Genomic DNA, 144,179 nt, shown 5'->3' with positions numbered 1-144,179 from the left:
TTGGGAATCAATCTCACCTTCACTGAGATCCCTTCACTGGCTGCCAGTGAAGGACAGAATTGCATTCAAAGCACTCTGCCTGACACATAAGTGCATCCATGGGAAGGCTCCTAGATATCTATGCGACAAGATCAAACTGCACAATTGCAGTCGCATTTTGCGTTCCACCGACCAAAATCTGGTCAAGGTTCCTATAACCAAATACAAGTCCAAAGGAGAAAGAAGGTTTGCTCTCCAGGGCCCCAGGCTTTGGAATGCTTTACCAACCAGCATTCGGTTGGAGCAAAACCACCTGTCTTTCAGAAGGCAGATCAAAACCCTGCTTTTTTGAAAGGCATGAGACTTAATCAACAAGCGCCCAGAGGCGATTCAGTTCGCATGTGCCGCGCTATATAAATTTTTCATTCATTCATTCATTCATTTGTAAATATTTTCATAGAAAGACAAAGTAAATTGAATGGAAATGTTAAAGCTTAGTTCTGTGTTCAAACTTTCTTTCCAATCTGTACACAATGCCCATTTTATGTGACTATAGAGCAGGGGCGTCCCTAGGGGGGGACCAGAGGGGGCCCTGACCCCCCCAACATCATGCTGTGCCCCACCATGTGCCCCCCCAAAAAAAAATTATTTTTTTTTTTTTTTTTTTTTTGCAATTTTTGTATTTTGCTCCCCGAGAGGGAAAGCGTCCCCAGTCAGCTCTGCGGGGGATTCCTCCCCCTCCCTCTGCTCGCCATCACTGCATAATGTGAGCGCTCACACAACCAGATATTCTAGCCTGGACCGTGTTTAAGTGTGTGCACTGCAGACTGCAGTACACTGTAATCACTGAACTACATTATCTCCATCCCTTCTCACCCCCATCTGTCTCCCTCCCCCTCTCCTGTTCTTTCAAAACATTCACAATTTACTTTCACTTTCAGTTAGGCAGGTAATATATGGTGCAAATTTCTTTCCTGTATCCAGATTGCAGGAAAGAAACTTGCATGATTCCCCCATCAACAGACAGTGGTGACAGGGGAATATCCCTCCTGCCCAGCAATTATATTCTCCCGACAAACAGTGATTATCACTAGTGACTATACAGCAACCACTAGTGATAATTATAAGAGAATCTGCTCATTAATGGTTCAAATCTCAGCCAGTTTCTGCTGAACCAGCTGAGATTTAAACTGTCTATGGCTGGTCTTAGCTCTTAGGCAGCCCATACATTGATTAGCACTGTGGAGTGTCGGCTTCCTGGCGTGATCGGGCATGTGGGATTTCAAACACACCCGAGCCCATCTCTATTGGTTGTAGACAGTTGAGCTCCCTGCAGGTTGCTTAGCAGCAGTGGAGCCTTCTCTGACATGCTGATCGGGATGCAATCCAGGTGATGCTCCCAGTCAAATCCTAGTCATAAATATCAGTGATTTTATTGATCAAAGCCCACACTTTACAGGCATAGAGCCCGCACTTTACAGGCATAGAGCCCACACTTTACAGGCATAGAGCCCACACTTTACAGGCATAGAGCCCACACTTTACAGGCATAGAGCCCACATGGCTGCTGATCATACGGTTGATTATATTTATGTGGTTGTACTCTTGATGCTAATAAATACTGTGTTTATTAGATCTGACTGGGAGCATCACCTGGATCACATGCCGATCAGCATGTCAACAGAGAAGGTTATACAGCATTACTGCTGCTAAGTGACCAGCTGGGGGCTCAGCTCTCTATAACCAATAGTGCCAGCCTTCCCCTGCATGCACCCATAATGTCACCAGCACTAGGTCCTAATAGACTGCCGCCGCTGCCAAGGAGACAGACGCCAGACCAGCGCTGTAAATAGCAGGGACAGGACAGCTGGGGATCCCCACTGTGGCAGAACACCAGGGCCCGGTGGCATGACCACCTTTGCAACAATGATAGTTCTCCCACTGCTTTGGACCCTTATATTTTCTTGGTGTGCTGGTGACATATATCCCTTGTTTTCTGCCACCCTGGGGGGCCCCAGTATAGTAGGAAGGGAGCTCACTGCAGAACATGTGAAAGGGCCCATAGTGGGATCGTAGTAACGGGCCCCAGGATATATATATATATAATTGCATTTTATAGTTGGCCCCCCTACTTTTGTCCCTGTCCCCCCATGTGCCCCCCCTAAATATGAAAGCTGGAGACGCCACTGCTATAGAGACCAGTGTACCATACAAAGTTAATTAAGCTGCATAATTAGAATGTATCTACTGCCTTGCAAGTCAAGCTAATATAAATGAACTCTGTATAACAATATTGTTACACAACAAGAGTCTTTCCTCTTTATACTTGCATTGATTTGCATTTTTATGGCTCTAGATATAAAAGTGATTAGCCATTACCTTTACAAGAGTGCTTTGCAAGGTACCATGGGCCAGATTCACGTAGAATCGCGGCGGGGTAACGTATCCTAGATACGTTACACCGCCGCAATTTTTTTCCTAGATACGTTACACCGCCGCAATTTTTCATCGCAAGTGCCTGATTCACCAAGCACTTGCGATGAAAACCTACACCGGGGGCCTCCGGCGCAAGGCGGGCCAATTCAAATGGGCGTGTGCCATTTAAATTAGGCGCGCTCCCGCGCCGGACCTACCGCGCATGCTCCATTTCCGAACTCCCGCCGTGCTTTGCGCGCGTATCGTAATTCCGTATTCCTGGACGGCTTACGCAAACTACGTTATTTTTTAAATTTCGACGCGGGAACGACGGCCATACTTTACACAGCAATACGATTGCTGTGTAAAGTTAAGGCACCAAAAAACTAACTAACTTTGCGACGGAACACTAGACTAGCGGCGACGTAGCGAACGCGAAAAACCGTCAGGGATCGCCGTAACTCCTAATTTGCATACCTGACGCTGGTTTGCAACGCGAACTCCCCCCAGCGGCGGCCGCGGTATTGCATCTTAAGATCCGACAGTGTAAAACAATTACACCTGTCGGATCTTATGGCTATCTATGCGTAACTGGTTCTATGAACCAGTCGCATAGATAGAAACAGGGATACGACGGCGTATCAGGAGAAATGCCGTCGTATCTCTTTTGTGAATCTGGCCCCATGTTTGTATAGTAATTAGGATTATTATTATCACTAAAATAGTGATAGAGGACACGAAAAATTAGAGCAGTACCTTTAAGGAATTTTTCTTCTAAAGTAGGATCATACACATTTCAAAATAATAAAAATATTGGCATTTTACTAAAACACAGATTAATAATAACAATTAATCAATTATTACCAGAAAATATAATCAAAGATAATGATGCAGCAACACATGGAAACTAATCGGAAATAATCTTTCTTTGCTGTGATCTCTAAAAACGTATAAGTTAAGGCTGAAATCGGTTTGGTAGACAGGTATAAGGAAAGATACACTTAGCCGTTTATAGGACATAACATATATGGAATGAAAAAAAAATGTTAAAGCCCTGTACACACTGAAAACAGACCGATGGACCATTGTCATCGGACAAACCGATCGTGTGTGGGATTAAATTTTAAATTTTTTCTTTTTTTTTTTAATTTTTCCTATGGATAAAAAAACGATAGAAAAAAAAGGATCATCTGTGTGGAACTCCATCGGTCAAAAATCCATGAATGCTCAGAATCAAGTCGACGCATTGAACTTCATTTTTTTCAGCACGTAGTAGTGTTTTACGTCACCACGTTTTGGCACGGTCAGATTTTTGACTGATGGTGTGTAGGCAAGACTGATAAAAGTCAGCTTCATCAGATATCCGACGAAAAAAACCATCGGACTAGATTCCATCAGATATCCGATCATGTGTACAAGGCTTTAAGAGCGAAGGAGTGTTTTACCTTCCAATCCTTAAAGTGGTTGTAAAATCTGTTACACCACTTATAGCTACAGGTAAGACTATAATAAGGCTTACCTGTAGGTACTTTGTGTGAATATCTCCTAAATTAAACTCAGTTTAGGAGATATTCAGAGTGCATGCAGCTGATGACATCATCGATGCATGCGCTTTGAAGGTCTGGCTTACAGTGCCGAACCATCAGAGCCAGTGCCAGAAACGGCGGCTTCCGTGCTTCATTGCGGCTCTGGCCACTCACATGTCCGGAGCCGACAAACCTGGAGGGAACACCGGGGGAAGATGTCAGCCATCTCAGCGGTGAGTGGGTGCTGTTGGTTGTGCTTTGCTCTAAGGTAGGTATTTCCTAATTGTGCTAGTATGCGATGCATACCAGCACATTATGCCAATGTCTTACAGGTTTATTTTTATTATTATTTATTGTTCAGTGGTTTACAACCTCTTTAAGATGTATTTAAACCCAAAAACAAAAATATATTATATTGCAGTTTACCAATCCTTAGGCCGCGTACACACGATCGGTCCATCCTTCGGACCGTTTTCATCGGTTAACTGATGAACCTGACTGATGGTCCGTCCGTCGCGCCTACACACCATCAGTTAAAAAACCGATTGTGTCAGAATGCGGTGACGTAAAACATAACGACGTGCTGAAAAAAACGAAGTTCAATGCTTCCAAGCATGCGTCGACTTGATTCTGAGCATGCGCAGGTTTTTAACCAATGCTTTTGCATACTAACGATCGGTTTTGACCTATCGGTTAGGCGTCCATCGGTTCAATTTTAAAGCCAGTTCTCATTTTTTTGACCGAAGGTTAAAGAACCTATGGGGCCTACACACGATTGGTTTGGACTGATGAAAACGGTCCTTCAGACCATTCTCCTCTGGCGATCCTATCGTGTGTATGTGGCCATAGATGTGGTGGCCACATTCGTTTTCACTTTTCAGGCTAAGCCGGTTATCAGCAAGTACAGAAAATGTAAAAAAAGATTAGTGTAGCGCTAAATAATGAAATCATAAAAGTAGCAAGTACAGAAAATGTAAAAAAAGATTAGTGTAGCGCTAAATAATGAAATCATAAAAGTAGACACCCACTCATTAAGGGCGCCCGTTCGCCCTTAATGAACGGGCCTCCTCTGTTGTAAAGTCAGAAGGATTTTTATCTTAATGCATTCCATACATTAAGATAAAAAGCCTTCTTTGTGCAGCAGCCCCCCTGGGCCCACCTAATACTTACCTGAGCCTCATCTCTATCCAGTGATGTTCACCTGTCCCCCGGCCGTCCGGGACTCTCCCTCCTGATTGGCTGAGACACAGCAGCTGCACCATTGGATTCCGCTACTGTCAATCAAACTCAGTTAGCCAATCAGGAGAGAGGGGCGGGGCCAGGCCACAGCTCCGTGTCTGAATGGGTACAGGGAGCTGCAGCTCAGCTCGGGTGCCCCCATAGCAAGCTGCTTGCTGTCGGGACACTGAACAGGAGGTAGGGACCAGGAGCTCCAGCCAGGGACCTGAGAAGAAGACGATCCGGACTGCCATGTGCAAAACCAACTGCACAGAGCAGGTAAGTATAGAGTTTGTTAATTTAATAGAAATAAATTTGACTTTATAATCAATTTAATATTGAGTTATAAGCAGTCTGAACAGGCACAATGGTTACACTGATGAAGAGAATAGCATATACTTCCAGCCCCGTGGGTCACCACAAAAAACACAATCCACTACCATCTAAAAGGCTCAATCCACTTTCAATGTCCCACAAAGCAATAAGATCAAATCTAATGCTCCCTATTTAATATATTTTATTATTCAAACAAAATATCTTAATATACTCGCAGAAAACAAAGAAAATTGCCAGCATACAAATAGTGACCAGTCTGCTTCCTAAGGGATCAGGATCACCTCATAAAAACACCACCTCTAGTAATTGCAATGGCGAGCAGCTCTGCTATTGGATGTGATGATGTTACTCGACTCGGTAGGCAAAGACATCATGTTCAATAGAGAAGCAGATCGGCATTGGAATTGATAGCGGTAGTGTTTCTATCTCTTTCATTTGCACGGAAAAAAAAATTGTTATGGTCACAAGTGTTATGTATGTACTTATAAATAGCTGTTATATATTTATTTGATGTTTTAACTGTGAGATTATCACAGAGTGTGCTGGCTTTTTTTTTTTTTTTGTACCTCGACATTAATTATAAGTTTATTTTCTTTTTAGCAATCACATTGTTCCCCAAATTCAGGTAAACACACCAGTATAGTGACAATGAGTCCTCATGTTTAACTGAAGAATATTGCCCTGCGGTCGCCTCCTACAGAGACACTCAGGATGAGTTGAGGTCAGAGGCGTCTCTAGGGGGGGGCCAGAGGGGGCCCTGACCCCCCCAACATTATGCTGTGCCCCACCATGTGCCCCCCCAAAAAAAAAAACATTTTTTTTTTTTTTTTGCTTTTTTTTTTTCGGGCCGCCGCTGGAGTAACAGTCTCTCCTGAGAGGGAGAGCGTCCCCAGTCAGCTCTGCGGGGCATTCCTCCCCCTCCCTCTGCTCGCTGACACTGCATAATGCGAGCGTTCACACAACCACAGCCGCCCGATCTGCTCCTTCCCCTGCATCCTCATTGGCACGGAGAAAAGCGAGTTGCAGAAAGGACTCCATGAGCACTGTGGGGGAGGGGGGCCCAAGCCTTCATCTCAGTTACTGAAAAAACAGACTGATTTCTCCCGTCCTTAGGACAGGAGAACCAGCCTGTAAATTCCGAGAGTGGTGACTGCAAGCTGAGCCAAGTGTCAGTCTATGACACTCTTTTACAGCCCAGCGAGTCTAGCCACCCCCCCCCCACTCTCCTCACATACGAGCAGGGAGGAATAAAGCTCCTCCTCCTTCTCCTTTCAGTCCCGCCCACACTATCTCGGTGTGCTGTATCTGAAGAGAGGGGATGTGTGTTCAGGAAATATGAAAATCAGCAGCATGTGTGTGAATGATGCCTGAGATTCTAGCCTGGACCGTGGGTATGTGTGTGCACTGCAGACTGCAGTACACTGTAATCACTGAACTGCATTATCTCTATCCCTTCTCTCCCCCATCTGTCTCCCTCCCCCTCTCCTGTTCTTTCAAGACATTCACAATTTACTTTCTGTAACGGTCACCACCGTTTACGATATTCCAATCCATCGCCCCACGACAGGTTATCCGAAAGTCCGATAGACATCAGACATGACCCATTTCATTTCCCAGAATAAACGAGACAAAACAAGCACTGGTACGGGCTCCAAAATGAATCCTTTAATGGTAACTTAGCTTTGTTATATACAGTACAAGCATGTTACAGTTAATCACAGGGACAAAGACACACTCCACCCACACATCACACAATGGGGGGCTTCATACACATTCTTTTAGATAATAACATTCCGATGAGTTAATTACTACTTATTACCCAGACGGTCTGGCTCCGCATTTAGAGGTGTTAATTACTACAGCTTGACAAGTCACATTCCACATCTTAACAGTGTCATTAGCATACACAATGAACAGGTCTTAGGAGCAGACCTAATTAGCACAATGGACACAAAACAGTATTAGCATCACACAAAGGAATGTCTAGGAGCAGACTCAATTAACACCTCAAAAGCATGTGTCCCCCCATTGAATGAAAACACTCTATTGACCTGTCGGAGTCAGACTTTAACAACTTGTAATATTTCAAGATATCCTGCAATACATGAATTATCAGTAATGTCCCATCTCCCACCAAAAGGGCATAGTGACGCTGGCACAGGAGTAAACCCCATCCTTCAAAAGTCTCTGGGTGTCACGGGCCATTCTGTTACACTTTCACTTTCAGTTAGGCAGGTAATATACAATGCAAATTTTTTTCCTACATCCACAGCTTGCAGGAAAGAAACTTGCATGATTCCCCCATCAACACAAACAGTGCTGACGGGAATATCCCTCCTGCCCAGCAATTGTATTCTATACAGCAACCACTGGTGATAATCATAAGAGAATCTGCTCATTAATGGTTCAAATCTCAGCCAGTTCCTGCTGAACCAGCTGAGATTTAAACTGTCTATGGCTGGTCTTAGCTCTTAGGCAGCCCATACATTGATCACTTTTTTTCATTCAACTATTAGGTTGAATAATAAAAAAAAAAGAAATGATCCAATTCCCCCATCTACACATTATAGGTGGATGGGGGAATCGTCCCAGTGTGGACCAGTGCTGGAACAACCAGAGTTACTGTCCTGTCCCGGCTATTCACAGCGCTGGTCTCTGTCTCCATGGCAGCGGCAGCAGGACATTGGAACCCAGAGCTGGTTACTTTGTGGGGCTGATGTACAGGAGGGCCAGCACAATTTGTTGTTAGAGATGGGCTGGGCATGTTCAAAATTACACATGCCAGAGCCTGCCAGGAAGCCCACACTGCACAGCGCTAATCACAGGCAGTGAGACATTTCCCGGTCCGCAGCTGCACAGATCAGGAAATGTCTCACTGCCTGTGATTAGCACTGTGGAGTGTCGGCTTCCTGGCGGGATCGGGCATGTGGGATTTCAAACACACCCGAGCCCATCTCTATTGGTTGTAGACAGTTGAGCTCCCTGCAGGTTGCTTAGCAGCAGTGGCGCTTCTCTGACATGCTGATCATGATGCAATCCAGGTGATGCTCCCAGTCAAATCCTAGTGTTAAATATCAGAGATTTTATTGATCAAAGCCCACACTTTACACAGTGGCGTCTCCAGCTTTCATATTTAGGGGGGGCACATGGGGGGACAGGGAAAAAAGTAGGGGGGGCAACTATAAAATGCAATTTTAGATATATACAGTATATATATATATAAAATCTCCTGGGGCCCTTTACTACGATCCCACAACGGGCCCTTTTACATGTTCTGTCGTGAGCTCCCTTCCTACTATACTGGGGCCCCCCAGGGTGGCAGAAAACAAGAGATATATGTCACCAGCACACCAATAAAATATAAGGGTCCAAAGCAGTGGGAGAACTTTCAGGGTTGCAAAGGTTGTCTTACCACCGGGGCCTGGTGTTCTGCCACTGTGGGGTTCCCCAGCTGTCCTGTCCCTGCTATTGACAGCGCTGGTCTGGCGTCTGTCTCCTTGGCAGGGGCGGCAGTCTATTAGGACCTAGTGCTGGTGACAATATGGGTGCATGCAGGGGAAGGCTGGCACTATTGGTTATAGAGAGCCGAGCCCCCAGCTGGTCACCTAGCAGCAGTAATGCTGTATAACCTTCTCTGTTGACATGCTGATCGGGATGTGATCCAGGTGATGCTCCCAGTCAGATCTAATAAACACAATATTTATTAGCATCAAGAGTACAACCACATATATATATATATAATCAAACGTATGTTCCGCAGCCATGTGGGCTCTATGCCTGTAAAGTGTGGGCTTTGATCAATAAAATCTCTGATATTTAACACTAGGATTTGACTGGGAGCATCACCTGGATTGCATCATGATCAGCATGTCAGAGAAGCGCCACTGCTGCTAAGCAACCTGCAGGGAGCTCAACTGTCTACAACCAATAGAGATGGGCTCGGGTGTGTTTGAAATCCCACATGCCCGATCCCGCCAGGAAGCCGACACTCCACAGTGCTAATCACAGGCAGTGAGACATTTCCTGATCTGTGCAGCTGCGGACCGGGAAATGTCTCACTGCCTGTGATTAGCGCTGTGCAGTGTGGGCTTCCTGGCAGGCTCTGGCATGTGTAATTTTGAACATGCCCAGCCCATCTCTAACAACAAATTGTGCTGGCCCTCCTGTACATCAGCCCCACAAAGTAACCAGCTCTGGGTTCCAATGTCCTGCTGCCGCTGCCATGGAGACAGAGACCAGCGCTGTGAATAGCCGGGACAGGACAGTAACTCTGGTTGTTCCAGCACTGGTCCACACTGGGACGATTCCCCCATCCACCTATAATGTGTAGATGGGGGAATTGGATCATTTCTTTTTTTTTTATTATTCAACCTAATAGTTGAATGAAAAAAAGTGATCAATGTATGGGCTGCCTAAGAGCTAAGACCAGCCATAGACAGTTTAAATCTCAGCTGGTTCAGCAGGAACTGGCTGAGATTTGAACCATTAATGAGCAGATTCTCTTATGATTATCACCAGTGGTTGCTGTATAGAATACAATTGCTGGGCAGGAGGGATATTCCCGTCAGCACTGTTTGTGTTGATGGGGGAATCATGCAAGTTTCTTTCCTGCAAGCTGTGGATGTAGGAAAAAAATTTGCATTGTATATTACCTGCCTAACTGAAAGTGAAAGTGTAACAGAATGGCCCGTGACACCCAGAGACTTTTGAAGGATGGGGTTTACTCCTGTGCCAGCGTCACTATGCCCTTTTGGTGGGAGATGGGACATTACTGATAATTCATGTATTGCAGGATATCTTGAAATATTACAAGTTGTTAAAGTCTGACTCCGACAGGTCAATAGAGTGTTTTCATTCAATGGGGGGACACATGCTTTTGAGGTGTTAATTGAGTCTGCTCCTAGACATTCCTTTGTGTGATGCTAATACTGTTTTGTGTCCATTGTGCTAATTAGGTCTGCTCCTAAGACCTGTTCATTGTGTATGCTAATGACACTGTTAAGATGTGGAATGTGACTTGTCAAGCTGTAGTAATTAACACCTCTAAATGCGGAGCCAGACCGTCTGGGTAATAAGTAGTAATTAACTCATCGGAATGTTATTATCTAAAAGAATGTGTATGAAGCCCCCCATTGTGTGATGTGTGGGTGGAGTGTGTCTTTGTCCCTGTGATTAACTGTAACATGCTTGTACTGTATATAACAAAGCTAAGTTACCATTAAAGGATTCATTTTGGAGCCCGTACCAGTGCTTGTTTTGTCTCGTTTATTCTGGGAAATGAAATGGGTCATGTCTGATGTCTATCGGACTTTCGGATAACCTGTCGTGGGGCGATGGATTGGAATATCGTAAACGGTGGTGACCGTTACAGAAAGTAAATTGTGAATGTCTTGAAAGAACAGGAGAGGGGGAGGGAGACAGATGGGGGAGAGAAGGGATAGAGATAATGCAGTTCAGTGATTACAGTGTACTGCAGTCTGCAGTGCACACACATACCCACGGTCCAGGCTAGAATCTCAGGCATCATTCACACACATGCTGCTGATTTTCATATTTCCTGAACACACATCCCCTCTCTTCAGATACAGCACACCGAGATAGTGTGGGCGGGACTGAAAGGAGAAGGAGGAGGAGCTTTATTCCTCCCTGCTCGTATGTGAGGAGAGTGGGGGGGGGGTGGCTAGACTCGCTGGGCTGTAAAAGAGTGTCATAGACTGACACTTGGCTCAGCTTGCAGTCACCACTCTCGGAATTTACAGGCTGGTTCTCCTGTCCTAAGGACGGGAGAAATCAGTCTGTTTTTTCAGTAACTGAGATGAAGGCTTGGGCCCCCCTCCCCCACAGTGCTCATGGAGTCCTTTCTGCAACTCGCTTTTCTCCGTGCCAATGAGGATGCAGGGGAAGGAGCAGATCGGGCGGCTGTGGTTGTGTGAACGCTCGCATTATGCAGTGTCAGCGAGCAGAGGGAGGGGGAGGAATGCCCCGCAGAGCTGACTGGGGACGCTCTCCCTCTCAGGAGAGACTGTTACTCCAGCGGCGGCCCGAAAAAAAAAAAGCAAAAAAAAAAAAAAAATGTTTTTTTTTTGGGGGGGCACATGGTGGGGCACAGCATAATGTTGGGGGGGTCAGGGCCCCCTCTGGCCCCCCCCTAGAGACGCCTCTGACTTTACAGGCATAGAGCCCACATGGCTGCGGAACATACGTTTGATTATATATATATATATGTGGTTGTACTCTTGATGCTAATAAATATTGTGTTTATTAGATCTGACTGGGAGCATCACCTGGATCACATCCCGATCAGCATGTCAACAGAGAAGGTTATACAGCATTACTGCTGCTAGGTGACCAGCTGGGGGCTCGGCTCTCTATAACCAATAGTGCCAGCCTTCCCCTGCATGCACCCATATTGTCACCAGCACTAGGTCCTAATAGACTGCCGCCCCTGCCAAGGAGACAGACGCCAGACCAGCGCTGTCAATAGCAGGGACAGGACAGCTGGGGAACCCCACAGTGGCAGAACACCAGGCCCCGGTGGTAAGACAACCTTTGCAACCCTGAAAGTTCTCCCACTGCTTTGGACCCTTATATTTTATTGGTGTGCTGGTGACATATATCTCTTGTTTTCTGCCACCCTGGGGGGCCCCAGTATAGTAGGAAGGGAGCTCACGACAGAACATGTAAAAGGGCCCGTTGTGGGATCGTAGTAAAGGGCCCCAGGAGATTTTATATATATATATACTGTATATATCTAAAATTGCATTTTATAGTTGCCCCCCCTACTTTTTTCCCTGTCCCCCCATGTGCCCCCCCTAAATATGAAAGCTGGAGACGCCACTGGTTGAGGTTCCTGAACAAAGAGCTCACTTTGTAAAAACATACTTCAAAGGAAACCTTATACAGATAAAAGAGAAAGTTGGTAACATTAACTGCTAATTATTAGAGGCACTATACTCTGCTTTATGAAGCAGTCACTTGAAACAGTTATATGCTTGTCTAAGCTCCATAGGTCCAAAATAAAAAATTGTAAGCACTCATTATTAAGAAAATAATTACTATCTACTGTGAACCATTTTTCCTATTATGCCACATACACATACACAAACCTGCTCTCTATCTTAGTCCGTCGGAAATTACGGCGGAAAAAGTCTGATGGGGCATACACACGGTCGGAATATCTGATGAAAAGCTCCCATCTGACCTTTTCCATCAGGAATTCTGACCGTGTGTACGTGGCTTTAGGCATGTGAAGTTTAAGCAACTTACATCCATCCTGGCCCAGTAACAAGGAACAAATTATACACTGTTAGGCCCCGTACACACGACCGGTTTTCTCGGCAGAATCCAGCAAGAAACTCGATGGGAGACGTATTCTGCCGAGAAAACTGGTCGTGTGTACACTTTTCGCCGAGAAACCCGTCGGGAAACTCGTAGAGCCAAATAGAGAGCATGTTCTCTATTTCCTCGTTGGGCAATGGGAAAATTTGGCTCGACGAGTTTTCTGACAGCCGAACAAGGAACTCGACGAGCAAAACGATGTGTTTTGCCCGTCGAGTTTCTCGGTCGTGTATACGGGGCCTTACAGGGCCAAGTGAAAGCCTATGAGGAGTGTTCAGGGGGTCAGACACTTTGAGAAAAGCATTCATAGGGTCTTATAATCCATATACGTTTAGGAAAGCAGTTTCCCAGTGTCTGCATAGGTTCTTTGCAGATTTTCTGTTCTCTAGAATTTTTCCCTCTGTTATATATTTTTTTTCTCAGCCTCTTTTGGGTTATCCACACTTTTGTGTAAAAAGTATGACTAGGAATTAACTTTACATATATAACAAATCTCCTGAGTATTTATGCCCAGCGGATTGGGTCAATCAAATTGTTCATAATCCCAAGCAACCTTATAGAAGGATCTTGGGTCTGGTATACTACAAAGTAGGAGTGAGCCCAGGACCAGGGGCGGACTGACCATTGGGGCTCTCGGGCACTGCCCGAGGGCCCCATGCCACTAGGGGGCCCCATCACGGTTGCCAAGCTCAATAAAACCAGGGACAGTATGTACAAATCTGTGTTTTTTTTACATCTGTCCCTGATATGTCTGAAACCAACATGCTTTTGATGTGAAAATCCAGAGATTTTAACTGCCCTGCCTCTGCACTACCTCCTGGCATGGTGGCCATCTGTAAGCCCAGGGCCCAATAGTCTTCTATTGCCCGGGGGGCCCATGAGTTGTCAGCCCACCCCTGCCCAGGACTTTAGGGCTCAGCCCTTAGGGTAGGGTGACCAGACATCCCCAGTTTCAGGGGACAGTCCCCTGATTGAGGACACTGTCCCTGGACCAAGTCTGTTCCTGGTTTTGTCCCCAGATTGGATTTAATAGGGGGCAGGGGCAATTTCAAAGAAAGTCAGTGCAGAATTAAAATAAAAAAAATAGAATAACACCCCCCGCTCCGCCGTGCCTACTAACATAGAGGTGTTGTATTTTTCCCAGTATCTGTGCCCCTTTCTGATGATCATGTGGTGGTCGGAGCGGAGGGAATATTTCTTCAGTTTCGGGCGCATGCCCATTCAGCTTCGCTTGCATGTTCTTCTGCCTTGGCTCAAATCCTGGCCAGCCTCCTGCCTATCTCCTTGCCTTCCCTGGCGGAGTGATCTTCCTCCGCTCCCCATCCAGTAGTAGCCGGGCCCTGAAGAGTAAGACTTGACAGGCTGTGAGGCGGGCGGCGACAGGCAGAGAGTCGCTGATTGCCGCCATTACTAGTAAAGAAAAAATATGTCCCCGGATTTAATTTGAAAAATCTGGTCACCTTACCTTAGGGCTAAGAGAGTAGAGCAGCTGAAGCTGTTGAGGCCTAGCCCATGTTACCTGTAGGAGATGGGCATTAGTGGACAAAGATCCTTAACTGGTCAACCGATGTGGTCACACATCTAGTACAAAGAAAGTACAAGTTCCCTAGTTTTGTGAAAGCTACTTCAGCCTGCTTTGAGTGGCAACCACTGTGTGGAAGTCTGAACATCCACCCAAAGACTGTTAGCTGTAAAATTTCGAAGAAATGTGTTCTACAACTTTGCATAGTCTACCTTTGCTCTCTCTCTCGACTCTCTTCTACATGTTATCTGTAATGAAAAAAATAGACATTTAAAAACTGGACTTCCCTTATTTAAGATTTTAAAGTGTAACTGTCTAGGGACAAGATGTATGTTTCTCAGTTGGGGGTCCAACTTGATTCCACAAGGTTCATGAACGAAGACTCTGCTAGAGAGTTTTACAGACAATAGTCCCATCGTTCCAAATAGGCAGACATGCAGCCTTCATTTAATATATGGGTGCAAGATATGGTAGTATATAGGAGATGAAGTTGGAATATGTTTACAACCAGTGGCGTCTCCAGCTTTCATATTTAGGGGGGGCACATGGGGGGACAGGGAAAAAAGTAGGGGGGGCAACTATAAAATGCAATTTTAGATATATACAGTATATATATATATAAAATCTCCTGGGGCCCTTTACTACGATCCCACAACGGGCCCTTTTACATGTTCTGTCGTGAGCTCCCTTCCTACTATACTGGGGCCCCCCAGGGTGGCAGAAAACAAGAGATATATGTCACCAGCACACCAATAAAATATAAGGGTCCAAAGCAGTGGGAGAACTTTCAGGGTTGCAAAGGTTGTCTTACCACCGGGGCCTGGTGTTCTGCCACTGTGGGGTTCCCCAGCTGTCCTGTCCCTGCTATTGACAGCGCTGGTCTGGCGTCTGTCTCCTTGGCAGGGGCGGCAGTCTATTAGGACCTAGTGCTGGTGACAATATGGGTGCATGCAGGGGAAGGCTGGCACTATTGGTTATAGAGAGCCGAGCCCCCAGCTGGTCACCTAGCAGCAGTAATGCTGTATAACCTTCTCTGTTGACATGCTGATCGGGATGTGATCCAGGTGATGCTCCCAGTCAGATCTAATAAACACAATATTTATTAGCATCAAGAGTACAACCACATATATATATATATAATCAAACGTATGTTCCGCAGCCATGTGGGCTCTATGCCTGTAAAGTGTGGGCTTTGATCAATAAAATCTCTGATATTTAACACTAGGATTTGACTGGGAGCATCACCTGGATTGCATCATGATCAGCATGTCAGAGAAGCGCCACTGCTGCTAAGCAACCTGCAGGGAGCTCAACTGTCTACAACCAATAGAGATGGGCTCGGGTGTGTTTGAAATCCCACATGCCCGATCCCGCCAGGAAGCCGACACTCCACAGTGCTAATCACAGGCAGTGAGACATTTCCTGATCTGTGCAGCTGCGGACCGGGAAATGTCTCACTGCCTGTGATTAGCGCTGTGCAGTGTGGGCTTCCTGGCAGGCTCTGGCATGTGTAATTTTGAACATGCCCAGCCCATCTCTAACAACAAATTGTGCTGGCCCTCCTGTACATCAGCCCCACAAAGTAACCAGCTCTGGGTTCCAATGTCCTGCTGCCGCTGCCATGGAGACAGAGACCAGCGCTGTGAATAGCCGGGACAGGACAGTAACTCTGGTTGTTCCAGCACTGGTCCACACTGGGACGATTCCCCCATCCACCTATAATGTGTAGATGGGGGAATTGGATCATTTCTTTTTTTTTTATTATTCAACCTAATAGTTGAATGAAAAAAAGTGATCAATGTATGGGCTGCCTAAGAGCTAAGACCAGCCATAGACAGTTTAAATCTCAGCTGGTTCAGCAGGAACTGGCTGAGATTTGAACCATTAATGAGCAGATTCTCTTATGATTATCACCAGTGGTTGCTGTATAGAATACAATTGCTGGGCAGGAGGGATATTCCCGTCAGCACTGTTTGTGTTGATGGGGGAATCATGCAAGTTTCTTTCCTGCAAGCTGTGGATGTAGGAAAAAAATTTGCATTGTATATTACCTGCCTAACTGAAAGTGAAAGTGTAACAGAATGGCCCGTGACACCCAGAGACTTTTGAAGGATGGGGTTTACTCCTGTGCCAGCGTCACTATGCCCTTTTGGTGGGAGATGGGACATTACTGATAATTCATGTATTGCAGGATATCTTGAAATATTACAAGTTGTTAAAGTCTGACTCCGACAGGTCAATAGAGTGTTTTCATTCAATGGGGGGACACATGCTTTTGAGGTGTTAATTGAGTCTGCTCCTAGACATTCCTTTGTGTGATGCTAATACTGTTTTGTGTCCATTGTGCTAATTAGGTCTGCTCCTAAGACCTGTTCATTGTGTATGCTAATGACACTGTTAAGATGTGGAATGTGACTTGTCAAGCTGTAGTAATTAACACCTCTAAATGCGGAGCCAGACCGTCTGGGTAATAAGTAGTAATTAACTCATCGGAATGTTATTATCTAAAAGAATGTGTATGAAGCCCCCCATTGTGTGATGTGTGGGTGGAGTGTGTCTTTGTCCCTGTGATTAACTGTAACATGCTTGTACTGTATATAACAAAGCTAAGTTACCATTAAAGGATTCATTTTGGAGCCCGTACCAGTGCTTGTTTTGTCTCGTTTATTCTGGGAAATGAAATGGGTCATGTCTGATGTCTATCGGACTTTCGGATAACCTGTCGTGGGGCGATGGATTGGAATATCGTAAACGGTGGTGACCGTTACAGAAAGTAAATTGTGAATGTCTTGAAAGAACAGGAGAGGGGGAGGGAGACAGATGGGGGAGAGAAGGGATAGAGATAATGCAGTTCAGTGATTACAGTGTACTGCAGTCTGCAGTGCACACACATACCCACGGTCCAGGCTAGAATCTCAGGCATCATTCACACACATGCTGCTGATTTTCATATTTCCTGAACACACATCCCCTCTCTTCAGATACAGCACACCGAGATAGTGTGGGCGGGACTGAAAGGAGAAGGAGGAGGAGCTTTATTCCTCCCTGCTCGTATGTGAGGAGAGTGGGGGGGGGGTGGCTAGACTCGCTGGGCTGTAAAAGAGTGTCATAGACTGACACTTGGCTCAGCTTGCAGTCACCACTCTCGGAATTTACAGGCTGGTTCTCCTGTCCTAAGGACGGGAGAAATCAGTCTGTTTTTTCAGTAACTGAGATGAAGGCTTGGGCCCCCCTCCCCCACAGTGCTCATGGAGTCCTTTCTGCAACTCGCTTTTCTCCGTGCCAATGAGGATGCAGGGGAAGGAGCAGATCGGGCGGCTGTGGTTGTGTGAACGCTCGCATTATGCAGTGTCAGCGAGCAGAGGGAGGGGGAGGAATGCCCCGCAGAGCTGACTGGGGACGCTCTCCCTCTCAGGAGAGACTGTTACTCCAGCGGCGGCCCGAAAAAAAAAAAGCAAAAAAAAAAAAAAAATGTTTTTTTTTTGGGGGGGCACATGGTGGGGCACAGCATAATGTTGGGGGGGTCAGGGCCCCCTCTGGCCCCCCCCTAGAGACGCCTCTGTTTACAACTTTCTAAAGCCAACTGACCCAGAAGTAGAAGGGTAGACGTTAAGACCTTTCAGACATTATTAAATGATAAGCATGAGCTTATTAATTAGCTATTTTCACACAACTGGGTGGGCTCAGGGTGCAGTGCTACCATTGTTTTAAGACAATTAGAGCCTCAGGCTCTAATCATGTGCTTCTAAACAAAAAAACACCATCAAAATTGATCCGTCCGGCACCCTGCATGTAGATTAGGGGGATTAGGGGGGCGGCGCCCCTGTGCCACTAATGGACAGGCTGCTACTGAAAAGCATGCAGTGGTTTCTCCCTCCCATGGGTGTATATGTCTCTTTAGGACGTTTGAGGTGGCAGGCGAAACCCCTGCATGCAATCTAGAAACAGGTATTTGATCCATCTGCTGGTATACTTGAAACGGCTGATAAGAAGTGAAGAGACAGCATGTCAAGAAACAGGCCAGAGCAAAAGGTAAGTAGACTATTCTATGGTATGCCATATAATACCTTACAAACTGACCATGCACTGAGCTCTTTAATTTACTAACTAGATTCATGAATGTGATGCGTAAACAATGCTGGAGCACTGTGCAGGCTTTTGCACCTGAATAACCAAATGGCTTATCTGAGATCTGTACTTCATAATACTTTATAAGAAAGGATTTGTGACTGATCTCTGCTGGGTAAAGCCTTAAAACACCTTTTTTAGTTAGTGAAGATAATGCTTCTGGTCTTCATGTTGCAGTACCTTGTGCTGGCAGAGCTGCGTAATATCCATACCCCTCAGTACAAGTGTTTTCACACAAACTTGTATTGTGCCTAACCAGATTCATAAAAGTACTGAACACACTTAATTTGAGTACCCATTGAACTGCACATTCATATTTAGAAACCCTGCACAGCTGATGTAACAGGAAATGAAACATAAGACTATAAAATAGAGGTTGTCTATCGGAGATCTACAGTAAATAAATGTGATATTCTGTGGAATTTAACTCATTGGTAGTAGCGTTTTTAGAAAGTCCATGCCCACTTTTATTAAACTAAATTAAAGTCCAACATAAAGTAGTTGCCCATGCAGGGGTTTCTCACCATCAAACCAGGAATTGTGAAAATAATACCAAGCCAGTGAAGCCACGTGTCCGCCTCTCTTCAGTAGCGATGATGCTTAGGCCTTAAACCTTGGCCTTTGGTCAAGTTTCTTAAGGCCTAAGGACCTGTGGTCCCTCAGACTGACTCACACAGTATCTCTGTGTTTCTGTGCACCTCTCTTAGGTCTCATGTACACTGCTGCTGGTAAACGGACATTTAGGAGCAGTTGGGCATTGTTTTCAACTGCTCCTGAACTCTCCTCTACGTTTTCTTATCAGTACATGTACACAGGGTCGTTTACAGTAGTTTCTAGGCAGTTAAGTTTAGAGGCTTTATTTGGAATGCAAAAACATGGGCTCAGAAGCTGAGTTTAGAGGCATTTCAAGCGCCAAACACTTCTAAACGCAGCTAAACGTGGTAATTCGCATTTAGCCACATTTCGGTTACAGGCGTTTTTCATTTTGGGTTATTTTGGAAAAAAACTACATATATACATATAACGCTTATAAACGCAAGCGTGTCAAAAATGCGGCATGTAAATGAAGCAAAATTGACGTTTTAAACGTGAGTTACTATCTGTCAAGTTAAATCGTTCAGCAGAGGTTGTAATAACGTCCCGTGTACATGGAGCTTTAGATAACCCAGCTTTCCTGTCTCTGTCAGTCTTTTTAGTTCAGTTCCCTGCAGCATGGGTCCACACCCTTGCCTCTCGATAGAAAATCTCCTGATACCCTGGGCTGTCACAGTCCTCTGAGACCTATAGCTTCCTTCAGTCCTCTAGACTCGCTTACTTGCCTCGACTCTCTCAGTCCTCTATACTTATTTATACATCTTGACTCTCTCAGTCCTCTGGACACAGAACCTCCTGACTGCAACAGAGTGTACTGTTTCCTGAGAAGAGCACACCTGTCTCCTAATGAGATCCCTGATCTATCCCTATGTCATTATAATAAGCAGGGCCACTGTTAGAAATCGGGGGGGGGGGGGGGGGGGCATACAGCCCCCCCCCCAGGGGTGCAGCAGAAAGGCGGCACTGACTATATCTGCCTACCCCTGTAAAATAGAAGAAAAGTCCCTCCTCTGCTCCCACCTCCTGGGCCCCTCTGTTAACCTGGCCCAGGGAAATGTTATTTAAACCCTGGTAAGCAAATAGGAGTGAGGGTGTGGTCTAGTAAAATAAATAAGGTCTCATGCACATTGGAGGTTATTTATAAAAATGCCAATAGCGTTAGCTGTAGAAAGCTGTAGAATGAGTTTTGCAGCATTTTTGCAGGAGCATTTTTTTTTAGCAAAACTATACTCCCACAAAAGTTTTTTGACTGAAAAATGCTGATAAAAGCTGAATGGCTGCATTTTTCAGGCTTTATAAGAGTTATAACATTTTTACAACTGAAAAACTCCTCTTAAAACCCACCAGTTCTGTTTTTTTTCTCAGCCTATGTATAGTATGCATGGACACATAGGTTAACATGTTGGGGAGTTTACTGGCTGCAGAAAAAAAATCCTGAAGCCCAAAACAGCAGCTTTAAAAATGTCCAGTGTGCTTGAGGCCTAAAAGCTGCCCTGGGTCCCCCTGTTTAGCTGATGGGGCCTAAGCCCAGTACAACAGGACTGGTTGCACTGCCTTATCAGCGGCCCTGATTGTAAGGGCTGTGCGCACCTGTACACACCCCTGGCTGGTCTTTAGCGAGACCTTGACACTGAGTTAGTGTCCTTTTCCCTCCCAAAACTCTTTGAAGCCTCCAAACTCTGGAACCCAACCCAAGAATACCAAACCCAGAGAAAGTTGAAAAAACACTTTTCTGCTTAAAATCAATATTTCAGAGCCCCACACTCTGCATTTGTGCGAACCCTGTGTCACTTCTACCGCCTATTACACAGTAGAAGGGCTGGCTTTAAAAAAGAGAGTTCCTGTTTTAGGTATAGGTGTTGTACAAATGTAGGGTTGTCTGTGACCTGAAACAGAAATCCACAAGGACAGCTAGATGGCTATACTTCGTAAAGTGGTTTATCTGCAGTTTAGGATGAAGGAAAAAAGCTGGGACAGCCGCACTCCAAAAAAACTCCTCCTTTAATTAAAAATCACAAAATACATGCCACAGCAAAAAACAGCACAACAAAAGAAAAGCTGACGTTTCGCACTATGCCTTAGTGCTTCTTCATAGTTTATCTGCAGTGTTCTCCTCTCCACATCCATTTTAAAAGTGTTCAAATCATTCTTCATTTGTCAGTATTACAGAGGACAGGGTAGACAGGGCCAGATTAAGAACATCATGGGCCTGGTGCTGAGGATTTTGGTGGGGCCTTTTATAAATAATAAATAAATGCGTGGGAATGACATGAACACAGCCCGGCCGAGGCAAGTGACCAGAGGCACTGAACCCAGAAGGAAGACCAGGTGAAGATGGAAGTGCCCGGGCCCCGCCTGATTCATCACAGCGCAGCACTGGAGGGCTCAGTCTGAAAATGTAAGTGTACCCTAATGTGCTAATATGCTGTGCATACTTGTACGTTGTGGCATAACCTACTCCAGGGCCTCTTAAAAGTAGTAATGTCAGGAAAGTTTACTACCACTTTATTATCACAGGATCCCAGGAGCCTCTCATGGGGCCCCCTACTGACCCAGTGGCCCTTGGGCAGTGCCTAAGTGCACAGTTGCCAACATTTAAAAAATATTTTCAGGGCCACTTTTTTATATAAGTGCTATATTTAGAGTAGCTGAGATCCCCGATGTTCCTCTATACATCATAGTAGTAATCACAAAATTAAATGAGTACTAATAATGGGGCAGAACAAATATGAGAACTGAGATTTCCTTTAGTTGAACTAAATAAAAGTGTGTCCATTCTAGAGCTGGTAATATTGAGGGTATTCAGTATAATTTTAAAGAACTGTTTTTGTGGGTAAGCGACATAGGGGAGGAGTATGGACGGTATATAAGTGGGAAGTATGTGCAGGTGAGGGAGAGGAATGTGGAGGGTCTAACAGTGGGCACTATGTACAGGAGAGGAGTGCAAAGGGTACAGCAAAATGCACATTGTCCTGCTGCATAAACCAAGTGCACTTGAGCTTGAAGTCATGAACTGATGGCCGGACATTCTCCTTTAGGATTTTCTGGTAGAGCTCCGAATTCATGGTTCAATTATGGTAAGTCGCCCAGGTCCTGAAGCTGCAAAGCAGCCCCATACCATCATGCTACTACCACCATGTCTGACTGTTGGTATAATGTTCTTGTTATGAAATGCTGTATTCGTTTTATGCCAGATGCATTGTCTCATCGGTCCACAGAATATTTGCCTAAAAGTCTTGGGGATAATCAAAATGTTTTTGGTAAATGTGAGATAAGCCTTTGTGTTCTTTTTAGTCAGCAGTGGCTTTGGCCTTGGAACTCTCCCATGGATGCCATTTTTGCCCAGCCTCTTTCTTATTGTTGAATCATGAACACTGATCTTACCTGAGGCAAGTGAAGCCTGCAGTTCTTTAGATGTTGTTCTGGGTTCTTTTATGACCTCCTGGACCCGATCGCCGCTGGAGTGCGCTAATCGGTCCCCGGAGCTGAAGAACGGGGAAAGCCGTGTGTAAACACGACTTCCTCGTTCTTCACTGTGGCGTCTGCATCGATCGGGTGATCCCTTTTATAGGGGGACACAATTGATGACGTCACACCTACAGCCACACCCCCCTACAGTTGTAAACACACTTCAGGGAACACATAACCCCAACAGCGCCCCCTAGTGGTTAACTCCCAAACTGCAACTGTCATTTTCACAATAAACAATTTTTTGCTGTGAAAATGACAATGGTCCCAAAAATGTGTCAGAATTGTCCGAAGTGTCCGCCATAATGTCGCAGTCACGAAAAAAATCGCTGATCGCCGCCATTAGTAGTAAAAAAAAAAAATTAATAAAAATTCAATAAAACAATCCCCTATTTTGTAAACGCTATAAATTTTGCGCAAACCAACCGATAAACGCTTATTGTGATTTTTTTACCAAAAATATGTAGAAGAATACGTATCGGCCTAAACTGAGGAAAAAATATTTTTTTTATATATTTTTGGGAGATATTTATTATAGCAAAAAGTAAAAAATATTGTGTTTTTTTCAAAATTGTCGCTCTATTTTGGTTTATAGCGCAAAAAATAAAAACCGCAGAGGTGATCAAATACCACCAAAATAAAGCTCTATTTGTGGGAAAAAAAGGACGCCAATTTTGTTTGGGAGCCACATCGCACGACCACGCAATTGTCAGTTAAAGTGACGCAGTGCCGAATCGTAAAAAGGGGCAAGGTCCTTTAGCTGCATTTTGGTCCGGGTCTTAAGTGGTTAAGGGGGCTGAATAATTTTGCACGCCCAATTTTTCAGTTTTTTATTTGTTAAAGTTTGAAATATCCACTAAATATCGTTCCACTTCATGATTGTGTCCCACTTGTTGTTGATTCTTCAAAAAAAATTACAGTTTTATATCTTTATGTTTGAAGCCTGAAATGTGGCAAAAGGTCGCAAAGTTCAAGGGGGCCGAATACTTTCACAAGGCACTGTATATGTATATATATATATATATATATATATATATATATATATATATAGTGACATTGGGGGATGTCTGCCTCAGTGGTAGATGCGTTTTCAGTGAGTTCACAGCCAACAGGAACTTTAGTATAAGGGCGTGGTAGCCCACTTTTATTGAAATTAAACAAAAAGGAACGTTCATACATGCATTTGGTTGCCCACACAGGGGTTCTTCTCCCAAAAACAGCAACAAATGAAAAATGCCAATCCACCTGACTCTTAATGCTCGCTCAGTCTTGGGCGCAGTACCTTACTGCTCAAGCCTTCCACTTCAGGCTCTCACCTGTCTCCTTCAGACTATTCCTTTGCCAACACGTCTGTGTTTACAAGTGTTTGTGGTGAGCAGGCACCAAAGGGTCTGAGCCAGAGGTGGTGGAACTAAGGGCCAGATTCACGTAGACTAGCGGCGGCGTAACGTATCGTAGATACGTTACACCGCCGCAAGTTTTCATCGCAAGTGCCTGATTCACAAAGCACTTGCAATGAAAACCTACGCTGGCGGCCTCCGGCGTAAGCCCGCGTAATTTAAATGTGCGTGTGCCATTCAAATTAGGCGCGCTCCCGCGCCAGACCTACTGCGCATGCTCTGTTTCGAAATTCCCGCCGTGCTTTGCGCGAAGTGACGTCATTTTTTCGAACGGCGACGTGCGTAGTGTACTTCCGTATTCCCGGACGTCTTACGCAAATGACGTGAATTTTTTAATTTCGACGCGGGAACGACGGCCATACTTTATACAGCACATACGTGTGCTGTGTAAAGTTAGGGCACCCAAAACGACGACTAAATTTGCGACGGGAAACTAGACTAGCAGCGACATAGCGAACGCGAAAAACCGTCGTGGATCGTCGTAACTCCTAATTTGCATACCCGACGCTGGTTTAAGACGCAAACTCCCCCCCAGCGGCGGCCGCGGTACTGCATCCTAAGATCCGACAGTGTAAAACAATTTCACCTGTCGGATCTTAGGGATATCTATGCGTAACTGGTTCTATGAATCAGTCGCATAGATACTCTGAGAGATACGACGGAGTATCTGAGATACTCCGTCGTATCTCCGCTGTGAATCTGGCCCTAAGTTCCCCCGAGTTCCCCCTGAAAAAAAGCCCTGTATATATATATATATATATATATATATATATATATATATATATAAATAAATAAAACAATTAGTAATAAGCATGTCATCTGTGTGCATCCCACCAATAGACAGCCAAGCAAATCAGCACACAACCGCAGGGAAACAAGACCCTGCTGCAGGGCGTATATAACTTTATAAATGTAATTTAACAAAACAGGGGTAACATAAATGGGTAGGTAAAAACCACTTACGATACTAGGTGACAGAGGTAGTATAGGCAGAGGGTCTGGCAGAGAAATCCACCAATCCCAAACTTTGTATGCCTTAACCAAACTGTATAAATCTAAAAATAAATATATAACAGAGTTTATGCGTGTGCATATAATGAACCCAAAACGCATCACATATAAAATGCCTGTATATAATGGCCAAAAGGGGATTTATAGAAGGAATCGCAAAAAGTGCTTACCCAAATCTCTTCATATATTGCTCAAGATGGGTGTAGCCACCAGAAACGAATTAGCCAGTCTCATAACATATTTATAGAAGGGTTCTGAGACTGGCTGATCCGTTTCTGGTGGCTATACAAGCTGCACACTCACTACTTTACATTGTAGCAAAGTGTAATTTCTTCAGTGTTGTCACATGGAAAGATATAATAAAATATTTACAAAAATGTGAGGGGTGTACTCACTTTTTTGAGATACTGTAGATGGTTTGTCCCATATAAAACATCATTTTAACTAACCAGTGACCATATCAGTTGATGAAAAAATGAACCATCATGTACATTTCTCATGTCTGGCATTAGGCTCAAGCTTTAAAAATATCCCAATGCATTTTAATACATTGTGGAAAGAGTAATACATTGCTGATACAGTAAAAGTGCTCATTGACTCTTGACTATAAGGCTCCATGCACACTGAAGCTGATAAACTGCAGTTTATTGGCGTTTTGGCTTTTTTTTTAAAGCCCATAAACTGAACTCTATGTTAGCCTATGTGTCCATGCACACCTGGGCGTTTTTTAGTGTTAATGAGCTTTGGAGTTTATTGGCTTTGTTTCTGAACGCCCAAAATTTGCGTTCAAAGTGCCGTTTTTTTGGCGGGGAAAACGCTAAAAAACGCAAAACGCTGAAAAACGCTAAAAACGCTTAAAAACGCTCAAAAACACTGGTGTCATCGTTTTTTAGCGTTCTTTAATCCATTGAAAAAAAAAAAAGCTACACTGAAAACGCTGATTAAAGCTATTGCAAAAACGCTAAAAAAGTTGAAAGGCTCCCTGCAAAGCTACTGGCGTTTTTTTTTTATAGCTTTTATCAGCTTCAGTGTGCATGGAGCCTAAAAGTACCAGATGAGTTTACTGGAATATGAAATGATAAACGAATGTCTGCTGGGAAACCTGCTAGACACGTATGTGAGATTATCTCTCTCTAAAGTGTCCTACAATACAGAGGAACGAATCAACCAACTGACCAGAGGAACAAGCGAAGGTGCACCTGACAAACGTTGTACAATAATTACCAAGAAGTTCCCAACATGTTGTAATTTCTTGGAACAGGAGACAAAACAAAGGGAACTATGGTAACATCTGATACTCTGTCTCCTGAAACATTCTGGCAAGGCACGTTTGTATGGTATATAAGTCATAGCTAAAGGAGATTAAACTAGGGGGTAAGTCTCCCATAACGTGCAATTATGCTTATCATACTTTAATTCCACTTTATTAAAGTTTTAATTATGAATAAACAAGTGTGTTAGGTATACAGGTAGGTTTTCCTCGAACATCCAATAATTCTAAATGAAAAAATTGAAAAACAAAAGGGTATCTAAGCCCAAAAATAAAAATGCAATATTTTGCTGCCTACCAGTCCTTTAAAGTGGTGACTGCATTCGTTTTCTTTTCCCCCCTTTATTTTAACCCGATTAGCCTGCAGGCTACACTAATTTCTCCACTGTACCTATGAAAGGAGCCATGATTGCCACCCAGGCTGGACTTCAAACAGGTTTACCTTTTTGTCATTTACACTGCATGGGGATTGGGAGAAGTATTTGTTTACAGAAGACAAGGATAGCATTGTTTGCGCAGTCTTTTCAGCTCACAAAAAGTGACAAGGACGCTGCATTTCTGGCAGGATAACCAAATATGTTCTGTACTTGCTGAAAATCTCCTTAGCCTCAAAAAAAATAAAATAATGCAGCCACTAAACTTATGGAATGGTGCGTAGCAATTTATTGTACTTTTGTTTTTGGGTTCAGACATACTTTAAAGCAAAATGACATATTTGCACATTATGGCACACTTTCCGTGCAAGTATGCCCTTCTCCAGTAATATGCATTGCATTCTCTGCCTTCCCGCTATATACCACTCCTGGGTTCTCAGGTATCCTCTTTGGCTTTTAGGTGGCCAATGATAGTGTTACTCCTGCACATGTGCACAGAGTTACATCGCCCCCCGATCCTGGCCCATCTTCCAGATGCCAAGCAGTGTAGACTGTAAAATGAAAAATAAGATAAGGCTTTGCATGTCTCTTTTGCCTCAAAATCTCTATCTTGTAGCAATATATACTTTTTTGTGGTGTAATTCCACGTTAGGCCTCAAGGTATCAAACAAAAGCCTATAAGTGTAAAAGAAAAAAAGAAGCCCAAAGGCTAATGCTGCGCTAAAGTGAAAAGGTTATAATAAATGAATGTGAAACAAATTGAAGCTGCCAGCACCTATGAGTTCAGTACAAAAAACTACAAACAAGGTAAAAATATAAAAGAAGTGCAGCGCTGGTAATAATAAACAAGTGTATAGTAATTAAATTACTACAGGTAAACATAAAATTAATGAAACCATCAACTGATATGGTCACTTCCTAATCATCTATCCACAGGCCAATCAGATCGGCCAATCCCCAGTAGAAGTCCACTTATGACGAAACGCGTAGGGTGGAGCCTCTTCCGCGACATCATTGCGTTTTTTCCTTCCCAGATGGTGGATAGACGATTCGTATAGGAAGTAGAGAGAAGCTAATGAAGACGTTGCAGCTTTTTTTTAACATTTCTGATTTGACTGCTGTTCGCTGACATACTATTATCGTTCCTGTAAGTGCAATTTATTCATTTATAAAACCAATTTGAATCAATTTACTGCACTATGAGAGTATTTCTCTTTTATATCTCCAAGTAAACATCAAAATATTAGCTGGATAGAACATAGGTCCCGGGGAGACCGATAATTCCCTGGACTTGGTGAGATTGTCTCGGCAGTCACAGCCTTCTGGAAAGCAGGCTACCTCACTTTTGGGTGTCGGACTGACCACATTTTAGTTTGTGTGAAGATTTATGTCACATTTTTCTTCCTGCAACTTATCCTTACCTACCTGGATGTTAAGCACTGCATAGACCAGGGGTCTCCAAACTGCGGCCCGAGGGCCAGATGTGGCCCTTTGCTAGCCTTTATGCGGCCCTTGGGGCACTATTCCTCCCACTGACATGAGGTACTATTCCTTCCATTGACACCAACAAGGGGGTGCTATTTCTTCTACTGATATCAATGATGGGATACTATTCCTCCTACTAATAGGGGCCCTACTCCTCCTCCTACTGACCACCAACCCTGAGGCCACATTTATTCTCACCGGTGCTGGGCCCGGGACATTTTCTGCCCCCGCTGGCCACAATCCGGCCCTCCTAAGGTCTGAAGGACAATAAAGTGGCCCTTTGTTTGAAAAGTTTGGAGACCCCTGGCATAGACCCATATGGACTTCAATGTGATTGGGACGCTGTTTTAGTTTTCTCCTTTTACACCTTTTTCACTTGTTTACCTGGAGTAATTTATTTACTATACACTTGTTTATTATTACCAGCGCTGCACTTCTTTTATATAAAAACCTATAAGTGCTTACAAATCCTCAGTTTTATTAAAAATGTAGACCAGGGCCTCTAGATAAACTGCAATGCAAACAAGTGAGCTTATACAGCCCTAAAGGAGTGTAACTGATGTCACCTGGGTGTAATAAGGAACATTTATTGTTGCTGTTCTGAGCAAGAGTTCCCTTCGCTACTGCTCACCTCTGCCTCATCAAAAAACACTGCAACCTCTTCCACCACTCGTCACCCCACACCTCTGCTGTTGCATGTCCTCTTCCATACAATAGCTGGATCTATTACCACACACTGCCTTTTGCTTTGTGTCCATGTCCCTGACAACTTCTAACTGAAGTTGGGTCTGTCAGCATCAGAGACAACAAACATGGAGTGAGGCAGAGGCCTCAAACCTGGGGCACCAAGGCAACAGATGCTGGGTGTATGCCCTCAGTGCTAGTGACACCCATGTCCTACATACTAAACAAAGTCTAGATCTCCAAGATCAATTAAAGGCTAAGCTTTGGAACACGTTACACCTGTATTTACAGTGTAACAAGTTCCAACATCCCCCCTCACTGTGACAGCGGGTGGAGGTTCCTCTCCCTCGTATCCACTGTCACATTTAATATTGGTGCTGCTGCACAGCAGCTTTATTCCATCACAGCGATCTATGAATGAGTAAACTACAAGTCCCATCTACCACCGCAATAGACAGCTTGTAGATCTCAATGGACGCTGATCAGTGTGCTTGTAAATCATTCACACATCCTCCAGCTTTGTAAATGGAAGCCCATACAGAGGTATGTATGGGCAGAAAGCTGGAGGACAGATGTGAAGGATCCAGACATTGTGATCCACTGATCAAGGGTGCAAAGCTTTACAGGCTCCTGTGGAGAAAAATATCTTGCACATGTTTTTTATTCAGCAAAAATATATTATTTTCCATTAACCTCCCTGGCGGTATGATTCTTTCAGAAAAAAGGTGCTGAAAGCGGTACCATTATTTGCAAGGAAATTTGGCGTTTTATACTGTAGGTCTGTAATTCTTAGGAATAACTCACTTAAATCTGACCAAACACGAGTCTTGTAGGCATCCCGTTTATGACATTTTTTTAAAAAACAAAATTATAAATAATAATATAATAAATAATTATAAATAATTATAACAAATAATAATATAATTATAATAAAAATTATTCAATAATGTAATCAACTCAAAATCACAGAAATTTGCTCAGTTGCAGAATTGTCGCTGTCATAACTTTTATTTTTTTATGACGAATTTCCCCACAAAATCGCTATCGCACAATTCTGCAAGTGATTATAATTTATTATCGCTGTTTTCTAGCTGCTCTAAAACCATTTTTGACATAAAAAGACACTTTTGGTTGCTATGGACAATCTACAGTTTGCAGGGAGAAAGAACCGTTTTTATTATATAAAATGACATGTAGGACACTGGGCAGACCACTAGGGACAGGGGGGGTGTGTTTTTTACATACAGTACTGTAATCTATAAGATTACAGTATACTGTTTGTATTGTGTTTGTTTACCTTTTTGAATTTGGCGCCGTTCTCCACTCCCGTGCGCCGTAACGTCGCAGGGAACGGAGATCGGCGGCACAGGAGGACGCTGTGTGAATCGAGCGAGCACCCGCTCGCTCATACAGCACGGTGGCATCGCTGGATCCAGGGACAAGGTAAGTAAACACTGTCTGTGGATGCTGCGAGGCGAGCCCGAGTCTGACTCGGGGTTACCGATCGCAGCACAGAAATCTAACCCCGAGTCAGACTCGGGAACACCGCCAGGAGGGTTAAAGATGAACTTATCCTTTAAATAATAAACATTTTCCAACTTTTTAAATTTGCACCTTTCATTACAATATTACCTGGTGATCCCGCCATAAAGATTTTTGTGTGACCACTCCTTGTCACAGGGTGTCAACGCTCAGTTCCTGCTCCCGACTCCTAGATTGTAAGCTCTAAGGAGCGGGGCCCTCTGATTCCTCTTGTATTGAATTGTATGGTAACTGTCCTTATGTTGTAAAGCGATGCCTAAACTGTTGGCGCTTTATAACTCTTGTGTAATAATAATAACTATAACTGTTCCCCTATGTTTTCACCCTACCAATGCACTCTTCCAGTGGTTGTGTCAGCACACATTGCACAGGTCTGGTCCTCTGTTGTCACCATTTACTTCAAGTTGAATACCTGTAGACTGGAAGTGGCTCTAAAGTGCCTGTAGAGATATAAAAAAAAAAAAAAAAAAAGAGCTAAAAACAGTATTTTATAAATTACTATTAGTTTACATTAAGAAAATGAAAATAAGACTGTTATCAATACTTAAATATTTCCTTAAAAAAAAAAAAAAAACTAGAGCTGACCCACTTCTGGAAGGCTGGATAAAATAACATATTTAGTTTACAAAGTATTTTATACGGATACATTTTATAATTTTACTCCTCCCACGGTCATATAATTCTTGTTTTCCAGTGATGTCTAATTCTATCCTACCTGCTCTGAAACGCCCTTCCTCTCCCACCCTGTGTAATTACTATGCCATGCACAAACACAATAAGGGCTGTCATTTTATTGCCACCTACCACATTTTTAATAGCAACAGGACATTAAATGATCAATAACATACACTAATATAAAAGTGATGCTATAAAATTTAGATAGAGTGGCCCAGATTCTCGTAGGAGAGCGTATCTGTTCCGGCGTAGCGTATCCTATTTACGCTACGCCTCCGCAACTTAGACGGGCAGGTGCAGTATTCACAAAGCACTTGCTCCGTATGTTGCGGCGGCGTAGCGTAAATAGGCCGGCGTAAGCCCGCCTAATTCAAATGTGGAAGATGTGGGCGTGTGTTATGTAAATTGTATGTGACCCCACGTAAATTACGCTTTTTACAAACGGCGCATTCGCCGTCCGTGAAAGTATCCCAGTGCGCATGCTCCAAATTAAGAAGCCAATGCTTTCGACGTGAACGTAAATGACGCCCAGCCCTATTCGCGAACGACTTACGCAAACAACGTAAAATTTTCAAAATTCGACGTGGGAACGACGTCCATACTTAACATTGGTACGCCGCATCTACGCCTCATATAGCAGGGGTAACTTTACGCCGTAAAAAGCCTAACGTAAACGGCGTATCTGTACTGCGTCGGCCGGGCGTACGTTCGTGAATCGGCGTATCTTGCTCATTTGCATATTCAACGCTGCAAACAACAGAAGCGCCACCTAGCGGCCAGCGTAAATATGCAGTTAAGATACGACGGCGTAATAGACTTACGCTGGTCATATCTTTGTGAAATTTTGGCGTATCTGATTCTTTGAATCAGGCACCAAGATACGACGGCTCAGACTCAGAGATACGACGACGTATCTGGAGATACGCCGTCGTATCTCCTACGAGAATATGGGCCACTGTCTCTTGGATAGATTGTATAGTGTTTGTCAAAGTCTTAACATTACAATGCAATACATAGAGAACAGGATAGTTTCTCATACAAGTACATGGTACAGCAGGCACATATCGGGAATAAAAAATGTTAGGTTTACATATTCTTTAAAGTAATTTACTAATTTTCATTTTTTTCCCAATTATTTCTATCCTACTCCTATTATTTTAAATGATCTTGGAGTTTCAAAAATTACTTTTCGAAAAATCCTACACTGCTATTTCACAGAAACTGCTGTCTAAAATACAGAGGTGCTGAGAGGAGTTTCAGGAGGTGACGTCAGCACAGAAGATACTGCTTGCAGGCAGCAAGGTACCATGGGACGCGTAGTTCGTAAGTAAACCAAAGGAATGAGCAGAGGAGAAGCGGCAAAGCATGCAGGGAGTCCAGGATGTCATGGAAAGAGATGAAAAGCAGACAGGTAGAACTCACAACATGAAAGGAGATTTTTCAGATAATTAATTGGATTGTCAAATGTAACTAAGTATTGCTTATATTTCTATCATAATACTGATGTTTTAAAATGAAAGTGTATGCTATGAATATAAATCATCAGTTAATATTCACTATTAAAGCAGAACTAAAGGCACACTTACCTTAGTTTTAACGGTCCGACACCCGTGACTTACATCGCAGGTGCCAGGATCTTCTCCTCGGGTTCTGGTCTTTCGGCCATTTTGATAGGGCAGCATGGGATGGTATCACTCCCGCAAATATGGGGGAATGCAGTCATTCTGGCACACTACCAGTCAGGGCTGTCTTAATAGCATCACGGCGGCTGGGCAAAGTAATGCTCTGGGGCCCCTACACTGGAGACAGTGCAGGTAAACAGACATCAAGTAGGTAGGAGGCAGAAAAGCCTCTCCTTTTGGGTGGAGCTCCGCATCAACTACATGAACAATCATTCTGTACAGAAAAGAAACCGTGGGGAAAATACTACATACATAAAGCAACAAAGCTGTCCTGTGCATATAATATATCTGCTAGATTGATGCCTCCCCAGCACTCTGTCCCTCTACACCCCAGAAATCCCCGCAGCACTCTGATCCCTCTACATCCCAGATATCCCCCCCAGCACTGTGATCCCTCTACACCCCAGATATCCCCCCAGCACTCTGACCCCTCTACACCCCAGATATCCCCCCAGCACTCTGACCCCTCTACACCCCAGATATCCCCCGGCACTCTGACCCCTCTACACCTCAGATATCCCCCCAGCACTCTGACCCCTCTACATCCCAGCACTCTGACCCCTCTAAACCCCAGATATCCCCCCAGCACTCTGACCCCTCTACACCCCAGATATCCCCCGGCACTCTGACCCCTCTACACCTCAGATATCCCCCCAGCACTCTGACCCCTCTACATCCCAGCACTCTGACCCCTCTACACCCCAGATATCCCCCCAGCACTCTGACCCCTCTACACCCCAGATATCCCCCCAGCACTCTGACCCCTCTACACCCCAGATATCCCCCCAGCACTCTGACCCATCTACACCCCAGATATCCCCCCAGCACTCTGACCCCTCTACACCCCAGATATCCCCCCAGCACTCTGACCCATCTACACCCCAGATATCCCCCCCAGCACTCTGACCCCTCTACACCCCAGATATCCCCCCAGCACTCTGACCCCTCTACACCCCAGATATCCCCCCAGCACTCTGACCCCTCTACACCCCAGATATCCCCCCAGCACTCTGACCCCTCTACACACCAGATATCCCCCCAGCACTCTGACCCCTCTACACCCCAGATATCCCCCCAACACTCTGTCCCCTATACACCCCAGAACATCACTGGTGCTCTGGCCCTGGCCCTCCCTGCCGGCTGTGAAATAATAGGTATCATTCTGCACAGCACGGTGCACCGTTGCCAGCCTGCCTTCCCTGTGTATCCATCACTCTCAGTGCCATCATGGGGCCCCCAATTTTGGAGCAGCATGTGCTCAAGGACCAGCTGCTTTGGGGAAAGTGCAGGGGCCCCCTATGCTGCTGGGGCCCCTGGGCAGTGCCCAGGTGTGCCCTCTCATTAAGACAGCCCTGCTACCAGTGTATAGCTGCATGCGCAGCTCAGTGTACATTATGCAGAGGGTTGCAAATTGACAGGTAAGTGTACATTATTGAAGAAGAAAAATTGCAAATCTCTTCTGCAATGAAGACTCTGCCTGTACGCAATTTTTTTCGCTTTTAACTTTAGTTCTGCCTTAAGAATTAAGTACAGCATTCAGAATAAAAGCTCCTTCCTACATTAGTGGCTCATTCACATGAGCACAGAAGCCAGTAAGTACACTGTGCAAGAGCTATTTGTTTTGTTTTTTGTCTGTGTGAAGCTGTGAGCAGACAGTCTGCTTTAATCAATGGAGATGCAGTTAGTGTGCATATAGAACCATTCACCTGTTCCTACAAATCTGTCAAACTCAGATGTGTGTGTAAGTTCACACAGCAACTACATCTTTTTTGACTAACACAAGCTGCCTGCACACAGCTCCACACTGCTCCAGGTAAATAGTCAAAGGGCTCTGGCACACTATACAGGTCTCTGTGCCTGTGTGAATGACCCCCCCAAGACACAGAATAGTACATAAATAAGACTACAGTATTACTAGTATCATTGCTGGGAATAAGCTGTGCCTGGGAAATTGTGTAGCTTTAGCGCCACCTAGTGCAACAATTTGGTCATTTTGAAAGTGGAATGCATATTCAACAAATTTGACACCATGTGATTTTTATGAAACGAAACCTCTGATAGTGAAACCTCTGAAGTACTGTAAATCAAAAATTAAAGACCAGGCAATTATAAATATGTCTGAATCAGTGTTTCTTGACACTTAAAGCCCCACTCCAGGCAAGAACAATTTTTTTTCCAAGAACGCCCTCTCACCTACTTTTCACCCACAGTGTAAATCCCCCCCCTCCTTAAAACAGTTGTAAACCAAGGAAGTTGCATCACATACTAGCACATTATGAAATACTCACCTTGGAACGAAGCCCTCCAGTGCTGTAATGTTCTTCTGGGTTTGTGCGCTCCGGCTATGTGATTGGCCAGAGCCACGACTACGTCACTCCCGCCCCCATGTGTGCGGGAGCCCCCAATTCCAGCACAAAGCTCTGAAGTTCCGGCAAGGTATGCCGGACCTTCAGAGCACATGCGCCGGTGATGTCACTGGCTGCATGCAGAGTGAATATCTCCTAAATGGTGCACACCTAGGAGATATCCATTTTACCTACAGGGAAGCTTTATACGCTTACCTGTAAGTAAAAATGACCAAATGGGGTTTTACAACCGCTTTAACTCATGAAGCGACCTATACTCACTGAAGTCTCTCATCCAGGTCCTATGCTGCCACTGTTTCTGGGTGGTGGGGACCCCTGAGTCAGTGCTGCGATGCCCCCCTGAAATTGTCGGTTCCCGGACATCCCCTTCTGGTGCCTGAGAAGTTAGGTTTTCTTTCTAAAGTGGATATTGTAGAATTATAGGGGTTGATTTAGGCATATAGGTTTACTTTGCAAGGGAATTTACCCCAGATCTTAGTGAATGAGGAAAAGCTCTGCTGACTTCTATCATTCAGTCATGTGAAAGCGGAAACATTTATTTATTTTTGCACAATTAGATATTTTTTGTAAAGTGAAACCTTGCCACATTTACTTAACTCTGGGGCAAATTCCTTTGCAAGGTGCAACTTCCTTTGCAAAGCCTATATGCCCTTAGGAAATCTACCACATACTGACCAAAAAATGTAATTTACCCTTATCTTACACACATCTTTCATATATCTGGGTGGGACATTACTGTACTGGGATGATTCTTGAGGAATGCAGAACTGGCCAAATCTTCACTGCATGAATCTCTTTTTATGAGATATGGGTTGCTCTGCTTCTCTAGAAGCCACTGAAAGAGGGTAATGAAAGCATTGTTCTGCCTCTCTAGTCTAATGCGACATACACACGATCGGAAATTCCGACAACAAAACCATGGATTTTTTTTCTGACGGAATGTTGGCTCAAACTTGTCTCGCATACACACAAATGTTGTCGGAAATTCCAAACGTCAAGAACGCGGTCACATACAACACTACGACGAGCTGAGAAAAATTAAGTTTAATGATTTTTGTGCATCGGAATTGGCTACAGACGATCGGAATTTCTGATAAGAACTTTTGCTGTCGGAAAATTTGAGAACCAGATTTAAAATTTTTGTTGTGGGAAATTCCGACTGCAAATGTCCGATGGAGCCTACACACGGTCGGAATTTCCGACAAAAAGCTCACATCGAACATTTGTTGTCTGAATTTCCCATCGTGTGTACGCGGCATTAGGCCTTGTGCACACTGGGCATTTTTGCAGCTGCTGTTTTGGGCGTGAGATGTTTTTTTAACTGTCTCTAAACTCCCCTGTATGTTATCCTATGTGTCCATGCACACTTAGGCTTTTATCAGCATTTTTTGGCAGGCGAGTTTAGTGACAGAAAAATAAACCCCTGTCAGTGCGTTCTGGAGGAGGGATGCACTTTGTCAGACAAACTGCTGACAGCTCCCAAACTCTGCTAAACACTGATGTTCTCTTTTTTTTTAAGCGGAGGCCGCCAGCGTCCTTAACAGCCAGTGGATAGCTGGTTGTTAAGGAGCAGGCCAGGAAACCGGCCGCCAACATCCTAATAATGGATGAGTCACCAGTTGACAGCGGAATGTAAAAAAAAACATTGCAAGCAATAAAAAAAAATTGAAAAAAAGGGCATGAAGGTCCCACAATCTATACCAGGGCCCTGTCCATACAAGTGTCCCATTGGGACCCCCCCAATCCATGCAAGCAAGCGCCCCCCTTCCTGCACTATACCAGGCCCCATGCCCACAACATAGGGATTGGGGGCTCCAACCCTGGCCGGTGGTTGTGGGGGTCTGCGGTCAGGGGGCTTATCAGAATCTGGAAGCCCCCTTTAACTAGGGGCCCTCAAATCCCAGCCCCCACTACATGAATGAGTAGAAAAGTGTAAGAAGTAAATAAAAACACAAATCCTAAATAAAAAAAACTCCCCCGGTGTAGATCCATCGTCAATCACGACGCCCACCAATCCAGATAAAAAAAAACTTTCAGTTCTGACGAAGTATAAAAATAAAATAACTAAGGGGCGCCACCCCCCCCCCCTTATTTATTTAAGAGCTGTCAGACGGCAGGAGCCTTTGTCAGAACAGTTGACGATGGATTTACATCGGAGGGATATTTTTTGAAATTTAGATTCTTTAATAAAGGATTTGTCAAGAGCTTATGTTGTGTTTACATTTACTTTTTAGGTGAATGAGTACCCCTACTCATTCACATAGGGAGGCGGTATCTATGGTCCCTCTTGTTAAAGGTTGCTTCCAGATTCCGATAAGCCCCCCACAACCACTATCGGCCAGGGTTAAGAGGAAGAGGCCCTTGTCCTCATTAACATGGGGACAAGGTGCTTTACCCCCATATTGAGGGCATGTGGCCTGGTATGGTTCGTGGGCTCTCATTTGTTGCCCCCCCCCTTTCCTGGCCTGCCAGGCTGCATGCTCAGATAGGGATCTGGCATGAATTTTTCACTTCAAAAGCCACACCAGACCTAAGGGTTGGGTATGGATTTCGGGTGGACCCTGCACCCTTTTTTTTTAAATGTTGACATGGGTTTCCACTTAAAAAGCCATACCAGACCCAAAGGGCCTGGTATGGATTGAGGGGGACCCCCACGCTGTTTTTTACACTTTTTTTTCTTTTAAATAACTGTTTTATTAGTTTTTACAGTAATAGAAAAACAGTACAAGAATGTGATCAAAGTGTGACAGTACGCTATAACATTGAGAAGGGAGGAGCCTTAGGGCTCTTTCACACGTCAGCTCAGTTTTTTTTTCATCAGTTGATCCGTTTTTCCATCAGTTTTTCGTCCGTTTTCATCAGTTTTTCCATCCGTTTTTTTTTTTTTGGGGGGCTTTTTACATATTTTGATGAAAAACGGATGTTAGCGGATCGGATGGTAAACGGATCATCCGCTAACGTCCGTTTTTCGTCCGTTCCGTTTTTTTGACGGAAGAAAAATAGGGTTTTCTTCAGTCCAAAAAAACGGAACTTAACGCAGACGGATGCTAACGGACGTTAGCGGATGCTCATCCGCTAACTGACGTTAACCCATAGGGAAGCATTGCGGTCCGTTAACGGACGTCCAAAAAACGGACGAACGGAACGGACGTGTGAAAGAGCCCTTATTCACAATTAGCATGAGACATTACAACTTCAATAAAAGTATTGAATTTGAACGATATTGAGTTGTACTGGAATTCTGGATTCATACAGAACGTAAAATTTAACAAAGAAAAAAAATGGGGGAGAAAAAGACAAGCATGGAAAAGGTAGGGGGGGAGAGAGAAAGGAGAATAAATGGTTACCGCTTTGGCTCCGATGTTGGATCATGGTAGGTCCTCCCGGAGATGCCACAACTCCCAGACCTTATCGTGGTCCTCCAGCTTGTCTAGCTTCCTAGCGGTCATTTTTTCCATGAGATCAACATCCTTGACCCTAGCATAAAGAGCTTCTGGGGAGGGTGTGAGCGTTTTTTTCAGTTAAGTGCAACCAGGCATCATGCAGCCGTGATAAAATGTCCAAGTAATTTCTTATAGTGTTTGGCTATGTTTAATGGAGAAAGGCCCAACAGAAAGAATTTTGGTGTCATGGGTATCGGCACCCCGAAGAGGCGAGTCAGTAGTTGTTGTGTCAAGCACCAGAAGGGGGTAATTAGTGGGCAGGTCCAGTAGATGTGGAGCAGGGTGCCCTTACCTTCCTGACAGCGCTAGCAGCGGTCAGAACTATAAGGGTAGACAGCATGGAGGATGTCCGGGGTCAAGTACCAGAAATAGAGAATTTTGTAAGCATTTTCTTTATAGAGTACATAACGAGCTCTTAGCAGCCTGAGTCCAGATCACCTGCCATGTTTCTATGGGGAGTTCCTCTCCTAGTGCCCTTTCCCAGCAGAGCATGTTTGCCCTGGTCTGTTATGGAGTGAGTATTGAGAATCTGGTGTATGTCAGAGATCAGTCTCCTACGTGCGGTTCCCTCCAATATCATATGTTCAAAGGGGGAAGGCGCAGAGAACTGCAGATTCAGAGCTATGGTTTGGGCATAGTGACAAATCTGCAGGTATCCATAGAATACCTGGCGGGGCAGGTCGTGTTTATCTTAGAGTTCAGAAAATGGTAGAAGTTTGCAGCATCTAGTGTCTACTATGTGTCCAAAATGGAACAGATTTCATGATGCCCACAGCAATGTCATCTGGCGGGTAAGGTTAGCTTGCACTTTAGGGTTGCAGGGGAAGGAGGCCAGAAAAAAATGTATCACAGTTAAGCTTATGTACGCATGATATCTGACACCATAGTCGTCTAAGCTGGGACATGTACCCCAGTAGCCGACCGGGTTCCACCTCCCCATTCGCACTCCATAGTAGGCTATTCGGATGTACTAGTACCATCCAAATTTTCTCGATTTCCGTCCATTTGTTGTAGGAGTGTTGGGGAAACCAGGAAACTATCGCATGTAGCTGAGCCACCTGATAATATTTAACTAGGTTGGTGAACGCAAGGCCCCCATCTGAGTGCGACGCCATAAGTACCAAACGGGGTATCCTGTGTCTCTTATAATTCAATACATATCATATTAAGTCACCTTGTAGAGTTTGCATAGATGCCGATGGGGAGTGTTGGAACAGATACAGGAGCTTAGGGAGGATGACCATCTTGATGGAAGTAATGCGCCCTAGAAGGGAGATATGATGATTCTTCCATTTTTGCACCAGTTCCCTAATTGACCTATATAGGGGACTGACATTAGCCTGATAAAGCGTGGAAAAGGATGTGGTGATATTAACCCCCAGATATTTTAAGGATGCAGGTTCCCAGTTATAGGGGAAACAGGTCTGAAGGTGGCAGGTGCCTCTGGGAGGGCTTCTGACTTGGACGTGTTTATTTTATATCCCAAGATTACCCGTATCAGTCAAGCTCTGCGTGTAGGTTTGGTAGGGAGATCCTGGATTGAGTCAATGTGAGGATATCATTGGCAATCAATGAGATTTTAAATTCCTTTCCCCTGCCCAGTATGCCCCGAATGACCGGACTCCCACAAATGGTCACTGCCAGGGATTCTACACATAGTGCAAATAGTAAGGGAGAGAGAAGACATCCCTGGCGATTGCCATTGGTAACCGGAAATGGGGACGAGATGGCAAATGGAGTTTTCACTTGTGATGTGGGGTTGGTGTAAAGATGTTGTATCGGATGTAGGAAGGGTCTCATGAAGCCCATGTGGCAAACAGAAAAGGCCAGCCCAAGCAGTCAAAGGCCTTTTCGGCATCCAAACTCAGAACCAAGGATTCTGTGTTCTCCCTGTTGGCTACATCAATCAGGTCTATTACTTTTCTCGTGTTATCTACTGCTTGGCGGAGAGAGGGACAAAGCCCACCTGGTCCTTGTGTACCTGGGAGGGAAGGACTGTATTTAGGCAGAGTGAGAGTTTAGTGAATATTTTTAGGTCGGAAAAAAAAGCTATGTAGATGGCACTTTGCAATCACAGCATATGCTCAATGTTCCAGGTTTAATGACAACCTGCGTTAGTTAACCCAGAAGGCAAAAGGACATCTTGTACCAAAAAAAAAAAAGGGACACAGGACAGCGTTTCTAACTCGGTTAGAGAGCATATTGTTGTAAGCTGTGGTTAGCACCTTTTCCCTTGCAGCATTAGGAACAAACACTCAACACCCGGTCAGTACACAATTTACTTGGTGTGTCCATGGTCTTCCCTGTGCTTGTCCCCCCACCCCCAATACGCCATTAGACATGCTCTGTAGATGTATTGGCCCAGGCCCAAATCTGCCCTATGTTTATCCAGTTGCCAAACGGGCCATAGCCCGAACGACAGCTACAGCATGGTCGGATAACTCTGGGGAGGCCGTCATATGACGGCCTTCCAGAATTGGTCACGCACCCGAGAATGTCCAAGACAGTCAGGTCCAGAAGACCCGGCGCATCACAGAGCAAACGGGGTAAAGGATCAATGACAGCAGCCCTTTACCACAGTATTGCACCATCCAATGATGGTGCGATTAGTTGTCAACAGACCGGAGCATGTCCGGTTCAGCTCCTCCCCTCGATCGGTACAGTGTGCGAGGAGAGGAAGTTGTGTGCAGTGGTCTGTGGGCTGGATCTGAAGTGCCCAGAGTGCTGATCTCTGCCCATCCATGCCACTACAGTGCCCATCAGTGTCTCTCAAAAGTGTAATAGGTAGTCAAATTAGATGTGCAATTTATTCTCCTAGAACACCTGCTGGTGCTCCCTGCATGTTGAGCCTCAGTATGTGGCCTGACTGTAAAAGTCTCACATGTGGTATCGCCATACTCAGGAGTAGCAGAATGTATTTTGGGGTCTAATTTTTGCTATATACAGGCTGTGTTAGAAATATCTAGAGCTGAAACTACTAATCGATTAATCGACAACTAATCAATTATGAACCATTATGTCAACCATTTTCAGAATCGATTATTCAGCCAGCCGATTAGTTGGCCTGCATACAGAATGCATTATTTGTTTACATATTGTGAAATACAGTGTAGCACACATACAGCTCAGTACACCATCCATGTCAGTATGTGTGTGGAGCAATGTCTCATAGGACATGTAACGGTTCCAAGAAGGCAGAAGTTTTTTTTACCTTGCTATAGGGGCACTCTGATGGCAGGCAGAGCCAGAAATGCCAGTGGGATAGCCTAGAAGAGGAGAATCGGGGCTGCTCTGTGCAAACCAATTACAGAGCAGGGAAGTATAACAGGTTTGTTATTTAATTAATATATATATATATATATTTTGGAATGATTATATGTGCAATTTATGTCCCTAGAACACCTGATGGTTCTCCCTGCATGTTGGGCCTCTGTATGTGGCCAGGCTGTGGAAAAAAAAAAGAGTCTCACATGTGGTATTGCTATACTCAGGAGTAGAATGTATTTTGTGGTATGCATATCAACCCTCAAAATTTCCACTCTTTGCTCGCAATTTGTGGAATTTCATTCAGGGCGAGTGAGGAGGCGGGGTGGACCAGGCTGATCATTTCCCGGCTGAAGCGATCAGCCAGAGAACACACAGCGCCAGGACCAGACTGCCCTGGGGTGGCTTTGAGCCGAGGTGAGGAGGCTGCAGCGCTCCTCCTCGTCTTGTTTTATCACACACACAGCAGGGATGTCCCGCTGTGTGTCATGGAGCTGTGTTCAGAGCGATGGTAACAGTGTTTGCCTATGACACCTTGTTATACTGTGCGCCGGGGTGGGGGGGCTTCGGTTGTTTCCCCACTGTTCACCGAGTAGTAACAGTGTTCGCCTATGACACCTTGTTACACGGCGCGCCGGGGGGGGGCATCGGTTGCTTCCCCAGTGCTCGCTGAGGAAAGGCTGCAATGTAAAATGCTGGAAGGGAAAGTCAGCTGACACCAATGCAGTGAAGGGGGAGGAGCTCTCCCCTCTACAGGAGATCCCATGACACAGGAGCATCCCTGGAGGCATGGTAGCAACAATGAAGAGGAAGGAATCGACTGACAAAGTGACATAATAGTCAGTGCAGCTGATCCCAACCTCTGCCTCTTACTGACCCCCCCTCACCACCACAGATCTTATCCCCGGTGGCATCCTCCCCCACCACCACCAATGTCACCATCCCTGCTACTGATCCCACCAGTCACCACTGCCAGTGATCTTACCTCCTTCACAGCCACCACCCCGCCCCTGATCCCACCACAATGCCGCCACCCCCCCTGATCCAACCACCCCCCACCGTCATCACTGCCAGTAATCTTACGTCCTTCACAGCCACCACTGATCCCATCCCCCACCACTGATCCCATCACCCCCCACTGCCAGTAATCTTACCTCCTTCACAGCTACCACTGATCCCACCCCCCACCACTGACAGTGATCTTACCTTCTTCACAGCCACCACGGATCCTATCCCCCACCACCACTGATCCCACTACCCCCGCCACTGATCCCACCGTCACCACTGCCACTGATCCCATCCCTCAGCACCACCACTGATGCCATACCCCTCACCGTCAGCACTGCCAGTGATCTAACCCCCCCTCACAGCCACCACTGATCCCATCCCCCCCACCACTGCTGCCACTCACCCCATCCAACCCACCACCACCGATCCCATCCCTGCTACCACCACTCACTGTCACTCATCCCAGCCCCATGTTGCCAGTGATCTTACCTCCTTCACAGCCACCACCAATACCATCCCCCCCACCACTGCTGCCACTCACCCATCACTGCTACCAGCGCTCACTTCACTCATCCCAGCCCCATGCTTCAGGGGACCCATGTCTCACCCCTGTACACCCGGATAGGAGGGGCAGTATATAGAGGAACCAATACCCTCCATTTTCCTCCTGCAGCCGTGACTGCAGGAGGAAAATGGAGGGCACAGCGAGGCTGCATTCGTGGGCACAGCGAGGCTGCATCTCATATGCTTTATGTTAATATTGTTAAAGTTGTCGTCATTTATTTTTGGAACTTAATACGGCTGAAAACATTTAACAGTGTAATTTCATGAGATAATTTACAAGGGCGTGTTTAGGGGCAGACTTAGGGGTGGGGCAGGGGAGAGGTTGGGTGGGGCAACTGGTGGCGAGTAACTCTTAAGGTCTGGCTAGTGGCTCAGGACAAAATTTTGAGCCCTGTGCATATGTGTGTGAGGAAGACCTTTGTGGGAGAAAAAAAAAAAAAAAAGATAATCTTGCAAAAAATTGCAGGGGGGAAAAAAAAAAAAAATTTTCAACTTCAAAAACTCACCACACCTCTTTCTAAATACCTTGGAATATCTACTTTCCAAAAAGGGGACCTTTGGGGGGGGGTTGTTTGTATTTCCTTGGCTTGTTAGGGTCTCATGAAATGAGTACATCGGTTGTGATCAATTTTCAGAAATTGTCCCCATAATTTGTAGATTCTAGCTTTCAAAGACCAAATATACACTTGATTATTTTTTTTACCAAAGATGTAGCAGTATAAATTTGCCAAAATGTATGAAGAAAAATTACTAATTGCAACATTTTATAACCAAAATTAAAAATGCATTTATTTTTTTAAATTTTCTGTTTTTTTCATTTATAGTACAAGCAAAAGAAACTAAGTGGTGATCAAATACCAGTAAAAGCAAGCGTTGGTACAATGTTCCATGACTGAGCAATTGTCATGCAAAAATGTGAGCACTGAAAATTGGTCTGGTTAGGAAGGGGGTATAAGTGCCCAGTGGGCAAGTGATTATGCAAGAAATCAGTTCCATGGATTATAAACAATGTGAATTTACAGTGCTTTATTCGTGCTACACAAATACCTGTTAGAAATGTTCAACTCTGAGTGGGTATTAAATGGAGTTCTTCAAATCCCTTATGCTTTTATCCCTGCTTACTTAGATCTGGTTTATATAGTAAACAAAATGAATTCTCTAAAAAAGGAGAAAGTGTCTGGTTTATAACCCGTACTTCAGGATAATGTTTACCAGCCAAAAACCATTGCCACATTCAGCTTCTACCCCAATGCAATACATTTGTAAAAGAAAAACATGCAAATGTAAACACTGCAGAAGAAATGGCCCTCCATCTTCTAGAAATGTATATTACATGAAGCTATAGATTTAGGTATTCGTTTTATTTACAAATAAAATGAGTGATGAGGTAGTAAAAAGCAAGTATGCTTAAAAAGGATCCCCCTATACAGGATCATTGCTTTCCTGTAATCACCCATAGGCTCCCCTTTCTACCATCCAGCGTTCACCAACACAGGTGCTGGAGTTCCAGGATCACATGACCAGATTACAAAAAGAGAAAGACCAGATTTTCATACAGGGTATGCAGGATAGGTTGAAGAAAAGGACGTTTAATAGTTCATAAAATTGTCTTCCACTTTAAAGTGGGTAATTTTTTTATCTTTCCATCCAATAAATGTTCTGCCCTTGTTTTAACTTTATATAGTATAACCTTCTGCCAGTACACAGTATAACTTGTACAGCCCACTTACTGTTTGTCTGGTAAAAAAGCCTAGGCTTATGACAAAATGCACAGCTCTCAAGAGTTTGCCAGGAAGGGAGGGCGGGGCACAAGTCAGTAATGTGATGGCATTTAGGCTACGTTTACACTAGCCTGCATGGTAAAAAGCAACGTTTTACTGGACTAGTGCAGCGTGTGCTCCAGCAAAGAGTAGCGCAATGCATGTTCACCACATTTACTCTACAACTGAGCACATTGCGCTGCTTTGACATGTGGTGCCATCTAGTTCAGTGTGGAAAAATGCAGATATGCTGAATCTTTCAACACATCAGCACTGCAGTGTGCCCCAGTGGTGACCTGCTCCCCCCCATTATAGAACATGTCAGTATGAGCTAGCCATTAAAATACAGTCAAATGGCACTACCACCCAGACGCTTACAGTGGGTGCCCACATCACCATCTCCTGTGCAAAGAAATGCTCTTCAGCACTGGCCATACCTGCACTAAAGAGGATTTCCTCAGGGAAACTGGAACCCCAAGAAAAGGCAAACAAGCAGATGAGTATGTTAAAGGACAATCAGTGATTATTCATTTGTAGGTTACAATACATTCCCATATCCCAAAAAGACAACGAAAGGCAAGTTCATTTTTAACAGTTTATTGATGAGACATCTGAGCAGATTTCCTTACATTGGTTTGGGAGGTGCTCTTGGAGGTGCGCCCTACAAAAAATAAAAAAATGCAATTACCATTCACAGAAAGTAGCTGAAATTGCAAACAGTTCCACTACAAGAAATAAAACATTCATAAGGTCACAGTTACAGTGTAACAGCAGACCATATCTATGGAGGCAGTCATTTCCAAATAAACCATCAGGAGAGGGCAACCATGGTATACAGTGAGCCTAACATTGTTTTTACCAATTCAGCGATTCTTAATTGGACCTTCACATTTATTGTTTTCATGCGCTTCCATATTTAGCCATTTTCTCAGAGACACTGAATTTTGCCAAGCCTTGAAGCAGCATTTTCCTCATTCATAGCAGGCAAGATGTACCTTCTCGCTCAAACACCCGATTTAGCAATACTGACAAATGTTCTACAGTTTTTAATAGTTACACTATAATAAAAATTTATTTTTGGGAGAGCAGGTTATTTTCTAGCCACCAAAATCACTGCTACACATTTGGCAGTGACGAAAGATAAACCACTTTGAAGGAAACCTAGCAATATCAAAATTTGTACACTTCCAACACCATCCTTATGCTTGTCATAACAGACTTAACTACATATCCAAAACAGAAGTGCACGTCTATATTCTTACCCAGCTCCTGAGTTCACACCTATGTGAATTGGACGCGGTTTTCTCCGCATTCAATTTGCATAGCAGGAGAATGACCAGCTCTCTATGGAGCCGGTTCACATATCTGCGGGGCAGCCCCAGTGTGAGCCAAGCTTTAAATAGCAATGAGGGGCACAGATAGAAATGCCATAACATTATTACACTGGTTTCTATATATTTTTTTAATCACTTTAAATGTTATTAGTGATTATAAATATCCTCTGATAGCAATAGGCAGTGACAGGGACTCTACGTAGAGATCTGGGTCTATTAGACTCTTATAAGCATTTCATTACACAAAGATCGTGCGAGAGGCTTTATTTATTTTTTAAAACTACGCCGTTTACAGGCAGAAAAACCAGAAGCGATGTATGCGCATTGCTTCTGGTTTCCTATAGAGGCAATTCAGAGCCTTTCCGGTTGCCTCTATATTCAGCAGGCAGAAGTGCCAGCCGGGTCTCTCTGTAGGACGGTAGAGCCAGAGAAAGTCGCGGCAGAGAGAATGTCCCCTCCCGCTGCTTGTAAAGGCAATTCAGTGACTAAGAAGCCTGGAGTTGAGCTTTAAGTGTTTAAAAAAAAACAAAAAAAAAAAAAAACTGTAGGATGTGATTAAGATACTTTTATGAAGCAACACTTAAATTTTAGACAAAAAAAATCTGTAGCAAAATTAAAAGCAGAACATACCGCAGGCCTGAACCTTGGTGGTGGTGTGCGATCCTTGCGTGCCTCACGAGAGCGGTTTCTGACCACCTTGCTGTGAATGGCGCAGCTAACACAGTAGTGCAGTTTCACATAAAGCTTAGGCAGTGCATACGCTAAAAAACAATGAAAGATCTTTGTAAAAATGTAACCATTTAATAAGTGGGACAAGATCATATGAAAAACTAAACATTAAACTTACAATCGAAGACACTAGCATCAGAGATATCCCTGACAGCTGCAGCCTCAACGATGTTTCTGATCACAAACTTCTTGATGGCCTTGTCTTTTGGGACACAGCGGGCACAGTTGGTGCACCGGATAGGCTGGACATGCCCACGTCCCTTCTTGGCACGTCCGTTATTCCTTCTTTTCTTGGTCTAAAAAAAAATGTTGCTCTAATTAAAGGATTTCTTATAGTGAACTATTTAGACATCAGTTAGCCAGAAAGTTTGAATACCTGCAGTAGTGAGAAACAAAGACTCAGCATTTTAACACAGGCGGCAGGAAAAGTATATTTCCTTGTTACCATGGTAACATTGCATGCAACCCTTTAAAGTATAACTAAAAGGCAAAACTATTCATTTTGGAGTGGAGAGGGATTAGAACACTTGTCAGTTTTTATTGCCATCTGTGCCCCATTAGGGAGATTTGTTCCATTTGTCCTGTTTACCATTATCAGAGAAATTGAAAGGAAAAGAAAATCAAGTTTTGGGTTGTCCCCAGAAAAGTAACAGTAGAAATCTTCTAATAGGGACACTAGTTCCAGTGACCTGCGGGTCCAAGGAATTCTCATAATTTGCAGGTATTCTTGCTCACTTCCTGTTTGGTTGTGGTACAGGAAGTGAAGGGAAATAGTCGCAATGGGACACAGATGGCAGAAAAAAATCCTGTCATACACCCCCCCCCCCCTTACTCCATCCAAAAAGAAAGAAAATGTCTTGCCTATAGTTCTACTTTATGGAAGCAAACAAGTTAAATGTCAGGATTTCTCGACCACCAGGTTGCAAAAAACGTCATGTGAACACCCAATTCTCTTTACTGCAAGTGTAGCAACAACCAAACATGCGGAAGTAGCCAGGGAGGTTCTGCCGATTTTTCCAAAAGGGGTATTTAGCCTCACGATAGTAACAGGGAACTGTACCAAGTTCATTGTAATATCTATTCAGATAACCTGCTTTACAAATATAGGCGACAGTTTAGCATTACAGGGAAGGTCTGGTACTAGAATTAGTGCTCTCGCTCTGGGGTTTGCAGTAATACATAAATAAATAGCAATCGCACCACATGTAAGGTATGTGTGCAGTTCCAACACATGAGTTCACCTTTGAGTGCACAGGACAGCTTTATAGGAAAAAAAAAAACTTTATTGCTGTCAAAAGGTGTGACAACAGCCCAATGACAGCAATAGGCAGTGACAGGTACTCTTTATGGAGAGATCGGAGGTCTATTAGACCCCAGATTTGTCCTCTGCCCTTACACGCATCTGATCACACCAAGATCGGTGTGTTCAGATACTTTCCAAATTTAAAAGTAGAGCCGTTTACATCTAGGAAACCAGGAGTGATGAAAATGCTCATTATTTCCAGTTTCTAATTGGCCACTAGGATTGCTTTTACATCATTGGACCCACCCCAGGGCCAATGATGACCACGAAGCACACAGCCACCTCAGAAGCCCCAACATAGGGAGAAGATAGATGATTTTAAATCCCTGAACTGCTACACTGGCTGCATGGTCACTCACAGCTCATCACCAATGGGAGGCAAGCACAGAGGGGCCGTGAGGGTGTACACGTTAATCTGACCCGGTAAAAACCTCTAGTAAATAATCCATTAATGGTCTGTAAACTTGAATCTGGGATTTAGTTTAAGGTCTATTTTAAGCTTTTTACTGTAGTGAAAATTTCCCTGTATAGAAACTGTCGGTGTGTTTTTTTAGACAAACCTCTGCCACCTTTAGGGCCAGTTTACACTTGCAATTGAGAGGATGGTAGGTAGACCCATGGTTGAGCCATGTTTTTACCACCCTTTCCCAGGTACTGCCAAGCCACCATCTGGGGGGTGCACACAAACCCCAGACGCCATGCTATGGAATTATAGCCCCCAGCCAGTACCACCCACAGAGCACAACCTATTGCAAATGGTGCCACTGTACACAACATGCATGGTTGGGGGGGGACGATTAAGGTGTTGATACCTCCCTACTGTTGTCTGAAGCACAATCTAACATGCATCTACACTGACAGGTCCTCTGAGGAGCAATTCACATTCAGATCACTATTCAGTGGTGACCAACAGGCACAATTGTGGTGCTTCCCCGTTTACCCCAAATGGGTTGGGTGCTGCAGATCACATCAGGTAGTTTTTCTCACAGGGGCAAAGCATTAGGACTTGTAAACACCACTTATTTATTGCAGGTTTGGGGAGGGGGGTTCAGTAAAAACACAGCTCGGCCAAACATTTTTACCACCCCAACTGTAATCATCAATAGGGAGCAACTCTCCAAAATGGTAAAAGGGGTTCCCCATTGAGATCGACATAGACCATTCATTTCCTGATCCTATGGACAGCGGAGCCCATTCCCTCCCATTATAGGCTCCTGACCTATACACAGCAGTCACATCCCCCATAACAAATGGAGACCCCTGGGCCCAGCTGTGCTCCGACATAGCGCGCTGTAATGAGCACGCCGGCCGCGGCCTCTGCTGTACCCAGCCACACGAGGTCTCCCGACACACGGAAACACCTCCGGCATCATAACAGCTCAGCAACGGAAGGTGACACCATCAGCCTGTGACCGTTATCAGCAGCGGCGGGCGCTCTCATTCACACAGACACACACACGGCCCTACAACCGCCGCCTCGCTTTCTCACCATCTTGGACTCGAAGGCTGCAAAGAGGACCGGAAGCTGCTGCTCAATCCTTATAAAGCCGATCCCTCCGCGGCGGACATGACGCAGCGCAGTACGATGTATGGCGCCTACTGCGGATTGGCTTCGGGTTGCAATAACCCCGCCCTTAGAAAGACGTTCTTCTAGAAAGGGACTATTTGAGTGGCGTTGCGGAGGGATTAAAGGATTCAGTTAGTGCGCCGCGTAGTTGGTAATACGCATGCGCACCCCTGGGCGGGTTGTCTAGGCAGTGTAGGAAGGAAGGTGATATGTACAGACAAGGTGGTTTGTTTGTTTATATATATATATATATATATATATATATATATATATATATATATATATATAAAAAAGACATGAAATTTCGTCTTAAACTGGAACTTTAGGGTCCACAATGAAAATGGGTGGACAGGCAGGATTTTTAATGCAGAAGAGACATGCTTTTCCTCTTCTGGAATAAAGCTACTTACCTGCCTGTCTGCCCCTGTAAAGTGCGCAGCTCACTACAAATTTGGCAACACTCGATCTTAAAGCGGGGGTTCACCCATAAATTTTTTTTTCAAACAATCCCCTTAGATGGATGCTCGTTTTGTCTAGGGGAATCGGCTAGTTGTTTTAAAATATGAGCTGTACTTACCGTTTTCGAGATGCATCTTCTCCGTCGCTTCTGGGTATGGGTCTTCGGGAGCGGGCGTTGCTTCTTGATTGACAGTCTTCCGAGAGGCTTCCGACGGTCGCATACATCGCGTCACTAGTAGCCGAAAGAAGCCGAACGTCGGTGCGGCTCTATACTGCGCCTGCGCACCGACGTTCGGCTTCTTTCGGAAAATCGTGACGCGATGGATGCGACCGTCGGAAGACTGTCAATCAACATAGGAACGCCCAGTCCCGCAGCCCATACCCGGAAGCGGCGGAGAAGATGCATCTCGTAAACGGTAAGTACAGCTCATATTTTAAAACAACTAGCCGATTCCCTTAGACAAAACGAGAATTAATCTAAGGGGAAAAAGTGTTCTGTACGGGTAAACCCCCGCTTTAAGTAATGCCCATGCATGCGATCCTGAAGGCGGTCACCCATAGATATCAGTGGGTGGTGGTGAGTTTCGGATTCTAGGTGAGTATCGTTTCACCTATAAGATCCCATTAACACCCAGTGTATTGGAAATGGACAACCATTGGACAACCATTGATATCAGAGGAATGCTTTATGCGCAGCAAAGTGCTCAAGCAGCTTTTCAATGCGTTTCTGGTTAGAGCACGGTATACCGCATTTGGGATTTCATAAACAATTGGTGGCGTGATGTGCATTTTTTTTAAAGCGTTCTCAGTTTAGGTGGAGTCTAAAGGCTCATTCACACTACAACGCGCAATAAAAATGTGCCTGCAGTCAATTGCACTTCCATTTTTTTTTATGTTCATTTTTATGTGCGTTTTGCTGAAGATATTTTTTTCTTGAAAGATTTATTTCCTCTGACCTTAGGCCCTGTTCACATATAATTCAGTGACCTGCATTTTATTGCACTGGAGGAACATAGGGGGTTATTTACTAACGGCAAATCCACTTTGCACTACAAGTGAAAACTACATGTGCAAAGTGCACTTGAAATAGCACTTGGAAGTGCAGTCACTGTAGATCTGAGGGGGACACGCAAGGAAAATGAAAAACAGCATTGTAGCTTGCACATGATTGGATGATAAAATCAGCAGAGCTTCCCCTCGTTCCAGATCTACCCCTCAGATTTACAGCGACTGCACTTCCAAGTCCACTTTGCACTTGTAGTGCAAAGTGGATTTGCCTTTCGTAAATAACCCCCCATAGGAAACAATTGTTTGCTGTGTCTTGTTCATACCATAACACTGGTGATGTGTTGCGTTAAAATGCTACATGTATGCATTTTAATACAATGCATATCAACGCAAATGTATTAACAAAAAAAAAAAAAATCTGTGTGTAATCACAGTTACCTGAGTTTTTCCATGGATAAAAATGTAGGTGACTGGGCCTTGTGTTCCATCTAACTCTGTGTACAGTTGTTTTCTATTATTACGTGTTCACACGTACATATGCATTAAATGCAGGGCTTTTTTTCTCAAACAATAGGTGCTGGAACTCAACCACGACCCCCCAAAACCCCTCCACCCACACACACCCTCTAAATCACATCAAATAGTGGGTGTGGTCAGTCAAATTTCACGAACAGTAGGAGGCTCTTAAAGGGGCATTACATACCAGGATTGCATTACATACAGAGTGCAGAGTTCAGGAGGGTTACACAGAGAGTGCAGAGCTGCCACTTGTAAACACATAAACCGGACTTCTGTGTTTACAAGTGATTGTGGTGAGCAGGTCCCCCTCCCCAAGGGTCTGAGCCAGAGGTGGTGGAACTGAGTTCCACCAAGTTCCCCCTGAAAAAAAGCCCTGATTAAATGTGCGTTGACGTGTTTTAACATGTTGACATGCGCTGACACTCAGTTATGCAAGTTCAATTGTTATGGGTCCTTGTAAGACTGCGAATTGGCCGTGGTTTCCCTGCATCCAATTCGCAATAGTAGCAGATTTTGACCGGCTCTCTATGGAGCCGGTTCACATATCTCTGCAGCAGTTCAGGTGTGATTTGCACAAAAATGCTGTGCGCCTTTTGGTCTGTTTCCGGCCCAAAATTTGATCTGAATTCGGACCTAAAGTGATGAATCAGCACACACGGGACCTCTGCTGTGAGCCTTATATGTGAACCCAGCCCAAGAGCCAAATATTCTAAATAGATATTTTTCTCAATAGATTTGCATTGCGTTGATGTGCATTTACATGCATTGCATTGCAGTCTCTTCTTCTGCAGCTATCAGAATACCCAAACAGCAGCTGCATCTAATTGGCAGATCAAAGTTTATCAAGCTGGGTGCTGCCTTCTGAATTCGAGCTGTGTATAACCAGCATTAATAAAGAACCAAAAGGGTATTTACTGTACAAGCATTCTAAGTTAGCGATATGGACCTTAATTATAACTACTAGGGTTGTCCCGATACCACTTTTTTGAGACCGAGTACAAGTACCGATACTTTTTTTCAAGTACTCGCCGATACCGAATACCGATACTTTTTTTTAATCTCATGTGACAGTGGCAGTATTTTTTTTTTTACAATTTTATTTTACTTTTTTTGGGGTGGGGGGGGGGGTGGATTATCAGTGTGTGTTTTTTTTATTATTATTATTATTTACATTTTTTTTTATTTTTTATTTTTTTATTATTTATTGCAATTTTTTTTTTATCAGCCCTGTTGGGGGTCTTTGGTGAGATGTCGGGGGTCTTAACAGAGATGGCAGCACACAGAGCACGGGGGGGGGGGGGAGAAGGAGAAGGCAGCACACGGAGCATAGCGGGGGGGGGAAGAAGGAGAAGGCAGCACACGGAGCACGGGGGGGGGGGGAAGGAGAAGGCAGCACACGGAGCACGGGGGGGGGGGGAAGGAGAAGGCAGCACACGGAGCACGGGGGGGAGAGAAGGCAGCACGGGGGGGGAGAGAAGGAGAAGGCAGCACACGGAGCACGGGGGGGGAGAAGGAGAAGGCAGCACACGGAGCACGGGGGGAGGAGAAGGAGAAGGCAGCACACGGAGCACGGGGGGGAGAGAAGGAGAAGGCAGCACACGGAGCACGGGGGGGGGAGAAGGAGAAGGCAGCACACGGAGCACGGGGGGGGAGAAGGAGAAGGCAGCACACGGAGCACGGGGGGAGGAGGAGGAGAAGGCAGCACAATGAGCACACGGAGCACGGCGGGGGGGGGGAAGAAGGAGAATTCAGCACACGGAGCACGGGGGGGGGGGGGGTTAGACAGCACGCAGAAGACTTGCAACTCCCCTGCCGCACCGATCACCCTGACTGCCCAGGTATCGGGTGAGGCATCGGAGCATTTCCCCCGAGTACAAGTACTCGGGGAAATGCTTGGTATCGGTACCGATACTAGTATCGGGACATCCCTAATAACTACTTTCCACCCAGGACAATTCTGACATTCCTCTCCTACATGTAAAAGTCATTATTTGATTTTTTTTTTTTTTGCTAGAAAATTACTTGGAACCCCCAAACATTACATATTATTTAAGCAGAGGCCCTAGAGAATAAAATAGTGGGTTTTGCAATTTTGTATATCACTCCATATTTCCGCAGCTGTTTTTTTTTTCCACACAAATGTTTTGGGAAAAAAACTACAGAAAGTGCAGGAACCTGTGCGGCACCCACCTACAGTGAGTACTGTGATCTGTGCTGGACCTATTTGCTGCTCTGTATTGGAAGTCTGTGCCCCAGGGGGTGCCTTTACTGAACTGCTGAGAGCAGGGACACAGGGGTTGATTTACTTAAGCCCCATCTAGACGGGATGCTGCTAAACGTACGTTCAGAGGCAGTTGGACGCTTTTTTCAACTGCTCCTGAACATATTCAATGTTATCATATGTGACCATGCACACAGTCTCGTTTACTGGCGTTTCTGGGCAGTTGCGTTTAACAGTGTTTCTTTGAAAGCAAAAAAAAAGGGTTCAGACACAGAAGATTTCCACGTTTCAGACGCAAAACGCGACTAAATGTGGTAACCCACGTTTAGCAGCGTTTCGTCTATAGGCGTTTTTCGTTTTTGGCCATTTAAAAAAAAAAAAAAGCTTGTTCAATTAAAGGATAAATTTACCTTTTGCAATATGTTACAACCATATTCAGCATGTTACAGATAGGGTAGGGCGAGCAGTTCGGGGCAAGCAACAGTTTGGTCCGAACATCGCCTGTTTTGCTGACACCTGAACTTATGGGCGGCGCTCAGTAGGATGTTCACCTGTTGAGCGCTGCACAGTGGATTCCAGGGCCCTAATTCGATGAAGCGATGTCAAGGCACAGAGCACTGTCAGAGCCATGATTGGACAAAGTCATGATGACTTTGCCCAATCATGGCTCATAGTTTCAACCCACACTATAAAAGGTTCCTTCCCACAGGAACCTTTTTCAGTGTGTTGTTGGAGTGGAGCTAGAAAAATTAGATGGTGACAACTGCTAGATAATAGATTGGAAAACCAGGCCACATCCCAAATACAAAGGAGAGAATGGAGGAGTGCCCCAGGGATTTTTTGGGCCAAAGTTAAATACCAGAAAATTGAGTAAGGAACATGTATCAAAATTATTACAAGTTTATTACAAAAAACGTACAAGTACATACAATTGGTAGTTGATAAAATCAGAGCACAATAGTCATGTTACAATAGAATAAAGCTAAATTCTCTGTCGTCCAGCCTTCACATGTTTTGACATATGAGTTTTGTTCCTGGACTAGGCAGAACATGTTAGATATTTAAATACATGTTACTTTAACAGAGTTGAACAGCCCCGCCTAGGGGGCAGTCCCAAACCCTTAAAAGGAGGGGTGGGTGCTGTGTCCGTCCATGGACGACAGAGAAAAGGATTTTACGGTGAGTACAACATTTTTTATTTTTTTATTGTCCATGGACGGACACAGCCTTCACAAGTCTTGACATATAGGACGTCCCCAAGCAGCGTCAAAAAACGAGGGGTGGCAACAGTATCAGTAAAAACAAACAACTTCACCCCAAAACAAGCAGAGCTCCTTAACGGAGGAGTTGCAACTTTAAACAGCTGCCTGCAAAACCTTGCGGTCGAAGAAAGCATCTGAAGATGCACTCACATCAACCTTGTAAAATTTTGAGACGGTATGAATGGACGACCAAATTCGCCGCCTTGCACACCTGTGAGACAGACGCTTGATGTCGGAAAGCCCAGTAAGCACCAATTGCCCTGGTTGAATGTGGCGTGACTGAAAAGGGGTGCGCCCGCCCATTAAGAGCATAGGCCTGTATGACGGTCTGCCTGATCCACGAGAAATGGTGGCCGACGAGACCATCAGGCCCTTTTGTGGACCAGACAACCACACAAATAGTGAGTCAGACCTCCGAAACGGAGCTGTAACAGACAGGTACACCCACAAAGCACGTACCACGTCTAAAGTATGTAGCATAACCTCTTTAGGATGTGCCGGGGCCACTAACGCGTCTGCCCAGGGATCTCTGAACCTGGCCACGAACCTGGACACCTTGCGGTTGAGGCGAGAGGCCAGGAGATACACGTCCGGTATGCCCCACCTCCTGCAAAGGAGTTGAAACACCTCCGGATGCAATGACCATTCCCCCTGGTCCAGCATCTGGCAACTTAGGTAGTCTGCCTGCCAGTTTTCTATGCCCGGAATGTAGACGACCGACAAAGAGAAGGCACGCTTCTTTCCACCCACCGTAGGATGTGAGCAACCTCTGATGCTGCAGCCGAGCTTCGTATTCCCCCCTGATGGTTGAAATAAGCCACGTGGCGTTGTCCGACTGGATCCTGATTGGTCGACCTTGCAACCTCCTCTACCACGAGAAGAGGCAAAGCCTGATCGCCCGAAATTCCAGGACATTGATCGGCAGATGGGATTCTTCTAGAGTCCAGCGACCCTGGGTCGACTGGCCCCCCCAACCTATGAGGCTGGCGTCCGTCATAATCATCGTCCAGTGGATGGGAAGGAACGACTTCCCGGACCAAAGAGCCGGGGATCTCAGCCACCAATTCAGAGAGACTCTGACTAGGCGGCCTACCTGAATCTGGTGATCCAGAGACAATGGAGATTTGTTCCATTTGGACAGGATCTCCCTCTGCAATACTCGAGTGTGGAATTGGGCATACGGTACCGCCTCGAAGGAAGCTACCATCAGGCCCAGGACTCGCATGCAAAAACGGAGAGACGACCATTTTTGGGATGCCAACAGCTTCACCGCAGACTGAAGAGTCTGCAATTCTTCCAAGGGAAGAAAGACTCTCGCCTCCGGAGTCCAGAATCAACCCCAGGTATTCCAAATGCGTACCAGGACCGACTTTTGGATGTTTAACACCCACCAGAATTCTCAGAGGGTCTGGATGGCTATAGACACATCCACCTCTAATTCTTAGCCAGAAGCTGCTCTCAGAAGAAGATCGTCTAAGTAGCCCACGATGGCAATGCCTTTCGGCAAAGCTAGAATCGGTGCGAGCACCTTGGTGAAAACTCTCGTTGGTGATGCTAGGCCAAAGGAGAAGACCACGATCAGCTTGTGGCTCTTCCCGATTGCAAAGCGCAGAAACCTCCTGGTGTCCTGTGCAAATTGGGACATGCAAGTATGCGTCCTTGATGTCCAAGGACGCCAGAAAGTCCCCCGGATGGAGCACATCCACCACCGAGCGAATGGATTCCATGCGGAACTTCCGTATTCTCATAAAGGCATTTAGGGCTTTGAGGTCCAAGATTGGACGGACCCGTCCTTCTTCGGGACCACAAACAGATTCAAATAAAATCCCTGAAACCTCTCGTCCTGCAGAACAGGTAAAATGACCCCGCAACTTGGCAAGTCTTGCACTGCCCCCAATAGGGCAGACAGACGAGCCGGAAGGAGAGGGAGATTTGAGGGAAAGAATCTGTTTGGCGGACAGGAAAGAAACTTGATCTTGTACCCCAAAGTGACCACCTCGCAGACCCACTGGTCGGAGAGCAGGGAGGTCCACCGAGTCGTGAACCTGCAAAGCCGTCCCCCCACCCATGAGTCGGGCAGGGGCAAACCTTCATGTGGTGGCAGGTTTGGATGCCAGTTTGTTTGGCTTACGCACCAATGGATGTTTCTGTCCCCCAGCTGAGCCTTTGTCAGCCTGGGAGAGTCTACCTGCGGGCCCTGACTGACGAAAATACAGTTTCTGCATGCAAAAGGAAGGACGTGGCTTATGACAAGGCTCCTTCCCCTTGGTGGACTGAAGGAGGAGAGTGCTCTTACCTCCAGTGACATCCTTAATAATGTCGTCCAGCGAGGTACCAAAAAGTCTCCCAACTTTGAAGGGTAAATCTGCCAAAGCTTTTTTGGATGCTTGGTCAGCGGACCAGCATTTCAGCCAAATCAGGCGTTGCAACACTACCGCAGAAACAGAGGCTCTGGATATCAAGGGGGCTGTATCCAGGGTAGCATCACAGACATATACAAGGCCCTGGATCAACTGGTCGGCCAGCCTAACATACTCAGGAGGGAGCGGATGCTCCTCCACAGTCTGGTGCAAAACCTTTGCCCATTCAGTGAGAGTCTGAGACACCAAGGTTGCAGCCAAAAAAGGCTGCAATGCAGACCCTAGCATGGGAAACATGGAGTGGGTCACCGCCTCGGACCTCCTATCAGTATGGTCTTTGAAAGCAGCCAGGGGGGTCAACCATCGGTACAAAGCCTTTGTGGTATTGAAATACTGCAGTGTTTGTAAGACAGAGCCTAGAAAGCTAGGGAATTGGATGGTCTCCCCTCCCGGAGCGTACACCGCTAAACTAGCCCAGGTACTTAAAGCGGAGGTTCCGCCAATTTTTTTTTTTTTAAAGTCAGCAACTACAAATACGGCAGCTGCTGACTTTTAAAAAATGGACACTTACCTGTCCAGCGCGCCCGCAATGTCAGCAGCCGAGGCTGAGCAATCGCTCGGTCCTCGGCGGCTTCCGCCGCCTTCCTCGTTGAGGGAATCAGGAAGTGAAGCCTGCCGGCTTCACTGCCCGATTCCCTACTGCGCATGTGCGAGGATCGCGGCGCGCCGTCACTGGTCCCTGCTCTCTCCTGGGAACAGTGTTTCCCAGAAGACAGCAGGGGGGGTGACGTCACAGGCTGGATTCCCTGCGGAGATCAGACCCGGAAGTGGTGCAAATACCTGTCTCAGAGGGGCACCCCCCTCCCCCCTGAAAGGTGCCAAATGTGTCACCGGGGGGGGGGAGGGATCCAAAAAGCGGAGGTTCACTTTTTGTGTGAACCTCCGCTTTAAGACCCACACCAACATTTGTCTTTTGCTGTACAGCCAGGAGCACACTGTTCTACAGGGAAGGCGTTCTCACATACATTGCCAGTTTAAAGCGAGTCCTGTTTGTACTATATGATTGCCTTACTGCTTTCTAGGCTCTGTCTAAGGCTGGATTCACACCTATGCATTTTTAGTGCTTTTTGCATTTTGCAGATTTGCACTACAGAACGTGTTCCATAGGAAACCATGGTAAACGGACTGTAGCAAATCTGCAAAAAGCACAAAAAAACGCAAAGGTGTGAATCCAACCTTACAAACACTGCAGTATTTCGATACCACAAAGGCTTTGTAATGAAGTGTGATTGCACCCACACTCTGATACATCTTTTCATTACTTGTTCATGCGCATTTGGCAACTTGACCCCCCAGATTTTATATACTGGCATCAAGTGTCGTCATTCCTACATGGTGTTTTTCCTCCCTCTTACACATTTCCAGACCGCAAGCTTTACGACATTCACTTTTGACCCATACTTTCTAGTCTCTATATATAGTGGCAGCATATACCTTAAGAGCTGGTTCACACTGGGGCGGCACGACTTCGGGGGCGACTCGGCCAGGCAACCTGAAGACGACTTACAAAATGACTTCTGTATAGAAGTCAATGCAAATCGCCCCGAGTCGCCCCCAAAGTCGTACAAGAACCTTTTTCTAAGTCGGAGCGACTTGCGTCCCTCCTATTAGAACGGTTCTATTGACTACAATGGGACGCGACTTGTCAGGCGGCTGTGTCGCCTGACGAGTCGCCCCAGTGTGAACCGGGTCTTAAACTTAAAATAAAATATATATGTTTTGTTGTCCAGGGTCACTCGCCATTTCACCGATCCTCATGGGCTTTGATGTTCGTGCACCTACCCAGCATCCATGACCATTAGCTTATCTCACTATACTGTGATGCACCCTACTATTTAAATCTCTAGTGGTGATCATTGTGCTACTAGTGGCTTGAGAGTATGTCTACAATCTTCACCCACCTTGAGGCTCTGGACATGCGAGGGGTTTGAGGGGAGACGCTGACTCTGTTTGAGGTGGATCTTGATCTGTGGTATGATTTGCCAGTTGGTTATTTTGTAAGTATTATTTCGGACCGCTTGTCCCAATTATACAACTGTCATTCTGTTTTCCTATTTTTGTTTACATCTTTACAAATTTAGTACTTATTGCATAAACTTGCTTTTGACTTCACTTCTGAGACCCACCAAGTGCTTCAGAATTTAGCTGTGTATTATTGTAACATGACTATTGCACTCCGATTTCATCAACTACCAATTGTCTGTACTTGTATGTTTTATTTAAAAAAAAATTGTAATACTTTTTATACGTGTTCCTTACTCAATTTTCTGGTATTTAACTTTGGCCCACTATGTCTTTCTCTTGGAGTGCAGCTAGAGCAGGGCTCAGTTTGCTACTAGGAAGGTAATGTGCTATTGTGACTCTGAGGCTGCATTCACACTTCAGCGTTTTGAATCGCGGGCAGATTTGCTGCGAATCTGCCCACAATTTGAAAGCGCTGATGTGTGGCTCCTTACTGAGAGTGGATCTGGTGTGGAATTTCTGATCAGAAGTGGAATTTTGAATACAAGTGGAAGAGTTAAAAACCAGGATTTGCTTTTAGCTGCTTTTAACTGTTTCTGCTGGAAGTGTTGAATTGTTTGTCTCTTTTCTCTGACACTTTTTAAACAGCTTTTTTTTTTCTTTCTGCTAATTAAGGGGAGTGTTTAATTGTTAACAGGGGGGTGTCTAATTGTTAACAGGTGAGTATATAAGTGTCTGTAAAAACTCCATAAGAGCTGGCTCCTTGCTGAGAGTGGATCTGGTGTGGAATTTCTGATCAGAAGTGGAATTTTGAATACAAGTGGAAGAGTTTAAAACAAGAGTTAAGACAGGAGTCTTCTAAAACTGTAAGTATCATCTTAATCTTCATACAAGTAATTATATTGTAACTGGGAAATGAGTGCTAGCAGGGTTGAAGGTTTTGCTCACTGCACAGTTTGTCACATGTATGCAAAATTGGTGCAACAGCTCCAAGATGGATACCGCTGTGACAGATGTGAGCAGGTTGCCCTTCTGGAAGCTCATATTAGAGATCTGGAGGAGCAAGTTGCAACACTGGGTAGAAATGACAACCTTAAAAGGGGTCCTCTGCTCGCTGAGCAAGTGGTCAGTAAGGTTGATGTGGAGGGTGGAGGGGCAAGTCAGGATTATCAGATAGGGAGATGGGTTAATGTAGTTAGAGGGAGTGGAAGGGGCATGAAGAAAGGGAAGGCCAGTCCTGTATTTGTGCATCAAAACAAATTTGCCAAGTTGGGTGATGATGTGGAGGTGGCAAACACAGAGGTGGCAGCCCTAGATGTTACTGCTACCCCTAACAGCCGGGAGAGCAACCCATCTAGTAGAGGTGGGGAGGGGAGTGCAGGTAGGCCTAGACAGTTGGTGGTAATAGGGGATTCTATAATCAGAAGGACTGATAGAATAATTTGTCGCCAGGATCGCTTCAACCGAATGGTTTGCTGTCTCCCTGGTGCCAGGGTTCGGCATGTGGTGGACCGGGTAGATAAATTACTGGGAGGGGCTGGGCATGACCCAGCTGTCTTGGTCCACGTTGGAACCAATGACAGTATACATGGAAGGTGGAAGCTCCTTAAGAATCAATTTAAAGAACTAGGCTGCAAGATGAAGGGAAGGACCTCCAAGGTGATATTCTCTGAAATATTGCCTGTGCCATGCGCAACACAGGAAAGGCAGGGGGAGATTAGAGAGCTGAATGCATGGCTAAAGACCTGGTGTAGGAAGGAGGGATTTGGGTTTCTAGAGCACTGGGTTGACTTTTCATTGGGGTGCAACCTATATGCTAAAGATGGTTTGCACTTGAATGGAAGGGGGTCTGCTGTGCTGGGGGAGAGGTTTATGGGAATGCTGGAGGAGTATTTAAACTAGGATTGAGGGGGAGGGTGAATTAGAATTACATCGAGCAGACAGGTCAGTTAGTGGTCAGACATTAATGGAGAGTGGAATGTGGATAGATGGGGGGAGGGTTATGGCAGGTGACAAGAAAGTTCCCATGTTGCAAACAGCCATTGGAAATAATAGTTCCATTTGTACTACTATAAATTATATTGAAAACACCAGAGAAAAATGTAACAATACATTTAAGTGTTTGTTCACCAATGCCAGAAATCTGCCAAGCAAAACAGGTGAGCTGGAAGCTCTGGTGCATGAGGAGAGCTATGATGTAATCGGTATTGCTGAAACTTGGCTTCAATCCTCAAAGGACTGGGCTATTAATATTCCTGGCTATGCTCTCTTTCGGAAAGACAGGGTAAAAAGGAAAGGTGGAGGGGTCTGTCTCTATGTGAGAAGTGACCTCAAAGCAAGCGTGAAAGAGAACCTGTTTGATGGAGAGTGTGATGAGGCTGAAGCATTATGGGTGGAACTGCATACAGATGTGCGTAGTTCAAAATTAATCATTGGAGTTTGTTATAAACCACCCAATGTTAATGAGGAGGTGGAGACTCAGCTCCTTGCACAGATGGAAAGGGCTGGGACGGTGATAATAATGGGGGATTTTAACTACCCAGAAATTGACTGGATTAATGGCACTTCTGGGACAATTAAGGACAAAAATTTAAAAACCTATTGCAGTACAATTTTATGGTGCAGTTTATTGAGGCCCCAACTAGGAATGATGCTCTGTTGGACCTGATAATCTCAAACCATGCAGAGCTTATTACTAATGTTCAGATAAAGGAACACCTGGGTAGCAGTGATCATAACATGATTTCATTTAATGTTAACTATAAGCAAGAAATACATACAGGAAATATTAAAACACTAAATTTTAAGAGAGCACATTTTCCAAGGATGAGGGCTGCTCTCCAGGACTTGGACTGGGAGGGACTATTGGCACAGCTGAACACAGAACAGAAATGTGAATTCTTCAAAAAGACTGTGTGGAACCTCACTGCAAAGTATGTTCCCATGGGCAATAAGTTTAAAAGGCTAAAAATAAAACCTATGTGGCTCACGGTAAAAGTTAAAAAAGCTATAAACAATAAGAAAGTAGCCTTTAAAAATTATAAAAATGAAGGAACACTAGTGTTGTTTAAATGTTACAAAGAATATAACAGATATGTAAAAAGGAAATCAAGGATGCAAAAATTCAAAACGAACGTCAGATTGCAAAAGATAGTAGGACAAACCCCAAAAAATTCTTTAAATATATTAATAGTAAAAAGGTGAAGTCTGAGCATGTAGGCCCCTTACAAAATAAGTGGGTGACAGGGGACAAAGAGAAGGCAAATTTATTAAATGTTTTCTTCAGCTCTGTGTATACAATGGAGCATGGGGGAGCTCATGTCCAAAATGGGGGTGGGAGTGACACAGCCCCAAATCCACAATGGCTCAAAAGTGATATGGTCCAGAAATATTTAGACAGAATAAAGGTGGATAAAGCACCTGGACCTGATGGCATCCATCCACGGATCCTAGGTGAGTTGAGCTCTGTCATTTCAAAGCCACTGTATTTAATATTTAGGGACTCATTAATGACAGGAATAGTACCACTGGATTGGCGCAGGGCCAATGTGGTGCCCATATTTAAAAAGGGAACAAAGTCTTTACCAAGTAACTATAGACCTGTTAGTTTAACTTCTATAGTTGGGAAGATACTGGAACGTTTAATAAAAGACCACATGGATGAGTTCTTGCTGGAAAAAAACTATTTAAGCAGCAGACAACATGGATTCATGAAAGACAGAAGTTGTCAGACAAACCTGATTTCCTTTTATGAAGAGGTAAGTAAAACCCTGGACAGAGGCGTGGCTGTGGACGTGATATATTTGGATTTTGCAAAACCATTCGATACAGTTCAGCACACACGGCTCATGTGTAAGGTAAGGTCTACAGGATTGGATATATCAGTTTGTAAATGGATAGAAAACTGGCTGAAAGACAGAATTCAGAGAGTCGTGGTTAATGATTCTTACTCTGAATGGTCCAAGGTTATCAGTGGTGTACCCCAAGGTTCAGTGCTGGGACCCTTACTTTTCAATATATTTATAAATGATATTGGGTCCGAGATCAAAAGTAACATTTCTGTCTTTGCAGATGACACCAAGCTATGCAGTGGAATAACGTCCTTTCAGGATGTCTCCAATTTACAAGCCGACCTCAATGCTCTGTCTAATTGGGCGACTAAGTGGCAGATGAGGTTTAATGTTGATAAATGTAAAGTTATGCACTTGGGGGCTAAGAATATGCATGCATCATATATACTAGGGGGAGTCAGTCAGTCAGTCAGTCAGTGTCAGAGGTGGAGTAGGGTGCTTCGGACCTTCCGTTACGAGCCTGCTCCCACCCAGACCTGACAGTCAGCTACTAGGCAGACTACCATTACCTGTCCTGCACAGGGAACAGCTACTAGGAACTACTAGGAACCAGGAATCCAGGAATCCAGCTCTCTTCTCTCCTCGTGGACTCCTTCATTCGCCGCAGGTAAGACCCTGCCTCTCAGGGCCTACCATCCAGGGGAACCACTGACGGCCGTCCTTCTCAGGGCAGCCGTCCCTCAGACCCCTCACTGCGGCTCTCTATTCCCCTCTTGGGCTCGGCATCCCCACTCGCACGGCCACCCACGATTGTGGTGGCCCCTAGACACCCCACCTGGGTGTATTTTCGGCGCTTCTCGGCGTTTTTTACACGCCCGCGCCAGCCTGCTACTTTCCGCGGCCGCCGCGCCTCAGGAAAGTCCGCGGCTTCAGCCGCGGCCTACCGGCGCTCCGTCCGTTTTCTCCCTGCGCCTGCCACCAATAGTGCGGGTCTTTCTGATTATCGCCCCTGCACCCCCAGAGGTCCCCTCCACCCCCCTGCTAAGCAACCAGATCGGTGGAATCATTTTCTTACCAACCTGGTTGCCCCCCCAGCCTGGGTCCTGTATCTTTGCCTGGCGGCCATCTTGGTGCACCCCAGCAACAGTGACACCCAGCATCCCCCCCCCCTTTTTCCCCTCATTAAGTTCAGCTGTCTTTGATCCAGGGCTTGAGCCGATCGCCTTTGGGATCAGGAAGGAATTTTTTTCCCTGCCGCAGCACATTGGCCAGCTTGCCCAGGGTTTTTTTGCCTTCCTCTGGACCAAGGATTGCTGAGAGCGAGGATTCTGCGAATCCTCTCTCACCAATCACCCCCACCCCCGCCCACGGTGACTGGCAACAATGGTTAAATTGCGATACTCTGCGGAAACCATTTGGGGTCTGAGACAATTCGCAACAATATTACCTGCCGTCACCAAAAAAGCCTTAAAATCAGATCAACTTTTGAGAATCGATCGACGATCGATCATCAAAAATTTCAACCATTCAACACAGCTCAAGCACATATCATGTGCGTTGCTTAACACTAGATCAGCAGTTAAACACCGATCAGAAATCCATGATTTCTTACTACAAAACGATCTAGACTGCCTCTTCATTACAGAAAGTTGGCTGTCAGACGATTGCAACACCATTCTTGGAGAACTGGTACCAGCAAATTATCATATCCTAACGGAAAATAGAATAGGGCAAAGAGGAGGAGGCCTGGCGGTGATTCATAAGTCTCATATTGCAATCACTAAACCGGTCCTTCAAAATCCTCTACCTTTTATGGAAACCCTCACGCTTCAACTTCAAGCTCACTCTCAGGAGACCGTTCACATTCTCCTCTGCTATAGGCCCCCTGGGCCAAAATCGCATTTGATTTCAGCATTAACGGAGTTCATATCCACTTACTCCCTTAACAGCAATCATCTTTTGCTGCTCGGGGATTTCAATTTGTGGGCCAACTCCTCACAGGATCCCATCGCGGATGCCTGCATCGACCACCTGGAAGGGTTAGGTCTTCAGCAACTTATATGCGGACCCACGCATGCTTCAGGTCACACTCTCGACCTAATTTTCAGACAAAATCTGAAAATAAACATTCTGGGTATTGAACCTTTGCCATGGACAGACCACCATGCAATTAGCTTCATAATTCCCAGAATTCCACTAGTCATGAAAGTACCCATGCCGGTGACAATACACTGGGCTAGATCTCAGAGGAAGCTCCACTCGGAACTCTTCAGATCTACCCTGGGAAACCGAATTGGGGCTATTCCTCCTCAGCTAGCAGCCTCAGATACATTGGATGCCATAAATGCAGCTCTGTTACAGTCAGCCGACTTAGCAGCACCAAAGCGCAAAGTCCGCAGCCGGGCAAAAAAGTCCAGCTGGTTCAATAACCAGCTGTCGCTATTGAAGCAAGAGCGCAGAAGGGCGGAAGCCGCCTGGATAAGAAGTCCTTCAGAAGACCGCCTCAACTTCTACAAAGCAGTAACAACGCGTTATCACAAGGAAATTTTCAAAGCCAAGAAACTTCACTTTTCCACGGTGATTAACAGCGCAATGAATCGCCCACGTGAACTCTTCAAGATGGTCACCCAGACCATGAATCCGGGATGTCTTGAAGTCCCCACTTCAGACACCCAAGAGTTCTGCAATGAACTATCGGATTTCTTCATCAACAAAATTGAAAAAATTTGGGTAAGTATTCGGCAAAACAATACTCCACTCAGCCCCCTCTTCAATCAAAACACCGACGGAACGCCTCTACAATCAACTAAGTTCACTTTGGAACCCATCTCCATTGATACCACAAAAAAATTCATTGGTGCGCTGCGCAACAGCACAGCACCCAATGACATCATTCCCACCAAGCTACTGAAGGAATGTGCCGACATCCTGGCGCCTCCGATCACACAGCTTATAAATCAGTCATTTAAGGAAGGCATAGTGCCTTCCCTGCTGAAAGAGGGCACAATCCTGCCGATCTTGAAAAAACCTAATTTGGATCCTATGGACCCAACTCACCGCCGTCCCATAACAGGTCTAAATGCTCTGTCCAAGATAATGGAGAAAGTGGTGGTAAATCAGCTGCAACAGCATCTGGATACCCACAACCTACTCGATCCATTTCAATCCGGGTTCCGTCCCGGACACGGGACAGAAACGGCCTTACTGAAAATATGGGATGATGCCCTCGAGGCCGCAGACGAAGGAGAATCGTGCCTCCTGGTTCTGCTGGACCTAAGCGCAGCCTTTGACACAGTAGACCATAAATTGCTACTGAGACGACTAACAGAAGTCGCCGGAGTCTCAGAAGATGCCTTACCATGGTTCTCCTCTTTTCTCGGAAACCGTTCACAAACAGTGAAACTGGGATCTTTCACGTCAGAAAAACGCGCGGTGCCATGTGGGGTCCCCCAAGGATCCCCCCTATCACCGGTGCTGTTTAATATCTATCTTCGTCCTCTCTTTGATATTATCAGTAGCCAAGAACTACTCTATCACTCTTATGCAGACGACACGCAGTTGTACTTTCGCATCTGCCAAAAAAAGGATCATCATCTCAGATTAGAGAAATGTCTCTCTTCAATAGAAAACTGGATGACTAAGAGTTATCTCAAACTCAATAGCGCTAAAACAGAACTCTTTATGTTCAATGCCAGTCGGAAGAGTCAACCGACAACAAACTGGACACCTTCGCCCATCCTGGGTCAGACCATCTCCCCTAGCTCCAAAGTCAGAAGTCTAGGAGTCACGTTTGACACCTTCATGACAATGGACGCACAAATAGGGTCAGTAGTCAGCGGGACGCACCATTTGATGCGCCTTCTACGCAGACTTATTCCATTTATTCCCAAAGAAGACATAGCAGTCGTGGTGGGAACAATCGTGAATTCCAGACTGGACTATGCAAATGCCCTTTACCTCGGGCTCCCCAAGTACCAAATCGCTCGTCTTCAAGTCGTACAGAATACGGCCGCTAGACTTGTGACTGGGAAAAAATCTTGGGAATCAATCTCACCTTCGCTGAGATCCCTTCACTGGTTGCCAGTGAAAGACAGAATTGCATTCAAAGCACTCTGCCTGACACATAAGTGCATCCATGGGAAGGCTCCTAGATATCTATGCGACAAGATCAAACCGCACAATTGCAACCGCATTCTGCGATCCACCGACCAAAATCTGGTCAAGGTTCCTAAAACCAAATACAAGTCCAAAGGAGAAAGAAGGTTTGCTTTCCAGGGCCCCAGGCTTTGGAATGCTTTACCAACCAGCATTCGGTTGGAGCAAAACCACCTGTCTTTCAGAAGGCAGATCAAAACCCTGCTTTTCTGAAAGGCATGAGACACTAACAACAAGCGCCCAGAGGCGATTCAGTTCGCATGTGCCGCGCTATATAAATTTTTCATTCATTCATTCATTCAGTACTACTGGGGGGATCTGTAGTGGAGAAGGATCTGGGGGTTTTAGTTGATCATAAGCTCAATAATGGCATGCAATGCCAAGCTGCGGTTTGCAAAGCGAGCAAAGTCCTTTCTTGTATTAAGAGAGGTATGGACTCCAGAGACAGAGATATAATTTTGCCCCTAAGGGGGGATATGATCAACATGTACAAATATATAAGAGGTCCATACAGTGAACTTGGTGTTGAGTTATTCACTTTATGGTCAACACTGAGGACAAGGGGGCACTCTTTACGTCTAGGGGAAAAGAGATTTCACCTCCAAATACGGAAAGGTTTTTTCACAGTAAGAGCTGTGAAAACGTGGAACAGACTCCCTCCAGACGTGGTTCTGGCCAGCTCAGTAGATTGCTTTAAGAAAGGCCTGGATTCTTTCCTAAATGTACAGAATATAACTGAGTACTAAGATTTGTAGGTAAAGTTGATCCAGGGTAAATCCGATTGCCTCTCGGGGGGATCAGGAAGGAATTTTTTCCCCTGCTGTGGCAAATTGGATCATGCTCTGCTGTTTTTTTTTGCCTTCCTCTGGATCAACTGTGGGTATGGAGTTGGGTGTATAGGATTGTACTGTGTTTTTTTTTTGTGGTTGAACTGGATGGACTTGTGTCTTTTTTCAACCTGACTAACTATGTAACTATGTGAATGGCAAATCGTAGAAATCGCATTTGAGATGCCGTTCATTTAAAGGACACTTCAAATCACAACGTGGGTCTGCCGCGATAAATCGCGGCAAAACACATCATGGGAAGCATATTAGCCAAAAGTAGCTCCTGAACTTTTTTTGGGCAACATGGTTCCTGCGATGTATGTTTATCGTGCGACAATCACAGCAGACCCGCACAGCGATTTGAGGTGTCATTCAAACGAATGGCATCTCAAATGCAAGTCCCACGATTTGTCATTCACACATCAGCGCTTTCAAATAGCGAGCATATTTGCGGCAAATCTGCCCACGATTCAAAACGCTGAAGTGTGAATGCAGCCCGAGTGTAGCGTGTTAGGGTAGTGAGAGTATAATGTAGTGCAGGGGTAGGCAACCTTAGAGAGATGGAGATCTACTTGAACACTGATGAAGTCAAGGATCACCAGGCAGTGTCCTGGTGTTAGGGCCGGTTCACACCAGAACATGGCACAAGAAAGACATGTTCCATGTGTGCTTCCTGCACCGTGTTCAAAACGCACTGCCTTTGTGATCTACTGCAGGTGATGACACATTGTTAAACCCAAATGTACAGTCGTGCTCAAAATTTTGCATGTTTTGGCAGAAATGTTGGCATTAATATTGAAAATATGACCGATCGTTTATGCGATTGCTATCCTTAAATAAAAAAAAGGTTTTTATTTAAGGATAGCAATCACATAAAGCCATTTATTCTCACAGTTTTTTGGATCCTTTTTAAGTCATAATGATAAACAGAAATCATCCAAATGGCCCTGATAAAAAGTTTACATGCCCTGGAATGTTTGGCCTTGGTACAGACACAGAAGGTGGCACACACTGGTTAAAATGGCAATTAAAAGGTTAATTTCCCACATTTGTGGCTTTTTAAATCACAATTAGTGTGTGTAAATAGTAGATGAGTTTGTTAGCTCTCACATTCACTAAGCAGGCTAGACACTGAGCCCGCTGCACTGAGTTGAGTGCCCTGTCCATAATACCACAGAGTATGCCCCACACCAAAAATGAGCAAACTGTGCAATGCCTGATGCTAAACATGTGAGTGAACTGTGAACCGTTTTTAATAAATGACTGAGTGTTCACAATATTGTACTTTTCTTTCTATTTTTATATATACCCATTGATAAGAATCTATACTGCAAGAGGGATGGAGAAGTGGAGTGGCTTACTGAGGAGAACAACACTGATTATTAAGCGTATTTTCCCACTCATGAGAATAGGGGGGGGGGGGGGCCAATAGGATCTGGTGAATTGCTACCCTCTGGTGTGAATCGGATGACACATCGGTGGTGGAATTCTTGGTGACTCATTTTCAATAGGAGATCATGGTGGTTTTACCTTTGCACTGAATTTCTTTGCGAGGACTTATTGGACTTTGTTATAAATGTTTTTGATCATCACTTTGATAATTTTTTTGATTGAAGATTTTGCACTACTGTGAACTTACACTTATATGTTGTTTAGGAATTTTGTATTTTCAGGTGTTTGATACCTTTACATTTTTGCCTGATGCGTTTTCATATTACATAGACATAAATGTGCATCAATGCACATCAAATCAGCAACATGACGAGTTGGTTTACTAAAACTGGAGCGTGCAGCTCTGCATTGAAACCAATCAGCTTCCAGGTTTTATTGCCAATGCTTAAATTGAACAAGCTGAAGGAGGAAGGTGATTGGCTACCATGCACACCTGCACCTGATTCTGAGTGCTCCAGTTTCAATCTCCCCCACATAGTCAACAAGTGATAGGAAAAAGGTAAACCATATTAAAACATACATCAACATGCATGGATATGTGTTTTAATTTAACGAATCAAGCAAAAAAAAAAAAAAAATACCCCAAAATGCAACGGACATTTTTGGATCTGCCTCAAGATCAGACCTTCAAAAGAAAAATTAGCAATAACTGCCAATCCTGTTATAGCAAGGTTTTAGGCTTTGTTCACACTGGCATTAAGAGAAGGTGTTTGACAGGCATTAAAAACCCCCTTCCTTCTGTGCACAATGATACAATAGACAGCCCATTATGCTGTTCACACTAAGTGTTAGCGTTGCGTCACTTAAAAATGTAGGCCTCATGTCGAATTAGGAAGCGTTTGAAGCCATTCAACGCCTCCCATACAGGTCTATGGTAACGCTCTGGCAGGCGTTTTTGGCGTGGTATTGGTGCGGTTGCGGCGCTTTAAAGTTAGACCCCATTCACACCTAGGCGTTTTTACGCCTGTAGCGCTATGCCGCTGCCGCCAGAGGGCTGAAAACAGATGTCCCTCTATGGCGTCTTCGAGCGTTCGGCTAGGAGATGGCAATCATCTCCATAGAGGGGGCCATCTTGGGGCACATCTAGGCGGACAATACCGGCGTTTTGTCGCCGCAAATCGCGGTACAAAACGCCGCTATTTTTACCGCGATTTGCGGCAACAAAACGCCACGATTTCGTCCGCCTAGATGTGGAGTCATTTTCCATTGTGGAGCACTTTTAACACTCAAATGCTATGAAACCGCACATAGGGCATTTAACGCTCATTAAAAGCCCCATTCTAAAGCTCATTGACGACTGTCTGACGCCCATACTAATGCCATACAAATGCTATAGGAGCGTTTGTTGAGCATTAGTAATTTAGTGTGAACAAGCCCTTATGTACTGAAAATCTAATTTAAAAAATAAAAAAAATAAAAAGGTACACCCTGAAAAAGCAGAAATATAAAATGAGTGAAACAATCATTTTTAGCAGGTTTTTCCCCAGAATCATTTGCAGTTCTGATTTTGGCTTTTCCAGAGCTGGAAAAACCATAGACCATATGGTAAAAGTCTGAATAACCTGGAGCTCAGACTGCTGCCTTCAACCTTTTCAGACAGACACTTGCACATATGCTACAACTTGCCTACTAATGTGTTATGTATAAGTAGTACGATATTGGAAAGAAACGGCACATGATAAAATTACTCAGGTTTTATTTAGAACAGATTTTCAGCCAGAACAATACAAAACATACAGTATCTTCATTACACAAATGTTTACTTACACTATGTTACAGTTACAAAAACCGCTTTGCAGCAACTTTTTTATTTTAAGCAGGTTTAACCTCACAAACAAACAAAAAAAAAGGGGAAAAAACAAACAAAATCAAAAACTTCAAAATTGTCAGAATTTTTTTTTATAATAATCTAAAAACATTGGAAATATTGCACTTGTGCTAAATGGTAGGAACATTTACTTTTTTGATCATATTAAGTTATAAAAGTAAAGTTATGCAAAAATGAACTTAAGCACAGCAATGTAGATTCTCTCTGGTTTGTTTTAAAGCCGTTATACAACAAGCACATATATTAAGCCTTTTTTTTATTATTTTAAAAGGAAAAGGCAGCTTTATAACAAAGTTTCAGTAATGAGCACCAGGCCCTTTATACAAATCTTTTTAAAAAGGAAAACCAATTGTCAGTAATCAGAATGGATGTTGCATGCGCTAGTAGGATAACCCTAAATCACAAAAGCCGCTAAATGATACAGCATTATACTTGTTTTGTGGCAATCATAGTGACGGTAAAGGTATGCCTTTGCACAATGTATAGAATTTAAGAAAACCATATTTTTCTGCATAATCCAGTTTTAGGGTACACTATTATACGTATGTGGCCATTCACCAAAATTCATCAGTCAGTAAAATCTGACTTAACTGTGCAAGCCATTTAACATTAATCTGTGAGGTCAAATGTCTAATCAGCTACTTCCAACCCAACTGAAGTGCTATAATTCTCAGCTGAGGAACTGGGATATAAGCCTATGTGCAAGTACCCCTTATGAGGCGTACACACGATCGTAATTTCTGATGGAAAAAGTCGGTCTGACCTTTTTCCATCGGAAATTCCGACAGTGTGTATGCCCCATCTGAGTAATTCTATCGGAAATTCAGATGAATTCCATCGGAGTTTACATAGAGAACATGTTCTATTTTCCTCTGATGGAATTCCGATGTGGATTTGGTCGGAAAAAGGTCTGATTGTGTGTACAGGGGATAAGACTCAAACCTTTAGCTCCTGCTTGATGAAAGTAATTTGCTCACAGTGTAAAGCAGGAGCACACAGTACCTTACTAAAGCACATTTTTATCGTGCTGTATAAAGAATTTTGCTGACACAAGGACTGGAACATTACAAAGGAGCAAACACCCTTTAAAAGAACTACGTTAATGCAGATTAGAAAAGTGCACTTCAGGTTCCTGCAGGCCCTACAAGTGCTATCAAAATATGAAGGACACATTGAGGTTAGCTGCCATAAAAAGGGCATATTTTATTCAAAGATCTGAAAACTTTCTATTTCTAAAATGATCACAAATGACATTTTCTAGCCCTCAAAACGAGACAGTCCTTCTTAACACTTTATTTTTTTTACATAGTAATTTAGTACAATGCCAGAAGAAGTCTGTGGTCAAGCTCCAGATTTTGTCACTTATGAGTGCTCATTACATAAGCATACACTACTTGATTCTCATACCTATTCCCTGAAACTCAACCAATGCCAGCTTTTCCCTATAGTGGAAAAGCTGGCATTGGTTGAGTTTCAGGGAATAGCCAGCATCAGCAAGGCAGTAAAGAGAAGCAGCTGCAGGGGGTCTACATTATAGTGAGGGAGTGAACAGAGGGGATATTTAACAAACAACGCTAATAGCCAATTAGGGTCCCTAGTAAATGAGGCTTCAAATCAGTTTTTTTTTAAAACGTGACATTTTATCGTAATCCTTAAAGCAACCCAACCGTTAAATACATACCTCTTCTGCTGCCTGCACCATTGCTGGAGAGTAATCCCAGCCAAAGTTTCTTCCGAGACTGACACTTCCAGGAATGTTGATCCGCTGTGTCTCCTGCAAGTGGTTCTACCCACGGAACTTTATTTCACTACTGTCCCCTGTACAGATGTGTGGAATGGCAGGAGGTACCAGCAGGGACAGCCAAGGACCAAGGAAACCAACATCCTTGGATATGTTGGTTTCAAAATAAAAATAAAAAAAACTTTAGCCAGAGAATTATCTTCAGAAGAGCAGTGTTTGGCAACGGCAAAATTATTCGCTTTCTTTTTTACAAGCACATTTTTCGAAAGTTTTAGCTACATGAGAGAAGAGCTTAAAGATGCAGTCTGGGGGGGTGTCTTAAAAAGGTCACTTTTTTTTTTTTAATTAAAAGACAAACATGGAGGAGAGCGTTTTATATTGGCACAGTCCTACTTCAGACTAGTGGTAAGAAAAGCCATCAAGCTGCAATCTGCTAGTAAATCTGTCAACTAGAACATGGGGATTGATTTACTAACGGTGAATAGACTAAGCACTTTACAAGTGCAGTGGCAGTGCTCCAGAGCTTAGTGAGTGAAGGGAAGCTCTGCTGACTTCCATCAATCAATCACACATGCAGGTTTTTTTCCCCTTGCATGAGTATTCTTTGTAAAAGTGCAGCTTTACCTCATTTACTATGCAAGTGCAGTTGCACCAGAGCCAAGTAGTCTATTTGCCTTTAGTAAACCAACCTCATGGTCATTTTGTACCGCTTCTCTTCACACTTTAGTTTAGAAATCTTTATTAAAAAAAATACCCCTACAAATAAGTTAATTAAAATGTGCGGAATGTGAAATCTTTAGGTTTATTAAAAAGCCTTTGGTTTAAAGCCTGGAAATCAAGCTGGTGAAAGCCTAAAGCCTTACTTTGGAGGGATAGGTTATATGCGCCATTTCCTAAAAATGACTTGCTGCTGGAGACTTAAACAAATAAAAAAAAAAAACACATAATTAAAAATAGCGAAAACTTTTTATAAAATACTTCCTGGATTTAACAAATTATATAGTGCTTTTTGTTCACTGTGTTTTATGTACACATTTCTGTAGTGTTATAGTTAATCATTTGCTCTGACATGATGCAGGATTGTGAAACATTTAATGAGTGGTGATGAAGTGAAGATTCTCAGGCAAGTATAGTATTTTACCAAAAATACTGCTTGAGGGGCCCAGAAAATTATAATTGCACTAGTGTATCAATATTCAAAAAACATCCCTTCATTGAGTAGCCCCCCCCCCCCCCCCCGTGTGTCTTATACCTTGGTGTTCTTACTGGTAGTTCCGATTCAGTATACAAAATGTTTTATGCACCTTTCGATATATGTGGTGATGAAACTTATTATAGTGAATCTTTAGAAGCATAAAGCCACAATTTAAAAAAAATGTAGCACAGTTTACTGATCATCAAGTGCTATTTTTTTATATTTGAAATTATGGATTTAACTAAAAGTCCTAAAGTATTTTTTTTTTCTAGAAGCCTCATTTCTGAAATAGTCTAGTGCAAATTGTATATAAAATAAGTCTAATAAATTAAGGTCATATTTAGAGGCATCAATGATAAACCGAACTCTGGATCGATTTTTTTTCAGTTGGGTTTGTATCGCTTTTGCTCCTCAGTTCCTGTCCCAGTGACCACCAGGACCCTGCTGCTGGATATATAATTCCCCATCCTCCTCTAAAAGTAGCTCTACACCTCAAAAGTTTAGGTTATACAACAATGACTTAGCGGTCAACAGGATAGGAGAGAGAGAGAAAATCTTCCAAAAAAAGACTGGAGTTTAATGCTCAGTTCACACTAGTCAAGAAAGCGAGACTTTCAAGAGACGTTACACACTGACATTCAAGCTGCAAAAATGTTGCAGCAAAGTAGCACAGGAGCCTTTAAGTTACATTGCTTGGAACAGGTGCCACTGAAATCAAAGAGCTGCGACTTGATCTGAACTGTCAAAGAAAATATATTTAATAAAAGGAAACCTTTTGAGAGCACACAACTATTATATTGCAGCACAAGCTGTTGCATGACTGTCACTGCCTTCTGTAGGACCACTGAGCTGCAGCATGTCTGGTTGCATTTGGCGAATCAGAACTGATGAGGATATTTTACAATTATTCATGTAGCATTTTCTTCCATCACTTATTTCATAGGTTCCCTTTGGGAGGCAAGCTGTGAAAATATTTTGGTGCTAAAAAAAACACACAAACGCTTTAAAAAAAAAATATATATAGCCTGCTAATATGGATTAGATGCTGACCTCACTGATGCTGCAAAGTCACGACCTTTATTATGCTGCCCCCTTATGTTCATGGGATACCTCATGGGAGTTAGGTGCCTGTCCCCATCCAGCACCTGTTTGTACACTTCTTTAGCCTGAAGAAACATCAAAAAGGGAACTAAACTGCATGTGCCTGCAAATCTATGGCTCAAGCTGGCCACACACTGTTTTAGTTCACAACAAAAGTGGATGAAGTAACGCTCCTCCATCCACCGCCCTACCAGGACAGTCTATTCGGACAGTGGCACCCAGCGCTGTCAGAATAAACTGATCAGCAGTTGCAAGTCCCTTCTACAGAAGTTTATCAAAAATGTGTCAGGTCCTTGCTGATTATGCTGAATTTCAAGCCCTGACTTGACAGCTTTGAACTGGAATCATGTAGGGAAAAAAGCATGCTCTTACCACCACCACCTCCTCTGCTAGAATCTGCAGACAGAGCCTTTTAAATATCCATTACTTTTAGATATATAGAACAAAGCAAGGCATCGGTCTCCTACAATACAGTGATTGGTGCCAATCATCAGGCCAACAAAATGGGGTCGGGGAGCTTAGTTTGGCCTATAAACATTTTTAGTTTTTCAGTCAAACCTTTAGAAATGGGAACATTGGTGGCTCCAGTGGAACACACTATGCAATAGCAGCTTTTGTTTTTGTACTTGCTTTCCACCAGTTACTTTAACAGTGAGAGTTATGAAACAGCCCTTGTGCATTTCTCTTCTTTCAGTGGGCAATGCAATCGTCCATGGTGCCATTTAAAACTTTATTGTCCTAACCACAAACAGCACAATGGAGGAGGATGAAATGGTATGAGGGCCTGAGATGGTTACGATCGCTAGAATGTCGCTGGTATGTTAGCCAGGGCAGACATTCAGAACGTTTAGGTGTATTTGGATTTTTTTCACATAGATGAAAGTGCATATACTCATATAAAAAAAAAAAATGAATTCCGATATAAAGAAAATAAAAAAAGTAGAAGCACCATGTTAAGAACAAAAAAATAAAATAGTTTGAGCTGACAAATACAATTTGCTGATCTAACTACATCTCTGAAATGCAATATTGGTCTGATTCCATAAGACGGCACAAGAACACCCGTCTTACACACAGTGCATTACCAAAGCAAACAGATTTCACTTTAATGAAAGCCAATCAGTGAAATAGAAGCTTGAAGAAGTTGCTGTAGAATACTTCACACTGTTTATCGACTTACAAAAATATTTATTTTTATTAAAAACACAAAAAAGAAGGTTGTTGGGTACACTCAGCTCTATGGGGCTTATATATCAATGTGTTCCAAGAACAGGTGTTACTTTTCCACAACCACCAATCAGATTCAAACTGTTAGGTGGCCGAATAGAACATCTAGTTTTTAGTAACCGCATGTCAATACATAGGGACCTTTATGACCAACATATTTACACACGATATGAAAAAAATAAAAAAAGGGATGCCCAGGGACAAATGCTCACCTTTCATTATGTCTGACAAAATGAAAGGAAATAAATATACCTGGAAAAGTAAGCAAGACTAATAAAAGCGTATCATTCAATAAAAAATTTGGTAGCAGATTTCTGTTTATCGAGTTAGAAACTATTCTCAAATAGTTTTTTGTCAGTGCAAAGAGTAAACACATCAGAATGGACAGAAGTATTCTATTCCATATTGAGGCTTAAGGGTAAACTATTATTCCCAAACTACCAAAACAGTCTTTTTAAAAAAGGTGCTACTCTTATTCCGTGAGTATCCAGAGTTAGTCTAAAAAATAGTGCAGCAACACTAGTCCTTACTGGCAGTCAGGAGGCGACTGGACATTGAAATTAAGAGACCAGAACATACAAAATGAACAAACAATTTGAGCAAAGAAAGGCAATCATATCTACAGATATACATCTTCTACCATCTAATGGCTAGCAAGAGATGTACAATATATGTGTTGGATCTATTGGGCTAAATGTTGCTAACCCCCCAAAAAATGTATCATGTTAAAAGTATAAAAATTGATGTAAAGCCCACAGCTAGATAAAAAAAAAGGGGGGGGGGTTGGGGGGTAGCTCAGTTGAAATTTGTCTGGCCAGAAATAAAAGCCATTCATTTCAGTTTTTATACATTTGTCAAATTGTACCCCTCCGCAAGTTACATACTGGTGGCAGAGCCATAACAGCATGACATTCAATGTTGTGTTGTAGTACAACTACAACTCAAAGGGTAGCAAGGTGCTATAAGTGCATAAATCAAACAAGACTTTACAGATATGTAAACCAAACTAACAACAGGTATTGGATTCTAAACATACAGATCCACTTAAAAATATTAAAATAAAAACACAAAAAGGAACTCAAAGATTATTCCTGATGTGTTTGTTATTTATAAGGCCATATAATGTAATTATTTTCCTGCTATGCCACTTAAAACCTTATAAAACCTTCAGAGTTCCCAGCATATATTAACAATTACTTTTTAAATTGAATTAAGTCTTCATTAAATACCATTACATATATTCTTAAAAACACAGCTAGTATAAATACCCTTATTTTCATCTTTACATTATATTTCTGTAATCCTTTGTCAGGGAGGACTCAGATGAAGACTGATTTGTACAGTCCAATATTGGGATCTTGCTGACAGGAGGATAAAGACAAAATGAGCAGAAAGTTATCCAGTGTGGTGCAGTTCCTTAAAGTGTTAGTTCACCAGCTACTAGGATTTTTTTTTCATGCAGGCTGCATGCAGCCCACGTGCAGGAGGGGGCAGGAGCAACTAATTAAACAGAAGAGGAGTGGTATGAAATATGCTGGGAATGTTTTTTTTTTAAAGGACCATTAAAAGGTGAACTAACCTTTTTAATTGTCTACCTTGGAGGCTGGGGTGGTTCAGGAAATCAAGCTGTGCTTTTTAATTGCAGTGGAGAAAAGCGAGACCATGGACCTGGCTAGGGTACCTAAATAAGAGAAAGGTGGAGCTAGATGTTCTTTGGCAAAGGCGAGAATTAGTAATTCATCACACAAGTAATCTACTAGCTGCGACAGACGATATGCTTTTTTTTTATGCTGAAGAAACTGATAGATGCGATAATCTGACACTGCTTTGGACCTAGTGCCTTGCTACCTTTTGTACTAGCCTTTATTCTACACATTTAATGTTTTAAACCACAATACCTACCACGTGGTCAGCATACCAATCTTAATGCAATCACATATACTTTCCTTTGTATAATAATAAAAAAAAAAAAAAACACACAGTAGTGCCAAAGTATATGATGCAAAGAAAAACAAAAATAAAAAGTGCTTACAGGGTCCGTGTTTCATTAGTCCGCAGATTATAAAATCAAAGATAAAAACCATTTCAAGGGAAATGTATTTTGAGGGCACCTGGTCAAAAACGGAGTTGACCACCCGCTGCAATTGAGCCTCGTTGCTTTTCTTTTTTGCAGGGGTGAGAGCAGCTGCCTCACATCACCCCTGTCCCCGCTGTTAAACTTTATGCTCCCCTCTCACAATGTGCGATGAGAACTCGTACCGGTCCTGGCTGTGATAGCCACATATATTGCACTCAAAAGGGTCTCTGAAGCCATGACAACCCATGTGTATAGTGAACATGACATGATCTAAGAAGAGCACCCGACAGTGTTCGCACTTGAATACCTTAACAGGCTCGCCATCCTCTCCCAGTACTCGCAGGGTTTCTTTGGCTGTGCCAGGTCCAGAGCGCGATGGATTTATCACTCCTGATTCAGGGTGTTTCTGGTCCTCTTTGGCATAGGCAGGACTTTGCCTGCTACTGGTGGCCTGAGAGCCCCTCTCCTCATGGTTGCTTTCTGTGTCTGTTGCAGAGTCCTGGCACCCATTGGTAGGAGAAGCTCCTTGCTCAGTCCTTCCTCTATAATGACTTTGTGTTCCATCCTGTATGTCTTCATGGCCTTCTGCTGCTTCCCGATTTCCAGGCATCTCTGGCCTCCCTGACATAGGCTGGAGCTGGGTGTAAACTGAACTAATAACTGGGGTGATCTCTGAGATGCAGTTTGTGGGAGGTAAGCGCATAGGTCCTCCAACAAAAGCTAAAGCATTCCCGTAAGTGGGGTCAAGAGGATGATGTGGGACCATTTCGATATCCTTCTCAAAACTGGAGTTCATTTCATAAGGAAGATCAGCCAGGCTAAGTCGCATTGGTTTCTCCCCTAAAACAGATGGCAAAACTTTAAGTAAATATACCCAGCAGTGCTAAACATATCCTTATAGTCCCTTAATGGGGACTTGTATTGCTAAGGTACAACCAATCCACAAAACAGACCAAATAACCTTTTTTTCCAAATGCAAAGCAAAAATATTGGTGCCGATAACAACTGGGCCTGTCTGATATAAATGGAAAAGAAAAAGGTGCACTTAAACTAGATACAAACCTGCAGTATGTGTTCACTTGTTTAAAGATTTGTATGCCATTTACATGTTGCTCAACTGGAAACGATGTCATACTAACTTCCATCAAAACAAATAATTGCTTCAAAAGTTTCGATTTGTAAAGAATAAGGAAATGATTTACCAAGTCAAAATGGAAAATTCGGTACACATTCAAGATAATAAAAAGGTGAATTTCCCTAAGAAATTAATTAAAACCATTCAAATAATGGCATACCCATGGAACAGAGAACAAGTGTTCATTCTGGTATGCTGGTCGAATGTATAATAAATGCCACGAATGGCACCACTGAGTCAGACACAATCAACATCACAAGCACCATCCACCTCCAGCACACAGGAGCATGTGCTCTTACCCATAAATTTCTGAGGTGTGGAACGCTTGCGCTTTGTAAGGCTGCTTGCCAGCCGGTCCATAAAAGACGGCGGGTCAGAGGGATGCATCACGGCATCTAGTCCCAGATCCAGGTCTCGTGTCTCCTCACCTGAAGGAAAGGAGAGAAGAGATTGGGCCAAATATTGGTGCTATGTGATAGGTTGTGTCTAAACCCAGCTTTATTTATTAGATAGTTTCTGTAAACTCAATCTAACATTTGTAAAACAGTGCTCAAAATTTAGCACATTTAGGCTGGGTTTACACTATTGTGAATTAGATGCGGTTTCTCCACATCCAATTTACATGTCAGCAGATTGTGACCGGCTCTATATGGAGCCAGTTCACGCATCTCTGGGGTGACTCTGGTGCGAATTGCACATGACTCCTGTGCGTTTTGCAGTCCATTTCAGGTCTTAATTTAGCCCAAAATTCGGACTGAAAACAGAGAATAGGGACGCACTGGACCCCTGCTGCGAGCGGCTCCATGCTTCAGTGAAAACCCAGCCTTAAGACTCGCTGCAAATAAAAAATGCACTACCTACAGCAACCAGTCAAATTTCTTTAATTGCTCTAACCTGATCAAAGGTGCAACCCTTTTCAAAAACAGCTACCAGAAGTAGAAACACTTTTTCAAAACGCTTTATAAAATGTGTTTGCATTTGCATGCATTCTTTGCATGTGTACATGTATACATTTTCCAAATAATCCCTTGTATTTAACCACTTGAGACCTGCGCTGTAGACGAAAGACGTCCACAGCGCGGCTCTCAACTGCCGGGTGGACGTCCTTTTATTTGCATTTCCGGCGTGCAGTGGGGAAAAACTGTGCCCGGTGCATCGCAGAGAAGCCGATGCGCGTGACTGGAGGCCGCGATGTCTGCCAGGTACCCAGGATCAGCAGTGACAGAGCAGGGACGTGGAGCTCTGTGTGTAAACACAGAGCTCCACGTCCTGTCAGAGAGAGAGGAGACCGATGCTGTTTACCTTGTACATAGGGACACAGATCGGTCACCCCCCCAAGTCAGTCCCCTCCCCCACAGTAAGAATCACTCCCAGGTTACACATTTAACTCCTTCCTCGCCCCCTAGTGTTAACCCCTTCCCTGCCAGTCATATTTATACAGTATAAATACAAAAGATGGGGGTGGTGGCGCTGTCTGTTATAGTCCCCGTGTGACCAGGGTGTGAACCTGTGGACAATCCTACGCTAGATAGCGAGGGTCAGCAAAATAAACAAAGTAAATGACCAAACGAATTGCCTAGTAGTGTAGTAGTACTTTCTGTCCACTAGATGGCGGTATTAAAAATACCTAAATAAATGTGATGCCAAAAGTATTAAAATAAAAAATATATATATATAAGTGCAAGTGCACTCAAAGTGTGACCAGTTGGCTAGTGGCAAGCCGTAAGCAGTGGTGTATTAAGTGTATACATAAACCATTCAGTGAGGTAAAGATATGTTATACATAGTAAAAATACTTCCATCATCCACACTGGATGCAAACGTTATTTATACAGTAATCAGTGCATTACTATAGCACTGTTCGCTGTGTAAATGTGAATGGTTCCAAAATGGTCAAAAGTGTCCGATGTGTCCGCCGCAATATTGCAGGCATGACAAAAATCGCAGATCGCCGCCATTACTAGAAAAAAAAAAAAAATCATACATTTATCCCCTATTTTGTAGGCACTATAACTTTTGCACAAACCAATCAATAAACGCTTATTGCAATTTTTTTTTTACCAAAAATATGTAGAAGAATACTTAACGGCCTAAACCGAGGAAAAAATAGTTTAAAAGAAATAAAAAATTGGGATATTATAACAAAAAAGTAAAACATATTGTGTTTTCAAAATTTTCTGTCTTTTTTGTTTATAGTGCAAAAAATAAAAACCGCAGAGGTGATTAAATACCACCAAAAGAAATCTCTATTTGTGAATGAATGAATGAATGAATGAATGAAAAACTTATATAGCGCGGCACATGCGAACTGAATCGCCTCTGGGCGCTTGATGTTTCGTGTCTCATGACATCAAAAGAGCAGAGTTTTAATCCGTCTTCTGAAAGTCAGGTGGTTTTCCTCCAACCGAACGCTGGTTGGTAAAGCGTTCCATAGTCTCGGACCTTGAAAAGCAAACCTTCTTTCTCCTTTGGACTTGTATTTGGTTTTTGGAACCTTGACCAGATTTTGGTCAGTGGATCGCAGAACGCGATTAGAATTGTGAGGTTCTATCTTGTCGCAAAGATATTGTGGAGCCTTCCCATGGATGCACTTATGTGTCAGGCAGAGTGCTTTAAATACAATTCTGTCTTTTACTGGCAACCAGTGAAGGGTTCTCAGCGAAGTTGAGATTGATTCCCATGTCCTTTTCCCAGTCACCAGTCTGGCGGCCGTGTTCTGAACGACTTGCAGACGAGAGATTTGGTACTTTGGGAGCCCGAGGTAGAGGGCATTTGCATAGTCCAGTCTGGAATTCACGATTGTTCCCACCACGACTGCTACGTCTTCTTTGGGGATAAATGGAATAAGTCTGCGTAGTAGGCGCAACAAATGGTGCGATCCGCTGACTACTGACCCTATTTGTGCGTCCATTGTCATGAAGGTGTCAAAAATGACTCCTAGACTTTTGACTTTGGAGCTAGGGGTGATGATTTGGCCCAGAATGGGCGGCGGTGTCCAGGTTGTTGCCAGTTGACTCTTTCGGCTGGCGTGAAACATAAGAAGTTCTGTTTTGGAACTATTGAGTTTAAGATAACTCTTAGTCATCCAGTTTTCTATCGAAGAGAGACATTTCTCTAAACCAGTGTTTCTCAATTCCAGTCCTCAGGCCCCCCCCAACAGGTCAGGTTTTCAGGATTTCCCTCAGATGAAAAGGCTGTGGTGATTACTAAGGCAGTGAAACTGATCAAATCACCTGTGCAAAATAATGGAAATCCTGAAAACCTGACCTGTTGGGGGGGCCTGAGGACTGGAATTGAGAAACACTGCTCTAAACTGAGATGATGATCCTTTTTGTTGCAGATGCGAAAATACAGTTGCGTATCGTCTGCATAAGAGTGATAAAGTAGTTCTTGGCTACTGATAATATCAAAGAGAGGGCGAAGATAGATGTTGAAAAGCACCGGTGACAGGGGGGATCCTTGGGGGACTCCACATGGCACCGTGCGTTTTTCCGACGTGAAAGATCCCAGTTTCACTGTTTGTGATCGGTTTTCAAGAAAGGAGGAAAACCATGGTAAATCACCCTCTGCGATTCTGGCTACCTCGGCCAGTCGCATCAGTAACATTTTGTGGTCTACTGTGTCAAAGGCTGCGCTTAGGTCCAGCAGAACCAGGAGACAGGATTCTCCCTCGTCTGCGGCCTCGAGGGCATCGTCCCATATTTTGAGTAAGGCCGTTTCTGTCCCGTGTCCGGGACGGAAACCTGATTGAAATGGATCGAGTAGATTGTGGGTATCCAGATGCTGTTGCAGCTGTTGTACCACCATTTTCTCCATTATCTTGGAGAGAATATTTAGGCCTGTTATGGGGCGGCGGTGAGTTGGGTCCTTGGGATCCAGGTTAGGTTTTTTCAAGATGGGCTGGATTGTGCCCTCTTTCAGCAGGGATGGCACTATGCCTTCCTTAAATGACTGATTTATAAGCTGTGTGATGGGAGGCGCCAGAATGTCGGCACATTCCTTCAGCAGCTTGGTGGGAATGATGTCATTGGGTGCTGTGCTGTTCCGCAACGCCCCAATGATATTTTTGGTGGTAATCGATGGAGATGGGTTCCAGAGTGAACTTAGTTGATTGTAGAAGGTTTCTGTTGGTGTTTTGTAGTTGATTGAAGGGGGGGCTGAGGGGGGTATTATTTTGCAGAATACTTACCCGGATTCTTTCGATTTTGTCGATGAAGAAATCCGATAGTTCATTACAGAACTCTTGGGTGTCTGAATTGGGGACTTCAAGACATCCCGGATTCATGGTCTGGGTGACCATCTTGAAGAGTTCTCAGGGGCGATTCATGGCGCCGTTAATCGCCATAGAAAAATGATGTTTCTTGGCTTTGAAGATTTCTTTATGATATCGTGATGTTATTGCCTTGTAGATGATGAGGTGATCTTCTGAAGGGCTTCTTTTCCAGGCGGCTTCCGCCCTTCTGCGCTCTTGCTTCAGTAGGGACAGCTGGTTGTTGAACCAGCCGGACTTTTTTTTCCGGATGCAGACTTTGCGTTTCGGTGCTACTAAGTCGGCTGACTGTAGCAGAGCTGCATTTATGGCATCCAGTGTATCTGAGGCTGCTAACTGAGGATGGATAGTTTCGATTCGGTTTCCCAAGGTAGATTTGAAGAGTTCCGAATGGAGCTTCTTCTGAGATCTAGCCCAGTGTATTGTCACCGGCTTGGGTGCTTTTATAACTGGTGGAATTTTGGAAATTATGAAACTAATTGCATGGTGGTCTGTCCATGGCAAAGGTTCATTTCCCAAAATGTTTATTTTTAGATTTTGTCTGAAAATTAGGTCGAGTGTGTGACCTGAAGCATGCGTGGGTCCGCATATAAGTTGCTGTAGTCCTAATCCTTCCAGGTGATAGATGCAGGTATCCGCAATGGGATCCTGTGAGGAGTTGGCCCACAGATTGAAGTCCCCGAGCAGCAAAAGATGTTTGCTGTTAAGGGTATAAGTGGATATGAACTCCGTTGACGGTAGAAGCTGCGATTTTGGCCCAGGTGGCCTATAGCAGAGGAGAATGCTAACAGTCTCCTGGGGGTTAGTTTGAAGTTGAAGAGTAAGGGTTTCCATAAATGGAAGAGGATTTTGAAGGACCGGCTTAGTGATTGCAATATGAAACTTATGGATCACCGCCAGGCCTCCTCCTCTTTGCCCTATTCTGTTTTCCGTTATAATTCGATAATTTTCTGGCACCAATTCTCCAAGAATGGTGTTGCAGTCGTCTGAAAGCCAGCTTTCTGTGATAAAGAGGCAGTCTAGATCGTTTTGTAGTAAGAAATCGTGGATTTCTGATCGGTGTTTTTTTTTCTGCCGATCTTGTGTTGATCAAAGCACATGATATGTGCTTGAGCTGGGTTAAATGGTTGAAATTTTTGATGGTCGATCGTCGATCGAATCTCAAAAGTTGGTCTATTTTTAAGGCCTTTTTGGTGACAGCTGGTAATACTGTTGCGAATTGTCTCAGACCCCAAATTGTTTCTGCAGAGTATCGCAGTCTAACCATTGTTGCCAGTCACCGGGGGGGGGGGGGGGGGGGGGGGGGGTAGTTGCAATAGAGGGAAGATTCGCTGAATCCTCTCGCTTGGGCCTTGGTCCAGAGGAAGGCAAAAAAAAACCTGGCAGTGCTAAGCCAATGTGCTTCCGCAGTGAAAAAAATTCCTTCCTGATCCCTGAAAGGCGATCGGACGAAACCCTGGATCAAGTACTGTTTGGAATGGGGGGGGAAGGGGGGTGTCACTGTAGCTGAGGAGTACCAAGATGGCCGCCGACCAGGCCACAGGCCTCAGGTTTGGGGGATGTTTGGCTTGGTGGGTATGACCTGGTTGTTAATCCAGGGGAGGATGGGATCCTCCAGGGATAGGGGGATGATCCCTGACAGTTCTAGGAAAAATTTCCAGGCTGTCAGTGCTCCTTTTTGCGGCGCGCCGCTAGGCCGCGGTTGAAGCCGCGGTCTTTCCTAATTGCGGCGGCCGCGATTAAGGCCTGGTCTGGCGCGGATGCGGAAAAAAGCCGCAGATCGCCAGAAAAAAGCGCTGCTATGCGCAGCGGGTGGCCGGGGTGATTGTGGGTGACTGCTTGGGGTGCATGCGGCTCTAAGAGAAGGTAAACAGCCGCAATTTGGATCGCTGGAGTGGCTGTCCTGAAAAGGACGGTCACTAGCGATTCCTGGGGGTGGAAAGATGGCCCTGAAAGACAGGGTCTTACCTGAAGAGAGGGGCCCACGAGGGGAAGGAAGGAGCCGGTCCTATAGGCAGCAAGTTGATTCATGCAGCAAAGATTGTAAAAGCCTGCCTGCCTGTCTGTGGTGTCTAGCTGGCTATCTGTCTGGTCCCTGGAGAGAGCAGACTCGTCGGGAAGCGTCCTACTCCCTCACTGAACTGACACTGACTGATTGCTCAGCTGAGGGGAAAAATTTGTGGGGAAAAAAATGATAAAAATATTATTTGGGTACAGTGTTGTATGACCGCGCGATTGTCATTCAAAATGCGTCAGCGCTGAAAATTGGTCTGGGCAGAAAGGGGGTTTAAGTGCCCAGTAATGAAGTGGTTAAAGGCCAAGTTAACCTTTCGACAACAACATGCACATTTTGTTGCAGGTAAAAAATAAAATATGCATTTGTTATTTTTTTTGTCCTAGGGAGCCTGAAGAGCATTACATTCACTATCAGCAGATCGCAGGTGCAATGCAGTCCTGCAGACTCTTAGGATAGCTGCCTGCCCATACCTCCAATACAGGCCGCCAGATACTTGAAAGCAGGAATATCAATAAACTACTAGAGCGCTCCCCAGTGCCCTCATAGTTCATTGAGAACTACAAGCCATCAGCAGTAGTCCATTAATTCACAAGACACTGAATGACGCAGCCTTGCGGGCAAAATTGTGACAGTGGGTGTGGGGGGAGAAGAACCCCTGCCTGCTGTCACAGGTGAGGGGGGGAATTAAGCAGATGCCGTTACATGTTCCAAAGGTGCACTTATCCTTTAAAATATATCAAAAATACGTTCTAACTTTGCTTGGGTTTTAAATACACTCACTTTCTACAACAATAGCTGATAAGATTTTGAGTCAACAGGCAGGTGTAGCCTTCTTAACACATCACATGGTAACTTCATGTTTTAGAAACTTGTAAAAATATGTTTTCCCTCCTCCATTGTAATAGGCGGAAAGGCAAATGTACTGCTGGGAAACATAAATGTAGTCATTCAAACAGGGCATCCCTGGCCTAGGATATTTGTGCCACTGGTGAAAAACCTATGGTGTAGACTTACACACTAATCACATTTCCTCACTTAAGCCATAGATGGCTCGAATTTGGACCGATTTAGTAGGGACCGTCCGAGATTAGGACCATCTATGGGCAGACTGATTGGATTGACTTGGGTACAACCAGCATGTTGGATTTATACATGCGATTATAGCCGCTAGCAATAATCGCTGTGTTTTCCCAGCAGGCATGGCTCCTTGTGCACCCCCGCCAGGGGGAACACAATAGCTCTGTTAATGCGATTTTCCTTTCTTGCAACCATGGGTTGCAGGAAAGAAAAAAAAATGCATTATGACGGCTCTCAAATATTTTTCTATGGTAAGCATGTCAATCTGGTGTGTTTACATGTTCCGCTCTCATGGCCTCTTCCTACATTTCTATTAAAGAACTAGCAAGGTCCACAATGGTAAGGCACCAAATCACAGTTGAGTATAGACTACTACAGCCATCTATATCCAACATCTGCCACCTGAAAAAGAAACATTATATAGCTGGTCATGCATTATGTTCTTTACCCATAGTGCTTTTAGCAATAAACAGACTGTTTGTGGGTTAACATATATGATCACAAGAGCTTGTGTGTTACAACAGCACTTAACATCAACCCCCTGCTTTTAGGATGGTTAAAAATCCTTGCGTAATCAAAAAAATGGTGATCAAGAGAATTACTCCCTTTGGCATTTGAACTCACATTTCCACTGAATGTACCAAGAACTGATAGTCTGTTACATCCAAAGTAAAAATAAATAACTTACTTGAGGTCCAACGATGTCCACAAGTGTCTCAGCCACCCAAGATTTTCCCTCCTGATTTGCTGAGACATTGGCTGCCGCTGCTGTCAAAGTCAGCTAGCCAATCGGGGAGAGAGGGGTCAGGGCTCCATGTCTGAATGGACACAGGGAGCTGTGACTAAGCTTGAGTGCCCCCATAGCAAGCAGCTTGCTGTGGGAGTACTGAACAGGAGGTAGGGGCTAGGATCACAGAAGAGGGACCCAAGAAGAGAAGGATCCAGGCTGTTCTGTGCAAATCCACTGCAACAGAGCAGGTCCACTGCAACAGAGCAGGTAAGTATAACATTTTTTTTTCTATAAAAGTAACAAACAAGAAAGACTTTACAATCACTTAAAGGAAATAATAGTCTAAAACTGCAACATCGCTTGTATGACTGTATCTTCTATGCCTACTTTAAATGTCTGAACAAATATACCTTTTGGCCTTTGTGACCTTTAGGTCCACACACAAAATATAAAAACAGAAAAGTTCTAAAATAACCTTCCTCTGGTGATTGGTTCTGTATAGGCACTTTAACTTTGCAAACATTTGTAACGCTGAGAGCCGGTTCACACTGGGGCGACCTGGGGACTTGAAGTTGCCCCAAGTCGTGTTGTTGAGAAAATCAATGGAAGTGAATGGAGCCGTCTTAATGCACACTACTGAAGTCGCTCCGACTTCAGAAAAGGTTCCTGTGCTACTTCAATCCGACTTGTAGGCAACTTGTACCCATTGATTTCAATGGAAGTTGCCTCAGAAGTCGGATCACTATCTTAACTGAAGCAACTTTCCAGGAAGATAACATACATTTCTCAGGCAAACCCCTCCCCCAGAGCTGATTGTTGTTTGATTGGCCACTGGAAAGTCTGTCCTGGAGGCGACTTGAAGTTGCCTTGTACTGTCCTGGAGGCAACTTGAAGTTGCCTTGTAAGTTGCCTGATGATTCATACTCAAGTCGTGTCCAAGTTGTCTCCCAAAGTCGTGCTGGAAGTGGTGTTGCCCCTGTGTGAACCGACTCTTAGGAAGTTAAAAATACAACAAACACCACAATCACTATAGAAGAATGGGATTCACAGCAGCCTCAGTCAGTCCCCATCTACAGAGGGTTCAATTCACCTGTATGTGAAGAGAGGTGTTGGCCTTCATTGCTGAGACTCTGCAAGTAGTTATGACATCGCTCCTTGTGTTCCTCCAGTGTGTTCTGCTGTTTATAGCTGCGGCCGCAGTAGTTGCACTTGTAAGGCTTGCCGACTGTGGGGGAGGAGACTGGAAAAAATGAAAAACAGGGCCTGCCCATAGATATGTGTCCTAAAGACTTCACAGATACGGGGGGATCACAATACACCAGGAAAAATAGAACTTGGTCATTAATTCTGTGCCTAGTTGGATCAAACATGAGAGCTTATTATTGAGTGATTAAATCTTTATGAAAAAACCCAGACAAAAAATTAAGCAAATAGCAAACTTTGAACAATTTCTTATGTTGTAACTTTCACTTACCTGTGTTGCCATTTCTAACTGATGAAAATATATAGCTTTTTTACACCAAAAAGAATGTACTACATGAATTTACAATGTATTGTTAGGATTGGCAGTAATCTGGGCAGTGTGCAGAACAAGAATCTACCTAAAACATTACTTTGTTAGACTTGGCCCTTGTAAACTGATAAGCTTAGTCTGTATTACAGTGGTTCTAAAGGTTAAAGGCTCAAGGTTTTTACCTTAAAGTGGTCCTAAAAAATAGCAGAATGTTTTTTTATCCTAATGCATTCTATGCATTAAGATAGAAAACCTTTTGTATGCAGCTTCCCCTTCCCATACTTACCTGAGCCCCATCTCGATCCAGCAATGTTGCAAGAGAGTCTTGGCTGTCTGGGACTCTCCCCCATCATTTGCCGAGACAGCAGCGGGCGCCATTGGCTCCTGCTGTTGTCAAAGTCAGTAAGCAAATGATAGAGAGGGGGTGGGGCTGAGCCACGGCTCCATGTCTGAATGGACACACAGAGGAGTGGCTCTGGGCTGCTCTGTGCAAAACCAATGCACAGAGCAGGTATGACATTTTTTTTTTTTGTGTTTAAAAATAACAAAAAAGACTTTAATATCACTTTAATGCATTCGATGCATTAGGGGGAAAAAAATAAAATAAATTCTGGTTGCTGCTCCCCCTTTTATGCTCATTTAAGCCCCAGCTTGATTCAGCGATGGCCAACATAGCTGCAGAAGCCATTGGTTCCTGCTGTTCTCAATCACAGCCAGTAAGCCAAAGAGAAGGTGGGGCCAAGCCACGCGCTGTCTGTCAATGCACACACACAGCACAGAGGCTTGCTATTGGGGGCACTTGGCAGAGCTACAGGCAGAGGACCCAAAAAGAAGAGGATTGGGGCTGCTCTGTGCAAAACCACTGCACAGAGTAGGAAAAAAGGGATTTTTAATACAGCTTACCTGTAAAATCCTTTTCTTGGAGTACATCACGGGACACAGAGCGGCATATTCATTACTATATGGGTTATATGGAGTACCTTCAGGTGTTGACACTGGCAATCTTCAAACAGGAAATGCCCCTCCCTATATAACCCCCTCCCATAGGAGGAGTACCTCAGTTTTGTAGCAAGCAGTATGCCTCCCAAAATGGTCCCCAAAAAAGAGGGGTGGGAGCTCTGTGTCCCGTGATGTACTCCAAGAAAAGGATTTTACAGGTAAGCTGTATTAAAAATCCCTTTTTCTTTATCGTACATCACGGGACACAGAGCGGCATATTCATTACTATATGGGATGTCCCAAAGCAATGCTCACAATGAGGGGAGGGAGAACATCTCCAAGACAAAAGGATTTAATTTAGAGAAATACTCAAATCATAATAAATCCAACTTAGTTGAGAAAAATAATCTTAAATTTAAAATTTAACTCAAAAAAGAGGAGCCCCCGGAATCCGAGGGTCTCAAACTGCAGCCTGCAGCACTGCCTGCCCAAAGGCTGTATCAGACCTCCTTCTTACGTCCAACTGGTAGAATTTTGTAAACGTGTGGACAGAAGACCAGGTTGCCGCCTTGCAAACTTGAGCCATAGAGATCTGGTGGTGTGCTGTCCAGGAGGCGCCCATGGCCCTAGTAGAATGAGCCTTTAATGATACTGGAGGAGGCAACCCTTTCAAGCCGTAGGCCTGAGTGATTAATTGCTTAATCCACCTAGAAATGGTGGACTTTGCAGCTGCCTGCCCCTTCTTGGGCCCATCCGGTAATATGAACAGCACATCTGTTTTCCGGATCTTCTTTGTAGCTTTAAGATAGGCCTTCATGGCCCTGACGATATCCAAGGTATGCAGCAACCCTTCCTTTCTGGAAGTAGGTTTAGGGAAGAAAGGATGGTAATACCAAATCCTGGTTCAAATGAAAACTGGATACAACCTTCGGTAGGAAGGAAGGATGAGGGCGGAGAACGGCCCTGTCCTTGTGAAAAATAAGATATGGTTCCTTACAGGATAAGGCCGCCAGTTCCGATACTCTTCTTGCGGAAACTATGGCGACCAAAAATACTAACTTCCTTGTCAGTAAAACCAAAGGAATTTCAGCCAACGGCTCAAACGGTTGTTTCTGTAAACTTGACAGAACAAGGTTTAAATCCCACGGGCAAAGCGGGGATTTAACTGGAGGTTTAATACGTAAGACCCCTTGAAGGAAGGTCTTAACCAGCGAGTGGGTGGCCAGCGGCCGCTGAAACCACACTGACAGAGCAGAAATCTGTCCTTTGATTGTGCTTAATGCCAATCCTTTATCCACTCCTAGCTGGAGAAAACTTAAAACTCTATCAATGGTGAATTTGCGAGAAAGCCATCGCTTGGACTCACACCAGCCTACATAGGCCTTCCAGACCCTGTAATAAATCACCCTAGAGACCGGTTTCCTGGCTCTGATTAGGGTAGAGATTACTTTCTGAGACAGACCTCTACCCCTGAGAATCAGGGATTCAGCTTCCAGGCCGTCAAATTTAGATGCCGTAAGGCAGGGTGGAGGATCGGACCTTGCGATAGCAGGTCTGGCCGTAGAGGAAGAGTCCAAGGGTCTCCCACTACCATCCTTAAGATTAGTGAGTACCATGCCCTTCTGGGCCATGCTGGAGCTACCAGGATGACTGGTATGTGCTCCACCCGGATCCTGCGCAGCAGGCGGGGTAGTAACTGGAGCGGGGGAAACGCATAAAGAAGTTTGAACTGATGCCAAGGGCAAACCAACGCATCGGTTCCGCAGGCCATCGGATCCCTTGAGCGGGACATGAACCTGTCTAGCTTCTTGTTGAGTCTCGATGCCATGATATCCACGTCCGGCACTCCCCATCTTTGGCAGAGTGCTTGAAAGGTTTGTGGATGCAGAGACCATTCCCCCGGCAATAGAGTCTGGCGGCTTAAGAAGTCCGCCTGAAAGTTGTCCACTCCTGGAATGAATATTGCCGATATGCAGGGCACATGAGCCTCTGCCCATAGGAGAATCAAGCTCACCTCTCTCTGAGCGGCTTGACTCCTGGTTCCCCCTTGGTGATTTATGTATGCCACGGCCGTGGCATTGTCTGATTGAATTCTCACCGGGAACCCCTGCAATTTTGACGTCCAAGCCCTGAGGGCTAGTCGAGCAGCTCTGAGCTCCAAGATGTTGATGGGCAACTGCTTCTCTGGCGTTGCCCAAGTACTTTGGCGAGTGCAACCATCCAAAATTGCTCCCCAGCCCGTCAGGCTGGCGTCTGTGGTCACTATCTTCCAAGCCACTGGGCTGAAAGACTTCCCCTTCAGTAGATTCTGAGGGTCTAACCACCAACACAGACTTTGTCGGACTCTTGATGAGAGCGGCAACGGGATATCCAAGGCCTGTGGCCTTCTGCTCCATGCTGACAGGATGGCTGCCTGCAGGATGCGAGTGTGGCTCTGGGCGTATGGTAGCGCCTCGAATGTGGCCACCATCTTGCCTAGTAACCTCATACATAGGCGAATAGTCGGTTCCTTCTTGCTTAGAACCAGTAGGATTAATTCCTTGATGGCTTTGACCTTCCTCAGAGGTAGAAACACTCTTTGTTGTTCTGTGTCTAATCTCATGCCGAGATATTCCAACTGCCTTGTGGGCAGGAAAGCTGACTTTTCTCGATTTAGGACCCAGCCGAACCTCTCGAGGTATTGGACCGTGAGGGCCACTGCTCGCTCCAAGCCAGGAGACGAGTGATCTATGACTAGGAGGTCGTCCAGGTATGCTAGGATCGTGACCCCTTGGATCCTTAGTTTGGCTAGGATTGGAGCTAGGACCTTCGTGAACACCCGGGGGGCCGTAGCCAACCCGAAGGGAAGCGCCACGAATTGGAAGTGACGCGAAGCCACCATGAAGCGTAGATATTTTTGATGTGGCTGATAAATTGGAAGATGAAGGTAGGCATCCTTTATGTCTATGGACGCCATGAAGTCGTCCTTTTGGAGTGTGGTAGCTGCTGACCGCACGGATTCCATCCGAAATGAGCGGATCTTTAGGTATGTATTTACCATCTTTAGGTCCAAAATTGGCCTGACATCTCCATTGGACTTCGGGATGATGAATAGGTTGGAGTAGAAACCTAGCCCCTGTTCCAGGACTGGTACCTCTACTATTACTTCCTGGGAAAGTAGATGATCTAATGCCGATCTTAATGCGGCTCCCTTCTCCGGATCGTTTGGAATCCTCGACTCCTGGAAATGAGGAGGAGGAAACCTTTAGGAAATCTAGTTTGTAGCCTGTGGCCACGGAAGACCGTACCCACTCGTCGGGAATGCTGGCTTCCCAAATCTCTGAAAAGAGTCGCAGCCTTCCCCCCACCTTCGTGGGTGGGGGCGCCCCTTCATAAGGTTGGCTTGGGGGCTGGTTTTGCTGGTTTGCGAAACCACTGCCTTTTGCCTCTAACAGCCTGTCCTTGTGATCTGCTGTTGAAGCCGAAGCTTGCTTTTGCAGGAGGCCGTCGATACTGCTTAGTATTGGAGGGCCCCTGCCCAGGGGAATACTGTCGTTTAAACGCAGGCCCCTGAACCTTCTTCTTAGTTGGCAAGAGAGTACTCTTGCCGTTTGAAATGGTCTGAATGTATTTATCTAGGTCTTCTCCGAAGAGTCGTCCTCCATGGAAGGGGAACCCTACCAGGAGCTTCTTGCATGGGGGCTCAGCCTCCCAGCTTTTTAACCATAAGAGTCTTCTCATATGGATAAGGGATAACGATAAACGTGACGCTTGCTGGATAGAATCCTTGATTGCGTCTACCGTAAAACATATGGCCTTAGGGACATCCGAAAATTCTTCTGCCTGCTGAGCAGGAATAAGTTTAAGCATCTGCTTAAATTGATCCGATAATGCTTGAGCAACCCCAATCGCGGCCACAGCTGGCTGTACTACTGCCCCTGCAGCAGTGAAGGAGTTCTTAAGTAGTGCTTCCAAGCGCTTATCAACTGGATCCTTGAACACCTGTATGTTTTCTACAGGGCATGTTAACGATTTGTTAACACATGAGATGGCTGCGTCCACTGCAGGAGTAGCCCATCTTTTGGAAAATTTATCTTCCATAGGATATAGGACAGAGAATCTTTTAGGTGGTAAGAAGATCTTATCTGGCTTGTTCCAATCTTGGAACAAAACTCCCTCTAATAGAGGATGGATCGGAAACACAGCATTGCTTTGAGGCGCCCTCAGTGAGCCCAAAGCTGAAACCGTCGATACCTGGAGATCTGGTACTGGCAAGTTGAATGCCTTATGGACCAAGTCCGACAATCCTTGAATCCACCAGCTCTCCCTCAGGGAGACTGCCCCAGACTCCTCTGTATCCGGATCCTCGATCCCTGAACCTACTTGGTCCTTGTCCAAGAGGTCGTCCAATTCCCCTGAGGAAAGGACCTCCTCCTCTGAGGGTCCGCGCTCGGGCGACGGAGATCTATTCCGCTTACTGCCCCGCATAGCTGCGGCTATCATTTTTCCCATGCTTTTCTGCATCTCTTTTAAAGAGGTGAGTAATACCTTCTCCGTGACCATCTTAGGGTTGGACTGACTCGCGTCAGCTCCAGCCCCAGATCCCGATGGCCCCAAGGCTCCCTGTGGGGAAAGCAGCGGCATAGCTTTGTCCGAGACCTCAGACTCTCTGGGGGAATCCCCACCTCTTGTACCCTTGTTTTTTGATGCCATGGTACAATACCGAGGTACACCTGCTACTTATTGGTACCTGGGACTTATAAATAGTTAAATGCCCAAACACCTGTTTGGGGGATAAAAAATGCTTCCTCTCCCCTAGATGACACTTTTTTTTTTTTCAAATCTAGGAAAGAAAAAACATTCTGTCCCCCTGAGTAGTATTGCAAGAAAAACTATGAGATGGAAAAGAAACAGCCTATTCCTAGGCTTGAAAACAGTCTTTCTGAAGACTGCAATATTCTTTCTGGCCACTGTGTGTCCTCGGCGCCCCGTGCTTGCCGTTCTGGTCTTTCCTCCCCAGTTCCAAAGTATTGAATGAGCTATATGGAACAAACAAGGAAGGGCCGCCCCTTCCTTAAGCCACTGACCCGCCCTTCCCCCCCAGCAATCTCAAACAGGAAATGCCCCTCCCGACAGGGGGGGGTGGGGTTGGGAGGAAGGGACCTCTCTGCTCCAGCAAACTGCAGCCTGGAACCACGAGGAGGTCAGCGTTTTGCCTGCTTTGCAGGCTCTGAGGAGGAAGACTGAATGAATGAATGAATGAATGAAAAATTTATAGAGCGCAACACATGCGAACTGAATCGCTTCTGGGCGCTAGTTGTCTGTGACTCATGACCTCAAAAGAGCAGAGTTTTGATCCGTCTTCTGAAAATCAGGTGGTTTTCCTCCAACCGAATGCTGGTTGGTAAAGCGTTCCATAGTCTAGGACCCTGGAAAGCAAACCTTCTTTCTCCTTTGGACTTGTATTTAGTTTTTGGTATCCTGACCAGATTTTGGTCGGTGGATCGCAAAACGCGATTCGAATTGTGAGGTTCTATCTTGTCGCAAAGATATTGCGGAGCCTTCCCATGGATGCACTTATGTGTCAGGCAGAGTGCTTTAAATGCAATTCTGTCTTTTACTGGCAGCCAGTGAAGGGTTCTCAGCGAAGGTGAGATTGATTCCCATTTTTTTTTTTCCAGTCACCAGTCTGGCGGCCGTATTCTGTACGACTTGCAGGCGGGAGATTTGGTACTTTGGGAGTCCGAGGTACAGTGCGTTGGCATAGTCCAGTCTGGAGTTTATGATTGTTCCCACCACGACTGCTACGTCTTCTTTAGGGATAAATGGAATAAGTCTGCGTAGTAGGCGCAACAGATAGTGCGCTCCGCTGACTACTGACCCTATTTGTGCGTCCATTGAATGGAGCATCACCTGGAGGCTTGCAGGTAAGCATAGCTCTCTGACACACACATATACTTTTATATCACACAGGCCCCACTCAATGCTTTTCCAACACTACAAGGGAGGTCACATTTTATGGGGAATACTACATATAGAGCCATCCTATCTTTATGATATGTGACTAGTTTGCCAGATGCAGTGCATAACTTTAGGCATGTCCCCTGTGACCCCCCAGAAAAAACCTGCTAAGAACCAAGTTCCGCAAGTTTTCCCCTCACTTACCTGCTCCATGCCGCAGGACTTTGCCAAGCAAGAGGCCCAATCTTCCCCCATCTCGGTGGGGATGTCTAGACCTTCAGGCCCTGGGTTCCTATGAAGGATCCACTGTCCTGGGCCCATATAGCACTCTGGCAACAGAAACATTAGGCACCCAAAGGTTTCTAAGTTCTGGGCCCAGGGTCCAGCTCTCTAAAAAGAAAAGCATTATGGGCTATACCCCAAGGGTTTGGGGTCCGGTTACTGACCACTTTAGCGCTGAGGCTTTTTTGGACAGAACCGGTTAGCTCACCTAATCCCAAAGACACTGGCGTAAAAACTGAGGTACTCCTCCTATGGGAGGGGGTTATATAGGGAGGGGCATTTCCTGTTTGAAGATTGCCAGTGTCAACACCTGAAGGTACTCCATATAACCCATATAGTAATGAATATGCCGCTCTGTGTCCCGTGATGTACGATAAAGAAAGTAGAATATTAACATCGCTATTTTTTTTATTTATCTAATTCTTTCTAGGGTTGTCCCAGTAACGATACTAGTATCAGTACCGATACCAAGCATATCCCCGAAGTACTTGTACCCGGGGCAAATGCTCCGATGCTTCACCAGATACCTGGGCAGTCAGACATGATCGGTGCGGCGGGGAGTTACAAGCACCGACCTCCCTGTATAGATATTAATAAAGCCTGACAGCTTCTCCCCAGACCCCCCTCTTTTTCAGCTGCTTTAGTGATATCTATACAGCAGTGATCGGTGCTTGCAACTCCCCCCAAAGCCGCACCGATCACTGCTGACTGTCCCTGTATCCTCCTCCAGTTCCCCCATCTGTGCTGCTCTCTTCCTCTGCGCTCCGTGTCCCCCCCTCCGTGCTACCGCTGTCCTCCTCCATTCTGCCATTCTCCCCCACCATGCTTGGTGTCACCCTCTGTTCTTATGCTTTCCCCCTCCACGCTCGGTGTCCCCCTCCCCTCTATCAGGATGGAGAGCGGAAGTAGGAGACGCTAAACCTGGCTCCTACCCTTTTCCGAATGAACAGAGTCAGTGATCACCGACTCTGTCCATTCATATAACTGAAACATCGTAACCTGTGTTTACGATGCTTCAGTTTATGAATGGAGAGGGGCCTCTGTCTCCTGTCCATTCATTTTCAGTGCAGCTGAGGCTGCTGAGAAAGGGACTGGGGAGTACTTGAAAAAAAAAGGTATCGGTACTTGTACTCGGTCTTAAAAAAAGTGGTATCGGGACAACTCTAATTCTTTCTTTTAGAATCTTTAAAAGAATGAACGAGAGACCACGAGAGAAGGATAAATAGTGACTGATCTAGTATTCGATCATCTCAAAATGTGGAGAAAAATCGAAAATAAATAAAAATATATGGCAAAATATTGGGTGATCTGGTATATAGGTTGAGTGGGTCTTTGTAATTGTGGTAGTGAAGACAGAGGTTAGTAAGAAGCTTTCCTGCTGTTGGTGAATGTTTTCAGAAATATACTTTGGCATTGGGCATTTTATCATTTACAGCAGCTGTGATGGACCATCTACAAACTAGTAATCATTCCTGTGAATAAATGAAATCAACCTTTGAAATAAATGACTACAATATACATGTCTATACCTAGATTCAATTCATCATGCATACCTACCAAGAAAGAAGAACATTTCTGCGTTATTAGTCGTCTCCTGCCAGGATATGCTTACCATTTAAGGTTTTGTCACACACCCTTAACATAGAACTTAAAAAAAGCATGACATGGTCTGAGATTAGCATGTATGTTTTCCAGATATTAAGCCATAACCGTGAAATAACAGTAAACACCAACAAAACAACCAAGAATGAAAAAAAAAAAAAAAAATATATGAACATTCATGTCAGACACTCACCAGCGTGGGTGCGCAGGTGCCCCGTTAAAGCATCTCGACGACGGCAAGCGTAGTTACAGAATGGGCACTTGAAAGGCTTCTCACCCGAGTGCAGCTTAATGTGCCGTAAGAGGTTCCCCTTCTGGGTGAATGAGGCACCACACTGGTTACAGTGGAAAGGCCGCTCACCTGAAACAGCATCAAACATAAAGTCCTCGCTGAGTGCTGCAACACAACAGCAAGCTGGTTAGAATCTCAGACTTGTGCTACTTATAATGGAGATAAGCAACAAGTTCTTATTTCCTCCTATCAATCGGAAATCTTAGCCTACAAAATGAACCATAATAGCATCCAACTACTTGGGAAATATTTATTACAGAGCCATGGTAGTGCCTACCAACAGCTCTGCTGTTTTTTTTTTATAGTAAAATAACTCCCTAGAGCTGCCATGTCAAACGCAAAACAGCAAGAATGAACTGAGTGGAATTAATTATTTAAGGACCCTCTGTATTCCTACACTTGTGTAACTCTTACAAAACAATTAAAGAACATGAATAATTAAAGTGGTATTAAACCCAAAATACACAATTTTATATTTTGCAGTGCACCAATCATTGGATGTGTTAAGTGAAAAAAGGGGGGGTTTTTTGAAGTAGAGAGGGAGGAAAAAAAAAGAGGGCGAAGAAAGAAGAGGAAAGAGAAGGAGAAAAAGAGGAAAATGGAATACAGAGGGGGTTGCACTCACATGGGCCGCATCCGTGTATATAGTGAAAAGAACAATAACTACAAGTAGGTATTGATGGTCGGACTTTGAGGCCAGGAAAGTATATTTAAAAATTAATTTTAATATCATCAATATAATATACAAAAGCACATAATGATAAAATACAAATGCAAGAAATGACCACTGTACACAAAATCCTTAGAAGTCGCCGACGCACGTTTCGCCGTGGGGCTTCTTCAGGACGATGACAAGGATTTCGTAGAAAAGTGTGTAACAGAGAACAAGTGGTTATATAACAGATGGTCTCTCGATGGATGCATCCAAAAGGCACGTAAAGCAGGCGGTATAATACAACCGACAAGGAATCTTGCACCGACTCCGAAGTCAAAACAAAACGTGTTTCAAACTTATGTTGGCGTCACGGATATAGTTACGCATTGTCTGTACTAAAATGCGTGACCCTGCAGCCAACTGGGACAACAACCCTGACAGAAAAAGACACAGGAAAAGATACCATCCACATATAGCAGGTCCCCAATATACTGGTTCCTGTCTTGGACATCAAAGTTTGAGCCTATAATGGTGGCATCAAGCAGCTGTCCAGGGGTTGGGTATGAGTCCCAGGGTGTAACGTAGGTTTACACCCTGGGACACATACCCAACCCCTGGACAGCTGCTTTTTGAAAAAGAAGAGGCTTACTGGCCGGATAGAAAGAAAGAAAGAAAGAAAGAAAGAAAGAAAGAAAGAAAGAAAGAAAGAAAGACTAAAAAATAAAAAGAATGCAACCATCACATATAGGAATTAGTAAGCTGCAATATAATACACATTAGCTTTTGGGTTTAATAATGCTTTAATATTATGGTAACATATAGTGAATATAAAACATCTACACACCCCTGTTAAAATGTCAGGTTATTGTGATGTAAAAAAAAAAAAAAGACGAAAAAAAAAAACAATTCAGAACTTTGTCCACCTTTAGCCCTGGTTCACATTGCAGCGATTTGGCATGCTATTCAAACCGGCGGCTATTGCCAGCAATGGCACAGTTCGAATCTGTGCAACGCTAACTTTTCAGCACCATACAGATTCCCAAAAGTAGTTTCTGTACTACTTTTGGCGACTTCGGGGTGCGATTTCAATAGACATCTGTGCAGAAACCTGCACAGAGGTCTCTGAAATTGCCCCCGAATAGCAATAGCGTCTACAAAATAGGGGATAGATTTATGCCATTTTTTACTAGTAATGGCGGCGATCAGTGATTTTTTGCGGGACTGCGACATTGCAGAGGGCAGAATGCACACCTGACATTTTTTACACTTTTTGGAAATCAGTGACATTATTACAGTGATCAGTGCTAAAAATATGCACTGTTATTGTACTGACACTGGCAGGGAAGGGTTAACATCAGGGGCGAGCAAGGGGTTACATGTGTTCCCTGTTTGTGTTTTCTAACTGTATGGGGGAATGTGTGACTGGGGAACACACAGATCCATCTTCCTGCTTAGCATCCCCTGACAAAAGTGTCATCCCCTGACAGAACAGAGATCTGCCTTGTTCTGTCTCTGCGGGGGAACAATCGCAGGTGGCCGGCAGACATCGAGTCCGAAAGCTGGTGCACGAATAGCCATACCGGTATGGCGATTTGCGCAGCCGAGCCACCTTGTCGCAGTACATCTGGGGTGGGTGGTTAGAAAGTGGTTAAAGTGCCTCTGATTAACCTCAAATAAAGTTCAACTGTTCCAATAGGTCTTTCCTGACATTTTATTACTCGCATCCTACAGCAAAAGCATGATCTGCAGAGAGTTTCCAAAGTATCAGGGGGATCTCACTGTTAAGGTATCAGTCAGGAGAAGGGGGTACAAAAGAATTTCCAAGGCATTAGATATACCATGGAACACAGTGAAGACAGTCGTCATCAAGTGGAGAAAATATGGCATTATCAAGAACTGGACGGCCCTCAAAAAATCATGAAAAAAGACAAGCAGAAAACTGGTCAGGGAGGCTGCCAAGAGGCCTACAGCAACATCAAAAAGAAGCTTCAGGAATATCTGGCAAGAACTGGCTGTCTGGTACATGTGACAAAAATCTCTTGTATTCTTCAGATGTCTGGGCTTTGGGTTAGAGTGGGAAGACGGAAGCTTTTTCTTACGAAGAAAAATATCCAAACCCGGCTAAATTTTTCAAAAACACATCTGAAGTCTTCCAAAAGCATATGGGAAATGTGTTCTGGTCTGATGAAACCAAGGTTGAACTTTTTGGCCATAATTCCAAAAGATATATTTGGTGCAAAAACACTGCACATCACCAAAACAACACCACACCCACCGTGAAGAATGGCGGTGACAGCATCATGCTTTGGGGCGGTTTATCTTAATCTGAAACAGGGGCCTTGGTAAAGGGAGTTTTGGACCGTTCCAAATACCAGTCAATATTTGCACAAAACCTTCTGCTGGAAAGCTGAACATATAGAGGAATTTTATCTTTCAGACAATGACCCAAAGCATACATCCAAATCAACAAAGAAATGGCTTCACAAAGAAGATTAACATTTTGGAATGGCCCAGCCAGAGCCCAGACCTGAATACAATTAAAAATCTGGGGCGTGATCTGAAGAGAGCTGTGCACATGAGATGCCTTCGCAATCTGACAGATTTGGAGTGTTTTTGCAAAGAGTGGGCAAATGTTGCCAAGTCAAGATGTGCCATGCGGATAGGCTCTTACCCAAAAAGACAGAGTGCTGTAATAAAATCAAAAGGTGCTTCATCAAAGTATTAGTTTAAGGGTGTGCACACTTATGCAACCATATATTATTTTTACTTCCTTCCACCTAAAAGATTTCAAGTTTTTGTTCACCTCGTACAGTTCATAGGTCACAATAAAGGTGGAAAAAGTTGTGAAATGATTCATCTTTGTCTCATTTTTTTACATCACAGAAACCTGACATTTTAACAGGGGTGTGTAGACTTTATATCCACTGTACATAACCTTATTACATTTTATCCTAGGGAAAATGCCTATAAAGATTTCCTGATGTTAGTTATGTAAAGCAGTATATATTTTTTTTATCAACTGAAGGAGGCTTTAAAATTCTTAAACTATCTAAACCCAAAAAAAGACCCCAGTTTGACATGCCTGCCCTAATAACTGTTTAGCAAAAGGTAACTGTAAATGTCGCTTTGCTACACAAAAGGCTTTTTAGATTAGATGCTATCAAAATGCAATTTGCATATTTTATCTACAGATGCAAATTTCGACGTTCTATGACATTTGCAGACCTAAAGCAGAATTAAGCTCTCCCTATATTCTTTACAGCCATCTTTGTCTGTGTTTGATCCACTGTTGCTGTGGTGCTGCAAATGTCATCAGTTAGGGCACCAGCAATTTGATGGCTTGGCAGTTCAATTAAGAGCATAGGCAAATGTGACAGTTATCATTCATGGCATGCCTTGAATTTAATTACTTTGGGAAACCGTTAAATTGATGGGTTTAGTTCTGCTTTTAAGCTTCGTCACAAAGAAATACTGCATTGAAGGAGAATTTCAAGTGTATGTGTAGCAAAAACATTTTTTTTTTAAATAGTGTAGGAAAGGAATAGAATCCCTGTCAGGTTTTTTTTTTATCCCTGCTGGGGAGAATTACCAAGACAAAAGGCAATGGCAAATGCAAAATTTAACAGTTTATACCAAAGGGTCTATTTACTAAAGCTTAAGTGTGCAAAATCAGGCTGACTTCTGCATAGAAACCAATCAGCTTCCAGGTTTTATTGCCAAAGCTTAATTGAACAAGCGAAGGTTAGGAGCGGATTGGTTTCTATGCAGAAATTAGTCAGATTTTGCACTCTCCAGCTTTAGTAAATAAACCCCCAAGTGGGAGTAATTACTCCATGAATACACTTTTTGGTGACAATTGAGGAATTTCCCTCAGTGGGTAGAGATTTACCCTCACTTCCTATTGGGTCTTCAGGACAGAAAATAAAAGGAAAACCTCTCTAATAGGATACAAACATGTTTAAACCCTTTAAAAAAAAAAAAAAAAAAAAAAAAATTAAAAACTATACATGCACGTTAAATGATGTAGCCAGATGTAGAACATATATTATATATGACTGATATGACCACACTAATTGATGTACATTATATGTACATGATGTGACTTATTTAAAATGTTTACAGATTCATTTATTTTTACTCTATTTTAGATATAATACCAATTAAAAGTTTGGAAAAATGGTCCTTGCCAGGGTTAGCAGCAGGAACTCTGCAAAAACTCTGTGTGGACCACTGGACAAGGATCAGGATTACATGTTATAGCAAATTATAGAGATCAAATAGACTAGTGTTTAAAGTGGATGTAAACACGCTCTCATCCTTTCTAAACTACAGCCATAGTGATGATCTATAAAGGATATAGATGTCCCCTGCATGTATCCTTACCTGTCAAATGTCCCCCCTCTGTCTGTTATAAGAACTGAAAAACTGCAGATTCTGTGGGTGGGTCTGTTGTCTGGAGCTCGGTAGGTGTAGTCGTGATGTCAGTAGACTCCCCGCCCACCTCTACACTCCCCTTGTCAACATGCATTTTTCCTATGTATTCCTTACACTGAATTCTGGTATGATCACCAACATCCAGTCAAAATCCAGAAAATTAACCACATGACTTCAGAAAAGGAGTGGGGGTGGGAATTAAAAAATAATGCCTGTCTCCAGGCTAGTGCATAAGAGATGTAAATAACCTGTCATTCACAGCAAGGGGGCGGAACGGACTAAGGTTTTTCTCTGCATGTTTTATTTCACTGAATAAAAAGAGGATTTCTCAGAGCTGGATTAACTCTGTGTGGCAATACTGGGCACAGATGATAGGAAATCTTATACCCTACATTGTGAAATAAAAAAATAAAAAATAATCTGATCTGAGAATGATGAAATGTACACAGGAGCTCATAGTGAGCTTGAACCAAAAAAAAAAAGGGCATTTGAACATAAGACTTTGTTCTTTCCTTCATACGCTATAAAGCTGCATTTGAATACAAAACTAGAAAATATACAGAGGGACCTTGATGTGGCAGTGAAGCCTACACATTTACTTGCAAGTGTTGTGTGCGCATGCAGTGCATTTCAATTGCCCATTTATTTGAATGAGCTGGAAGACACACTGGATCGTTGAAAAAGTAGTGCAAGCATTACCTTTTGAAAAAAACACACTGCACCAAACTGTATGGTACTGTGGTACCAGGGGTTTGGTGCCCACAAATGCACTACGTTCATGATCTGCATTTGGGGTTACGAACACAATGGCACCTGCATGCAGATCACAATGGCAGCACGTTCACCTGTGGCGAGGGAATTGCTCCTGAATTGAGACTTTCCCACAACTGCGTTCTGGTGTAAAACCGGACCTTAGTGTCATATTTTTTTTTTTTTTTTCCGGCTGACTAGCTGGCAAGCGTGCTGGGAGCTACATTTTGCTTTTTTACTTCATTAATCTTCGCTTACAAATTAAAAAATCTACTAAATTAACAATTGCTGGTAAAAATGTTGCTTATTTCTGACATGAAATTGTGAACCTGGCATAGATTATCTACGGAAGGTAGAAGGAAAGTGTCAAGCTGCTGTACCTCTGTTTTTTTGACTTACCTGTATGACTCCTCTTGTGCACCATCAGTACATTAGGACCAATGCAGACCATGCCGCATATGTCACACTTCAGTTTGCCATTGGGGAGGCGAATGCCTCCTGGCGAATGGGGGTCTTGTCCTGGACCATCGCAATACCCCAACGGCTCGACCAGCGAGTCATCGGGCATACCACCATCTTCCTTCTCACTCAAGCGGTCTTCGTGATTTAGAAGACGATCAGATTCTTCATCACTATACATTTCCACTTTAATGGAATTTGCTGGAGGGTAAATCAGTCAGAATATCACTAAATAATAATGGAGACAGCAAACAAAACCTATTATTTTGAAACTTGCAAACTTTTTAAAATGCAATAATTCTTTGTCTTTAAATAGTATATGTAAAGTACAACCAATAAATCCTGGTGCTCATACAGAAATGCTGAGCATCTGAAGATTCTAGAAAGGTGTGCAGCAACTTAAAGTGAAAGGAGAAAAAAAATTAAATAAATCTGAAAAACTAAAGAGAAAAATGAAAACTGCAAACTTGTAGATGCCGGTGTAAAGAAAACAAGGGCCTTTTGATGCCTTTCCTTTAACCATATCTTGCAATTTAGGTCCCTTGATCCCAAATCTCTTCTTTTTGTTTTGGTTTCTTAATTTTTCATTGAAGGTACAGCTTCTCACGTAACATAGCTTCACTGCAAGACCCCTTTCACACTGAGCCGCCCATAGCGTCGGCGGTAAAACTCTGCTATTTTTACCGCCGATGCTATGGGCGGATTTGCGGCACATTTCGGCCACTAGTGGGTAGTTTTACCCCCTGCTAGCGCCCGAGAAATTGTAAAAACTGCCCGCAATGCGCTGCTGAACCAGCCGCGCTGTCCCATTGATTCAGCCGGGCCACGGTCCAGGACGTCAACTCCTCCTCTTCGACATGCTCCGCTGTGTGTCTCAGAAGACAAGCTGGCCATTCACAAAGCGCCGCAGGACTCGTGAATGCGCAGCCGGAAACCGGCAGTGAAGCCGCAAGGCTCCACTGCCAGTTTCCCTTAGTTGGAATGGCGGTGCCTGCACCCGATCCGTTGGATGGATCGGCCAACATCGCAGGCTCCCTGGACAGGCAAGTGTGCTTATTAAAAGTCAGCAGTTACAGCGTTTGTAGCTGCCCCACACTCAGTACCCCCCCTCCCTCCAGCATCAGCCGCAATCGTCTTTCGATCCCCCTTCTCATGTGCCCCCTGGAAAGCCTGCTCTGTCTGCAATAAGCCCAATTCTGTCCATGATCTTTTTGGATACCACTCCCCTAACCTTCTTGCAATCATGGAAACATGGCTTCAAGAGTCAGATTCTGCCTCGCAAGCAGCTCTCTCACCCAGACCTAGTGAACGGAACGGAGGCGGAGTTGGTTTGCTTCTATCCCCACTGAGCACCTGTCAATTCCTGTCTACCCCTCCTCTGTCCTTCTCTTCTTTTGAGACACAATGGGGTTGATTTACTAAAGTCAAATCCACTTTGCACTGCAAGAGCACTTGTAAGACCAATCGCTGTAAATCTGAGGGGGGCATGCAAGAAAAATAAAAAAAATAAAAAACATTTTTTGCTTGTACATGATTGGATAATAAAATCAGCAGAGCTTCCCCTGGCTACCCTACTATCTCGCCTCTAAAACACCCACTATTATCCTTGGTAATTTCAACATCCCTGCCAATGTTAGAAGCCCAGCTGCATCCCAACTTTTCAACTTAACCTATCCTTTGACCTTACACAATAGACACTCACTCTGATGGCGATACCCTCAACCTTGATTTATACCATGTTTGCACCCCCTACAACATCACCAACACCCCATTTCCTCTCTCTCTGACCACAACCTCATTACTATACTTTCACAATGTGCCTGTCTCCAACCACCTGTCCCACCAAGCAGAAAACGATTACCCGCAGAAACCTTTGCCACTTTATTCCTTCTTTTTTCTACTCTGCAACTGACCACCTCCATGACAAAATCTCACCCGTGTCTTGCCCCGACCTGGCCACCTCTATCTACAACAGTTCACTTTCATCCTCTCTGGACTCTCTTACGCCTCTCACTACACAAAATGTCAGGCCCCGACTATTACAACCATGCCAGACCAACAACACCAGAAAGCTTAAGAGACCTAGCCGAGCACTGGAGCGAGTGTGGCGTAAAACCAACTCCCAGCATGCATTCACCCTATATTAATCTTCCTTCTTAAAATACAATTCCTCCCTCCATGCTGCCAAACAAACCTACTTTGTCATTCTCATTAATACTCTGTCCTCAAGACCTCGTCTTGTATACTTTCTCCACCACCATCTCTACCCAGTAACTCGCTCATTGCTCACGAGATTGCCAATCACTTCAAAAACAAGATTGATGCAATTCGTGGGGAGATCTCCACTGCACAGACATCTAACCCACTTAACATACCCTCTACTAATCCACTCTCAACGCTCTCCTCTTTTGACCTTGCTACTACCAACAATGTTTGGTCTGTCCATCCCCTTATGCCAAGGTACTAGGTGTAATCCTAGACTTTGACCTGTCCTTTCAGGTCCAAATCCAATCACTATCCAAATCGTCCAGACTTCACCTCCGAAACATCTCCAAAATACTCCCCTTTCTAACCATTGAGACCACCAAGCAACTTATTCACTCCCTTGTTATCTCTGGCCTTGAATATTGTAATTCCCCCCTCATTGGTCTACCTCTTTATAAGCTATCCCCTCTTCAGTCCATCATGAATGCCGCTGCCAGACTCATCCACCTTACCAACTATTTAGTGTCCACCACTCCTTTCTGCCAATCCCTCCACTGGCTTTCCATTGCCCAACAAATACAATTCAAAACACTAATAACAACATACAATGCCATTTCACAATTCTGCCCAAGCTACATCACCAATCTTATCTCTAAATAAGACCCAAACCGTCCTCTCCGTTCCTCCCAAGACCTTCTGCTCTCTAGCTCCCCTGTCTCCTTCTCCCATGCTCATCTCCAGAGTCTCTCCCATCCTCTGGAACTCACTACCCCATTCTGTCTAGGTGTAGGTGATCCCTGAAAACTACTCTCTTCAGGGTGGCCTATCCTGCCTCGTGCCAACAACTGAATCTTCTACTTTTTTTCCCACCAGCCCCTTCCTCTTAGATTGTAAGCTCACAGGAGCAGGGTTCCTCTAATCATCTTGTTTTGAATGGTACTGCTGGTGCAGTGTCTTCCTACATTGTAAAGCGCTGTGCAAACTGTTGGAGCTATATAAATCCTGTACAATAATACAGGACCCCCAGTCTGGATTAAGGGGCACATTTGGACAGCAGTATTGTAAGTCTGTTTGGCTTCAATTTGTTAGTGTGTCTAAATCTGCTAGTACATCAAACTCCAGCTAGCATTTTATAATCAGATACTGCCCCCCCCCCCCCATTTTAGGATAAAGGTTTTACATAAATAAATAAAAAAAAGCTGATCATTGTAAGCAGCCCTGCCAGTGTTAAATGGTTTGTCTCATCCCTGTAACTGATACATTTTGCTGGAGAGCTTGTTCCTTTGAAAAACATTGGTTTACTGGCAGGATCACAAGATGAAAATAGAAAAAAAAAAGCCTAAAAAAATAAAAAGAAATGCAGCCATCCTAGCTAAGAAATGGTGAGCTGCAATATAATAAAGTTTTGTTTTTGAGTTGAAATACTGCTTTAGGCTGGGTTCACACTAATGCAAACTGCATGCGGTTAACCGCATCCAATTTGCAATAGCAAAAGATTTTGACTGGCTCTCTATGGAGCCGGTTCACATATCTACGCTACTGCTTTGTTGTAAATTTGCACAGGAGTCCTGTATGTCTTTTGGTCCATTTCAGGTCAGAATTCAGCCGAAAATTCGGGCTGCAATCGGACCTCAAACAGCGAACAAAGATGCACCGGACCACTGCGGTGAGCCGCATGCGAAGATAGTGTGAACCCAGCCTTAAGCCCGACTAGTTTGAGGCTGGGTTCACACCATTGCAGACAGAAGTCGCGATAGCAGGAGATTTTGACCAGCTCTATGGAGCAGGTTCACATATCTCCGCTGTGGGTCAAGTGCGATTTGCACAAAAACGCTGTGCGGCTTTTAGTCCATTTCAGGTCCGAATTCAGCCTGAAATCTGACCTGAAACGGTGAACCAGGATGCACCCGTCACCTGCTGTGAGCCACATGTGGCTCATATGTGAACCCAGCCTGAGACATTCTGTGATGACTGCTGTAAGATTTTGATGATGGCATTTCAGGCCATCAGTGCATAAGGGGCAATAGGGAGGATCTCCGAGTAGCACCAGTAGATGCATTCCAGCATCACGAGATTACAGGCCAAAAGATGCAAGGTGGATTGATGCATTATAGTAATAGCAGACAATAAAACTGAACTATTTAACAGGTAGGCTGTGCTCCCAAAATGTATCACAAGGTTTCTGTTACTACTGACTGGAGTGCATCTTTGCTTGGTACATTTTCCTTGGCAATATATTGTAAATAAAATAAAAAAAAATGGAAGTCCAAGGTGATGACATCATAATTAGCCAGCAGACATATGTCAACTATTGGAAGGATATCCTATTTGAACTTGAGGCTGCCACTTTCAGCCTCAAGTTCAAAGGACAGGCATAATAAGGACTTTTAAACAGCAAATTGTCTTTTGACACCTGGGTCCAAAGCTATAACAGCAATTCACCTGGTACAATAATACACTTACCACTTAGTGAACGACTTGGGGATGAGTGTCGGCTGTTTGGTGTGCTCACAGTGGGTCCAATCAATGCGTCCGAGAAATCCTTTTCCAGAGATGAATCTCCAGCTGCAGTTTTAATGAAAATGTTGCATTAAGATGGGTAAATGGGGAAAATAGTTGCCGACTTGAATGGTACCTAAACTCAAAGCAGAAAAATTTAATAAATTGCAGTTTACCAGTCATTCGATTTAGTGTTTGCATTTGTTTTGCTTTTTTTCCCCCGGACTTCTTTTTCCCCCTCATTTTTATCTGATGATCCTGCTAGTATTATAAAACCTGTCCAAGGGCAACAACGCTCCCTCGCTATACTTCATCTATTAAGGAGCAGTGTTGTCACCCTTGGATGTGCGTTAGGATTATAGAATACTTCTCCCTCTCCTCAACATATGGGGGAGGTATTCTGTAATTCACAGAGAAAAAAATAAAACAGCACTGATAGGAGTGCAGCACTGGCAGTGATGTCAGGAAGTTATCAGCTCAGGATTTCTGTGTTTTTTTTTGCACTTATAAAATGAATATAACAAACTGCATTTAAAATGTTACTAAACCCAGGACCCTGCATTCACTGTATCCCACGGTACACAGAACATGCAAATGCAATTATTTTAGTAAAGAAACTGCTAAAATGCGTTTTCTCACCAGCAGTATATAGCAGTCTTGTGACTTCTATCAGTGTCTAATTAAAGCTTGTAGGAGGAGTTTTCATTCTCCTGACTGTCCTTTGAAACTGCAGGACCCCTGACCCTCTGTCTGGATAGTGCTGATTGGCCCTGTGCCATCCTTTCAAGGGGAAAAAAAAAAAAAAAACCCACACACACTTCTAGTAATACACACCAAAACTGAGCATGAGCAGAGTGATTCCAAAGGCTCCGTTCTATCAGGAGATGGATTCGGTACAGTGGAAGGTGAGAATCAGAGAAGACAGGATCAAACAGCCTTTTTACACAATGCAGAGGATTAAGCCCTTAGGTTCCACAGTGAGTATAACAAGCATGCTTTACTGCATATACAGACTGATTTTACTGTTGTGGGTTTAGTAACACTTTAAAATGGTAGATTTACCAGACCAAAGGGAAGCAATTATAAGTTCATATTTAGGGTTTAGGCCTCATGCACAATGGATGTTTTTACAGCTGCTCCTAGGGGCGTCCAGCGTTTTCTTTTCTGCCTGCTTACTATGGGGGCAGATGTGCAGGATTGATCCCGAGTCAAGCTATGTGTGTCCATTGAAATAAAAAAAAAAAAAAAAAAAAAAATTGTTAAATCCAGATTTACTACTTAGATTAAAGTTTAAGTTTAAAGCGGAGGTTCACCCTAAAACAATTATATACCGTTACATCCAGCATACTGCTGACATCTACAATATGCTGGCATTTTGTTTTTCGCTGTACTTACCGTCTTATAGTTCTTTTCACCCGGCTTCTCACTGCCCCGGGGAGTAGGCGTTCCTATGAAGATGCGTAGATGATTGATGTGCGGGTAAGGCGCGTCATGCATTCCGAAAATAGACGAACTAGGACTTGGCTTTATACGGCGCCTGCGCAGTCAGCTCTACACGGCAGGCGCCGTATAGAACAGAGTCCTAGTTTGTCTATTTTCGGAACGCGTGACGCGCCTTACCCGCACGTCAATCAACTACGCCTCTTCAGAGGAACGCCTACTCCCCGCGGGAATGAGAACTCAGAGCCGGGTGAAAAGAACTATAAGACAGTAAGGCGAAAAGAAAAAAAATACCAGCATACTGTAGATGTCAGCAGTATGCTGGATGTAATGGTATATAGATGATTTTTAGGGTGAACCTCCGCTTTAATTTTACATTCACCACTTCTTAAAAAGGTGTTAATATTTTTCTGTCACTAGTGCCCAGGAGAGAGCATTAAACCTCTGCATGAAGTACCACCAATATCATTTTCCCAGCTTCACAAGGGGCATCAAAAGTAACATACACAAGCTCGATTTGCAAATGGCGCAAAGCCATACTTGAAACAAACCATTCAGTCCACTTTCTAGCATCCCTTCCCAGCTTCATGTGGACTGATCAGCAAAATATACAGCCATGTACCGTGATCACCAGATCCAACCAGTATGACCATTTAGCTTGTGCGTGGAATACTTAGAGCAGACCTGGCTGTAAAAAAAACACTTATCTCAATTTAACATTTTTTTTATTTTTTTTTAAATTAAGCACAAATCTTTCTGTATGGTAATAAAACAGATCGAATGTGATCAAATCTGTTAAGATTTTGGTTATTTCCATATGCATATTTTTAGACTGCATTCATACTTCATTTTTTGGGCAAATGTTTTCCCCATTATCAATGAAAACGCATATAAATGAGTGTTGTAATGATTGCACTTTGCATCACAAGTCACTAGGCATAGACCGGTTTTATAATTGATCCCAATGGAAACGCAGGTGCGTTAAAATGCATAGGTAAGAATCCAGCTTTGAACAAATGGTAAACTCCATTAAACATCTGTAAGTGTCACTTGCAAGGCTGTAATGAAAATTTACATGAACTTTCTCTTTTAAAGTGGTTGTAAACCCAAATGTTACACTTTGTATTAAGACATGTATATTTACACCCCCATGCGTCGCTCTCTTTGTTTTTTTCCTTACCTCCTTCCTTCTCGGGATATCGCCGATATCCCGAGTGGTGACGTCACTCCGCGCATGCGCCGTCTGATAGCTAGACCGGCCAGCCGAGACCATGCCGGACAAAATCTCTGTTCATGTCGGGGCTGCGTCATTTCCTGCTGTTGACGTCAGCCCCGACATCGCGCGATGGTTTGCGGTGTGATTCCCCCCCCCGCAGAGGCTCATGGATGTTTACCTTGTGACTCCTACGTCACAAGGTATGAAGGAGGAAGACGGCGCAAGATTCCAGAGCGGGAAGCCTGGATTACTGATTAGCTGCTACACGATTGGTGACCCAGCATCTGCAGCATGCTCCGGAAGCTCTGATAACAGCTTCCTGGCATACGCTGTGAGGAGCTTCTCTTCGTTTCCATAGTAACCGGAAACGAAGAAGAGGCTTGAATATTTGCCGTGCGGGATTACAGCCATCGTAATCAACTGTGGGCGGAAGTTTTCACTGTAGAAGACGCGGAAGACCACAAGAACAATGGCGCCGGCATAGTAGAAGAAAGAGACTTCACAAAGGTAAGGATTTAAACCATAAAAAGAATAGTGACATTTACTAGATAAAGATCGATGGATGCAGCGGGACACTGGCTTTAAGAAGATGTTACTAGTTAGGGGAGTAGATGGGGGTTTACAACCGCTTTAATACAGAGATTAAATCATCTGCTATCAATACAAATCAGAAACATGAAGAAGTGATTGTAATAATATTTTGTAATGGTTTAGTAGCGTGTGTGGCAGCAAATCATCTTCAAGAGAATGATTTTCTTATTTTGCACTGTTTACTATCAAAATGTTAGACTGTCAGGATGAGGAAAAGAAATGTCGATAACCGGCTTCTGTTTACATCCGTGATCAGCTGTGATTGGACACAGCTGATCATGTGGTAAAGAGCTGCTGATTTGGCTCTTTACCTTTTCTGTGATCAGCAGCGGGCGCAATCACGGGACGCTGTCATATGACGGTGTCCCAGAACTAGCCAGCTGCGCTGTAGCCATCATTCGACTATAGTGTGGTCAGCAAGTGGTTAAGAAGACATCAAGGGTCCAACAGACCCCTAATGCTACCTTTGCACTTTCATGAAGCTAGTTAGCACAGAGAGCAGTGCAGAAGTGAACTGCCTGAATCACTTATACAAGAAAGCTAGCAAACTGGACTAAAAAGGTACACAAGTTCCGGTTGCTATAGCGGCCGTAAGCCCTTTTACATGTTGGCGGGCAGCAAAAGGGGTTGAGAGCCCAAACCAATGCGTAGCAGTAACGTGGTAAAAAAAAAAATAGTAATAATCAGTGCACTACAGTGTTATTCGTTTTGATTGGCACCATGACACACCCAAAAGGTTTCTGCATTTTTTCCCCATTCGTCTGAAATATGATAAAGGGTTAACTATATATCTTAATTAAATGGAGGGGTGACCCAGTCCTACTTTATCATTAACATTTACTCAGACTAGGATCACATTACTGCAGCTGCAATTTGATCCAACTTGGTTGCATTTTGGATTTAGGTTGCATATTCTATGGGGCCAAAATGACACTAAAGTGGAACAGGACCCTTTTCCAAAACCATGCCATACAGTGGCTGCATTGATGTGAATGGGCACCCCTGAAAACAATGAGATTCATGCAATTCTGTGCTATGCCAAGTTGCATCTGAAATTACACTAATGTGAACCAGGCCTAAAGAAAAATGTATTATGACATAACGAAAGTGAAATACGTTTATACATACCAGACATATAAGAGCGGCCATTGTAATCCTCAATTTCCATATTAGACTGGGTTCTCTGAAATGTGATCAGGAAGATTTTTTAAGTCAAATAAATCAATAGCATTTTGTGATAAGATTTGGCAGAAAAAATAAGATAAGTTATTAACCCAGAGCAAGTATGCAGCCAGTGAATTCAAAACTTTTACAGACACTTTACACAGTAATAAAGCCACTGGATCAGCATAACAGCCTAGCAACTAGCATTGAAGGAAGATTCGCATTGGCAGTCCATGCATTTCATTCCAGATGCTTTCACAATGTGAGACGTACGTCATTGCAAGTAAGTGATGTGAATAAAGTTATAGTTTTTTTTACTTTTAGCTTTAAAAAGTTTAAGTTCCCCCTTCCCACCTACCTTTCTACAATTCCAGTTCTTTGCCCCTCCACTTACAAATCTGAACATTTTTTGTTATTTTTTTTAGCCTTTTCAGGAATTTCTCTTTAAAGGCTTCAGTCCCGGACCATTTGGCTGGCCAAAGACCAGAGCACTTTTTGTGATTCGGCACTGCGTCGCTTTAACTGACAATTGCCCGGTTGTGCGACATGGCTCCCAAACAAAATTGACGTTCTTTTTTCCCCACAAATAGAGCTTTCATTTGGTGGTATTTGATCACCTCTGTGTTTTTTATTTTTTGCGCTATAAACAAAAATAGAGCGACAATTTTGAAAAAAAAAAAAGGAATATTTTTTACTATAATTCCACCCCCCCCCCCAAAAAATATTATATATATATATATATATATATATATATATATATATATATATATATATATATATATATATATATATATATATATATATATATATATATATATATATATATATTCCTCAGTTTAGGCCGATACGTATTTTTCTACATATTTTTTGTAAAAAAAAAAAAAATTGCAATAAGCGATTATTGATTGGTTTCCGCAAAAGTTATAGCGTCTACAAAATAGGGGATAGTTTTATGGCATTTTTATTATTTCTACTAGTAATAACGGCTATCAGTAATTTTTATTGTAACTGCGAAATTATGGTGGAAACATCGGACACTTTTGTGCCATTTTGGGACCATTCACATTTATACAGCGATCAGTGCTTTAAAAATGCACTGATTACTGTGTAAATGTGACTGGCAGTAAAGGGGTCAACCACTAGGGGGGAGGAAGGGGTTAAGTGTGTCCTAGGGAGTGATTCTAACTATTAGGGGGCATGGGAACGATGACACTTCACTGATCACTGCTTCCGATGAGTGAAAGCAGACGATCAGTGACCTGTCACTGGGAAGAACAGGGAGATGTGTTTACACTGACATCTCCCTGTTCTTCTGCTCCATGTCCTCATCACAGGACACCGGCGGACGTCGAGTCCGTGTGTCCCACGGGCATGATCACGGAAAGCGCGACCACACAGCGGCAAATTTAAAGCGACGTACATGTAGGCCCATTTGCCTGTCCGTGCCATTCTGCCGCTGTAAATGTTAGTGATCGTGATCAGGCTATGACCATGCAAGCATTTATAAAATACTTTAAAATTGCAACAAATCATCAGTGCTAGTGGGAACAAGCAGCTAGCAAACGGTTAATACACAAACCTCAATAATAAATAGAAATATAGTGCCGGTTCACACTAGTGCATGGTGTGAGCTTGCATGCGATTCGTAACGCACAGCAAATGCGATGTCCGTGCGATTTCAGCCATACAGATAGTATGGCTGAATTTGCATCGCATTCGGACTAAACTCGCACAGAACACTTTTTTTTGTCCGCACCAGAATTGGAATGCATTAGTGTTCACAACCATGCGATCCGATTCATGTCCAAACTGTCAGTTCGAAGTGCGATATGCGAGCTGAAAATGGGGGTGTCATTAACAATGTATTGACACACATGGCAGTGTGAATTGCTGTGCGAGTCGGGTGCGATGCGGGAACCCACAGTGGATTTTCAGGGTTCCTGCATCGCACAAGTGTGAATCGAGCCTTACAGAGAACTTTTGCTGTGAACTTGGAACGTCCATAGCCTGACCACAGGTTCACTTTAAAACTTTCAGTACTGTAGGGCAAATGGCTGAAGGGGGGTTTCTGCCTAGTTGCTATTTACTACTGCAAGGGGTAATATGCTCTTTGCCTTTTTAAACAAAAGCTTCTGTATTTGCTCTGCAACGACTTTCAGTCTTAATAAAACAGGATAATGCAACACAGGTTAAAACAATATTTGCCTTGGGTAGAGGCCAATAATAAGCTTGCGCTTACCAACTACCGCAAGTTTAGAGAAAAAAACAAACGAGACCTGATAGAAAATGAGCTCTTTGTATGAAGATTATCACTGTCAGAGACCACCTCAAATTGGGACATATCACATGATCGACCCCATCATTTACCAAGACTTGTAAACATAAACCCTGGAATGTACTTCTAAGGGCTCAGTAACACCATATCAGTTGATCAACACAGGCTGAACACCAGGTCACATCGAGAATTCATGCTTTCCAAGTGCCCTGCGCACACCATAAGGCTGAGGTGCATAAAACATACAAGTTTACCACAACATTCTGTGGTGCATAAAGTTGAATGAAGTTTTATTCTGTTACACTTTAAGAAGGTTAGAAGAAAAAAAAGTAAACAGCTGTTACAGAGCACTACACTGCTCATCCCCTAACTAACCCTACATAACGTACACTAGCACACGTTGTAGTGTGTGAACGAGCCTTTAAAGCAGGGATATGCAATTAGTGGCCTTCCAGCTGTTGCAAAACTACAAGTCCCATCATGCCTCTGCCTCTGGGTGTCATGCCTGTGGCTGTCAGTCTTGCTATGTCTCATGGGACTAGTAGTGCTGCAACAGCTGGAGGTCCGCTAATTGCATATCCCTGCTTTAAAAGGCATATTTACTGAAAGGCAAGCCTAAAAACTTAAAGGTGTGAATAAAGTTTTGAAAATGATACATTGAAAATAGGGATCAACCGATATCGTTTTTTCGGTACCGATATTTTGGAAACCTCCAAGGCCAATAGCTGATATTGTCTGCCGAAATTCTCTACATTTAAAAAAAAAAAAAAAATGTTTACACTTTTTTTTTTTCCACTGTTATTGCAGTATGGAATGTAAACATCCCTTTTGACAGTAATAGGCAGTGACAGGTACTCTTTATGGAGAGATTGGGGTCTACAAGACCCCAAAACCCCTCCTCTGCACTTGAAAGTATTTAAAACATCAAGATCTGCATTATTGAATACTTTCTCTTTTTTAAAACTAGAGCCAGTAATCCAGGAAGTGATGTCAGATCCGAGACCCAAACAAAGCATTCGGCTTTGTTCGGGTCTTTGGCCAGTCAGCGGACGTTCCGGCTGGTTGCTTGGGCCTCCAGGTAGGATGGGAGAGCCCAGGCTATTGGCGCTGTTCGGTATAACAGCCAAGTGACTGCTGAGCTGCAACGATTGTTATTACACTAAAGCCAACTGTCCGATCTAAAGAACGATACCGGCTTGTTAGAGTGTAAAAAAAAAAAAAAAAAAAAAAAGAAGAAGAAGGGGGACAGTGCAAATAGAAAAAGCTAAATAAATAAAAATTAAAGCGCCCCATCCCTCTGCATTTGTGCGCAGAAGTAGGGGTGCAACGGATCAAAAAACTCACGGATCGGATCAGGAGTCACGGATCGGATCATTTTCGGATCAGTAAAAAAAAAAAAAAAAACAACACAAGACAAAACAAAAGTTTTGTCCACATTTTTGGGACCATTACAGTGGGAAAAATGGCAATTACAGTGTTACTGTTTTACTAGACCGAGTACATCAGTACAGTGAGTTGGCTAATGGCTATTAAGCCATTAGCCAACTCACTGTACTGATGTACTTGGGTCTGTCTCACTGTACTCAGGTTGCATGCAGAGTCAGCGGCGCAGCGCGCTCTTGCAAAATAGAAAAAATCCACGAGCAGAAAGAGGGGTGATGACGTCAGCGCGCACCGCCGCCGAGTGTACCAAGATGGCCGACCGCTCCGGAGCTAGGCCGAAGCCGCGGTCTTTCCTAAGGCCGCGGCGGCGGTGCGTTCCGCGGATCGCTTACTGTGCCCATCCGAACAGGTCGACCCGTTCGGATCGCGCACGATCCTTTGCACCCCTACGCAGAAGCGAAAGCATACATAAGTCACGCACGCATATGTAAACTATGTTCAAACAACACATGTGAGGCATCGCCGTGAACGTGGGAGAAATAATTCTATTACTAGATCTCCTCTGCAACTCTAAGCAGGTAGACTGTAGAATTGTTTAAAGTGGTGCCTATGGAGATTTACAAGTACCGTAGTTTGTCGCCATTCCACGAGGAGTGCACAATTTTAAAGCATGACGTTGGGTATCTATTTACTATTGCAGTGTCCGTCTGCCACCTGCGATCGCTCCTCAGAGTCGCAGACTGGGGATCTGCCAGGGTAAACAAAGCAGATCCCTGTTCTGATAGGGGAGCACGGAGAGTTCTTCTATTTCTAGTGATCAGGAACAGCCCCCCCAATTAGAAAAAAAAATGTAACCCCTTGATCACCCCTAGTGTTAACCCCTTCCCTGCCAGTGACATTTATACAGTAATCAGCGGCTATTTTTAGCTCTGATCACTAATAACGACAATGGTCCCAAAATAGTGTCAAAAGCGTGTGATCTGTGCGCCGCAATGTCACAGTTGATAGAGATTTATTACTATCCTCTATTTTGTAAACGCTATAACTTTTGTGCAAACCAATCAACATACACATATTGCGTTTTTTTTTATTTTACCAAAAATATGTAGAAGAATACATTTTGGGCCATACTGATGACTTTTTTTTTTGGATGTTATAGAAAAAAGTAAAATTTTATTTTTTCAAAATGGTGGGACTTTTTTTTTTGTTTATAGCGCAAAAATAAATAAAAACCGCAAAGATGATTAAATACCACCAAAAGAAAGCTCTAGTTGTAAAAAAAATAATTTTATTTGGGTACAATGTCACACAACCGCACAGTTGTAGCGACACAGTGCTGTATCACAAAAAATGGGGGTCATTAAAAGTTCCAGAAAAGGCCTGGTCAGCAATAACTGTCTCAGGGTCTCCAGCTTTACACCCTCAGACAGTGATCTGAATTGGGGTTATTGGTGTTTGTAGAGGATGTGAAATGCAGCAGGAAGAGTGAGACTATAGAGGAGCAGAGCCCCGGATCTGTGACAGGGAGCAGTGTACACATTGCGGATGGTGCAGATCACGTGTGTGTGCAGACAGTGGAGGAGTCATATGAGGACACATAATACACAGAGCACAGCTCCTCACTCCCCTCCCCCCCCTTATCACCCGGCCGGGATATCACAGCACACTATGCGGCTCCCCTCAGACTGAGACACAGGTGACAGGGAGGGGGCGGTCACAGAACCTGTCACCCCCGGGGAGAAGGGATACCCGGTACTAACGGCTCTCACCTGCTGCTGCAGCTCCCTCGCCCGGAGCCTCATCCACCCCGGGCTACTCTCCCGCCAGCCGACTCTGTCCGGCGGAGACTTTACCGGAGCTGAACCGGCCCCGGCGACAACTTCCGGGGCAGCTGCCAGGCGACAGTACGGATAGACGAGTGCCGAGCGCAGGTCTTAGCAGCAGCCTTCTCAGACAGGTGTAGCCGAAGGCAGAACTGATGAAATGAGCCGCCGCTGTGAAGAGAACAGTCTTTTCAATGGTGGACTGCGCTGCCTCGTACATAACCGTCTACTCTCAGTCATCTCTGCTCCTGGTGGACGATAGTCACCATAAAATACGCCTTGTGTGTTCAACATTGGTTTTGTGAAAGAGATCTAAGATCTCATGCAAATGGGGGGTGTTTTGTTCCCCCTCATAAGCCTTGTACATACAATCTGATTTTCCGACGGGAATCGTATGATGACAGGCTGTTGGCAGAAAATCCGACTGTTTGTACGCTCTATCGGACAATTGTCGGATTTTCCGCGGACAAATGTTGGATAGCAGGCTTTAACATTTTCAATGAACAACGGTCTGTTGTTGGATTTTCTGATCGTGTGTACACCAGACAAAAGTCCAAAGTACAAACACGCATTCTCGGAAGCAATGCTCACCATAACACATTAGCAGAAGGTGCCCAAAGGATGGCGCTAAAGAGCTTAAAAACAATGTAGTTTTGTGTTTATTCGCCGACAAATTCCTGTCAAACGCCCTTCAGGCAAAAGTCCTACGCTTTGTCTGCAGAAAGTCTGATCGTGTGTACCAAGCTATAGAGACACTTTTGCTTCAGGGGAGGAAAAAGCAGCTTAACCACTTCAGCCCGAGCCTCTTTTTGAGATTTGTTTACAAGTTAAAATCTTGCTAGAAAATGACTTAGAACCCCCAAACATTATATATATATATACCTATATGTAAAGCGGTGCGCAAACTGTTGGCGTATATAAATCCTGTATAATAATATATATATATTTTTTTTTCAGACACCCTGGAGAACAAAATGGCAGTCGTCGCAATACTTTATGTCACACTGTATTTGCGCAGCGGTCTTACAAGTGCATTTTTTTGGTAAAAATACACTTTTTTTAAAATTAAATAACACAACAGTAAAGTTAACCCCAATTTTTTTATATTGTGAAAGCTAAAGTTACGGTGAGAAAACTGATACCCAACATGTCGCGCTTCAAAACTGTGCCCGCTCTTGGAATGGCGACAAACCTTTCCCCTTAAAAACCTCCATTGGTGATGTTTACATTTTTTTACAGGTTACCAGTTTTGAGTTACAGAGGTCTAGTGCTAGAATTATTGGTCTCACTCTAATGATCGTGACGATACACCGCTTTCATATGCAGGCGTGACCTACATATGCGTTCGCACAAGCACAAAGGGATGGGGTGCTTTAAATTTGTATTCTTTTGGGGTCACTTTTATTCCTATTACAAGGAATGTAAACAGCCCTTGTGACCTCTTAAAGCGGTCCTCCACCCTAAAGTGGAGTCCCGCTGATCGGAACCCTCCCCCCCTCCGGTGTCACATTTGACACCTTTCAGGGGGGAGGGGGGTGCAGACACCTGTCTAAAGACAGGTATTTGCACCCACTTCCGGCCACACGATACGGGCGAAAGACGGGCATTCCGTCACATCCCGTCTGTCGCCCGTTGTGTGCTGGGAACACTCGGCTCCCAGCACACAGCGTGTGAGCCAATCGGCGGGCGCAGCGCGACTCGCGCATGCGCCGTAGGGAACCGGGCAGTGAAGCCGCAGCGCTTCACTTCCTGGTTCCCTCAGCGTGGATGGCGGGGGGAGCAGCAGAGTGACGAGCGATCGCTCGTGCTCTGCTGCGATCGGCGCTGGACTCCAGGACAGGTAAGTGTCCTAATATTAAAAGTCAGCAGCTGCAGTATTTGTAGCTGCTGACTTTTAATATTTTGTTCCCATGGCACATCCGCTTTAAATCAAAAAGTAAAAAAGACCTCAGATTTCACATTTACACTTTACATAAAAAAGAAGTCTTTAAAAACCAGAGGCACACCTGTGCCCATCAGTGCTCATCTGCGCCTCTGCAGTGCCACATCAGTGCCCACCTCTGTGCTAATCAGAGCCACACCAGTGCAACCAGAGCCACACCAGTGCCACTACAATGCACACCAGTGCCACCTGTGCTCATCTGCGCCTCTACACTGCCACATCAGTGCTGCCTGTGCCCACCAGTGCCACTACACAGTACAATCAGTGCCAAATGATGCCACTACTGTGCTAATCTGTGCCACTACCGTGCCCCATAGTGCACATCAGTACTCTGCAGTGCAGCCTCACCAGCCACCAGTATGGCAAAACATTTTTTTACCAGCGAGGAGGCCTACCAGCATCTAAGCATGACCGATGAGAGCAGCGTGGTGCTCTTTGAGTCTCAGTCCGATTCTGATTCAGCCTATGAACCCGTGACACGCAGTGGGTCTGATACAGAATCGGAAGAGGAATGTGTGCCCGTGAAAAGAAGGCGTGGAGCAGCAGCCTACTACCAGCAGCGCAGGGCCATCCACCTCGAGCGCAGTGCCGTCCACCTTGAGCGCAGTGCCACTGCAACAAAGGCCAAGCACCAGTAGGGTGTCATCTCAGCCCCAAAGGGCTAGGGGCCATGCCAGCCTTCCCTATGCCCTTCAAAACCCCCTGTGGCTTCCCCCTAATTCCGGAGCAGCAAACATCCCCCACAACATTTGATTTTCACAGAAGACTTACTATCGGCCATTGTGGCCCAGTGCAACCTCTATGCATAGCAGTACATAGTAAGCAACCCTGGTTCTAGTTACACCCGTCCCTTTGAGTGGAGAGAACTTTCCGTAGAGGAATTCAATATTTTTTTAGGCTTAATGTCGCGATGTGAAAAATTACATATTTTTTTATGTCATTAAAAACGATTGTGTGTGGGCTCCAGAGTATTTTTCGCCACGTTAAAAATTACCATTAAAAATGTAGAACGTGCTCTAAATTTTCGCGTCGTTTTTAACGTTGTTGTTTTTAACGTCGTAAAAAATGGTAGTGTGTGGGCTTTAACAACGTAAAAATAACGCGCATGCTCAGAAGAAAGTTCGGAGACGGGAGCGCTCATTCTGGTAAAACTAGCGTTCGTAATGGAGATAGCACATTCATCACGCTGTAACAGACTGAAAAGCGTGAGTTGTCTCTCACCAGAGTTTTACTAACACAAAATCAGCAAAAGCAGCCCCAAGGGTGGCGCCATCCGAATGGTACTTCCCCTTTATAGTGCCGTTGTACGTGTTGTACGTCACTGCGCTTTGCTAGAGAATTTTTTTTCACGATCGTGTGTAGGCAAGGCTGGCTTAACAATAATCGGGTTGAAAAAAAAAAACGTTTGTTTTCTAGACCATTAAAAATGGTCGTTTGTACCCGGCATTACTTTTTTTTTATATAATCTTTATTTTGAAATTTTTCCAAAAAAACATACAAACAGTCAGCCAACATGGCTCATAAAAGGGAAGACATTACATGACACATCAGATTGGGTACCGGGTACATGCGTTCGGCACAGGGGTAATATCAATTCAGGGGAGCACCTACTCCGGGGGGGACACATCTGGGGGAATGATTAACAACATATTAGAACTCTGTTATAAACTCGTTCAATCGTTGGTCACCCCTGTCGTCCCTAATTGGTACACCCCTGTGGCAAGCCAACACCTCTACGTAATTTTAGGAATCAAAACGTACCTCCGGGCATCAGACCTGCATGCCATGAGGGAACGAACGGAGGAGGTCGCTCCCGGAGAGGGCCCTGGTGCAAGCAATGCATCCGGACCTGCGTAGTGTATCCAGGTGGCCCAAATTGAGTAAAATTTGTCATACTTGTCCTTGCACTGCACCATCCACCTCTCAGCCGCCATAATTTTATTCACCAAAGCCACCCACTCAGTACGGGTCGGTACCTGTGGCGTCTTCCAATGAATCGGAATCAACCGACGGGCCTCGTTGAGTAGATAGAGCAGTGTGGACTTGCAATACTGGCTAACAGGGACAGTGGGGAAGTGGAGCAGGGACTCCAACGGGGAATGCGGGAGTTCCACGTCCAGAACGAGCTTGATCTGTGCATGTACATCCTGCCAAAAGGGTCGCAGCTTGGGGAAATCCCACCAAATGTGGAGGAAAGAGCCCCTGTGGCCACAGTCTCTCCAGCATACATCTGGAAGAGAAGGATAGATCTTAGTAAGTTTGGAGGGTACCCTGTACCACCTGGTCAATACCTTATAGCTATTCTGCATTCTCGTATCAACCGTACTCGAATGTGTGAGTCTATACAGGTGGTCCAGCTGGGGCTCGGTGAAGACGTGCTGGAGGTCCCTCTCCCATTCCCGTATGACCCCCGGCTTCCCTTCAGTATGCAGGGCTTGTAGCAGGTTATACAACAAAGAAATGGCATGGGGGATAGCAGCAGATGACATACATAGCCGCTCAAAGGGGGATGCCAGGGTGGGCGACCTAACCCCCTGGGGTAGAGTGGTGAGAAAGTGTCCGAGTTGTCTGTAGCGCCAATCATCCATAGGGAAGGAGCCGTACTGTTCCCGTAGTTTGGCCAGAGTTAGCTGTGCCTGGTCCTGAACAAACCTGCCACATCTGGACTCCCCATCCGCCGCCCACGACCGAAAAAAGGATGGGTGTTCCCCAGGGGCATGGGACAAGTTGTTCCCCGCCAGGAATTTGTCAAGGGGCACCCATAGTTTGTGGTGAACATTATGGTACCAGTCTAAAATGCGCTGCAGGGCTACAGCTTCGTAGTATCTGCGAACCACCGGAAGTGCCAGCCGGGGGCACTTCACATTTCAAATATACTGAATGAATAAACTGTTGAGGGTTGAGAAGAATGCCCTGGGTAAGGCAATCGGCACTATCTGTAAAAAGAACAAAATTCTAGGGAGCACATTCATTTTTAACACACTGACCCAGCCCATTCACGAAAAAGCAGCCTTATCCCACTTCTTCAGGTCCACTCTAATAGCCGAGAGTAATGGCGCAAAATTACAGTCATAGAGCTGGGAGCAGCTCGCGGGGAGATGGATATGGACTGTATATGGACAGTATCCCAGCCTGTACTGACTATGGACAATATTCCTGCCTGGAAAATTCCATTCACTGTCGCTGACCACGTCCCTGGCTGCTGCCTGGATCAGGGCTCTCCTGTGGACAACTGCACTACTAAAACCACAGGTAATCTTTTGTTTACCCTTTGCTCAGCAGAATGTATTTTAGGGTGTAATTCTTGGTATGTACATGCTATGTGTTAGAAATAGGAAAGGCCTTCAAAAATGTGATAGATTGTAAGGAAATTAGATTTATGTCCCTAGAACACCTGATGGTGCTCCTTGGATTTTGGGCCTCTGTATGTGGCCAGGCTGTGTAAAAGTCTCACACATGTGGTATAGCCATACTCAAAAGGAATAGCAGAATATATTTTGGGGTGTCATTTTTTCTATGTACATGCTATGTGTTCGAAATATCTTATAAATGGACAACTTTGTGTAAAAAAAAAAATATTTTATGTGATGTGATGCATAGAATGCATGAAGGTAAAAATCCTTGAGCCTTTAAAACCACTTTAAAGCCTAAACATTTTTAACAAAATGTAAAATTTGGTGTATTGTAATTTGCTGCCATTTTGCAGTAATTTAAGTCTTGATATATTTGATGTGGTATTTCATTTAAGTCTTGATATATTTGATGTCTGTTTACTCGACTTAGTCACATCTTTTATATTTAATAAAATATTTCCCTATTCTGCCTAGTAACATGACAGACATCTACTGCTTCCTCTCATCGGGAGCAGTGATCTCTGTCATATTGTAGTGAGCCCATCCCCCTACAGTTAGAATCACTCCCTAGGACACACTTAACCCCTTGATCGCCCTCTAGTGTTTAACCTCTTCCCTGTCAGTGTCATTTACACAGTAATCGGTGCATTTTTTTTAGCACTGATCGCTGTATAAAATGACAATAGTCCCAAAATAGTGTCCGATGGGTCTACCGCAATGTCGCAGTCACGATAAAAATCGCAGATTGCTGCCATTACTAATAAAAAAATATATATAAAAAAATGCCATAAATCTATCCCCTATTTCGTAGATGCTATAGTATAATATAGTATAGTATTGATTTGGTGATCAAATACCACCAAAAAAAGGTCTATTTGTGGTGGATTCTATTCCCCTCTATTTTTGGTCCGAAAGAAGTCTGGGGACCTTCGGCCCGTTCTGGACCTCAAACGTCTCAACAGGAGAATTCAGATAGAAGCTTTCAAAATGGAAAGTCTCCAGTCTATCCTTCTGGCAGTGAATCTAGGGGATTGGATGCTGTCAGTGGATCTTTCCGACGCCTACCTCCATGTGCCAATCCATCCGGCGTTCCAGAAGTTTCAGCCAACAGCACTTCCAATTCCGATGCCTACCGTTCGGCATCTCTTCGGCACCCAGAACGTTCACAAAGGTCCTCCTACCTCTCATAGCTCTCCTCAGGGAAAGGGGACTTTGCGTGCATCACTATCTGGACGACATCTTGCTCTTAGCAGCGAGCCAGGAGACTCTGCTCCTCCAGCGGGAGATCCTGATCTCTACCCTTCAGAATTTCGGCTGGCTGATCAATTGGCGGAAGAGCAGCCTTCAACCCTCACAGGTGATGATATTCCTTGGGGCAGAGTTGGACACCAAACATAACAGGGTACAGCTGCCCCTGGAGAAGGTGGAACCTCTAGTTCAGAAGGTACGGAATCTACTGTCCTCCAATCTCGCGTCAGCCAGAACCTGCCTCAGTGTACTGGGCTCAATGTCCTCAACTATTCCCATGATGCAGTGGTCCCAGTGGAACATGAGAGCCTTCCAGAACTCCTTTCTAAGACAGTGGGACGGAGTTTCAATGCACCAACGCATCAGAATCCCCACTCAAGTGAAGCACGCTCTTGTGTGGTGGACATATCCTCCCAACCTCAGGAGATTCAGACCTATAGCTCCTCCAAGTCCAGAGATCGTGACCTCAGATGCCAGCGAGAAGGGCTGGGGAGCTCACTACCGGGACCAGACAGCCCAGGGACCGTGGCACTTCCCTGCCAGGGGCACAGTTTCGAACATTTTAGAGCTCCGAGCCGCGTTCCAGGCGCTCTTAGCCTTCGCGCCTCTGCTACAAGGGAAGACCGCTTTAATCCGGATGGACAACAGGGTGGCGGTAGCTTATGTCCAGAGACAGGGCGGTACCCGAAGCCACACTCTATTAGAGGAGGTTCACCCCATAATGGAATGGGCACAGGCTCATCTATTAGACCTGAGAGCAGTTTACGTTCCAGCGGCACAGAACACGCTAGCCGACTTCCTGAGCAGGGAACTTCGTTCGAAAAACGAATGGTCTCTGAACCTCCGGGAGTTCTCCATTCTGACGGAGGCATGGCGGACTCCAGAGATCGACCTGGCGGCAACACCAGCAAATGCCAAATGCGTGAAGTTTCTTTCCAGAGTTCCCTTTCCGACAGCAGAAGGGACAGATTGCCTTCTTCACCCATGGGACTTCAATCTGGGGTACATCTTCCCCCCAACTCCCTTGATAGCAAGGTTTCTATCTCGGCTCCGAAGGTCATCAGTCACAGTGATCGCGGTAATACCATTCTGGCCGAGGAGACCGTGGTTCACGACTCTCCTGCAACTCAATACCCGACCTCCTATCCACCTTCCGGTCTCAGCAGACCTCCTTCACAAGGTCAGCTCCTCCATCCGGCTCCGGACAGACTCCACTTGACAGCCTGGAGGTTGAGAGGGCTAGGCTTAGAGAACAAGGATGTTCCCAGGCAGTTATAGCAACCTTAATGCAGGCCAGGAAGGTCACCACGAACACTGTCTACACCAGAGTCTGGGAAAGATTCGCCCACTTGGCGCAACTCAAAGGTTGGAATCACGTCTCTCCGGATCCTTACCAGATCCTAGAATTTCTGCAAATAGGAATCGACAAAGGTCTGAGCTCAAGCACCCTGAAGGTACAGATCTCCGCTCTGTCTGCCAAAACGGGCACTAGATGGGCCCTGCACCCCTTGATAGTTCAGTTCATGAGGGCATGTATTAAAATTAGGCCGCCCAGGAGACCATCCTTTCCGGCTTGGGATCTTTCAGTAGTTCTGGAGGCGTTGTCCAATCCTCCCTTCTTCCCACTCAACTCAATCTCCTTGTGGGACCTGACCCTAAAATTGTCCTTCCTCATTGCCATTGCTTCGGCTAGGAGAGTGTCGGAGTTGCAAGCTCTTATGTCAAAGGAACCATACTTAGTTTTCCTGCCCGACAGGGTGGTACTAAGGCCTTCGGATCGCTTCCTTCCCAAGGTTACTTCAGCCTTCCATTACGGCCAGGACATCGTCTTGCCATGCCTTTCTAACGAAGATGGTGAACCGCATGCCTTGGACATTGAGTCTGCAATTTCTAACTATCTATCAGCCACTATCCACCTTCGGTCAACAGACGCCCTCCTGATTATACCTCACGGAGCCAGACGAGGTCAGGCAGCCTCCTCTCGAACCATCGCCTCTTGGCTAGTCAAGGCCATCGAAAAAGCATATTCCACTCAACAGCTGGAGATCCCAGAAGGCATCAAAGCGCATTCAACTAGGGCAGTGGCTACCTCTTGGGCAGCATATTGTGGAGTCTCTTCAGAGACCATCTGCAGAGCAGCAACCTGGTCTTCCAGGCATACCTTTATCACCCACTACAGAGTGGACGCCGCTCTGTTGGCAACTTCCGAGTTTGGCAGATCTATCTTCAGGGCCAATTCTTCGGCTCTATAGGAAATAAATACTTTTGCATTGAACCCGCCCGACTAGCGAGTTATTTCCCAGTGTGTGCTGCCATGAATGCGTCAGGAAAACTGAAAATTGTATACTCACCTTTCCGTAATTTTCCTTTCCTGACGCATCTTCATGGCAGCACACAACTGCCCACCCTGTTGTTCAATGATGATGATATTTACGGAGAATGATGCCGGGTGTCTCCTCTTCGAATTTATAGCTAACCAATCCTGTCAGGTTGTGGGGGCGGAGTCACAACCCAGTGTGTGTGCTGCCATGAAGATGCGTCAGGAAAGGAAAATTACGGAAAGGTGAGTATACAATTTTCCGTTTTTTCAAGGCACTGTATACTGAAAGGTTGGCTGTTAAGCCTAGTACACATGGTGGAATGTTGGACGGCATCGGTTGGTTCAATAGAAACCGGCCAACATTTAGCCTATTTGTGCGGCAGCCAGTCTAACAGAAGCTGATGGCTGAGTCCGCTGACCGGAGTGTTCTAGCAGGGGGCCATCCCCTCTGTCAGAACACAATAGCTCAGCAGGGAAGATTGCTTTACTATCATTGGATTGTTAGTACAGTGGCTAGGGGGTAGGACTACTTTTTCATGGCACTGTATGTATGAATGTGAGATAGGGACCACTGCATTCACCAAACCAAACCAGCGAACCCCAAATATAGTGCCCAAACCCTATTGACATCTGTGAGAGCCTAATCTTGTATGTTTCTGGACTTCATCAGGGACAGTTTACAAGCTTTTAGTAAAAAAAAAAAGAAAGGCTAGACATAGAGGACTGCACCCAGTTACATTCAAAATGCACCAGTGGTGGAGTCTGCATCAGGGTGTACATGAGCTCATTGTCCGAATAAAGGACAGACTTCTTGGATTTAGCAGCAGTACGGCTCAATTTCTCTTTAGCAGCTTACTCAACACGTGAAAAGTATAATTCTCCCTTTATTCCAAGTGTCCCTAGAGCACTGTTTTGTGTAAACATTTTATGTAATTATAGAAGATTTTTGTTTTTAGCTGCTTGACTCAGACAACAGATTGTAACATTATTTCATTGTCTTGGTGAAATAAACACTGCAAAAAGCAATGACAACTTCAAACACTAGATGGCTTCAGAGAGCCAGATTCCAGCAGTCTCATAACTTTATACTCTTGTTCCTCCTCTATAGACTGATAATTATCAATGTAACATTATAATAAAATTGTAAGGGTCTCACTCATCTGCTTTTCTTTTTCTTTTTACCTTTCAGCTTCAGACATGACTTGGGAAAGTAAATAACTGCTTCTTTACAGTAATAATAGTACTGTACTGTAATTGTTCTGACCCCCCCCCCCCCCCTCTGTAAAGCGCTGCATTAACTGTTGGCGCCATATAAATTGTGTATAATAATAATCATACAGGAAAATTATAAGTTTACTATACAAAACTTCTGAAAGTTTTCTATACATCAAGCATTATGACTCAAGTTATAGGTTAGCCATATTTTGTAAGAAGTCTAGGTAATGGAAAATATAAATCGTATTACCAGGATAATCTCTTTAAATGGGTTTTCCACCCATTTTGTAAGTTTATTAAAAGTCAGCAGCTACAAAAAGTGTAGCTGCTGGCTTTTAATAAACCGACACTTACCTTCTCCACGGCTCCAGCGACGCGCCGGACGGGGCTCCGCTCCTCGCCCCCCCTAGCCGGCCGGCGTCTTCATGCTCAGTGTGGGCACCCGGCCGTGACAGCTTTCGGCTTCACGGCCGGGCACCCACTGCGCATGCGCGGGCGGCACTGTGCATGCGCGAGCGGCGCGGCCCTGTCTGATTGAACAGGCGATCGCCGAGGACCTGTCACGTGTCCTGGGCGATCGCCTACAGCAGCCCCTTCCTGTAGGTGATTAAGCTTAATCGCCTAGGCAAGTAGGCTTAATCGTCTACCCGGAAGGAGGAAGTGGGACAGGAAGTCCCACTCCTCCTGAAGCCCCCACTCCCCCCCAAAAAAATTACATGCCAAATGTGGCATGTAAGGGGGAGAGGAGTGGGTTAAGAGGAAGTTCCAAATTTGGGTGGAACTCCCCTTTAAGAACAAGACTGCACACAAATAGGTCACCCTCTTCTGTCAGAGCGACGAATAAGCCATCATTTAAAGCAGAAGGCTCATATCAAGGAAAGATACATTACATAGCATTAACTCTACAGTAATACAAATCTTTATTGCTGAATTCTGGAGACTAGTTGTTGGAGCTTACTGGGAGGGCCTTATCGATGAGGACATCCTCAAGTTTATTAACACTCAGACCCCACGAATACCAACTTTCTACACTCTACCCAAAACACACAAAAATGTCAAGGTACCTCCCAGCCGCCCTATAGTATCCGGCATGGGGTCACTAACAGAGAATGCCAGCAAGTTTGTGGACTCATTCTTGATACCCCATGTCCTCAGCTTGCCCTCCCATATTAGGGACACAACAGACCTGTTACATCACATTGAGGGGGTCCAGATCCCTCCGGACGCTCTGCTCGTGGCTATCGATGTCAAGGCTTTGTACTCGAGCATCCCCCACGGGCAGGGTGTCCGGATGGCTGGTACCTTCCTTATGGAACAGGACCGTGACACCTGGCCTTTAAATTATTTCATTCTGAAACTTCTGGAATTTATTCTTACTAAGAATTAATTCACCTACATGAATCAAATGTTTTTACAAACTCAGGGGGTAGCAATGGTCACCTCCTGTGCCCCCTCTTATGCAAATTTATACTGTACTTGGGAGGGTGGGAAAGGTAAATTTTTGGGGATGAGTCTTTGCAGCCCTACCTAAACCATGTGCTTTCTTGGCATAGGTTTATAGACGACCTGTTCGTCATATGGACCGGTACCGAACAACTTCTCAAGGAATTTGTCCAACTACTCAATACTAACCAATTTAATTTACACTTTACTTTTACATTTGATAATTGTAGTATTTCCTTTCTGGACCTAAAAATTTCCAAAAACATCTCTGGCTAACTTGTCACAGATTTGTTTCGTAAGCAGGCTATACGTTACTTCATGCCTCTAGCTCCCATCCCCGCAGTATCCCATTCGCCAAGTACTTGAGACTGAGGTGTAACTGCACAGAGGACGGGGACTTTTGCAAACAGGCGGATGCCTTGCGTGAACGCCTATTAAGCCTAGACTATAGCCCTACAAACTTGAGGAAAGCCTTCAATAAGGCCTTTGCCGGAACCAGAAAATCTCTGGTCTATGGCTCCCCTCATGTGGCTCGACCATCAACAATTAAAATTATTACCAAATTCTCGACCCACCATGGTCAACTTCAAAGTGTACTATCTAAGCATTGGCACTTGTTAACTGATCACCACATTTTGGGCAAATATGTGAAATCAACCCCGTAACTGGTCTTTCGAAGAGCTACTTCTTTGAGGGACAAACTGACAGCCACTATAGGGCTCACCCACATCAGTCGGAGGGCCTTCGTGGTACCTTCAAATGTGGCCAATGTGCCCGCTGTCCATGGATCCAGGAAGGACAAACATTTACACTTCCTAATGGGGAAATCTTTTCTCCTCTGCAGCATGCCAATTGTGGCACCAGAGGGCTAATTTATCTGATGGTCTGTGCCTGCAAGGCCTTCTATGTAGGCAAGACAATCAGGGAGCTGCGCCAAAGATTGGGTGGCCATCTGTATTACTCAACCAATGGCAAGCTCACTACGGTGGGTCGCCACATTGGCATCCACCACCGATTCCAAACTGAAATTGTAAAATTCTTTGTCCTTAAAGGAGTTCGTGAAGACCCGCGGGGTGGAGACTGGGATTGTGAAATCATAAGACGAGAATCTATTTGGATTGAACGACTCAATGCTCTTATACCCCCCCAGGCCTTAATGAAGCCCACTCATATAAGTACTTCTTATAGATTCTAGAGATTCTATATTCTCTCTATAAATGTGCTTATGCCAAATCGAAGAATTTCCTTGATCCGTTCACCCTTGAGGATTTATATTCCTGTTCTGACCGTCATTTTCAATTTCTGTTCTGTGCATTTTTGACAACCAAATCCCTTGTACTATACGCCATCGACATATACCTGAAAACATTAGCCCTGCCTGATATCTGGTTAACAAATAGATACACACTTAGGGCCAGATCCACGAAAGAATTACGCCGGCGTATCTCTTGATACGACGCGTAATTTCAAATTTTGCGCGTCGTATCTTTGTTTTGTATCTACAAAACAAGATACGACGGCATCTCGGATCGATCCGACAGGTGTACGTCTTAGTACGCCGTCGGATCTTAGGTGCAATTTTTCGGCGTCCGCTAGGTGGCGTTTCCGTCGAATTCCGCGTTGAGTATGCAAATTAGCTTGTTACGGCGATCCATGAACGTACGTCCGGCCGGCGCATTTTTTTTACGTCGTTTGCGTTCGGCTTTTTCCGGCGTATAGTTACCCCTGCTATTATGAGGCGTACTCAATGTTAAGTATGGCCGTCGTTCCCGCCTCGCATTTTGAATTTTTCACGTCGTTTGCGTAAGTCGTTCGCGAATAGGGATTTGCGTAGAATGACGTCACCGTCTTAAACATTGGCTTGCTCCGGTTTCATTTCGAGCATGCGCACTCGGATACCCCCACGGACGGCGCATGCGCCGTAAAAAAAAAACGTTTACGTCGGGTCACAACGTATTTACATAAAACACGCCCCCATTACATCCATTTGAATCCCGCGCCCTTACGCCGCCAAAGATACACTACGCCGCCGTAACTTACAGCGCAAATTCTTTGAGGATTAGAAAAAAAAATAAGTTACGGCGGCGTAGTGTATCTTAGATACGCTGCGCCCGGCGGAAAGATGCGCGAAGGTACGTGGATCTGCCCCCTATTGTTGATTTTTTACATTGTCTGTCTTTCAGGTTTGTTTCCAGCTTTGTTTGACTACTTATGGTGAAAGGTTTTTTGACTAGAGTATATTTTCATAATTGTGTTAATTAATAATTGCTAACTATTTAATTTAAACCCTGCATTTTTCTGCCAATCCGAGGGACTTGGTGAATTCCCACCACCCTCCGGTTATTGACATACTCATTGCTCAGTGTTTATGTTTTTGTATTCAATTCATACACTTTGACTCCGATCTGGGTGCCTATCCCAATTGAAGTGTGGCCTGAGGAGTTTATTCTCTCCCTGGTAGAGGACATGCGTCTCTCCAGTATGAGGCAGACTCTCTATCGAGAAATACAGCTATTCACCCGTGTCCTCCGGGTTGCGAGTCCCGCGGGAGTGGGCGTTCCTAACATGGCGGTGATTGACGTTTTGACTAAAAAATGAGCTCCCCCCCGTCACGTAAGCCGCGTCACGACTGGCGAAAGGAGCCGAACGGCGATGCGCAGGCGCAGTATAGCGCCGACTCGCCGTTCGGCTCCTTCCGCCAATCGTGATGCTGCTTACGCGACGGGGGGAGCTCGTTTTTTAGTCAAAACGTCAATCATCGCCATGTTAGGAACGCCCACTCCCGCGGGACTCGCAACCCGGAGGACACGGGTGAATAGCTGTACCCAGGTATGTACAGCAGCCAAAAAAAAATTAAAGGCATAATCGTATTGTAATGCGGGGGGGGCAGTGTAATAGGGGAAAGTCGTTTTTAGGGTGAACCACCGCTTTAAGAATTTTCACCTTAATGCATTCAATGCATTTAAGTGTTACTAAACCCACAATAGTAGAATCTATCTTTGTATGCAGAATAGCATGCTTGTTATACTCACTGTGAAACTTAAGGGGTTAATCCTCTGCATTGTGTAAAAAGGCTCTTTGATCCTGTATGCATAGATCCTCCCCCTCCTGCACTGCCTATCTGGGCAAGGCCAAATAAGACACAGTCAGAGTAGTAAGGCTGCACATGCTCAGTTTAGTCTCTATTGCTGGAGAGAACAGTTCCTTGTTGAGCTGAGCTTTTCAGGTTACATGATATTGACATCACACATTTGGGCGTGTATACAGATCCTAAATGACAGCCCAGGATCTAAAAAATAACACAGTGGGTGGTATGTCACATCTTGATTCATGAATGATTTGCCTCCCATAACAGCATGAGGACACATAGTGGCTATAGTGAAAATCTCCTTCTACCTGAACACTTAGCTCTTGGGAGGACCGTATTTTAATGAAAAAAGATCAATAAGCTGTAGGCACTAAGGGGGGCAGATTAACTATATATTTTATTTTATATATTTTCATATTACTGGATTTAGAAACACTTTAACCACTTGCCACTTTAGCCACTGTGTAAACACACACATCCCTGTTCTGTTAGGAGAGAAGAGACAGGTCATCCTAGTAAGTAGGAACAGCGATATGTCTCCTTTCCCAGTTAGTCCCAATTCCCCCACAGTAAAACACTCAAGAGGGAACACATTTAACCTCTTGATCGCCCCCTGGTGTTAACCCCTTGATCTCCCCCTAGTGTTAACTCCTTCCCTACCAGTGTTATTTACACAGTAATCAGTGCATTTTTATAGCACTGATCACTGTATTAATGTCAATGATCCTAAAAATGTGTCAAAAGTGTCTGATCTGTCCATCGCAATATCGCAGTACCGCTAAAAATCGCAGATCACTGCCATTACTAGTTAAAAAAAATAAAAGAATAAAAATGCCATAAATCTTTCCCATAATTTGTAGACGCTGTAACTTTTGCGCAAACCAATCAATATACGCTTATTGCGATTTTTTACCAAAAATATGTAGAAGAATATACATTGGCCTAAACTGATGAAGAAATTTGTTTTTAAAAACATTTTGGGGATATTTATTATCCACTTCCCGACCGCCGCATGTAGATATACGTCGGCAGAATGGCACGTACAGGCACATTGGCGTACCTGTACGTCCCTGCCTAGACGTGGGTCGGGACCCCCCCCCCCCCCGCTACATGCGGCGGTCGGATTCCCTCGGGGAGAGATCCGGGACGATGGCGCGGCTATTCGTTTATAGCCGCTCCGTCGCGATCGCTCCCCGGAGCTGAAGAACGGGGAGAGCCGTATGTAAACACGGCTTCCCCGTGCTTCACTATGGCGCTGCATCGATCGAGTGATCCCTTATATAAGGGAGACTCGATCGATGACATCAGTCCTACAGCCACACCCCCCTACAGTTGTAAACACACACTAGGTGAACACTAAATCCTACAGCGCCCCCTGTGGTTAACTCCCAAACTGCAACTGTCATTTTCACAATAAACAATGCAATTTAAATGCATTTTTTGCTGTGAAAATGACAATGGTCCCAAAAATGTGTCAAAATTGTCCGAAGTGTCCGCCATAATGTCGCAGTCACAAAAAAAATCGCTGATCGCCGCCATTAGTAGTAAAAAAAAAAATTATAAAAATGCAATAAAACTATCCCCTATTTTGTAAACGCTATAAATTTTGCGCAAACCAATCGATAAACGCTTATTGCGATTTTTTTTTACCAAAAATAGGTAGAAGAATACGTATCTGCCTAAACTGAGAAAAAAAATAATTTTATATATGTTTTTGGGGAATATTTATTATAGCAAAAAGTAAAAAATATTGCATTTTTTTCAAAATTGTCGCTCTATTTTTGTTTATAGCGCAAAAAATAAAAACCGCAGAGGTGATCAAATACCACCAAAAGAAATCTCTATTTGTGGGGAAAAAAGGACGCCAATTTTGTTTGGGAGCCACATCGCATGACCGCGCAATTGTCTGTTAAAGCAACGCAGTGCGGAATTGTAAAAACCCCTTGGGTCATGTTGCAGCATATTGGTCCGGTCCTTAAAGCGGGGGTTCACCCTTAGAGGGCACTTTTCCCCCTTAGATTCCTGCTCGTTATTACTAGGGGAATCGGCTATTTATTTAAAAATAGGTGCAGTACTTACCCGTTTACGAGACGCATCCTCTCCGTCGCTTCCGGGTATGGGCTTCGGGAATGGGCGTTCCTTCTTGATTGACAGGTTTCCGAGAGGCTTCCGACGGTCGCATCCATCGCGTCACGATTTTCCGAAAGAAGCCGAACGTCGGTGCGCAGGCGCAGTATAGAGCCGCACCGACGTTCGGCTTCTTTCGGCTACGAGTGACGCGATGGATGCGACCGTCGGAAGCCTCTCGGAAGACTGTCAATCAAGAAGGAACGCCCGCTCCCGAAGACCATACCCGGAAGCGACGGAAGAAGATGCAGCTCGAAAACGGGTAAGTACTGCACCTATTTTAATACAAATAGCCGATTCCCCTAGACCAGTGGTTCTCAACCTTCTAGTGCTGTGACCCCTTGATGAAATTTCCCAAGTTGTGGGGACCCCTAACAGTAAAATTATTTTCATAGCGTGGGTTGTTAGGCAAGGCAAGACAAGTAATTTGCGCCCCTAACCCACAGATATTTAGCACTCCCCGAGTCCTTTTAATGGCAACTATAATCACAGGTAGTGTCACTCACTGTGCCTCCGGCTTCACTGTGTTTCCGACTTCGTGGTGTCTCGCAGCAGTGACACCTATGCCGAAATCAGGAGATAGGGTCTCCTCCAGCCCCTCCCACTTTACATTCCTCACCAGTCAGCTGACTAGTCTTTGCCCCCAGCCATGCCGTGAACTGAATGGGTGCCTGCGAAGAGGCTGGGTGGGCAGCTGCGGGTTCCAGGAACAGCCCAGCTGGGTGGCCACAGGCTCCAGGCATAGCAAAAAGGCTGGGAGAGTGATGCAGGCTTCAGGAACAGACCAGGATTTGGTGACCCCTGGCAAATCCTCATTCGACCCCCGAGGGGGTCCCGACCCCCAGGTTGAGAACCACTGCCCTAGACCGAACGAGCAGGAATCTAGGGGAAGAAAAAAAAATTTTTTAGAAATGGGTGAACTCCCGCTTTAAGTGGTTATAGCAAAAAGTAAAAAAAAATATTTTTTTTGTTTTTTAATTTTCGCTCTTTCTGGTTTATAGCACAAAAAAAAAACACAGAGGTGATCAAATACCAGGAAAAGAAAGCTTTATTTGTGTGAAAAAAGTATGTACATTTTGTACGTGTACAGCATCGCATGACCGCGCAATTGTCAGTTAAAGCAACGCAGTGCCGTATCGCAAAAAATGGAAAGGTCATTGAGCAGTAAAATCTTCTGGTCTGTAAGTGGTTAAGGTGAAAAATCTTCTGAGCTGCACCCCAGACCCCTCTTTTTCTTACCTGATCCGACCCAGTGATATACACGAGCGCAGCAGCTCCAGCCGCTGCCTCTATCATTGGACAGATTGATAGCAGCAGGAGCCACTGGCTCCCGCTGTTGTCAATCAAATCCTCTTACACAAGAGCAGGGCCAAGTCCCGCTGTCTGTGTCAATGAACACAGCAACGGGACATGGGAGTGAGCCCACACGGGTGCCCCCAGGCAAAGCGGGCATCTGATGAAGAGGAGGGGCCTGGTGCACCACAGAAATTGAGGATTGGAGTTGCTCAGTGCAAAACCATTGCAAAAAGCAGGTAAGTATAGGCATGTTGTTTGTTATTGTTAGATAAAAAGAAGGGCATCCGTCTGCCACAGCCTAGTGGAGAAGAGACTGGGGGACCAGTCTTACAAACTGGAGGAAACAGCAGGAGTGGAGGATCCGGTAAGTAGAAGTACTTTTTGCAGTCCCCCAGACCTAAACAAGCATCTGCTTGCAGCGTGGGAGCAGTCCCACTGCAGGGCAGCATTTTTGTTTTTCCTGGAGTGCAGCTTTAATCAGCTTTTGAGGGGAAAGTGCAACAATATATGGAAAAGGTTATAGTAGAATGTGGCGCTGCACATTGTGATGGATATTATGAGAGCGGGGAGTAGAAGTAATTGAATCAATAAAATGTCATTGGGACAAGCATATACAGTTGTTTAGCAGAACATGGCAATAACAAGAAACAATATACAGTAGTACATGCTTAAAAATAAACTTAATGTTGTGTTAGATTTATTTTTCTACAATTTGCATGGTAACTGAGCAACCACTTATGGGGTTTTCATGCAGCGATCTTCCGTTTCATTCAGCAGGGGATCCATGACATCCGTGCCCGTTTTTTTTTTTTTGTATTTTGCAACTGGACCTAAAGTGGATTTATCCATTACTATATAGTGTGTGTGCTCCTACTATGGTGGCTTTTAAAATGTAGAGAGTTAGGAATGCAGCTAATACTGGGGTGCCTTGTCGCGACCTCTGCAGCTTACGCATGTATTTGTGAAAGTGTGCAAACTAAACCCCTGTTTTTAACGTGAACTGTTAGAAAGGACAGATCGGTTTGTTGCAGGCTGGTTGGTAAGTTGAACTTGGAATTGTTCTTTGTTTTTTCCACTTTCTACCTACATAATCTTTTATGAGGGAAGCATTTCTTACTCCAAACTCTAGGTGGCCCTAAAGTATCATACATGTCATAGATCAAATATGTTAAGACAGTCAAGCGCTTGTTAAAGTGATTGTAAAGATTTTTTTTTTAAATAACAAACATGTTATACTTATACAAAAAATGAGAAGTGAACCCAAATAATGTGATGGTGAGTGGATATACCACTATAGTGATGTGCTCACTGTGACAACAGCAATAGCAATGATTACAACATTAACCACTTCAGCCCTGGACCATTTTTCTGGTTAATGACCGGGCCAATTTTTGCGATTCGGCACTGCGTCGCTTTAACTGACAATTGCGTGGTCGTGCGACGTGGCTCCCAAACAAAATTGGCGTCCTTTTTTCCCACAAATAGAGCTTTCTTTTAGTGGTATTTGATCACCTCTGCGGTTTTTATTTTTTGCGCTATAAACAAAAATAGAGCGACAATTTTGAAAAAAAATGAATATTCTTTACATTTTGCTGTAATAAATATCCCCCCCCAAAATATATATATATATATATATATATATATATATATATATATATATACATCTAAAAAAAAATTCCTCAGTTTAGGCCGATACGTATTCTTCTACATATTTTTCGTTAAAAAAAATCGCAATAAGCATTTATTGATTGGTTTGCACAGAAGTTATAGCGTCTACAAAATAGGGGATAGTTTTATGGCATTTTTATTGATATTTTTTTTTTACTAGTAATGGCGGCGATCAGCGATTTTTATCGGTACTGCGACATTATGGCGGACACTTCGGACACTTTTTACACATTTTTGGGACCATTGGCATTTTTATAGCGATCAGTGCTATAAAAATGCATTGATTACTGTAAAAATGTCACTGACAGGGATGGGGTTAACACTAGGGGGCGAGGAAGGGGTTAATTATGTTCCCTAGGTGTGTTCTAACTGAAGGGGGGTGGGACTGACTAGGGGAAATGACATACATTGTATGAACAGTTCATACATTGTTCATACATTGTATGAACAGACATTTCTCCCCCCAACAGGACCGGGAGCTGTGTATTGACACACACAGCTCCCGGTTCTCGCTCTGTAACAAGCGTTCGCGGGTGCCCGGCGGTGATCGCACCCGCCTGTCCCGCGTGTCGGCACAGGGGGCGCACGTGCGCCTCTGGCGGCGCGCACGTGCCCCTAATGGCTGGAATGCGACATAACATATAGCTACGTGATTTTGCGCAGCCGAGTCAACCTGCCGACGTATAACGGCTGGTCGGCTAGTGGTTAAATGCATATAAAATTGAAAGTGAAAAACATGAAGTCCATAAATTAATATAAAGTCCACCAAGTGCCGATTAAATAATCAAGGAGAAAAAACATCAATGACTTCCAAGTAACTCTTGCAGGCAAAAAAACATGACACCATGTGTGATATATGCAAACCCACCACCGGTAAAAGTGTGAGCTTACCAGAGAGAATGGACTCAGGGGAACTTACGTCTCACTGACCACTGAACAGGCATGAATGGTTAAACCAATAAAGCTGAAAGGGTCCTCGGTGGATGTATATCCCACCCCAGATGAAGTGTATTGACACAAAACACGTCGGTAGGACTCCACTGCCGCCTGATTTTTACAAGCGCTTGATATTCCAGCTGAAATGTAAGTTCAATAGCTGCAATAAACCTGTTTTAACTTTTATAAACGAGATTACACAAAGTGGCCATCTCTTTCTTTTATCTCCGCATACTAATTGATCTAAACTTGGCGCAAGTTTACATCACGAACCTAAAACCATTTTCCTGGTGCCTCCATGGCAGCATACCAATGGTTGGTGGCTCCACCCTCGTCCAACCCACAGGACCACATAACTCTATAAAAGAAAGTGTTACTCCCCCCCCCGAGGCATTCTTTTTCCTGTCCTCATCCCTGCAGGATCACAGATCAGCCCTGTCTCACCATATGGTGTAACCATTGCAGATTCATGCTCTCCTGCAGTATGGAGTCCCATTACCTGGACTTCTAAATGCCTCACATAAGTATGGGAGCCCGTTTTTCTGTGAATCTATTTGGGGCCTGTCTAAAACATCCAGGAGCAGATGTTTGCTTTTGGATGGCTATTTCAGGGCAAGACAACACAAGGTACCTTTAAGAGCCTACAATAGTATACCAATTTTTTTTTGCCTCACCCTCTTCATGTCTTCTGACATTGCATCCATGTGCACCTGATTCTGAATCCTTGTGCACCTGACACTGCATCCATGTGCACCTAACAGTGCACCTGACACTGCATTCATGTGCGCCTGACAGTGCATCCATGTGCGCCTGACAGTGCATCCATGTGTGCCTGACGCCGCTTCCATGTGTACCTGCCACTACCTGTGCGCCTGACACTGGAGCCATGGACGCCTGACACTGCCTTCATGTGCACTTATTACTGCATACATGTACACCTGACGCTATCCGCGTGGCACCTCACACTGCCTCCACGTGTACCTAACACTGCGTACATATGTACCTGGCACTGCCTCCATGTGTACCTGGTCCTACCTTCATGTGCACCTAACACTGCACCCATGTGTACTGGCGCTGCCTCCATGTGCACCTAACATTGCATCCGTGTGTACCTGGCGCTGCCTCCATGTGCACCTATCACTACATACTTGTACACCTGACGCTATCCTCGTGTGCGCCTGGCACTGCCTCCATGTGCGCCTGGTACTACCCCTATGTGTGCCGGCATGCCACCCTCCTGTAGGTTCATTCCTTGGAGCAGTTAGTGGCCGGATTCTGCCGCTGGGTGTGTCGCCATTTCCTTCCCCCTCCCTTCCTGTGTGTGTGGGCACTCTCCCTACACAGCTTCATGCTACGGCGCATGCGCAGTAGCCTTTCTGAGGCTGAGCGGCGGCCATTTTGGTACACCCTGGCCAAGATTGTCTAGTCTGACAGAGAAAAGACATCTTTAGGTGTCTGCTTCCCTTTCACCTCCCTCTAATAGAGCTTAACCAATATGTACTGAAGATGTATGTGTAATTATATATATATATATATATATATATATATATATATATATGTGTATGTATATCTATGTGTATGTGTTTACATGTGGGTATATACAGTATATGTATATATTAATAGTGTTATTTATGCCTTCCTATACTTTACGTAATTAGATTTAATCTTAGTCCTAGCCGCTCTAATATACAATGCTGCATCAATAAAGATCCTCAACATACCGCTATGTAAGGGCTGCAACATAACAGGTAAGTTCCTTCATTCAAAGAGCTTAGGACATATGGAAACACTCTTTTGTTTGTTTCCGCCGCCCACACCGAGAACCACCCGCAGGGGTTCTCTAGAGGGGCATACCTCCTGCAGTGACGGAGGTCACCCCAGCATACCCCAAGCAGGCGTGACTCCCAGCGCAAATCTGCACATCCAGGGGAAAAGGCCTGTTGAGTTTGTGGGGAACAAACCCTACTGGGAAGATTGGCGTGTGGTCCAAAGTTTGTCTACGGAGGAGAAAGCAGTAAAGCGCTATCTTTTCTCCAGACCGGTTCAGAAGCTGATTCGGAAGGCGAGCCGGTTACAGCCAAAGAACATATCAAAGTTTGAAGTCAGTTTATTAAAATCGCATCAGATTGTTATAACTTTATCATCGCATTAAAAGATACGATTCAGTGGGAAGAAGATCTGGTATCCTGTGTCCATACGGGTAAATATTGTTTTTTCCTCACCTGACAAAGAAAGCTTCAGCTGTTACCTTTACGAGGTTAGGAGAACGAGCTGCAATAAGTGGGGAAAAACGCATTGCCTACAATCAATGTCTCAAATTTTCTTACCACTGGCGGAAGCAGATGCTCAGCTCCTTGATTCAGATCCAACTTTGGGCACGTCGGTCATGGCATTAGCCAGGACTGCAGCTATCAATGTCCTTGGGTGCTCCCCGAGAGCCAATGCATACTTCATCACAGCCAGAAGGGCATTACGGTTAAAGCCATGGTCGGAGGACCTATCTGCAATGCAATCCTAGTGTCGCATCCCATATGATGGAAGGTCTGGTTCGGCGATAAAGAAAAATTCCCCAAGATAGGAGAAGAGAATTCGCCTCGCAGGCAGCTACCAAACAAAGATCAAGAGAGGAGGCTGGGAAGGCTCACAAGCCACCCTTCCCAAATTGAGCAATCCTAAGACCACATCGTCGAAGGTTGAGAGCCAGAAGTCCTTCTGCCCCCCTCATCCACCGGTCCGGTAGTAGCAAGACTCAGGCTTTTCTGCCTACGTTTGGGTGGAAAACTGCACTGGTCCATGCAGCCTCCACGGGCCTTCAAGGACTTTTTTTCTCTTCTGGTGATTCAAAACCATCCTCCACCCCTTTCTCTCCGACCCACCAAATTCTGATCTCCAAAGACAAGAAAGAAGCTCTCTTTCAGTATATTCAAATACTTCTACACCAACAGGCAGTATTGCCAGTACCAGTCTTGGAGAAACACCCGGGGGTCTACTTCCCAGTCCTTTTTTTTTCCCCAGGAAATCGGGGGCTGGAGACTAGTGTTGGACCTAAAGGGGATAAAGGATACGTTCTGGTAGTCATTTGGTATCCCTAGTCACAGTAATTTTGTCAGTACAGCCAGGTATTTGGATGGTCTATATGGGTCTTCAGGCTGTGCACCTTCAAATTTGCATCCATCATCTTTCCAATCTTTTTCCTGGGCTCAAAGTAGGCGATTTGCGCCTCCAATTAAAATATCTTCCCTTTGGAATTTCATCCCAAAACCTTTTTACCAAGGTTTTAGTAACCATCCTAGCTTCCTTCTGGGAAAGGGAGATCAGGGTCCTACATTACTTACGCATGCATCTGGAAGCTTTATTCAACACCCCGATGAAGGCGGTGTCGCTTCTATCAGAGAGGATCCCTAAATTTGTAAAGAAGGTGGACGAAGTGAACCAGTTGGCATCTACGATCTCCACTTTTCTGGCACAATGGAGAAAGGGGTATCTAAGACAAACGACAGTTCTCAGGGAAGTCCAGCCTTGGTAGTGGGCATGACTTCCCAACCTCCAAGTTCACGACTCCCTTGACCCATCTCATGAACCGTTCTTGCATCTGAGGCAAGTCATCTGGGCTGGGGGGGTG

General features: G+C 44.5%; 2 protein-coding genes across 9 annotated transcripts; both read right to left on the bottom strand.

The window, feature by feature from the left end:
* Window positions 1-45,636: 45,636 nt before the first annotated feature.
* On the bottom strand, window positions 45,637-50,014 carry RPS26 (ribosomal protein S26). Its single transcript, XM_040341089.1, has 4 exons — window positions 49,908-50,014; window positions 47,234-47,411; window positions 47,017-47,147; window positions 45,637-45,713 (listed from the first exon to the last, which is right to left on the bottom strand). Exons 1-4 carry the CDS (start codon window positions 49,908-49,910, stop codon window positions 45,678-45,680), a joined length of 348 nt encoding a protein of 115 aa, XP_040197023.1. The 5' UTR covers window positions 49,911-50,014; the 3' UTR covers window positions 45,637-45,677.
* Window positions 50,015-73,184: 23,170 nt separating this feature from the next.
* IKZF4 (IKAROS family zinc finger 4) lies at window positions 73,185-120,046 on the bottom strand. 8 transcript variants are annotated; one of them, XM_040341083.1, is made up of 8 exons: window positions 119,868-120,046; window positions 114,405-114,459; window positions 109,994-110,095; window positions 105,266-105,526; window positions 98,929-99,096; window positions 89,550-89,699; window positions 80,665-80,793; window positions 73,185-80,070 (listed from the first exon to the last, which is right to left on the bottom strand). In XM_040341083.1, exons 1-8 carry the CDS (start codon window positions 119,898-119,900, stop codon window positions 79,367-79,369), a joined length of 1,602 nt encoding a protein of 533 aa, XP_040197017.1. In that variant the 5' UTR covers window positions 119,901-120,046; the 3' UTR covers window positions 73,185-79,366. The 8 variants fall into 8 exon arrangements, with proteins under 8 accessions (XP_040197017.1, XP_040197015.1, XP_040197018.1 ...); XM_040341081.1 differs by having other exon boundaries at window positions 98,929-99,132; window positions 119,868-120,045; XM_040341084.1 differs by having other exon boundaries at window positions 89,550-89,684; window positions 119,868-120,045.
* Between the last annotated feature and the right edge of the window lie 24,133 nt (window positions 120,047-144,179).

The sequence above is a fragment of the Rana temporaria genome, chromosome 2 (genome assembly GCF_905171775.1).
Source record: "Rana temporaria chromosome 2, aRanTem1.1, whole genome shotgun sequence".
NCBI lineage: Eukaryota > Metazoa > Chordata > Amphibia > Anura > Ranidae > Rana > Rana temporaria.
Note: the sequence above shows the minus strand (reverse complement) of the source record. Positions and strands in the feature narration are given on the sequence as shown.

What these genes read in the sequence shown, in the direction of transcription:
- RPS26 (XM_040341089.1), bottom strand. An exon ending in TGATGCTAGTGTCTTCGATT is followed by an intron (nt 47,148 to 47,233) that starts GTAAGTTTAATG and finishes ATTGTTTTTTAG; the next exon opens with CGTATGCACTGCCTAAGCTT. An exon ending in CACCAAGGTTCAGGCCTGCG is followed by an intron (nt 45,714 to 47,016) that starts GTATGTTCTGCT and finishes TATTTTTTGTAG; the next exon opens with GGCGCACCTCCAAGAGCACC.
- IKZF4 (XM_040341081.1), bottom strand. Translation starts at nt 119,900, where the DNA reads ATGAGGCTCCGGGCGAGGGAGCTGCAGCAGCAG. An exon ending in TGGCCGCTCTTATATGTCTG is followed by an intron (nt 110,096 to 114,404) that starts GTATGTATAAAC and finishes TTAAAACTGCAG; the next exon opens with CTGGAGATTCATCTCTGGAA. An exon ending in CACACCTCAGAAATTTATGG is followed by an intron (nt 80,071 to 80,664) that starts GTAAGAGCACAT and finishes CATCTGTTTTAG; the next exon opens with GGGAGAAACCAATGCGACTT.